Raw genomic sequence first — 101,642 nt, 5'->3', positions numbered from 1 at the left:
GGGGTAAAATTCTAATCCCTGAAGAAAGTGAAAAATCCGCTAACCACCCTCGCGCCAGACACGGCCAGAACCTTCACCTCAAGATGGCGTCGCGTAGTCATAAGATTCAATCGGCTCCAATCAAAAATGGCAGGGTGTGTCGACATTTACAGCCGGAGCCCTTCTAGTCCCCACGTAGCGCTCCTTCTCTATGGTGCCGCCGTCCGGGCCGGTTGAGCCGGGGCCGACAGCGGGTACCCTCTAGCCACGCTCTTCTCTATGGTCCCGCGCACCACGCCCCCGGCTGCAGTGCACGCCGGGCAAGAGGAAGACCTCCAGAGGCTCCCCGCGCAGCGCGGCGCTGTTTGCGGCCTGTGCGAGGAGGCTTTTCGGAACCCGTCTCCCTCACGGGCGGCACCCCGATATTTCGAACCGGTGAAATCCACTCGTCCCTCGGAGCCCGAAAGACTGCGAAAACAGTCCCGATTTCTTAGCGGCAGGTGAGTTCACGCTTCTGGACGTGTAGAGAAACCGGGACCGAGCGCTGCCTCACTTGAGGGAGGAGGCAAAGCCGGGGTGGCTGCGAAAGGGCCGGGCTGGTGTAGGGGTGAGGCGGGGGAGGGGTGGCCGTGGGGGAGGGGACAGGCACGAGGCTTGGATTTCTGGAGTCTTCTGAGGCCTCGAAACCCACCGGGCCTAGTGGGCGCCCGTGCAGGCCGGCCCTGCCCGCCGAGTTTTCCTCCCCGGCATTGTGGCCCGCGTTTTACTGTTTCCGTCCACGTTCCGCCTCTGTCCCTGTCTGGCCTCCTCGCCAGGCCCGCAGCGATGGATGGGGCGCCGGGGAGCCCTTTCCCGACACCCCTTTCTTTGGGCAGCCCGTGCATCCCCCCGCCGCAGTTTTTCCGGGCCTAGTACCCCACAGGCTTACGCTTTCGGCGGGGTGCAGGCCGAGCACGGGGCTCTGGGTTGCCCTGGAGCCCGCCGCAGCGCGCACGGGGCTGCACCCCTCCCAGGATGTAGCTGAGCACCCCGTCTCGGCGCTTGCTGGGTGCAGGTGTGGGGAGCGTCTCCGTCCTGGCCCCCCTCCCGTCTTTTCCCTCTTTCTTAGGGTGGCCTCAACCGGATCTCCATTCATTCCAAGGGATTGCCAAGCTCCACGTTCACATGGGGGTGGGAGGAACTTTTTGTTTGTTTTTGCAGCGTTACTTTTTAAACGCATTTTCCGAGAAGATCATTCGGAAATGTCACTTTGGTTTTTGGCCGATTGGAACGGACCTGGCTTGTGCCCGAAGGCTTAACTAGTGCTGGGGCAGGACTGTTCTTAGGCAGTTGGCAGGGATAAACAACCATTCCATGGAGCTTTAATTCTTTAAGTTTTTTTTTTTTTTTTTAACTTAACCCGAACCTTTTGCACACGTTCACTTGGGCATCAGTTGGATGTGACTCGAGTAGGTAATAGGCCATTTTGTAATTTGATTACTTTTCTGTAGTCCTTGGTTTTCATCTGGGGAATGAGGCATAGCAGCAAACGCATCATAAGCTAAAATTGAGGTCTGATTGAGAGAAACCTGTAGAATCCTGAAGTGCCGGATCCAAATGTCTTAGCTTCTGGTCTGTGTTACCTGGTATCTGTTAGTTTTCACTTGAGAGCAGAAGCTTCACAGACTGTGTAGTAGTTCTTGCTGTGTGCTCTTGACACTTTTGTAAGTTACCTGTAAAGTGGCTTCTTCATTCAAGAGCCTCTTTCGCCCCTCACTGATGTCTTACTACTGTCAAGGCCCTGGGGTACAGTGAAAAGAGCTGTTGAATTGCTCATGTCAGGATACCCCACTTTCCTGTCTCCACACACTGGTTACGTTCTCTTGGGCAAACTAGCTTCTTCATCCGTGAAAAGAGAATGATAAATTTATACCAGGTAATGTAAGAGAGTAAATGAAATAATACATGATTAAACCCTTTTTGTTTACAAAAGGAAGTTAAAGTTTGATCTTTTTATCAAATAATTTATTGTGAGGTTATTAGACTTCTCTTTCTGTTTTAGATTTACTTATTTTTATTGGAAAGGCAGATTAGCTTTACAGAGAGAAGAAAGACAATGATCTTTCGTCCACTGCTTCACTTCCCAAATGGCCTCACAGGCCAGAGTTGAGATATCAAATCCAGGAGCCAGGAACTTCTAGGTCTCCCACGTGAGTCCAAGGCTTAGGGCTGTCATTGACTGCTCTCCCAGGCCGCAAGCAGGGAGCTGGTAGGGAAGCGGAGCTGCCGGTACGTGAGCTGATGCTCGTATGGGATTGAGGATTTAGCCATTGAGCCATCGCTCTGAACCCTCGATTTCCTCTTTTTTGCTGACAAAGAGGTTTTGAAGTTTGATTTTTGTTGTTTTGTACTTTTCTAGTGTATGGTACTGAAGAAAACATTTTTTATCTTTTATATAAGCACTATATATTAGCAATGGCACTAAGCATTATTTGCAGGTTTGAAGAGATATAGATAATATTTGTTAAGATATAGTTAATTTAAAGTTACAAAGAGAAAGGGAGAGACAGGAGAGAAACCTTCTGTCTCTTGGTTCACTTACAAGATGACCCAAAGGAATGGGGCTGTGCCACGCTGCAACTAGGAGCTCCATCTGGGACTTCCATGTGTGTGCCAGGTGCCCAAGTACTTGGGCCATTTTGGGCTGCCTTTTCCAGATCGTTAGCAGGGAGCTAGTATGGAAGTAGAGCAGCCAAGACTTGAACTGACATTGTTGGTGCCCTGGCATCATAAGATATCGCTTAACACACTATACTAAAATGTTGACCCCTGTAAGGGGGTGTGTGTGTGTGCATTTAAGAATTTTTTTTTTTGAAAAATTATGTATTATGTTGGGGAGTTAGATTTTACAGAGAGGAAATAGATAAGAAGATCCTTCATCTGCTGCTTCACTCCTCAAGTGGCCGCAATGGGACAGAGCTATCTGAAACCAGGAATCTTTCCTAAATCTCCCACGTGGGTGCAGGGTCCCAAGGCCTACTTGATGTGCATGATTGATGAAACGCTGACTCTTTGGATTTAGACTTTAAAGGAAAATGCACTTTGTCAGATGCGCTGTGCAAAGCCAGACTCCCTTCCAGGTGGTGGTAACACGCACCGTTACAGCCACATGCAAAGAGCAAGAGAGAGATCTACTGGTCCACTCCCCAATGAGGAACAAGAGGATTTACACAGACACAGAAGCATGGCAGAATGAAGAACTACAACTTCAAGCAAAGACAGAAGAATTGTCTAAATGGAAATTCTTACAGCCAAGGATTACCATATCCTGGGAATAAACATGTACCCTACAGGGACAGCTTTCCCAAAGGAGCAAGAAAACAACCTGGGTACTTTATCAAATCCCAGTTAGCATTCTAAGGCGAACACTGCTCCAATAGTTCCCTACTGATGGCCTGGGAAAGCAGACAGCCCAAAGCCTTGGGACAGTGCATACATATGAGCAACCTGGAGAAAGCTCCTGTTCCTGGCCTTGGATCGGCCCAACTCTGGCTATCACAGCCATCTAGGGAATGAAACAGTGATGAAAGACCTTTCTTTGTTACTCTTTCAAATAAAAACATTGATCTTTAAAAAAAAAAAAGAAATGTAGTTGGGTGTAATAAAGTTTTGAAATTCAAGTTTGTTCTTGTTATAATGTGCATTTTCCATGAACTTTTAGAAGGCTTCTTGTGTTTCCCAAGTGTTGTCTGTAATAGCTAACAAGTGGAGCCACCATTTAATGTTGTTTACTATGTTTCTGTGTTGTGATAAGTGCTGTGCTGCAGGCAACATAAAAATTTGATTTGTTGTGAAGCAGTATTCCAAGTAATAAAAAATGAATGGGTCAGTCTAGTATGATTACATTTGGTGGAGAAGCATACACAGTGTGTTCGTTTCTGTTCCTGAGATCCTTCGGGAAGCATACTGATGTACATCAAACTTGGGGGCTTAGGGGGTTGCAAGACTTGGGCTGTTCATCCTGTCTTCTGAAGTATTTTAAGATGAGTTACAAAAGAGTGGATAACAGACACAGACAATTTTGAAAAGCGTTTGCAAAAGTGGAAACATTTTTTAATGCTGAGCAGAAGTATCTCCAGATTATCAGTCACTATTTTAGGGCTATTGCTGGTGTGAGACCTACATGCTTCTGCTACCTTTTGAAAATTGCATGTGGAACTCAACTGGGACTTCCTAACATTGCTTTTGTTTTTCTACTGTTTTCAGTAGTTCTTGGTGATTGTACATATTGATAAAATATAAAAATTTGAGAGAGGAAAAGTAAATGTTTTTAATTAAATGACAGTATTTCCTGTGATCAAATGACAAACTAAACAGTTCAGTGTGTTTTGTTTTTCAAAATCAAATGCTAGGGCCTGGCGCAGTGGCTCAGGGGCTCAAAGTCCTTACCTTGTGTTCCCCGGGATCCCATATGGGCACCATCTTATGTCCTAGCTGCTCCACTTCCTATCCTGCTCCCTGCTTCTGGCCTGAGAAGGGGAGTAGAAGATGGGCCAAGGCCTTGGGTTCCTGTATCTGTGTGGGAGACCTGGAGGAGACTATTGGCTGCACATCAGCTCAGCTTTGGCTATTGTGGCTACTTGGGGAGTGAACCAGCGGGTGGAAGGTCTTGCTCTCTGTATGTCCTCTCTATAAATCTGCCTTTCCAAATAATAAATAAATAAACAAATGCTTAAAAAAAAAAAAAGAAAAAGAAATGAGAGCTGTTTAGGAGCTTCTTCTAGGTCTTCCACACAGGTGCAGGATCCCAAGGTTTTGGCCATCCTCGACTTTTCCCAGGCCACAAGCAGGGAGCTGGAAGAGAAATGGAGCAGCTGTGATATGAACCTGTGCCCATATGGGATCCCAGCACATGCCAGGCAAGGGCTTTAGCCACTTGGCTACTGTGCTGGGTTCTTGGTTCCTGATTTTGAGAAATAGTGGAGAGGTTTGCTTTTTTTTTTATTACAAAGTCAGCTATACAGAGAGGAGAGACAGGAAGATCTTCCATCTGGTGATTCCCTCCCCAAGTGACCGCAATAGTTGGTGCTGTGCCAGTCTGAAGCCAGGAACCAGGAACTTCTTCCGGGTCTTCCACACGGGTGCAGGGTCCCAAGGATTTTGGCTGTCCTCAACTGCTTTCTCAGGCCACAAGCAGGAAGCAGGATGGGAAGTGGAGCTGCTGGGGTTAGAACCGGTGCCCATATGGTATCCTGTTGTGTTCAAGGCCAGGAATTTAGCCACTAGGCCACGCTGCAAGGTCTGAGAGGTTTGCTTTTAAGAAAATATTTTTTATTGGAAAGACTAAGTCACAGAGAGGAGGAGAGATCCTCCATCTACTTGTTCACTTCCCAATAGCCGCAACAGCCAGAGCTAGGATGATCCTAAGCTAGGAGCTTCCTCCTGGTTTCCCACGCAGTTGCAGGGTCCTAAGGCATTGGACCATCCTGTACTGCTTTTCCAGGCTGTGAGCAGGTTGTTGGTTACAAGTGAAGCAGCCAGGAAATGAGCTTCCATATGTAGGATGCTGGCACTTGGAAGTGTAGGATTAACCAGTTGAACCATAGCACCACCGCAAATTATAACTTCTTAAAAAGATATTTATTATTTGAAAAGTCATTACAGAGAATAAGGGAAAGGGAGAGAGAGAGAGAGATGACATAAATTACAGATAGATGGATAGATAAATTGATTCTTTTGTTCCCCAAGTGGCCCACAGGCAGGGATAGGAGCCTGGAACTCCATCTGGGTCTCAGTTCTTCCACTGCTTTTCCAAGTTGCTGCAGGGAGGTGGCTCAGAGGCAGAAGAGGCAGGATTTGAACCTTCGCCCAGAAGTTGTGTCAGTGTAGCAGGCTGCCATGCCCAATCCCAGCTCCCAAAAACTTGTTATTATCACAAAATTCATCTCTTTGAGTGGTTACAATGATCTGATATCGAGGAGTTATGTTTGTCCCTTAGGTTTGTAGTTCTCTGACGCATTTGTCCTTGAGAAACTGGCCAACTTTGAATCAACAAATACCGTGTAACCTTTAAATTTAGTTTTCAGAGTGCTGATGAGTGTTTATAAAATAAACATCAGAGCACATAAGAAAAAGCTATTATCATACCCTTCTGGACTCTGGTTTGTAACTGAACCTCATTCTTTTTTTTCTCCTTGTATGTGTAGTCCAACATGAGTTGTATGAGTTTGTCCTTGTCTAAGATTATGTGCATCATGGGAGCTTGGTTTAGAAGAAAGATAAAAAGTTTTAAAAATTCTCAATCGACACATAAAAAGAGGTTCTTTGCCAACTCCTTTGGGTAAGAAAATTTAGCATTTTGCAAATAACAAAAAGTGAAGGCCAACAAACCAGACATACAAAATTTTAAGATTTTCAAATAAAAGGGTTGTCATGATTTCTTTTTCAGACTGCTGCAGTGAGAATGTCTTTCCCCCCTCACTTGAATCGCCCTCCCATGGGGATCCCAGCCCTCCCACCGGGGATCCCACCCCCACAGTTTCCTGGCTTTCCTCCACCTGTACCTCCAGGTAAGCTTGTGGTCCCGTACTTTTTTTTTTTTTTTTAAGGAAACCTCTGGTTTTGATATTGTGGTTTTAACTTTTCAATAATAATATATGTATTATTTGACTGTGATAAAATGAATATATTGCTATTAGAATTATCTGTTAGCATCTGGAAACATCGATGTCTCGTTTTCTGTGGTAGAAGTCTTTGTAATTTGATTCTGGAAAGTTCAAAGTTCTTTTTTTTTTTTGCATTTAAGAAATACATTTATATCACTTATAAATTAGAAAGTGTGTGCATACCCACATAGCTATTGTTACTGTCTTTTTAAATGATAAAGGTGGATAATTCAGGGTAATTAATCCTTTCTCATTCCTTTTTTTAATAGGTATAAAATGTTAGCCAGTATCAATGTGTATTCTATTTTTTTTGCAAAGGAGATATATGGTGGAGTCATGATGCAGAATTCTGTCACTTTGATTTATATTTTTACTTCACAGCACCTATGTGTGTCTGAGAGTTTTCTAAATAAGTGTATAAAAGCTTCATTTTTCCACAGTTCTGTGAAGTTTTTAAAAAAAATTTGAAGTTGTATATTGAATTTAGCATTTAAGAAGCCTGTATCCCACACGGGAATAGCAGCCAGGTTGGTAACTCAAGAAAAACCTTAACCAAATTAACCAAAAGCACCAGCTTCTTTGAATAAATATTAGGTCCTAGCATAATTAATCTTGTATAATTCAGATCTTGATCTTTATTTTTTATTTATTGATTTTTAAAAAATATTTCTTTGTTTTTATTGGAAAATCAGATATACAGAGAGGAGGAAAGACAGAGAGGCCATGGGATCACTGTTAATTCCTGGCGTTCTTGCACGAAGTGTAAGGAACTCACAGTTGAGAACCCTCTATCCTACAGTAGTACTGATAGTCCTTGGCTTAAGGGAAAGAGTTTTTCTCAGGCATGTGAGTGTCTGTGTTTTAGTGGGTTAAAAGCAGTTCATAAAATTTCCTCTTCTGCCGTCCTAAAGATAGTAATTTCTCTTGAGAGCTCCTAGAATTTGCTTGTAGGAGGATTTTGACATAGCATTTATGTAACTCAATCTGAAATGAACAAAGATTTTGGTAATCGTTGAGGTTTTATTTGAAGGAGGCTATACATCAAGGATAGAACATGTTTTTAAAATCAGATTTTCTGTTGAAATTACAGTAATTTAAAAAAAATTTATTGTTTTAAAGATTTATTTATTTTTATTGCAAAGTTAGATATACAGAGGGGAGAAGAGAGAGGAAGATCTTCTGTCCGTAGTTTCACTCCCCAAGCGGCTACAACAGCTGGTGTTGAGCTGATTTTAAGCCAGGAGCCTGGAGTCTAACTGGTCTCCCACATGAGTGCAGGGTCCCAAGGCTTTGGGCCATCCTCAAGTACTTTCCCAGGCTACAAGCAGGGAGCTGCATGGGAAGCGGGGCTGGTTGGATTAGAACTGGCTCCCTTATGGGATCCTGTTTCATTCAAGGCAAGGACTTTAACCACTATGCTATCACGCCAGGCCCTAGGTTTAACTTTTGAGACTCCTCAGCCCCTACCTCTGAAAAGCCACAGGATAAATATGTTAATTTTAGTAGAATGCTGATCTGAAGCCAGGAGCCAGGAGCTTTTTCCAGGTCTCCCACGTGTGTGCAGCGTCCCCAGGCTTTGGGCCATTGTCTACTGCCTTCCCAGGCTACAGGTGTGGAGCTATATGGAACTGGAGCAGCCTGGATGTGAACTGGCACCCATTGGAATTCTGGTGGTTGCAAGGCTAGCATTTAGCCACTAGGCCATCCCACTGGGCTTCCTAAATGGGATTTTTTTTTTTTTTACTTTTTCCACAAATAGTTAATAAGAAATGAAAACATTCACTCTAACCTGATACACAGTGATATTGTTGAACTCTCCAATAACCCAAAGAAATAAATGTTCATCCCAAATTCTCCCATCATTGGAGAACTAGACCTGTTGTAGATATTTCTACATGTCACAGGGTCGATAATGCATTCAGAACAGAAAACATTGTGTCACTAAATTGGAATTTTTAAGATTAAAAAAAAATGTCCGCGCCCGATGCAGTAATCTAGGGCTAAAATTGCACGCCTGGGATCCCATATGGGCACTGTTTCTAATACCAGTGAAAAACGCTTCCATCCAGCTCCGTGCTTGTGGCTTGGGAAAGCAATTGAGGACAGACCAAAGACTTGGAACCCTGCACTCATGTGGGAGACCTGGAAACTGACTCTTGGCTCCTGGCTTCAGATTGGCTCATCTCTGAATTTTGTGCCCATTTGGGAAGTGAATTAGTGGATGGAAGATCTTTCTGTGTCTCTCTTCCTCTTTGTATATCTGACTTTCTAATGAAAGTAAAATGTCTTTAAAAAATACTTGAAAAGCAGAATTAAGAGTGAGTAAGAAAGAAATAGAAAATGTTATTCCTATGTTCCCTCCCCAAGTAGTCACAATGACTGGTTGGACCAGGTTGACGCAAGCAGCCCCGCACTCCTCCTGGTCTCCCGCGCGGGTCCTGGGCTGGAGGCAGGGCAACTTGGACTTAGCACTTACAAGTGGCTGTAGATAGCCATCTTCTCTTGGTTTCAGTGAGTGCTTTGGTGTGATGTGTTATTTCAAATTTCCAGATTAATTTTATAAAAAAATTTCTCCTTTAAATAAAAGAATTTATTTATTTGAAAAAGTGTCAGAGAATGAGAGAACGCATGTGCTTCTGCCTGCTGATCTACCCTGCAGCGAGCTGCTGTGGCGGCTGGAAAGGCAGCTTGGTGCAGGTGAGATAGTGGTACTAGAGGCCTCAGCTGTGACTGTGTGCTCAGCACTGGCACTGTCGCCTTTATTTCCATTTCGGTTGGCTGTGCGTGGCTATATGTGCTTTCACATTATATCACTCATATTGTCTGTAGTCGTATTGGTAGTGTTGATAAGACTTAAGGTGTTTTTCCTTTTGTAGGAACCCCCATGATTCCTGTGCCAATGAGCATTATGGCTCCTGCTCCAACTGTAAGTACAGCACGTGAAGTCATCAGGAATTGTGATAGTTGTGTGCATTTAAAGCTAAAAAGTAAAAAACCAAAAAGCCTTGATTATATGTTCAAAAGTAATGAAAGAGGTATGTAAATATTGCATTGCTTTCTTGAATAAGTGCTTTTCCCCCCTCAGCATTCGTATTTACAATTATCCCTAAAGTTCGCTCCATGCTATTCATACATGAATAGCATGTATGATACGAGTGTAGTCTTTTTTATCGTTTCTTTAGTTATATTGCAAGTATCTTTTTTTTTTTTTTTTAAGATTTACTTATTTTTATTGTAAAGTCAGAAGTACAAAGAGGAGAGACAGAGAGGAAGCCATCCATTGATTCACTCCTCAAGCAGCCTCACTGGCTGGAGTTGAGCTAATGTGAACTCAAGAGCCTGGAGCCTCTTTGAATCTTCCACATGTGCAGGGCCCCAAGGCCTTGGGCTGTCCTCTTCTACATTCCCAGGCCACAAGCCGGGAGCTGGAAGGGAAGCGGGACCGTTGGGATTAGAACTGGTGCCCATATGGGATCCTTGCACATGCAAGGCTGCTAGGCTGCTTTGATGAGCCCATCTGTTTTTTTTTTTGTTTGCTTAATTAAAAATTTTTATTTTTCAAATGCAATTTGAATATTGAATTTTCAGTTTTCTTCAATATCTTACTGTTGTTTCCTCACACCTCCAATTTATTTACTATTTTGTCTTTCTCTATAATGTGGTGTGGTATCTTCAAGCTAGTAATTGCCTATCCTGAAGTGCTCTCTCTAATCAGTGTAATTGTCCAAACTTGTTAATGTTTCATAAATGGTGATGTACTGTTGTGCAGAATAAATAGTAATAATTTTATTAGCTTTTATTTGGTCATCTTTTTTGGGTGGTGTGGTTCATTTAGGTAATAGATTGTTTTCATGCGGGAGATTTCCTTATATATTTTTTTTTCAAAGATTTTTTTTAATTGGAAAGGCACATTTCTAGAGGTGAGACAGACATCTTCCATCTGTTGGTTCACTCCCTAAATGGCTGTAGTGCTGGAGCTGAGCCAACCCTAAGCTGGGAGCCAGGATCTTCCAGTTCTCCCACATGTGTACAGGGTCCCAAGGCTTTCTATCATCCTCTCCTACTTTTCCAGGCCACAGGGAGGAGGGCAGGTCGGAAATAGCCAAGATCACATTAGATGCTGGCAGCAGCAGGTGGATGATTTGTTGAGTGAGCCATCTGTTTCTTCTGGATTTTACCAAGAGAGGGTAGTTTTATTTATATTAAAAGGGAAGGAGGAGTACTCACTTCGGCAGTACGTGTACTAAAATTGAAATAATACAGAGGAAATTAATATGACCCCTGTGCAAGGATGACATGCAAATTTGCAAAGTGTTCCATTTGTAAATTAGAAAAAGGCAAAAGGAATGAGAAAACCCTTTTGCAGATAGGATCCTGCCCTGTGGCAGACCGCTGATAAGCTCTGACTGTGGTCCCCAGGGATTTCCAGCTTTTCTTACATTGGACCCTTATGGTTTTGCTGCTTTGGAAAACCTCCAGCTGACAGGAACTCTTAGAACTCTTGGTTTCTCGCTTTGCATATTATGAAAGTAAAATTGAAGGTTTGGCTAAGCTTCCTAAGTTCATAGTTTGTTCAGTACTAAGAGTGTTTTGCTGTGTCAAGTACAAAGATCTGATTCTTTGAGGTTTCATGTTATAAAGGAAAAATCAACTAGGAATATAAGTAATGAATTTTCAAAAATACAAAAAGCAAAATACAAATATGTTACAAATACTGTAGGATAGGTGAATATTCTGCATGATTAATAAGGGTGATTATAATTTGCTTTCAAGCTGATACTGAGAACACTATTAAGGTAAAATATGCTACTATTTTTATTTGCTTTCCCAACTTTACGAAAAACATTTTTAAACAATAGTGAAAGTTGTGTTGTTAAAAATAAGTTTGTGTGAGTGAAATGAGCTGTGTTTCAGGAGCACAAAGTTTAGGCTTTAGTAGTAATGTGTTTTATATATATGTGGCCTACTTTAAAAGCATTTTTAAAAGTTAATATTACAGTAAGCCTTGCAGGAATCATCATATCATATTTTGCTGTCTGCCTTCACAGGTCTTGGTGCCCACCGTGTCCATGGTTGGGAAGCATTTGGGCGCCAGAAAGGATCACCCCGGCTTAAAGGCTAAAGAGAATGATGAGAACTGCGGCCCTACCACCACCGTCTTTGTGGGCAACATTTCTGAGAAAGCCTCAGACATGCTCATAAGACAGCTCTTAGCTGTAAGTTCAGCTATCGTTTGCTTTAAATGTTGTGAAACTTTTCAAAAAACTTAAACTTTTTTTTAAATTTTAGTTTTAAAAGTTGCTGTTTGTTACATGTTTAAAACTTCGAGACAAAGCATTTTGAATGGGTATTTCTTCCTACAATTTTAATGTTTGTAGAAAATTTCTTCTAAGATTTTCATTAGTTGTGTTTTTTAAAATTTTTATTAGAAAGAGAAGGAAAGATGAGGACAAATCTTCGATGTGCTGATTCCCTCCCCAGATGGGGATCCCTGTACCGCAGGCTGTTGCTGGACTTGTTGCACTGTAATAGAGGCGTAAACTCCTTTTGTAGAAAGATGGATTAATTTATGTGAAAGACAGTGATGGATGAAGAAGGTTTTTTACTTTCTGGTTAATTCCCCAAATGGGCACAACTGCTGGGGCTTGGCTATATAGAAGACATGAACCAGGAATTCCCATCTGATTCCTTCGCCTGAATGGCTAAAATTCAACTTCCTGGCCGTTTTGTGTGATCACAGGCGGATGAGAAGGAGTCTAGAAAGTGGAAATAGGACTTAGCTGCAGGCAGACACGGGACGAAGGAGTTCAGGTAGTGGCGTGGTGCTCTTTGCCACAGAGCTCACCTCTGATCTAACTTGTTTTTATTCCTGTCTTTTTCCTGCTATTTTTATACTGGTTTTTGAAGATTGTCCTCAGTTTTTGCCTCTACAATGGAAAAATTTAATATACAGGTTCTTCTAGAAGTTTATGGAAAATATGTGTTAGTGCAAAACTAGGCATAGATTTCAGAAATTTTTTTTGCAAAATAGTATTGAAGTCTCATTTTTCCTTATTTTTAAAATATTTATTTTATTTTTATTGGAAAGTCAGGTATACAGAAAGGAGGAGAGAGAGAGAGAGGAAGGTCTTCCCCAAGTGGTTGCAACAGCTGGAGTTGAGCCATCTGAAGTCAGGAGCCCGGAGTCAGTTTTGAATCTTTCAACGCGTGCAGGGTCCCTAAGCTTTGGCCGTCTCCACTGCTTTCCAAGGCCACAAGCAGAGAGCTGGATGGGAACTGGATGGGATTAGAACTGGCACCTATATGGTATCCCGGGCATGTAAAGAGAGAAATTTAGACACTAGGCTACTTCACCGGGCACTCTATTTTTTTGAAGATTTAGTTATTGTTATTGCAATGTTAAATATGCAGAGAGGAGGAGAGACACAGGAAGATTTTCCATCTGCTGATTCACTCCCCAATGGAGTGAAGTGACCACAGTGGCCAGAAGCAAGCCAAATTGAAGCCGGGAGCCAGGAGCTTCTTCCAGTCTTGTACTTGGGTTCAGGGTCCCAAAATTTTTGGTTCTCTTTGTTTTCTTGGGCCACAAACGGGGAGCTCAGTGGGAACCTGGGCCGCCGGGAGCTGAACTGGCTCCCTTGTGGGTTCCCGAAGCATGCAAGGTGAGGAATTTAGGTCTAGGATATTGTGCCAGGCCCTCCGTGTATTTTAAGTGTGACCAGCATATATTGAATTTGTGATTTTTTTTTTCCTCTGACGCTTTCCTAATTAGCCTTTTTATGTCTTCAGGCAGTACCCGATATCTTTTCTACGTGTGGGACTAGGGGTGTGTGTGTGTGCTTTAAGAGGGTTCATTTTCATTGGATAGGCAGGTTTCCAGAGAATTGGAGACAAAGAGATCTTCCATCAGCTGGTTCACTCCCCAAGTTGCCGCAGCGGCCATAGTTGAGCCAAACTAAAGCCAGGAACCAGGGTATTCCATGTAGGTTCAGGGTCCCAAGGTATTGGGCCGTCCTCTGCTGCTTTCCCAGGGCACAAGTAGGGAGCTGGAGGAGAAGTGGAATAGCCGGAACACATACCAGGATCCTGGAGCTTGCAAAGTGAGGATTTAACCATTGAGCCCTCCATCCGGGGCCAGAGTAAATATCTTGTGATTTTCCCTGTGGATGGGTTTGTGAGCAGTGTGATGGTTGTAGAGTCCCCCCAAAATTCTCCTAGGGTGACCTCATACTCTGTGCTCCAGGTAGAGCAGGGGCAGATTTGGTCCATCACCTGTACCAGCTAAGGTTCATACTGGTGCATACAGCGGATTCTGTGTTTCAGAGATCTAATTCTCATGTCATGTCATAAGATTGACCTTATTTATTTAAAATATAGAGATCTCTGATCTGCTGCACTCCCTAGATGTTATAGCAGCTGAGCCTTGCCTAGGCGAAAGGCTTGAGCATGGGGCTCAGTACCAGTCTGCCATGTGGGTGGCGGGGAGCCAGCTCTTGGAGCCATCACTTGCTGCTTCCCCCAATGAACATTAGTATTTATAAAGAATGTAACAGGTACAATAGATATTCTTAGTATATTCAGAACGCAGAATATGGTACAAGCAGCAAAATGTTGATATTCTTGCACTTGCCACCACTGGGATCACATATGGGCGCTGGTTCATACAAGGTCCAACGTCCACTGCTTTCCCAGGCCATATGCTATGCACGGAGCTGGAATTGGAATTGGTGCCCATTTGCTATCCCAGCGTGTGCAAAGCTAGGATTTAGCCACTAGGCTATTGCACTGGTCTGTTTTATTTCTTTCATGTACAGTCAGTTGCGAGAATTGGAAGAAGTTTCTAGATTTGTTTTTATTTAAAGGTAGATTTACAGAGAGAAAGAGAGAGACAGAAAAATCTCAGTCTGCTGGTTCACTTCCCAAATTGTCCTGAACCACCAAATGGATCCAGGTGAAACCAAGAGCCAAGAGCCTCTTCTGCGTCTCCCAAGCAGCTGCAGCGTCCCAAGGCTTTGGGCCATCCTTGTCTGCTTTCCCAGGCCATAAGTAGGGAGCTGGATGGGAAGTGGAGACTCTTAGACTTGACCTGGTGTGCATATGGGGTCCTGCTCCTTGAAGGGTGGTTAGGGTTGTATTAACCAGTTGAGCCCCCGTGGCGGCGGCCCAGTGTATTTGGATGTTGTTGAAGTGCATTTTTGAGGGACGGGGGTTTTTGTTTTATCATAATCTCCTGTCTTTGGAATGTTTTTGTGCCCTCACTTGTATTAAAATTATTTTATTAACTGGTAATGGATTTTTTTTTCTGTGTTTTTTTTTGTGTGTGTGTGTTTAAGAAATGTGGTTTGGTTTTGAGCTGGAAGAGAGTTCAGGGTGCATCTGGAAAACTACAAGGTAGGCCATATTTTATTTATTTGTTGACTGCTTTATCCTATTTGTACAAATTAGTTTGAAAGTGTTATTATTGATAATAATGACTGTTATTTTAACAATTCCTTTCCCGTAAGTAACAGGAAGAAAATGCTGGAAGAAGCTGTTAGTTGAAATTTGAGATTATAAATGTAGAATAGTGAAATAGAAGCATGTAGTAGATACTAAAATGTTTCAGAGCGGCTTATTTCTTACACTGGGAAGCGTCTTTGGCAGGATCATATGGTCAAGGTGGGACAGTTGCAAGTTATGAAGAGACTTGGAGGAAAATAAGTTATCAGATGACTCAGTTACTCTTGAAAGCAAACTATTTTTCCTGCTTGTTGAAAGAAGCACCTGGTTGATGGCTATATATTTTATTTTAATATTTATTTTGGCTTGTAGCATCAGACTTTCAGAGAGAGGTAGAGATAATGACAGGTATGGATGTGTGAGGTATAATTGGTTCCTTTTCTTCTATGCCAGAACAGTGACCCCTTTCATCTGTAGGCTCACACAGGTCCCGCAGCAGTGAGGGAGGAGGGTTAGGCCCGCATCTTCTATCTGTCAGGGGCATTATCAGGGGATTGGATCAGGAGAGACCCTGGAGGAGTTGATTGCTTGCCCTCTCATGCAGGATATCAGTATCTCAGGCAATCACTTCATCTATTTTTACTTACTTGAAAGGCAGAGAGACAGAATGAAATTCTAAAATCTGATTCACTCCCACCCATCTGAGACTTTGCCAAATCGAAGACAGGAGCCCAAAGCTCAGTTTGGAACTCCTATGTAGCTGACAGAGCCATTGCTTGAGCCATCTGCTTCCTGCCAGGGTAGGCATTATCAGGAATCTGCTGTCAGGATTGGAGTCGGATCTCTGTGGCCAGTGTTGTGCTTCAGTGGCTCCAGCTTTTTAGAGTCTGGGCTGCACTCCACTTCTGATCCAGCTCCCTCCCAAAACACCTGGAAAGCAGCAGAAAATGGCTCAAGTACTTGAGTCCCTGCTACCAGCCTGGGTGACATAGATGTAGCTTGTAGCTCCTACCTTCATCCTGGCTATGCCCTTAATGTTTAAGTCCTTTGGAGAGTGAACCAGTATATGGATGACATGTCTCTCCTTCTATAACTCTGCCTTTTAAATCAATCTTTGGAAGAAAAAAAAAATCATGAAAGTGGAGCACTGGCTCAAACTGGGCATTTTATGGTCACTGGGCATCTGCAAGGGCATGTTGAAACTGCCGTACCCCTGGCACCTCTGCTAAATATTTATCAGAGTATCTTATAAATAGCAGCTCACTTGTACTTGTAATTTTTCTTCTTTTGCTTTGGCTCCACCCCCTGATTGTTGAACAGTGCTAAAAATGAAAGATATACTTGTCATAGGGAGTTGAAGGAGAACAGTGAAGTCACTGTTTAAGTGGTCTTGATATTTTAACATTTAGTCTGTTGATTTTTTTCCTTTAATTTGTTGAATTTTTCACAATTTTTGTTGATATTTACATTAACGATTTATATCTTTCTCTAGCTTTTGGATTCTGTGAGTATAAGGAGCCTGAATCTACACTTCGTGCACTCAGATTGTTGCATGACCTGCAGATTGGAGAGAAGAAGCTGCTTGTTAAAGTTGATGCAAAGACGAAGGCACAGTTAGATGAATGGAAAGCAAAGAAGAAATCTTCCAATGGGGTATGTTTTGTGCAGTGCTATCTTTTCTAGATCAGCTGTGCTGTTGGAAGAGAAAGAATTCTCACTGTAATTGAATAAGGGGCTTTCCAAGTTCATCACTATCATATGTACTTATGGTTCTAATGCAGGAGAGTGCGTTATAGTTTGTAGTTATTGTGAATCTTTTATCTACCCACAGTGGGTGGATGACTGTTGGTTTGCTTGTTCCAGGTTGGGATGAAGGTAGTAAGGGAGGCTGGACAAGGTTAATTGCCAGAGAAAACACTGGTACAGACTATTCCAAAAAGAACTAATACATTAAGACAGCTTTGTAAGTAAGTACAAAACGTATTTCAACATACATAGTTTGTATTGGTTGCCATCTGTTAGAGGTGCAGAGATTCTAAAATAATTGAAAGTATTATTTTCCTCAACTGGATTGCTTTATGAAGACTATCCTAAGCGATGTCATATTTTTGCATGTTAGATTATAATATATGCATTATTGTCCCATGTCAAAGAAACAGAATATAGCTAAAACCAGAGTATGAATTTCCTTTTTGGTAACTCAGACTACACTTATAAGATAGATTTATTATTGGTTTCCTGTAGCAACAGAAACAACCAAAATAACCTTTTCCTCTCAACAATGATTTGTTATCTTTCAAAATAGAAATGACTTCTGATCTCTGCTTCTTTATGAATTATAAAAATAAAATAATCTGTGACTCAGCTAAGCAAAATCTCTAAAAAAGAAATACTATCTGCAATCCCATAATCATGAATAGCTACTCCATAGACAATTGTTTGCCTGTATTTGTGGCCATTTTGCCCTGGATAAATAATAGTCTTAGGTCAAAGGGGTTCTAATGGTAATGTGGATGTTTTTTTTTTCATGGAAGTAGAATTCAGTTATTTCTTCCATTGAGTCACATCTTTTCTTGGAGTAGTGAAGTCCCTGTTTTTATTTTTCTTCTGCCTCTGCATGTAGAGCATAAGGATCACTTCCTTAAACTATTAGTATTATAAACCCATTCTTAATGACCGTGCATTTCATACAGAGTAAAGTACAAATTTTTAGCATTACGTTCATGGATCACTCCAATCCAACTTTCTCGATTTTCCAACTCTTCTATCTTCCCTGGATCCATTCAGATGTTTTACTGGCCTCTCAATCCTTTATTACGCATCCAAGATCCTGCTAAAATTCTTTCTATGGAGTTAACAGTTAATAATCCTACTGGTTTCATACAACACTCATAAACCCTTCCTTCAGATCTTCTTCGAAGACAAACTGTCTTCCTGTATGAGGTATATTTCCTGCTGTATGTTATATATGTACTGCTTTGTAGTATTGCCACGATGTTTTAAACATTTGATGTAAATGGAACTGCAGGATAAGTTCTTTGTGCTACAAATGACTTACGAAAACTTTGCAATTTGATGATTATTTTCTAGGAACTCTTTAAGGAGTCTCAGCTGCTGTGTTCAGTTTCTTTCTTTCTTTTTTTAAGATTTATTTATTTTTATTGGAAAATTAGATTTATTGAGCGGAGAGACAGGAAAAAAATCTTCCATCAACTGGTTTGCTCCTCAGGTGGCTGCAATGGCCAGAACTAAGCTGATCTGAAGCCAGTAGCCAGGAGCATGTTCCAGGTCTCCCACACCACAGTGCAGGTTCCCAATGTTTTGGGCCATCTTCGATTGCATTTCCTGGCAAGGGAAGGGAGCTGGATGGAAGCAGGGCCGCTGGGATATGAACCAGTGCATGTAAGGCGAGGACTTTAGCCATTGGGCTACTGCACTGTGTCCTTGGTTTGATTGTGATCTCTCAGAGTTTGCTTTCTGCTATCACTGGCCTTGGGAAGCAGTAGCTCAGGTGCTTGAGTCCTGAGTCTAGCAAAGTCTGCCACCCCTGTGCAATCCTAGAGTAGAGTTCCTCCTCACTCATTGATTCGGCCTGGCCTGCCATGACATGTGGGCATTAAAATCAATGTGTGGATGATCTGCCTTTCTCTAATTACATTTCTCTTTATTGCTTGGTCTCTAATAAACTTTCAAAGCTCATGGAAAATGGAATTGAAAGGTAAGTTAAGTTAAAACATGAAAATATAGGACCCAGAATAATGACGCAGAAGCTAAATCCTTAACTTGCAATGACTGGTATTCCATGTGGCCGCCAATCCGTGTCCCAGATGCTCCATTTGGCATCCTGCTGCTGTCTGTAGCCTGGAAAAGCAGTGGAAGATCGACCAGAGCCTTTGGGACCTTTCCTCTGGAGTCCGAGAAGAAGCTCCTGTTTCCTGGCTTTGGATCAGTTACACTCCAGCCATTATGGTCATTTGCGGAGTGACTCAGAATGGAGGATCTTTCCCTCTGTTTCTCTTTCTCCTTCTTTGTGTAAATTAAAGATAAATGAAGGCACGGACCCAGCGCAGTGACCTAGTGGCTAAAGTCCTCGCCTTGAACGTGCCAGCATCCCACATGGATGCCGGTTCTAATCCCAGCAGCTCCACTTCACATCCAGCTCTCCCTGCTTGTGGTCTGGGAAAGTAGTCGAAGATGGCCCAAAGCCTTGGGACCATGGATCCACATGGGACACCTGGAATTCCTGGATCCTGACCATTGTGGTCACTTGGGGAGTGACTCATTGGACTGAAGATCTTCCTCTCTGTCTCCCCTCTTGACTGTATATCTGCCTTTCTGTTACAAATAAAGTTAATCTTAAAAAAAAAAGATAAATACAAAAACCAAATGAAACTGTCTGACATTTTTCAGATATTGCTTTTTGTATTAACTGATACCTTGTCATTTTCTCTTTCTTCTAAAAGTTCATTAAACAAAAGCAAGAAGTCAGTGTAACAATTTTTTTTTTTTAATTTGTTTACCGGGACCAGCATAGTAACCTGAGTCCTTGCCTTGCATATACTAGGATGACATATGGGTGCCAGTTCATGTCCTGGCTGCTGCATTTCCCTTCTGGCTTCCTGCTTGTGGCCTGGGAAAGCAGTGGATGATAGCCCAAGGCCTTGAGACCCTGCAACAGTGTGGGAGACCCAAAAGAAGCTTCCTGGCTCCTGGCTTTGCATCAGCTCAGCTCTGGCTGCTTCAACCACTTGGGAAGTGAATCAGCTGATGGAAGACTTTTCTCTCTGTCACTTCTCTCTGTAAATCTGACTTTCCAATAAAAATAAAAACATCTTAAAATATTTTTTGTTTAAAAATTTTTTAAGATTTATTTATTTATTTATTTATTTTTTAAAGATTTATTTTTATTATTTTTTTTATTGGAAAGGCGGATATACAGAGAGGAGAGACAGAGAGGAAGATCTTCCGTCCAATGATTCACTCCCCAAGTGAGCGCAACGGGCCGATACTATGCCGATCCGAAGCCAGGAGCCTCTTCCGGGTCTCCCACGCGGGTGCAGGTTCCCAAAGCTTTGGGCCGTCCTCGACTGCTTTCCCGGGCCACAGGCAGGGAGCTGGAAGGGACGCGGGGCTGCCAGGATTAGAACCGGCGCCCATATGGGATCCCGGGCGTGCAAGGCGAGGACCTTTAACCACTTGCGCCACTGCGCCGGGCCCTTAAGATTTATTTTTATTAGAAAGGAGGATATAAAGAGAGGAGAAGAGAGAAAGATCTTCCCTCTGATGGTTCACTCCCCAAGTTACTACAACGGCTGAAGCTGAGCCATTCTGAAGCCAGAGCTTCTTCTGGGTCTCCCATGCGGGTACAGGGTCCCAAGGCTTTGGGCCATCCTTGACTGCTTTCCCAGGCCACAAGCAGGGAGCTGGATGGGAAGTGGAGCTGCCGGGATTAGAACCAGAGACCATATGGGATCCTGTTGCTTTCAAGGCGAGGACTTTAGCCGCTATGTTATTGCGCTGGGCCCTGTTTAAATTTTTTTACTTTTCTTGGAGAGGCAAATCAGATTTACAGAGAGGAAAAACAGAAAGGTATTTTGCTGATTCATTCTTCCAGTGGCTACAGAGGCAGAATTGAGCCTATCAGGAGCCAGGATCTTCTTTCAGGTTCCCTACATGCATGCAGGGTCCCAAGGCTTTTGACCATCCTCTACTGCCTTCACAGGTACAAGCAGGGAGCTGGAAGGAAAGCGGAGCAGCCGGGACAAGAGCTACTGCTTGGTTTCCTAGTGGGTGTAAGAGGAAGATTTAGCCAATTGGGGCATCAAGGCAGGCCTTTAGTGTTCCTTTTAGTTTGTTTGCTTACTTATTTATTTATAGCAAAATCATTGTCTTTTAATTGTCATTACAGAGGTGAGGGATAGTAATTGCAGACCCCTATTGGCCTCTGATAGAGATAGAGAGGGGAGGAGCAGTGGAAGTAGGTGGTGTGTGGAGAGGGATACGCTATTCCTTTTCTGCCATCTTGAGTTTGTCTATCATGCCACCTTATGGTTGAATCTCCTCATGTCATTGTATAAGGTGCCATATTCCATCTGTCTTCACAGGGGCTTTCCTTGTTTTGCTGTATAAGTTCTACGGCCTGTTGGTTGTGCATATCTGCCTCAGTGTTTGCAGGTTCTTCAGTAGAACATGGCCTGAAGTGCTGTGCCATGCTCCCTTCTCTTTCCACCCATTGAGGAGGTATTTGCGTTCTATTGCATTAGAGCAACTTGTTGTCTTGCCTTTAATACGCACCTGGATATGTTGTTCATTCCTTCTCTCGAGTCAGCAATGGGGGTAGCATGATTCTATAGCATATGCTTTATGGTCAGGCCATGCATTCGTGGGACATTTCCTGGTGGTGTGCACCTGTTTGTTTGTTGTAAGATTTATTTTATTTATTTCATTTGAGGTGTTGTTAGAGCAAGCAAGAGAAATTGTCTATGTGCTGTTTCATTCTTCAAATGGTTACAATAGCCAGATGCAGCCAGGAGAACCCAAAGCTTCCTTCAGGTTTTCCATGTGGATCCAAGCATTTGGGGTCATCTTGTACTGCTTGCCTAGGCCTGTTAGTAGGGAGTTGAATCAGATGTGAAGCACCTGGGTCTCAAACCCCCAGTAGGTAATTTTAGTACATTTAATTACAGCCTTACCTATACCCACTGTTGATATTTGGCTACCAGAAAATTAGACAAGGTGATAACTTTTAAAAAGAATGCTTGTCTTTTTTCTTATTTTTGAATTTTGTTCTCTTTAGCACACAGTTTATTTATTTGTGTTAAAGATTGATTTATTTTATATTGGAAAGTCAAACTTACAGAAAAGGAGAGACAGAAAGATCTTCTGTCCTCTGGTTTACTCCACAAGTGGTCGCAACAGCCAGTGCTGAGACAATCCGAAGCCTGGAGCCAGGAGCTTCCTCCCCCTGGTCTTTCATGCAGGTGCAGTGTCCCAATTCTTTGGCGCATCCTCGACTTCTTTCCCAGGACACGAGCAGGGAGCTGAAAGGCAAGTGGAGCAGCTGGGATACAAACTGGTGCCCATATGGGATCCTGCCTCATGCAAGCAAGGACATTAGACACTAGACTACTGTGCCAGGCCCAAACAGTTTTTACTATTTGCAGGGTAGATTTACAGAGAAATAGGGAGAGGCAGTGAGAAATCTTTTGTGTCCTGGGGGGTGGAGCAGTTGGGAGAAGAGCTAGTTCCCATATTGGACGTGACATTTCTGGCAGAATCTGAACCCCTTTTGCTGCTATACCTGCCCTTACAGTGTATTACAGTTTGTTGAATGAAGTTATTTAAGAAAGAGATTTTGAATATTTATCACTGAGAAGCAGCTTTCACAGTGCAGGTGGTACAGTCTGAAACCATAATACGTGAAACTTGCGTTCATCACAGGTGCATGGTTTGTGACCAGAACCCTGCAGGTAGCATAAAATATGTGGGGCATCTCTGTATGTGATGTCGACTTAGAACCAAGTTTACATACATTTGTCTTTGCTTTTCTTGTTGCTGCTTTGTCATACTGATAGCACTTTAATGTGTTTTGAGTAAGAAGGAGTTCAAAGTAACTGAAAGTTACTGGTCATTCTGTATGTTTTCTTTGTGGTTCAAAGTGGGTTAGCCCTATAGCCATGGCACACAGAATAAAACAGACATGAAATTAATAGCATGTTAGACGCGAGTAATTTTTCTTTTCTCACAGTGACACAGTTAAGAATTAAAACTGTCTTAAATGATTACTGATTTATTATTATAAGATATCAACTATTTGTGAGAAGTGTTATGTAAATGTTGTGATTTTATTTTTTTTAAATGTTAAATTTACAAGTCACCAGGAGAAGAATATTGCAGTATTTGGAGTACTTAGTGTGTAAGTCTATGGTTTATGTAAGTGGTATTCCTCAATTATTATACAAATTGTAGAAAGCTGCAAGAAATACAGAAATCAGTATTTCAGCACTTGATAACTGATATTTGCATTTGGTGAGTATTACCATCTAGTATATTTTGTTTGTATAATCTATGCATACTTTTGCTTATTTTGCATAGTGGCTTTTATGGCGTATTTAAAATTGTATTTTGCTTGCATTACATAACTCATTTAAGTATTTTAAGATTTTTTTTACTTTATTTGAAAGTATACTTAGAAAAAGAGAGACTCTGTGGTTTTTTTTTTTAAAAGATTGATTTATTTTTGTTACAAAGTCAGATATACAGAGAGGAGGAGAGACAGAGAGGAAGATCTTCCATCTGATGATTCATTCCCCATGTGACCACAACGGCCAGTGCTATGTCGATCTGAAGCTGGGAACTAGGAACCTTTTCCAGGCCTCCCACTTGGGTGCAGGGTCCCAAGGCTTTGAGCCGTCCTTGACTGCTTTCCCAGGCCACAAGCAGGGAGCTGGATGGGAAGTGTATCTGCCGCGATTAGAACTGGCACCCATATGGGATCCCAGTGCTTAGAAGGCGAAGACTTTAGCTGCTAGGCCACAGTGCCGAGCCCGAGATTATGTTTTTCAATTAAACTATTAATGATGTTGTGAAACGAGGGACCAAAATTTAGCAATTAAGAGAAGAAAGAGAAAATGACAAATATCAGTATCTCAAATGACGTCTATTTTTTTGTTTGTGTGTTTTTAAGGATTTACTTATTTTTACTGGAAATGCAGATTTACAGAGAGGAGAAGAGTCAAATCGTCCATACATTTGTTCAGTTCTCAAACCAGCTACACTGGTCAGAGCTGAACTGATCAGGAGCCAGGAGCTTCTTCCAGGTCTCCCATGCAGGTGCAAGAGCCCAAGGCTTTGGGCTGTCCTCTATTGCTTCACAAAACTGGGAACTGGATGGGAAGTGGAGCATCCGAGACAAAAACTGGCGTCCATACGGGGATGCCAACAATGCCTGGCAGAGGATTAGCCAGTAGAGAGATTGCACCAGCTCCTCTAGATTAGCTTTATCCTTTTTTATCCTTTTACTAGGATTAGATGTTTGGTGAATGCTTGTTTATTAATAAATTTTATTAAAATTTAGCTTGATTTTTATTTCCCCTGAATTTGCTAATTTTTTTTTTCCCTTTAAAGACTGCCAGGCCTGAAACTGTCAGTAATGATGATGAAGAAGCTTTAGACGAAGAAACAAAGCGAAGAGATCAGATGATTAAAGGGGCGATTGAAGTTTTAATTCGTGAATATTCCAGTGAGCTAAATGCCCCCTCCCAGGAATCTGACTCTCACCCCAGGAAGAAGAAGAAGGAAAAGAAGGAGGACGTATGTATTCCGGCAGTGTGCGGCCATCGCTGCAGGGTGGTTTCATATGCTGTCATTCTCAAGCTGTGATCATGTTGTCACTTGGAAGAGAAAGCAGTTTGAGGAGAATTTATAGTAATATATAATTCAAGATAAAATTTGATTTTCTTAAACTCATTTGTTTTTGGATAAACTTAAAAATGATGTGGTGTTCTTTGAAAATATTGCAAAATACGTTATTTCCATGAAAATACCCTAAAACATATTTAAGGAATTTTTATATTTTTTTACCTCAGGGTTTTTTTTTTTTTTTCCTCCTTTTAAGATTTATTTATTCTTATTGCAAAGTCAGATATACAGAGAGGAGGAGAGACAGAGAGGATGATCCTCCATCTGATGGTTTACTCCTCAAGTGAGCTCAGTGGCCCGAATTGAGCCAGTTCGAAGCCAGGAGCCAGGAGCTCTCTCCAGGTCTCCCACAGGGGTGCAGGGTCCCAAGGATCTGGGCTGTCCTTGACTGGTTTCGCAGGTCACATGCAGGAAGCTCGATGGAAACTGGGGCACCAGGATTAGAAGCGGCGCCCATATGGAATCCCAGCTCATGGAAGGCGGGGACTTTAGCCACTTAGCTATTGCACTGGGCCCAGGTTTTTTTTTTTTTAAGACTCATTTATTTTGTACTTTTTAAGTTGAAGAGAGAGAGTGTTCTTCAGTCTGTTAATTTACTACCCCATGATTGTGATTTGAGCTAGATGGATCTGAAGCTGGGACCCAGGGGCTTCTTGTTTTTCCATGTGTCAACAGGGGCTTAAAGCCTTGGGTCATCGTTTGTTGCTTTCCGAAAGCATCAAAAATTACTGGGTTGAAAATGTAGCATCCAGGGCACAAACTGGCACCCATATGGGATGCCAGTGCCTCAGGAGGACATTTAGTGTGCTATGCCACAGCACTGAGGTATGGCCTCCCCCCATGGACAATATTTTTTTCATGTGAAGTGTTCTTATTTTCTGTGTTTGGAATACACTATCATGAAGACTTACTATTTTTTAGAAAGAAAAATGTTTCTATGATAATGTTAAAATTGATGATAAGGGATAAGGTAAGGTCGTCATTCTGCCTCTGCAGGAAGGTAGCTTTTACTCTGAAGATTTTCAGGAATTGCTTACTATTTAGCTGCCTCCCCATAAGTTGGCCTGTTTCAGTTCCCTCCATGACAGTAATGACATGGAGCATTCACCTGGAGTTACCCTGGCCAAGCAACGCGAGAGGAAGCAGTGTTCTCCAGGGAATCTAGTGTCACCTTTCTGTTCCAATAAGCCAATGGAAGAGTAGGGAGTCCAGGGTGAAAGAAGCAGCTTCTTGGATTCACCTCACTTAGATTATGGGGGTGAATGGTTTTTAAAAAATGGGAAGTATTTTATATCCCTGTGTAATGGGAGATCTTCAGAGAGAACGTGGGAAATAGCTGTTATTCCCATCCATGAAGTGCATGATTTCAAAATTTTTGCACAAAAGTTAATGTAATATTTTGCATGAAATTTAAGTGCCTTTTTACGTGCCATTAGAAACACTGCTGCCAATTGTGTGGATCAAGTTATCAAGGGTGATTAATGGATCATATTTTTTGGGATTTCAGTGCCTCCTTAGAGACATCTAAAGTTTTCTTTGTTGCCAAATAGCCAAATAATTTTTACCAGTTGCTTGGTTCTTCCTAATCTGGTTGTAAAACCCTGTCTGGTGATCTGCTGTCTCTGGACTGATCAGCAGTGAGGGCACTCAGGAATTGGGCAGTTGCTTTCTGTAGAGTTGGCTGCTTTACTTTTTCATCAGTTGGAAAGGGAAATAGTAGCTAAACAGAATCAGTAAAATCTTGTCATATGGTAGGAATCACAGGCACATTTAATAGATTATTTTTTACTATATAATTTTTTTAAGATTTATTTGTTTTATTGGAAAATCAGACTTACTGGCTCATTCCGTAAGTGACAGCAAAAGCTGAAGTTAAGCTGAACTAAAACCAGGAGCTTCTTCCAGGTGTCATACGTGCCTGCAGGATCTCAAAGTTTTGAGCCATTCTTGAATTCTTTTGTAGGCCACAAGCAGGAGCTGGATGGGAAGCGTGGCTGCTGAGACAGGAACCAGTGCCCATATGGGATGCAAGGCACTAACTTTAGCCACTAGGCTATCCTGCTAGGCCCATGTTTATTGTATCTTGGGGGAGATCACAGGCAGGACCCTGCTACTCTGAAGCTGTCATGATCCTTTGTTTGAGGGTGGTTGAAGGGAGTGATGGGTGCAGCCCATGGAAGTTTTGTCTTGCTTATAGTACAGATGGATAGATACTAAAATACGAGTGGTATAAACTGTTTTTATTTTTTATTTTTTGTGGATTTTTCCGCAGATCTTTCGCCGATTTCCAGTGGCCCCTCTGATCCCTTATCCGCTCATCACAAAGGTTTGTTTAAATTGTGGGCTTTGGGAAAGCCTTTGATCATTGACAGTTGCCAATTTTATTTCTCTTTTTCTAAAGTTTAGCTTGTTAAGTATTACTGTAAATGTTATGTTTATTCACATTTTGTAGGACTCCTAGAAAATATCTGATTTTTTCAAATTAATAAATTGGTGTTTTATTCGCTTCTTCCTGCTGCCTTTGTTTTTTTAGGAGGATATAAATGCTATAGAAATGGAAGAAGACAAAAGAGACCTGATATCCCGAGAGATCAGCAAGTTCAGAGACACACACAAGGTAATATTCTTGTTTATTCGCTTGATTCCAATCTAGACTTTTTACAGAAGCCAAAGAAAACAGACAAGAAAATCAACTTTACATTAGAATATAATTTTAAATGCCTTTTTGTAGGTTAGATATTTAGATAGAAACAAAGAAACAGAAAACCAGTGCCATTTTAAAATGGTCCTTGACATACTGTACTTAGTTTTTTTCACTTACTGACTACTCTGCAGCCATCTCACTTTACTATGAATACAAGTTAAGTTTATTTTTAGATTACAACATAAACATCAAGATCAGATTTGGAGTTGGGGACAGCAGGATAACATACACTATAGTGTATTTTTGGGGCAGTTAATTAACCTAGTCTTAGGAAATTTCCTTTTTTCTTTAGAGCTGAGGTTTAAGATTTATATTTGTGTAGCTTTAAGTTGAGTGGGGGAGATTTTAAAAAGTAGGTCAGTGGTTACCAGACTTACCAAATTTTAGATGCATGGAAGAACTGTAAATTCCCATAAAGCTAATCTATTCATTGACCCCCACCATTATGATAGAGATCATATGGTGACTAATGCAAGATGAAACTCTCAGCTTGGAAAGTAACAAGGAATAGGATGTAAGTATGAGCTTCTGTTTTTTATTATATTTATGGATGCCCCCTCAGAAAAATATGCAAAGGGGTAACTGGCTTGAAAATGTTATTTGTGCATTTTAAACCCACTCATGAGTTTTGCCCATTGAAAGTTTCTCTCCATGAATGTTCACTGATATTATGGATGTGGAAGAGTAAACACTGCATGACATGTGTTTTCATGGCGGAATAATAAGATGTTATTGACTCTTATTCAGGGACAGAGATCAGCGCAGTGTTAAGTATTCGCTTTTTTTTGTATGAATCTGATTTTTTCCTCATTGCTTTCAATAAACAAGCATCAATGAATCTGCTGTTAAACACCTGTTATCCAAATGCCAAGTCCTAGTTCACCCATATGGCTTCTTCAGGAATTAATTTTGCCTATAAACACATAGAATTTTCCCAGAATTAGTTTCCAGAGTCAAAATTACGGTGTGTGTGAAATCATTTTAGAGGAACACTTTTGGTTAGATTCAGTGTTTAAATTTAGTACTGAGTAAGATTAAAAATTACATATAGTTCTGTGTGGTTTATCCCATTTTGTTTTTATTTATTTGTGAGACCCTGTTGTTTATTGGTTATGAATAAATCATGTTTTAAAAAAATAATGCAAAAGATACTCTTGGGAGTCTGAGAACCTCTTGGGCATTTCACTGCCTTAGTATTATTTCACTAAGGGGAATGTTTGGATTTGGAAAATGTGTTTTGAAAAGTAAAAAAAAAAAATTACTTATATTGGGTGTTATGGTTTAATGGGACTGTTTGAAACTCCAGCTAAAAAAATGAGCTCAGTGAACCTTTGCATGTTTTGGTTTGAGTTTATGAAATAACCACAGACTGTCAGGGTATCAGCGTGGCAGGGGGCGTCCATTTACAGCACGGATGAGTCTGAAGAGAGTATCAGGTAAGATTTATGATTCTTTAAAATCTGTCCTTTTTCTTCATTACTTTCTTGAAACAGTTTTTAGACTCACCTCATTTCCTATTTCTCCAGTCATTCTTAAAAATACACATTAATGCTGTATAAATATGTTTTTGCATATGTATATAGCATGTAAAAACTTTATGAACATTCAGTATAGATCAGATTCAGTCACTTTTTTATTTACTTAAATCCAAACTTGAAGTGAGAGTTCTGAAATAGATTGTTTACTTGCATAATAGAATAATAGCACAGTAAAAATAAGGAAGAGTAGAAAAAAAATAAAGGATTTCTGCAAAAGAAATTAATAGTGGAACAGCTAAAATAATCTGTAAGTATCAGTCTCAAAAGTAAATACATTTCTTTAAAAGTGTATGACTTTGAGGTAAGTTATATGTAGTTAGGCTTCATTTTACAGCACAGAAATTATGTAAGAACTATTTTAGGAATGAGATTTGGCCCCTATAATAGTTTGTTTCTGTCCTCTTTTTAATATTATTATTATTACTTTATTTTTATTTTTAAAAATCATTTCTTATCCTTACGCTTTGTAATTTCAATATATCCAGTATTGGCTTTGCCTATGTTTTACTTTAGATTGGCACAGCAACTGAATATATTGCTCTCTCATACATTAGCTTTTCTTTCATAATCCTCTATCAGTTCTCTATTCCATGAGGAAGACATAAAGAGTATCTTAAAGGTAAGATTGCTTTTTAAAGTTGTTTTAAATGCTATACATTATTGAGAAAAGAAAACTGCACATTTTGTTGTTACACTTTAAATTTCATTTCAGTGAAACTAAACGTGGCACCAAAAGGATAAATGTGTATTGGCTTTGTTTGTTTTACCTGTTTGGGGTATATATTTTTTTCTTTGTGTGGAGTCCATGTGGTACATTGGTAATCTTGTCAGGGTACAAACTTGGTCTGCTTTTGTTATTTGGTTTATTTGTGAACCATGTACTTGCTCTTCCTCCCAGAAACATAGCTTGTAGGGAAGGTTAATCCAGTGTTGGCGATCCATGTCCTAGCACAGAATCTGTAAGTTAATACACAATCATTCCTTCCAAGGATGGATTTATCATTGTAAATATATTTTAGTATTTTACAGGCATAATGGGCATAATGCTGCTTTTAATGTTTAAAATGAAAATATTGCAATGTATATTTTGCTTGAAGTGAATTGATTTGAAACTTTCTGTATTTGGTGGGCTGTCTGTCTCAATGTGGGAGTAACATTTCCATAAACCACAAGTCTTGGCTGAATTCAGGTTTTGTTACTTTCGGAGGGAGGGTAAACCAGAGGGTGGATTCTTTAGTTGCATTATGGTGACCGACATTGCTTCTTCACCTCCCCCTTTAAAAGTCTAAGCTGGTGTGGGACATCAGCTTATAGCTGCCGTCAGTGGTCCCACTGATGCGCAGAAATGCACAGTGAACAAAATCAAGGTTTAGCCAAGTGATTGGATTTCTAGAAATTATTATGAACCACTGCATTTCCTCATGGTCGATCCACATTGTTGTCATTGAGTGGCCAGCCACACTTGATACAATACCTCAGCATTTAAGATTGTTAACTCCTGGTCTGTGTAGAGTATATGGTTTTGCACGAAATTATCAAGTCTTGTGATTGTTTCAGTTTAATTTGTCAAGTAAAACCACAAGTATTTAATATTAAACTGCCAGTGGTTTGATGTTTTTGTTGCCTGTGTTGGGCATTGCGCCGGGAAATCTCCATACTGGAGCTACAGAGATGACTCTAAAAGTGCTTTTATTGGTTTCTAGAAACTGGAAGAAGAGAAAGGCAAAAAGGAAAAAGAAAGACAGGAAATTGAGAAAGAACGGAGAGAAAGAGAGAGGGAGCGTGAAAGGGAACGAGAAAGGCGAGAACGGGAACGAGAAAGGGAAAGAGAACGTGAACGAGAGAAGGAGAAGGAACGGGAGCGGGAACGAGACCGGGATAGGGACCGGGACCGGACCAAAGAGCGAGATCGGGACCGGGAGCGCGAGCGAGATCGGGACCGGGATCGAGAACGGAGCTCGGATCGAAATAAGGATCGCAGTCGGTCGAGGTAAGGCCTTGTCAAAGGGCGTTGTTGGAACTAGAGATTGCCAGCTCACCTGTCTCTGATGTTGCGCTTTCTGGGTGCTAGGCTTCGCCTGGTGGACGTGGGTGAAATAACAATTTTCAGCTCTGTTTGATTTCTCTGTGAAGGTCAGGATTTCCAGAGAGCGGGACAGAGCACGCCAGCGGGGTTGACAGTCTCTAACTTGCTCATTAGTCTTGTATGTTGGGGAGAATTAGTAGTGATTTTGCTTTTTCCTATTGTACACTGTTATATAATTTAGTTATTCGGGCCATTATTAATTGTTCTTCGTTCCTTTCAATATGTTTATGTTCTGTTTACTTTCTGTTCTAATAATGGTTATCCTTGACTTTAGAGTGTAGTTGAGATTTGAGATCAGACCGTTTTTGTCTTGCTGATCTACAACAAATGGTGAATTCTGTTTCCGGTGTTTCTTAGTATTGTAGTCTTCCTTTCCCTTTGTGTTTACAAGAAAACAAAAACTCAGTTGAAATCCTTGGTTTTTGTAGAGAAAAGAGCAGAGACCGTGAAAGGGAACGGGAGCGGGAACGAGAAAGAGAGCGGGAACGGGAGCGAGAACGAGAACGAGAGAGAGAGCGAGAGCGGGAACGGGAGCGAGAGAGGGAGAAGGACAAGAAGCGAGACCGAGAAGAAGATGAGGAAGATGCATATGAGCGAAGGAAGCTTGAAAGAAAACTCCGCGAGAAAGAAGCTGCTTACCAAGAGGTAAAGGGGAAGGGATCTTATTTCCAAAGCCTGGTATACTTAGGTCTGTTAAAAGGGTGTGGAATCCTGTATCCAGATTGGTAAAGCTCCTCTCCCCCCTTTTTTTAGCGCCTTAAAAATTGGGAAATCAGGGAACGCAAGAAAACTCGGGAATATGAAAAGGAGGCTGAAAGAGAAGAAGAAAGGAGAAGAGAGATGGTAAGTTAGAGATTACCAATAAATGCAGAGCAGGTGATTCCCGTGTATCGTAAATGAAAGTAAGTCACAGAATGTTTTGGAGATTTGTTTAGTTTCGGGATTTATTTTTATTGGGAAATTGGAGATCGTCGAGTGCCTGGGTCACTCTTCAAGTGGTTGCAGTGGTCAGAAAACTGGGGCCATCTGAATCCAGGAGCTTGTAGCCTCTATCTCCCACCTGAGTGCGGGGTCCCCAGCACTTGGCCCATCCTGAGCTGCTTTCCCAAGCACATTACAGGTTAGATGGGTAGGAAGTGAAACGCCCAGGACTTGATCCAAAACTCTATATGAAAATGGAGGCTTAGCCTGCTGTGTCATGATTGCAGCCCCTGTTTGTCACAGATTTATGGAATATTCTGTAGGGAGCTGGCACTTGGAACATCATATCTTGCATTAGTGCAGATTCCAGACCTGGACTGCCTTCAATCTTTCAATCCTGAAAGGTATTTTATGAAGCACCAGGTTAATCCCATCAGAGTTAGCATGCCATATTCACTTCATGCCATTGCATACTGGGGTATTGGAGATAAAATTCATATCACAGTAGATACTTTTCATTGTTTTTTATCAATCTTTACGCTCCCTTTGGCAATATCATGTTTTTTTACGATGAGTTGTATGATTTGTTTGAAAATATTAATTTTTAAAATATCTGATAATTACCGTAGGAATTTCAGATGTAAAAATATTTTGGGTTGGTGGTTGGAAAGTGATACCGGCATTCCTTATGTGAATGCCAGTTTGAGTTTTGCCTGCCCTGCTTCTGATGTGGTTTGGTGTTAACTTTTCTGGAATAGCAGAGAATAATCATCTAGGTTCTTTAGCCTCTGACACCGAATGGGAGAAAGACTTTGGTGGAGTGCTGGTGTCTGGTTTTGTTCTGACCCAGCTAAGCCCTGGCTGTGGGCATTGGGGGAGTGACTCAGTACATGGAAAATCTCTGACTCCCTCCCTTTTCCCCCCTCCCCAACTCCATCTTTCCAGAGTCCCTAACAGAAACTGGAATCAGGAGCTACAACCGGGAATAAGCCCTCAGTCACTTCAATTTGAGACATTGTCATCCTTAATTGCTATTTTGTTTCCTTTTCTTTTCCTCCTTATTTTTTTTAAAGATTCATTTATTTGATTAAAAGGCATAGTTAGTCTTACGTTTCGTGGCTAAGTGCTAAAGTTGCTTGTTTTGCCGGTGAAAGCTAAACAATGTCTAATGTGATTCACATTAATATGAAGCATAGGAGGTCCATGAAGTGTAAGCGATGTGGATAAGTGAAATTGTTCTTGCATAGGGGGAAGGAATCTTCCCAATGTCTTGTATGTTAAATGTACCCTTCATTTCCTCATAGGCAAAGGAAGCTAAGCGACTAAAAGAATTCTTAGAAGATTATGATGATGATAGAGATGATCCTAAATATTACAGGTAAAGGAAGCTTGTTTATAAACTAATATCTTCAGCTTTTAATCTGCTACATTTTCCCTGTGTCAAATAATACACATTTATCAAGTGCACTAAGTAGGATTTCACATTTCATCCTGAAATTACTGCTGCATAGTTTTCAAAGTTTTTAATAATAAACGTGTTTTATTTTTGATGATTACATAGTTGAGAAGGGATGTATGCCCATGTGAATCATCTGCTGAACCACATGAGTGGGGGTGGGGCAGACGGGACTGGCTGTAGTATCTACCAGTAAGATCCAGAATGGGTGTGGGCTGGTCTGGTAGTACTGGTGTACCTTCCAGTGAATGTTGGGACTGCAAGTGGGCCAGTCAGACCGGGCCAAGAACCCACCAGAGTGTGCAAGAGCTGCGGCTGGATGGTGACCTGGTAGAACAGCTTGGGGAACTGCTCTGTCAGGACGCAGTCCCTGCTGGTGAGCATAAGAACTGAAGCCGGGGATAAGTGTTTGGGCTAGTTGCTAGCATACACTGGCAGATGTGACAACCAGCATAGGGTGCAGGACAGGCTTCGTGGGGCTGCAGTGACTAACTTTTATGACTACCTAGGCTTGTCTAAAACAATTTCTCTGCAAGTATTCAGAGAATTTACAAATGAACAAAAAGTAATGTATTGGGGGTCAAGTCTTAAGAGCACCAGTTCAAGTCCTGGTTCCAGCCGAGAGCCATCTCCCTGCTGAAGCAGTAGAAGCTGGCCCATAATGTGAGGCCCATATGAAGCTCTTGGCTCCAGGTCTTGGCCTAGCTCAGACACAGCTGTTGTTTTTATCTAGAGTGAACCAGGGAATAGCATCTGCTTGTCTTTGCCTTCTTTCCCAACTTTCCTCCATCCCTGCCCGTATGTGTATCACTACGAAGTGAGGACTCTGGTTTCATTTTGTCACCTGTGTTCTCCATGATGTTTTTTTCCTTTCTTTTATTTTATTTAGTGCTTTGTTTTCTAATTCCTTGAAAGGGGGTCACCTTATTGTGGTTATATTCACCAAATGCCTGTAATAACCAGGAGTGAGCCAGAGAGGATCAGGAACTGCAAGCTCCATGTGGTTCTCTCATCCTGGGGATAGAAGGCGAAGGCTATACTACCAGCTGCTGCCTCACAGGGTGTGTGTGTCATCAGGAAGTCAGGCTTGGGTAGAGCTGAGACTTGAACTTAAGCATTCTAAAGTGGACCTGCAATTCAGAGTGCCATACCACCTGCCCCTCTGTGGTATTTCTAAACTACTCCCATCCTAGTATTAATAACTTCTTGTAAAGTTGTTTTCTTCTGATACCTGCTATTCACACTGAACATTCCACAGAGTGTTGCTTGATAACCATTTTGTATGTCTCATGTTTTACATGATATACATGTAATGAAGGCATTTGAGATACATATATTAATTGATATATGTAGTTTTTAATACATTATATATCAATTTATGTAATATCTAATATGGAAGTATATATCAGTATATAATATTTTATCAATTTATATGTGATATATCATAAAATACCAATACATTGAATCTAAACCATTTAAATTTGAAATACCAAGGTAAATTGGAAAGCATGCCAAAGATAGCAGTTTCATCTAGAAAAACGCATGAAAGACATTAAAATTGTCAAAGACTATGGCTAGTGATGGCTCAGTTGGCCCCAGACTACAAGCACTGGTATCTCATATGAATGATGCTTCATGTTCTGGCTGCTTCACTTCCCATCCAGCTCCCTGCTTGTGGCCTGGGAAAGCGGAAAAGGATGAGCCAGGGCCTAGGGACCTTGCAGCCTGTGGAGACCCTGAAGACACTCCTGGCTCCTGTTAGATTGCCTTATCCCTGGCTATTGTAGCTATTTGGGGAGTAAATTGTCAGATGGAAGATCTTTTTGTGTCTGCTCTCTGTAAATCTGCCTTTCCAGTGAAAATAAATTTTAAAAACTATCATATAGCAGTACATAACTCCCACATTCCAAATTATAGTTAACTGCCAGGTAGAGAATCTTTGCTTTGTATTTATTCTGTACTGCTTATTCTGGAATTTTTTTACAAGGAAGTGAGTGAATTCAAGAAACATAATTATTAGTGGTATCAATATTGTTTTTCTTTGTGTATCTAGGAAATTAGATTTCCATTCATCCCCTTAAAGCAACCTTGTAAATTTGTTTTAAACTCTGAGAAGGAACATAACAAGGTTGCTTTTTACATGTAAATGTGTGGTGGACACATTATGTGTACGTTCTATGGATAACAAATATTGAGCCATTCATTCTCTTAACACGATTTTTTTTCTTTTAACAAAGGTGCTGTGGATGCATTGGGTATAGTGGTTGATGACTTGAGAACTAAATGTGTCCCTTTGCCATTTACCTTTGCAGAGGAAGTGCTCTTCAGAAAAGGCTGCGTGATAGGGAAAAGGAAATGGAAGCTGATGAGCGAGATAGGAAGAGAGAAAAGGAAGAGCTTGAGGAAATCCGGCAGCGTCTCCTGGCAGAAGGACACCCGGACCCGGATGCAGAGCTCCAGAGGGTAAGGTGCTATGTTGGATGTGAAGATTTTGCTGTAGATCATCACGCAACTTTGAAACCAACTTTCAATTTACTACACAGCAAGGGAAAATATACTTCACAGTGAAAATAATGTGTTTGCATATGGGAGGTTTTAGTGCTTTAAAAATTGCTTTTTAAAAAACAGAGCTGGGGCATCATAGGGAGGGAGTATGCTTGCATTTGATGGATAACTTTTTTTTTTTGATAGATTTATTCTTGTTTTTATTGAGAAGTCAGATATGCATAGAGGAGGAGAAATAGAGAAGAATATCTTCCATCTGATGATTCACTCCCCATGTAACCACAACAGCCAGTATTGCCCTGATCTGAAGCTGGGAGACAGGAGCTCTTCTGGGTCTCCCACGTGGGTACAGGGTCCCAAGGCTTTGGGTCATTCTCGACTGCTTTCGCAGGCCACAAACAGGGAGCTGGATGGGAAGCAGGGTTGCCGGGATTAGAACCGGCACTCATATGGGATCCCAGCACGTTCAAGGCGAGGGCTTTAGCTGCTAGGCCATCACACCGGGCCCTGATGGATAACTTCTCAAAGGCCTAAAACAGCCAGGATGAGGCCAGCCTGAGCAGGAACTCAGAACTTCTTTCCAAGCCCCCACATATGTGTCAGGGTCCCAACCACTTGTTTCTTTGCTCCCTGCCAAGTGCATTAGCAGCAACTAGGTCAGAAGTTTAGTAAATTGAACTAGAATGAGCATTCTAATACTGGGACATCTCAAGTCAACAACTCACTGTATCATTAGGCCTACCCCAGAATTTTTATTTCTATAGACATATCATGAGTGTATAATGATTTACACTATCTTAAGTGTCTTGTTGTCTTACTATGTCATAAATCTAATAGAAATTTGTCAAAATTTTATTACCTATACGTGATTTTTATTAACAGAAGTCATATTCTTACATTTCTTCTGTTTTTCAAAATGAAGTATTTTTTTCTTGTTAAAGCAAGTACTTATATGAACACACAGAAAGTTTAGAAAAAATTTGTAAACAATTTTGAAGCTGTATGAAAACCCTCTTATTGGTAATGGTGTTTAAAAACTTATGATTGAGCTGAGTGGTTAACATGGGGTCAAGCGGCTGGTGTTGTGCACTTTCTTTAGCCACTCCTTTTGCTGCTGCTGTTCTGTATCAGTTCATCCTGTGGCTGCTGTGCTTCTCTCATCCATTTGTAATCAGCTGATGCTCCTTGGAGAGCACTGGGAGATGGTGGACATGTCGGGCCCTTGCCACCCATGGGAGAGACCCAGAAGGTGTTCCAGGGCTCCTGCCTGCAGTCTGCGTCAGTCCTGTACTTGGGGCTGTCTTGGCAGTGAGCCAGCAGGTTAAGATCTTTATCTTTGCCCTTGTTTAAAAAAAAAAGAGTTGTTTAAGACACTAGCTGGTGCCATTGTGCTGGACCCATTTGTAATCAGTGTAGGTGCTGTGATCGTTTTAAAAATGTTACCAGGTTATGAAGGACTATACTATTGTAGCAACTTGAGGAAATTCAGTTGATGGGGAAGGATTTGGGAGGGACAATTCCCAGTTTCTACAAAATTGTAACATAAAATTAAAAAAATAATAATTAACAAACAAATACTACTACATATATTTGCCCCACAACCTAAATTTTCTGAGTGGTACTGTAACATGAATGCTGGTTTTGTTTCTTGGTTTGTTTTTGTTTTGTTTTTGTTTTTTGCTGTGCTTTGAAGTTATTTACAACCTTCCAAGAGGATTTTATTAACTTATTTCTCTAATGTCTTCTCCATACATTTACCATCATGAGGTACTATCAGTGTTTATGTTTTTATGTTTTAGCATAGAAACATTATTTGGGGAATGCTTGTTTCAGTTCTGCAACAGAATGTTTGAATGCCTTATAAAGTAGTCATTATTAATTCTTTGTGACTTCATAATATGCCATGTACAAGTTTGGATTTTTTATATGACTAGGATACAATTCTAGTATCATTTATGTTTGAGAGGTATTCTTCCAAAATTATTTTCATTAGAAAGCTTGATTTACAGTGGTAAGAAGAGACAGAACCTGCAGCCATCTACATATCCACTCCCCAAATGGCCACAATAGTCAGAACTGAGCTGATCAGCACCCAGGAGCTTCTTCTGGGTCTCCCACTTGGGTGCTTGGTCCAAAGCCTCGGGCCATCCTCTGCTGCTTTCCCAGGCCAAAAACAAAGAGATAAATGGGAAAGGGAGCAGCTGGGGTGTAAATAGGCTACCATATGGAATTCTATTGTTTGCAGTGGAATAGAGGATTGGCCTGTTGTACCACTGTACCAAGCTATTATTTTGGCATAAACTTTTGACTCCATTTTCCCCCTGGTGTTTATGAATACAAATGTGAATACCAGGTTTACCTATTGCCTATGAAGATCAGATATTGACATGTTACCAAGCCGTAGGTTGTACTTCCTTTTATATTTTTTGGAGGTGTTGTATTGGAAATTTTTTATATTAAAAGTATAAATACAGAGAACGGGTGATGAAGAGAGATATATAGTTGAACTGGCCCCACATTTTGTTATTACCTCGATATAGTTTCTTTAAGAAATACATTATTTCTGGGTGGCGCAAGTGGTTGGGGTCCTTGCCTTGCATGCCCGGGATCCCATATGGGCGCCTTTTCTATCCCGGCGGCCCCACTTCCCTTCCAGCTCCCTGCCTGTGGCCCGGGAGGGCAGTCGAGGACGGCCCAAAGCTTTGGGACCTTGCACCCACGTGGGAGACCCGGAAGAGGCTCCTGGCTTCAGATCGGCATAGCATCAGCCGTTGCGCTCACTTGGGGAGTGAATCATCGGACAGAAGATCTTCCTCTCTGTCTCTCCTCTCTGTATATCCGCCTTTCCAATAAAAAAATAATAAAAAATAAATCTTTAAAGAAATACATTATTTCTTTCTGAGGAGTTTCCTAGTTCCTAGTATATTGAATAGATTTCTTAGTTTTCTGCTTGTAGAAGGAGACAGCATTACGTTAGTACTAATCAAAAAGAAAAAGGTAAACTTTAAAATGGTAATGTAAAGCTAATGTAAGTTGAATCAAGTACAATGCAGTCTCTTAAGAGTGGCTTGTTTTGTTGCAGATGGAACAAGAGGCAGAGCGACGCAGACAACCACAAATTAAACAAGAGCCAGAATCAGAAGAGGAGGAGGAAGAAAAACAAGAAAAAGAAGAAAAACGAGAGGAACCTATGGAAGAGGAGGAGGAACCGGAACAGAAACCTTGTCTCAAACCTACTCTGAGGCCCATTAGCTCTGCCCCATCAGTCTCCTCTGCCAGTGGCAATGCGACTCCCAACACTCCTGGGGACGAGTCTCCCTGCGGGATTATCATTCCTCACGAGAACTCACCCGACCAGCAGCAGCCCGAGGAGCACAGGCCAAAAATAGGACTAAGTCTGAAACTGGGTATGTGGACCTTCACATGCTTCTGTTTTACTTTACAAGAAAAAATAAATTGTTGTTAATGTGATAGTAGGTAGTTAGAAAATTATTCACAATGCCTTTCTAGCTCACAATTGTTTTCATAGTTCTAATGGTGCTCCTAAGTCTGCAGCTGCCTGTGCTCTGTGAAGAAGTGAAAAGTTAAATTTTCTAGCACTTGTGAGTAGTGAGTTAAATTTTTTTAGTTGGGAATTTTCTCTGAGATTTGTGGAAATATGTTTTTTACACATTTTTGGGGATGGTAGGTTGTAAATTTTGTCATTTTAGACATTGAGCTAAAGCAGTGTTTTTGCTATAGGTGCTTCCAACAGTCCTGGGCAGCCGAATTCTGTGAAGAGAAAGAAACTAGCTGTAGATAGTGTGTTTAACAAATTTGACGATGAAGACAGTGACGATGTCCCCCGAAAAAGGAAGCTGGTTCCCTTGGATTATGGTGAAGATGACAAGAATGCCACCAAAGGAACTGTGAACACTGAAGAAAAACGTAAACACATTAAAAGTCTTATTGAGAAAATTCCTACAGCCAAGCCTGAGCTCTTTGCTTATCCACTGGATTGGTCAATTGTAGATTCTGTGAGTACAAAATTGCATTTCATAATGTTATGAGGAAGCTGGTTAATGTAATGATGTAATTGTGGTAATGACAGAGAAGGATGGTCATCATTGTGTGAAGAATTTTGACACCTAAGAAGTGCCTTGACCAAGGACTTGTTATTGGGGAAATTAGTGTTAGTATTTCAGTATTTAACATCTTAACAGATTACAAGGAAATAATTGTCTTGATGCTTGTCTGCTCTAATTTTTAATGAGCGTAGTTGATTTTATTCTTAAGTCTGAGATTTGTAGGACTTAATAAGTTTGCTTAAAAAGAATAATAATACTGGTTTATTTCATAGATACTGATGGAACGACGAATTAGACCATGGATTAATAAGAAAATCATAGAATACATAGGTGAAGAAGAAGCTACGTTAGTTGATTTTGTTTGTTCCAAGGTTAGTCTTCATTGTTTTTATTTTAAAAGATCTATCATCAGTGGTGTGTTCGTTTGGCAAGTTAACCAGCAGTTGGGCTGTCTGTATTTCTCTTCTTGGTCTCTGTTAGCCAAATAATCTGTTATGTTTCATTTATGATTTTTAAAAATATTTTGTTGCAAAAAAAGCATTTTTAAAAGATTTTATTTATTTTCATTGAAACATCAGATTTACAGAAAGTAGAGAAAAAAAAATCTTCTGTTTGCTTGTTTACTCTGTAAGTGTACACGAAGGCTGGAGCTGAGCTGATCCCAAGCAAGGAGTCAGGAGCTTTTTCTGGGTCTCCCACGCAGGTGTAGGATCTCAAGGCTTTGGGCCATCTTTGCCTGCTTTCCCAGGCCATGGCCAGGGAGCTGGATAGGAAGTGGGGCAGCTGGAACATGGGTTGGGGATCCCAAGAAATGCGATGAGAGGACTTTAGCCTCTCACCTCCTGCATTGGGCCGTGGTGCAAGCATATTTTAAAATTCTTCAAATTTTCTCGGATTGTCCATTTTGTATGAACATTTGGAAGAGCTTGAATATGATCAACAGAATCTTGGGTTGACATCAGCTGTGGACACTGGTTTGTGTCCCAGCTTCTCCAGTTCTAATTCAGTTTTATTTTTGTTTTGACCATTACCCTCTATTATATCATTCCACTTGTCTTCTGAAAGGTAATGGTTTTTACAATAAAGGCTCCATTTTGTGTCAAGATGTACAAGTCAAGTTTAAGTTCAAATTAGGAAATAGAGCATACAGTGATTAAGGTTTCTGAATTTAAACACATTATAAAGAAGAGCTGGCGTGATGGCTCCACAGGCTAACCCTTGCCTGCCAGTGCTCGCTTCACATGTAGGTACCAGTTGGTGTTCGGACTGTCCCACTTTTAATCTTGCTTGCTGGTTATTATCTGGGACCCTGCACCCATGTGGGCCACCTGGAAAAAGCTCCAAGCTCCTGGATTAAAAAATATCCAGCAGATCTTTCTCTCTGTCTCACCTTCTCTGTGTAAGTCTGCCTTTCAAATAAATGCCAATAGTCATCCCTATCTGGCCAGCTGGGCTCACTCTTTCCTTGAAGTTTTCTCAATGAATCTATTTCTGTTCTCTTGTTGTTTAAAAAAAATGGGGACCTGTGCTATGGCATTGTATGTTAAGCCTCTGGCTACTGGAGCTAGCATTCTATATGGGTACCAATGGTTCCACTTCTAATTCTCTCTGCTAAGCAGCAGCTGGCTCAGGTGCTTTGGCTTTGGTCTTTGAACATCCGAGTTGCAGCCGTTGTGGCCATTTTGCGAGTGAACCAGCAAATGCAAGTTTTGTCTCCTTCTCTCTTTGTAAATTTGCCAATCTGAAGTTTTTTCTAGGTCTCCCCCATGGATTCAGCGTACAAGGGATGGGAAGTGGGGTTGCCGGCATATGAACCTGTGGCAATACAGGGTCCCCACACTTGCAATGGGAGGATTAGCCAGTTGAGCCATCATGCCCAAATGAAGAAATCTTTTAAAAAAAATAATAAACAGTTTTCCTAAGCCATGGGAAGTCTCTTGTGAATGTGAAGGTTTCATCTGGAAGCATTTATTGTCTGTTTGCTATGTTTATTTTGGAACATGACAAATTATGTTCATTTTCTTTAGGTTATGGCTCACAGTTCACCTCAGAGCATTTTAGATGATGTTGCTATGGTAAGTTAGTACTCAGCTGCCATCAGCAGCTTTACTGTTTTTATCAGCAACCTGATTGATAAATTTTATTAATTTCCTGCATATGTTGATTTGAGAAACTTTGTAGGGTTCAATTAACATTTGAATATGCACTGGAAGAGGTTAATGTCACTCATAGCTAGGTATTACTACCGCACGCAAAAAGTGCAACTAACATTGTGCTAGTAGGATGAACAATAGAACCTTTGCCCTCAATGAACTTTGGTTTCATTTTGAGCCTCTGTTTTATTTCTCAACTATGATGTCTATGTGAATTAATGCTTCTGTGTATATTAAATCTGAGGTCATTTCTGGTGCACAGTTTGCAACATTCAGAAACTCAGAAAAATTGTCTTCTTTTGGGTACTTAGTATTTATTTTCAGAGAACCAAGTTTCATGGCAGTAGTACCTTTGCAGTGTAGCTATATTTCTTCCAATTTACAAAGGGACTGAGGTTCAGTGAGGTCAGGTAACCCAAAGGCATATAATTATTAAGAGGTAGAAATGGGATTTGATCCTTTGAAGTTTGACTACAGATCCAGTTCTCTCCATTTCTGCTCTAAATTGTCTCGGTGTAGACGTACTGCGTGCGGTCACTGCTCACCAAGGAAATGATGCCCTGAGGTTTAGGTTAGCTCTTATTTAGAAGAAAACGAGATGGCCGACCTTTGTGTAGAAGAGAAGATGTGCGAGTGCCGGAGTGAGGGATACTTGGGTTTGTCTTCAGTAGTCTTGTTTCCTGTGGTGATGATGAGCTCTACTTTCTTATATCCAAAAAGCCATTTTAAAAATGTTGCACATATTTATGTTTATTTCTGTGTCATTTTTAATGTCATAGCTAAATGTTGGATAAGATCAAGTTCTTCCGAAGTTACTGTTTTTTTTATGATAAGCATTTGTTCTTCTAGGCAGCAGTTTTTTCAGCTTATGTATAAGTGCCATTACCTCTTAAGATAAAATTCATAAGTAGAAGTTACAATAAATTTTCGATCCAAATTGCTATTGTTAGTGTTTGTAAACTCTGAAATTGATGAATAAAATGTTTGTAGTTTATGTGTGCTATTTAATAAATTTCTCAGAATACAGATATTTCCTATAAGTTTTTTTATTGAAAGTAATTGTTCTGTAAGTAGGTAAACCCTTTTCTGTACTTGTCACTGTTGAGCAGTGCTGCTGATCACTTGCTTTAAATGCATTGTGTCTTTTTGTCTTGCAGGTACTAGATGAAGAAGCAGAAGTTTTTATAGTCAAAATGTGGAGGTTATTAATATATGAAACAGAAGCCAAGAAAATTGGTCTTGTGAAGTAAAACTTTCACAGTCGAATTTAATTTCATATTTCTTCTCACTCTTCAGAGGACTTTGAATTTTTCTTTGTCTTCAAAGATATCTGTGAGATTGTAATTTTTTTTTTTTTAATGTAGAAAATGTGAATTTTTTTGTCCTAATTTGTTGGTGCCTTCTGCACTTCCTTGGTTGTAAAGTCATCTGAGTCCTTGATTCTCTTTATACTCGCCAGGTACAAATGACTGGTATGTTTTATAAGCCACAACTGCTGTACACAGCCTATCTCAGAATCTTGTTCTGCTGATTTATTCCTTGTACATATTGAAATGACTTCCCCAGGGTTTTTTTTTTTTTTCAGAGTCACTTAATGTTGAACTGTGCTATATATAGAAGCCAATATGAACTATTTTTATTGGATACCAATGAAATCTGTTACCACCTCACTCCCTCACCCCTTTTGATCAAAACTGGCAAGCCCTCCTGAAGGCGTGGAATTGAAAATTAGAATGCAGAGTTAGACAATCCCCTCCTGTCATATTTATCTTAGCGCGAGTGTATGTGTAGAAGTCTGCCCTAATTTGCTTTCATTCCTGGTAACATTTCGTATTTGAAGAACAGTTATAAAGTAACGTGACTCTGTGCCAACTCAAGTGTTTGCTGTAGTTGATGAAGTTTGTTGGTTTGTCAGAGCATGGTATTTTCTGGTGAGCAACACTTTGGTGACAGGAGGTGGTTTCCCTATTAATGGCTGGCTGCTTCAACTTCTCTGTAAAAGAATGTGAATCTTCCCCCTCCTCCTAATTTCATTGCCTAGGGAAGAGGTAGATCTAAAAATTCTGGTAATATTAATTAATTTCATGTCCTTAGTTTGATTTTGATATGCTTTTTGTTTTTTAAAAAATTTCTGGATCCATAAGTGAAAAGAAAACTAATAAAAGAGAAAATTAGGGAAGTTTTCAGACAAGTAGAGTTTGACCAAACAGTAGGAATCCAATTTGGCAATTTGTAATGTTTACATCATATTTCCAAAGAAAAATCATTCAGGGCACTTACCAAGTATTAACTATTGTCTCATCAAAGTTTCAGAGAAGACTGATAACTTTCCATGTTTAGAGACATATGTAGGGCTTTCTTTCAGATAATACAGCAGCATTTCACTAGGGAGCAAAATTACCTGAAAATGTATCAAGTTTCAAATAGTTCTCAGCACAAATTAGGTGCAGCTGTTCCCCTTGCCTTTGAAAGAATGGTAAAAGCTGGCCTTAGAAAATCTGTGAGCCTGAGTTACTGATTTTTTTTTAAGCGTCTTCAGAGGATATTTGGAAATATTGTTCTTAACTTTGAGCCATGACATGGTTCCATTATGTAAATATTTCAAATATTAAAATGTATATATTTGATCTTGGGGACTCATTCTTTGAGATTCTTGTAAATAAATGGCATCATGTTGAAATTGTGTGGTGCGTACTACAAAACTTGAAAGTGTGGACTGATATGGATTTGATTTTTATGACATCAAAAGGTCAAAGAGGTCATTTACCTTTTGAATGAATCTAATATGCATCTATGGAAATACCTCTAAATATAATGCTGTAACTTAATTCTGGTTTCTCAAGGGGAAATGTAACATACTCCTTGATATTTACAAGTTTATATACTGGTCTTTTCCTTAGATTCATTCCCCAGCCAACTTCAGGTAAATTTAATTTCCTTTGCTGTTCCTTTCTTACACTCTGATTTCTGTTTTATAACTTAACATGTCCAGGAGATTTAAGCATCTCCAGGCAAGTTTTTGGCAGGATTCGAGTTCATATCCCAACATCTCTTACAAGTGAGCCCAAGTGATCACAGTAAAGCAAGTCTAGGAAGTTAACCTGATGCCGTTTCCAATCAACGGTTCGCTTCACGACGAGCCTGTCAGTTCTTAGAGCATTTTTTTGGTTTTTTTTTCTCTTCTAGAATTTTGTGCAAACAATTGAACATGTATAAGTCAGTGTATTCTAATATCTTGGAAAATACACTTGAGAAATTTCTATTAAACCTCTTAATTGTCTCGATTATGTTTACCATAAGTTAAAACTGTATGAAACTCCTAAAACACTCTTGACTCTTTTCATTTACCCCTTAAAAATGTTCTGTACATTATGTACAAGGAGGAAAGGTGAGTATACAGCTGAAGTAGTTCTGCTTAGTGTACACCTGGATTGCCTGGGCTGGGGGTCGGGGCTGTTGAAACAGACTTAGTGATTTGGCAGGTTGGTTTTCTGAACCAGGCACTGCCAGGAATAGCTGATCCAGGAACTAAACTTGGACTCTTTTAATGTGTCTGTTTAGAATTATTTTTCATTGACAGGCTACTCACATGCATCCTTTTAAAAGAGGATTTTTCAAGCATACATTGATGTTATGTTACAATCCTAGACGTAAAATGGGCTTTTTGAGTGGTGTCTGGTAGCAGCCCTGTTACGGCCGACTTGACCCGTGCCCTGACCCGTGTTTCCAGGTGGAGTCTTACCCAGGGCTTCCCTTCACCTGTATGGAAGTGTTAGCTAGTGGCTGTGTGGATTAATATTCATCTGCAGTAATGCCAGATCTTGTGGCAAGGTGAGAAAACGTTGGACTGCCGAGTTAAACTGAAGTAAACACTGTGTCATTTATGTTTTCCTAGAAATTTGAGTTTTAAATATAAATGTAAGTTATGCAGAGGTCAACTTTTCCTAGCAAGTTCTGTGGCCTTCTCCAGCTAGTACCAGGAAACCAGTGAGAAGTTGTGTCAAATGATTACTGGTTTTCCTGGTTCATGTTTCAGCCTTCTGATAGCAATATGAAGTCAGAAAATAATTTTGTTCAGCAAAAGATAAACCTAATTTGTAAGTGCTGCTGGAGGACTAAAAATCCTAAGGGAGTCTAGATGTCAAGCAGAAAATGCAGATACCTTTTAGACCCTGAAGCTGTTAATGCTATGTTCCTGCTATAGATCAAAGTGAGTTTTTTATTTCAAATCAGTAGGTTTTCACATGACTGTGGTATATTGCAATATTTATGTATGTTTGCACTCAGTTTCTTTCCTTTTGCCTTTAATTATCAGATTTTTTTGTATGTTTCATTTATTGAGTCATGAAAGCCAAATTAGGAGCAATGATTTTAAATGACCAGAAAAATAATTTCTTCAAAATGAAATAAAAAATCTTTCTCAGCCATATTGTTTCAGTTAAATGGTACTGATGAATCTCCCTGTCAACATCACGTTAGTTGGATAGATGACTTTCAGATTCCTCTCCAAATAATTGTGTATATTGTATTTAACTTTAGTCATTGAGGCTTGAGCTAAAAAGACCAAATGGCCATTCTTAAGAGGGTAACTAATATGATCAGAACATTAGATCTATCTTGTAGTTACATATTTTCATGATGTATGAAATATTGCAAACTTTCTGTGTTTAAGCTAAATGGAGGTGATAACAGGTATCAGATTATAGTGGTAACAAAATGATGGTACAGGACCCTGCACGGTGGCCTAGTGGCTAAAGTCCTCACCTTGAACACACTGGGATCCCATATGGGCATTGGTTTTATTCCTGGCAGGCCCCGCATCCCATCCAGCTCCCTGCTTGTGGCCTGGGAAAGCAGTGAAGGATGGCCCAAAGCCTTGGGACCCTGCACCCTTGTGGGGAGACCTGGAAAAAGTTCCTGTCTCCTGGGTTCAGATCAGTGTAGAACTTGCCTTTGTGGTCACTTAGGGAGTGAATCATCAGATGGAAGATCTTCCTTTGTCTCTCCTACTATGTTTGGCTTTGGAATAAAAGTAAATCTTTTTTTAAAAAAATGATGGGGCCCGGCGCGGTGGCGCAAGTGGTTACAGCACTGCCTGGAATGCCCTCATCACCTTCGAGTGCTGGATTTCAAGTCATAGCTTCCTGCTAATATGCAACATGGGAGGCAGCACTTGGCACTCAAGTAGTAGGATCTGGTTTGAGCTCTGGGCTCCTGGCTTTGGCCTTGCCCAGTACCACGTCTGGTGGGCATTTGGGGATTGAAAAGTTGAATAGCTAGAGCTGGTGCAGTAGCATAACATCTCCACCCATAGCTCTGGTGTTCCATGTGGGTATCAGTTTTAGTCACAGCTGCTCCACGTCAGCTATAGCTTCCTGCTAATATGCTGGGCAGGCAGAGGAAGTTGGCCCAAGTCCTTGGGTGTCTACACCCAGGTAATAGACCTGGGTGAAGTTCTTAGCTACCAGCTTGGGACCAGCTCAGCTTTGGCTGTAGCAGCCACTTAGAGAATGTGCCAGCTGACGTAAGATATGTTTTCTCCCCATTGGTCTCTGATTTTTTAAGTCTTGAACAGCTTAAATTAAAGGGCCTGAAATTCCAGCACCCCATATGGATACTGGTCAGGTCCTAGCTGGTCTACTTCCCATCCAGCTGCCTGCTATTGTGTTTGGGAAAGCAGCAGAAGATGGCCTAACTGCTTTTGGCCTCCGTACCCATGTGGGAGGCCTGGAAGAAGCTTAGGGCTCCTGGCTTTGTACTGGCTGAGCTCCAGCTGTTGTAGCCTTTTGTGGTGCAAGCCAGTGTGCAATTTCTCCCTCTGAACCCTGCCTTTCAAGTGGAAAAATAAAACTTAAGTGGAAATGAGGTTTTTTTTTTTAGTAAGCAGTGGTTCATATTTGGAAACTAAGTCTGGAAAGATAAGCAAACAGAGTCTGGCTTTCCCCCCTCGGAAAGGCAGATTTGCAGGGAAAAGGAGAGAGATGCCTTCCATATTCTGATTCATTCCTCAAATAACTGCACTGGCCAGAGATGAACCTATTTGAAGTCAGGTGCCAGGAACTTTTCGGGGGGGTCTCCCATGCAGGTGCAGTGTGCCAAGGTTGTCCCGTATTAGTAAAGATAAACTACTTTTGTGTAAAGTGTTAGTGAATCATTGCCTTAGGATTACTTCTGTGGAAAACAGGTCATTTTGATTGACCAGGCCATGACTATAGTAGTCGCTTGATCCAGCCTCTTAAGCTTTTTCCATTAGGTTTTCTATTTTACTATTTAAAAATGCCTAAGATTAGGTTGGAGTGTAGAGGGTCAGGGAGAAGTTGGGTAAGATTGTTTTTTTCTGCTGTTTTTGGGGGGTCAGGTAGTGGGGCTGAGAGTATACGACTACTTCCTTCACATCAGGGGACAGAGACAGTTGTTTGAAATCGCTTTAGAGACCCCTTAAGGGGATCAATGTTTGGAGAGTATTACTTGAGTGGTCTCAATTGTTGTGCAAAGTTGTCAGCTTCCTAGCACAGGAGGTGGAAACTTGTATCAATGGCCTATTGGCTGTCCCTGATTGCCTTGGCATGTCCTCAAAGGTATGTAGGTGTGTGTTTGCTGTAAAGCCTGGCCTGAAGTGTTGGGGAGCCCACCACCCACCAAGAAGCCTCACACAGGAGGACTTTAGACCTGCCTCAGGTGCATTGGTGGTGATGCAGGGCCAGTTCCAGCCTGCCCCCTGCTTCAGCCATCACATCTAGCAGTGGGTACAGCCACCTGGCTAGTCCTACTTCATGCCAGACTCCCAGGAACCGGTGAGTCCTACTGTCTAGGCCAGCTTGGCCTGCCCTCAGGCGTGGCTCTCGTGTGTACATATACTTTGGCCTAGGGTAGGGCAACCCGAGAAACGTCTATTATCCCCAGCTTTTGTATGTGGTAGTTGAAGTGGCCTTAACCCGACCTGCCTGCCTCCAGCCCCAGCTCTGATGCAGCACCTATGCTAGTACTGCCAGGGAGTGGCATCTTTGGGACAGCAGACCTAGAAAGACAGCAGCAACTAGAAAAAGCTGGGACTTGGGTAAGCCACATCATGCCAGGTGTGGTTTCAAACACACGAAATCACCTGATGGGCGATGGGTCAATCTCCTTGTTTTTCAAATACAACTTGTTCTCCTGATACCTTGGTAGGATTGAGAACGAACAGGTGGAAAAAGGGATTCAGCATTGATGTTTCAGGAATATCGAAGGTAAAAAACTTACTTAATTGGGGTGGGCATGGTAGCCCAGTGGCTAATGTCCTCACTTTTCATGCACTGGGATCCCATATGGGCACTGGTTCTAATCCAGCAGCCCTGCTGCTCATCCAGTTCCCTGCTTGTGGCCTGGGAAAGCAGTCGAGGACGGCCCAAAGCCTGAGACCCTGCACTCGTGTGGGAGACCTGGAGGAGACTGGGCTCCTGGCTTCAGATTGGCTCGGCTCCAGCCATTGCAGCCACTTGAGGAGTGAATCACGGGATGGAAGATCTCTCTCTCCTCCCCTCTGTATATCTCACTTTACAATAAAAAAAAAATTGGGCCAAATGCCATGTTATCAAGAATTTTAGTTTGTTTTCTGATGACCCGTGAAAGTATATGGTAGGATACATGGTTGACTTTACAGGGATGTGTAAGACTGGTGTGCTGGGCCCGGCGCGGTGGCCTAGTGGCTAAAGTCCTCACCTTGAACTCAATGGGATCCCATATGGGCACCAGTCTAATACTGGTAGATCCCACTTCCCATCCAGCTCCCTGCTTGTGGCCTGGGAAAGTAGCCATTACGCTATTTGAGGAGTCTTGCCTTCTCTCTCTAACTTTGCGTTTCCAACAAAATTTAAAAAATGTTGTTTCTTGGCCTTTCCCCAGGCATCATTAATTCTGAGTCTAAATGGTGGAAGAAGACACAGATACTATCCATCCCAGTTAGCGCTGTTTTGATTGTGATGCACCTGTGTCACTTTGAAAAAACATACATAGAAATGTGAAACGTTGGATTTAATATGCCGTCGCTTGCTGGCCGGGAGAAGCACAGGCTGGCCTCAGTTCATGCAGAAACTGCCGCTTCAGCTCTAGTGCAGTCTAGGAGAACACTCCCCAACCTCCATTCCTGCCAGCTCATCAGGCCCCACATTCCGCCCCGACCGGCGGAAGCTCCGCCTCCTTTGCCAGGGCCCCGCCCCTTTGCGTTGGTCCCGCCCAGTTGGCAGACCGCCAACGGCGCCAGAGCCGGAAATGACGACAACAGTGAGTCCTCCGAGGCGGGGCCTGGGACGGGCAGCTCCCGGTCCGCGATTTCACATCGGAAACAAAACAGCGGCTGCTCGGGAAGGAAACCTGGGCTGTGCGCGGGAGGCGGCGGCGGGGAAAGAGTAGGTTGGTGGCGAGGAGTCCGGGGAGCGAGGACGGCCGCTCTGACTTGGCGAGGTCCCGGGCGGCCGCGCGTCGGGCCCGGCCCTTGGTCACCACCCGGGGCCGCGGACCCTGGTCCTGGAGGATGAGGGGCGGGGCGCGGCCGGGCGGAGGCTGCGGAGCCCGGCTGGAGAAACGCCGAAGGGCGGCTGGCTTCTGGGGGCTCGGGGGATGCTCCGGGCGCGGCGCCAGAGTTCCTCGCGGAGGCTTGGACCGGCAAAGCCGGCTTCCCGAGGGCGTGTGGGGGCGCAGGTGTCTTGGGCCGTGGTTGATCGTTTTTTGTTTTGTTTTGTTTTTGTGGGGAGTCGAGGAGAAAGAGGAAGCACCTTGGGTCGGGGCGCCTCGTGCCCTGACAGTGGTACTCAGGGCTGGCCGCGTTTGAGGCGGAAAACGAGGCGCTCTCCTGTGTGCGTGTAGGGTGGGGGGTCTGGCTCGAGTTCCCTCCGCTCGTCTCTTGACACGTGAACCTGTTAGGAGAGGCCGGAAGAGGGTTAAAAAGCCGAGCATCATTCAGGTGACAGTGACTTGGATTCGCTGCTGGTAGAGGGGTGGGAAGGTGGAGAAACAGGCTTGGCAGCCGGTGAAGGAACAAGGAACGTTGACCCCAAAGTCTTAAAGTTTAGAGAACGGGAGCGGTTCTCAGCAAAGAACTACTGTAGCGACACGGAAAGGAAGTGATTTGGACGTGCCCCTTGGGAGGTGCCAGCAGGTGGAGAAACAGTCCGCGGGACAGGACCAGAACCCATGAGTCACCTCAGTGAATTTACCTGTTGATCTGGAAGCCGTCGGGGGCGTCCCTGGCGCTCAGGACAGAGATGAGGCCAAGAACAGACACTTGGGAACGCTTAGAAGGATGGGGCAGGGAGTGTGGGCCGGAAATCCCAGTAAGTGCCCTGTCGGGAAGAGAGGGAAGGTTCAAGAAGGATTTTTCAGTGTAAGCCCTGCGGGAGCCAGGACTCCAGGATGCAGAGCAGCCCTTCCCCAAAGAAATAGAATGTGAGCCCTAAGAGTTCATGTAGAGCTTTCTAAGGAACACAGCTTTGTAAAGATTAACACACATGTGAAGTGAATTGGGATAATGTTTGCTTAACCCAGCTTGTCGGGTGTATTTTTATTACAACATGTAACCAGTGTAAAACTGTGTGTATTCATCTTTCTTGCTGGATAGTAACCTCTTTCCAGAAACCAGAAGCAGGAGAGCCTGATTGCGTATTATCCACAGCACCTGTTACAGTGTCCCATTATGTAGAAGAAACCCAAGAAATATTGTTGATTAAAGGGTTTTGGTTTGCAGGTTTTCTGTAAAAGAAGAAATGCAGTGTTGACTGGGGATAGCCAGAGATTTACAGATTAAGTAGGAATAAGTGATGTTTTCTTTTGCTTTTCCAATGAGTTGCTTTAATCCCAGGTGATACAGAATTTTGAAAATAGAAACCACAGAGCAGACTGGCAGGATTCTCAGCTGGGCCTACTTTACATGCGCAGCCAAGAATGGCTGGGGGAAAACAAGTTAGGACACAGTGAGCTACAGTAAGGTGGTGGTCTTCCCACCCCCCCCTTTTTTTTTTAACAAAACTTTATAAATGTACAACGGGCTCCAGTGTGACACTTCATTCTAACTATGGGCAGCTAAAGACACTCCGGCCAGGACTCCAGGTGTTCAGATGTGTGGGGTTGAGGGCAGCATCACTGCAGGTGCAAGGAGCAGCTTACTTTTTGCCAGATTCCTTAATTTCACCTGTGGCCAGGGGTCTCTTCCCTGCCGCCCTCGCTTTCAGCTCCTCTAGTTTCTTCTGGTCCTCTGTTTCTGCTTGAAAGTCTCCTCCTCCATCTCCTTGGCCTGCTTCTTGGGTTGTTTCAGGGCTTCTTTTTGCCACCTTCCCGGCTGGACATGGCGCCTGCCACCTTATCCCTAGACCCTTGAAGTTTTCATTAAAAATTGTATTCCGGGCCAAGCACTGTAACCTAGTGGCTAAAGTCCTCACCTCACACGTTCCTGGATCCCATATGGGCACCAGTTGTAACCCCAGCAGCACCACTCCCCTTCCAGCTCCCTGCTTGTGGCCTGAGAAAGCAGTTGAGGGCGGCCCAAAGCCCTGCGCCTGCGTGGGGGACCTGGAGGAGAATCCTGGCCCCTGGCTTTGGATCGGCTCAGCTTCGGCCTTTCATTGCAGCCACTTGGGAAGTGAATGATCGGATAGAAGATCTTCCTCTCTGTCTCTCCTCCTCTCCGTGTATCTGACTTTTTTTTTTTTTTTACTGCAAAGTCAGATATATGAAGAGGAGGAAAGACAGATCTTCAATGATTCTCTCCGCAAGTAGCGCAGCAGCCAGAGCTGAGGCGATCCGATCCAAAGCCAGGAGCCAGGGGCTTCTTCCAGATCTCCCACGCAGGTGCAGGATCCCAAGGCTTTGGGCCATCCTCCACTGCTTTCCCAGACCACAAGCAGGGAGCTGGATGGGAAGCGATGCTTCAAGAATTAGGACTGGCACCCATAGGGGATCCTGGCATGTTCAAGGTGAGGACTTTAGCCGCTAGGGCACTGCGCCAGGCCCCTGAAGTTAGTTTTTTGGTAAGCAATTTTTCTAATTATCCAGAGGTTCGTCATTGAGGACTGTAGTCTCAGTTCTGAAGTGTGAATACTGGACCAAGGTTTTTCAGAAGTAAGTTGGCAGTAAAATCTGGCCTTTATTTATTTATAGCTTCTATATAATTTAAGACTGTAGATTTACTTTCAGACTTGACTTTTGTGATTCTGAAACCCTTCAGGGGCACAGAAGGACCTTAGCATCAGGTTAACCTTATAGACACTTACAAAATCTGAGTTCTAAATGTGTTTAGTTCTGAGGGTTTATGACAAGGGATTCTGGAGTTGTAACTGTTAGCCTTTATTCACCTTCATTTTGGAAGCCAGCTTTACCATTGTTTAAAAAGAAGTTACTTTGATAACTGCCTAACAGAATTCCTCCAGGCTCAGCTCCTGGAGTTCTCAGGCTCTGCTTCCAGGTGTAGGTGTGTCAGGCAGCTGGCACAGAGCTGATTGGCACATATCTTTTTCTGGGGCATAGGCTCAAAGGGTTGTAGCTGCTCCGGGTAAGCTCTCCTGCATGTGTAGCTAAGGCCAGGCCAGCTGCACACACATAGGACAAGTGTTCTCCACCTCTGCTAAGATCACCTGGCCGAAAGAAGAAATTCGGTCATGCCCAAAGGCTTAGGGTCGGTGGTACTCTGAATCCACCTTGAAGCTAAAGCAAGGCATGGAGCCAAGCCCAGAGCACCTAGGGAGAAGTACGTGCTGTCCCTCAGGAGCTTCCGGGACCCCTGCAGATGCCAAAAGCTGAGAATTCACGTCCTTTATGTATTGGCATAGATCCTATATACTTCCTTTGGTATATACTTTAAGCCATCTCCAAGTTACTTATAACAGTAAAACAGTGTAAGTGCCACCCAAACTGCTATTAGAAGATGTATATGTGTGGAGTACAAATGTGGTTCTTCCCTCATCTCAGGATGCAGAAACTAAGGATGTGGAGAGCCCACTGGCTAGTTTTCCCTTAGGAGTGCTGGAGGAGGAAGTGTTTGCTGAATAATAATCTAATTTACCACAGATGGTTCACAGAAATGGAGTGGGAAGAAACAAAAATAAAATATCACCAAATAAGATGTAGCAGTATCCTTGCTCTTTTTTAGCATCTACCGTTTTCCCAGAGCCCCTGCTTGAGGTGTGGGGAAGTGGTTTGCTTCTGATGTCTTAAAAATCAGAGGAGTGTTTCCAGGATGTATCCATGCAGTGTTTAATTAAAGTTATTCCTGTGAGCGTCATTTATAGCATGCAGTTTAGAATTCGGGCACATTTCCTGTTGGATGGGAGTGTTTCAGAGCTCATTAGAGGCCTTCTTCGCTCCCATAATCAGAACTGGGCTGCCTGGGGGTGGGGGGGTACTGTAAAGGTAGCACCAAGGCTGGTGCAGTACATTTGTAGAAAAAGAGTAACTAAAGTAGCTTAGACCTTGAAGTAAGTCCTGGCCTGGAGAGCTGCGAAGGATTCTCTTTAAGTCTCATGTAGATGTTTTTGTGGAATACCAATGTCATTTACCTCTATCTGACAGCGAAGGAAGGACGTGGCCTGGATCATGAAGGAGCCACAGTCTCCCAGAGCTTGGGCTGCTTGCTCAGGGCCGTGGGAGAGGAGGGAGGTGTGCTCTGCTGCCCAGGTGTCCTTGAGAGGGCTGTTTTAGTGACCCTGTGCTCAGGTCCTCAGCCTTGCTCCTGTGGTCGTTTTTTGAAGCGCCCCAGGTCAGAAGGATTTCTGATTAGGCCAATTTTCTGTTTATTACATCTAAGCTTCATGTATTTCTCTGGGGCTTTATTATTTTTAATTGTAATAGAAAACAATTCTAATTGGCCATCAAAGAAGTGTTTTTTCTTTTCTTTTTGTGCAATGAGTTGAAGGGCTGTTGCAGTGGCTCAGCAGGCTGCTGTTCCAACTGGCAGCACTAGCATCACATATGTCCTGGCTGCTTTGCTTCCCATCGAGCTGCCTGCTAGAAAGCAGCAGAAGATGGGCAACGCTTTGGAGCTATGTACCACGTGGGCGACTCAGAAATAGCTCCTGGCTCCTGGCTTCGCAACAGCTGTTGTAGCCATTTGGGGACTGAACCAGCTGGTGGAAGATTCTCTGTCTCTCCTCCTCTGTGTAAATATGCCTTTCAACTAAAAATAGATCTTTTTTCAAAGATTTATTTATTTTTATTGGAAAATAAAATATGCATAGAGGAGGAAAGAGAGAGGAAGATCTTCCATCCAGTGATTCGCTTAACAAGTGGCTGCTATGGATGGAGCTGAGCCAAACTGAAGCCAGGAGCTTCTTCCAGGTCTCCCACATGAGTGTAGGATCCCGAGGCTCTGGGCCGTCCTCAACTGCTTTCCCAGGCCACAGGCGGGGAGCCTAAAGGGAAGTGGAGCAGCTAGGATTAGAACTGACACTCATATGGGATCCACAATCGTGCAAGGCAGACTTTAGCTGCTAGGCTACTTCACCAGGCTCTAAAAATAGATAAATCCTTAAAAAAAAAAAAAAAAGGAATTGAGCAAATTTCTGGTGAGGAAGGAAGCGGATAGTGGATGGTGAATTCAGATTCACATTCTATGCTTTGCAGATCCTCAGTAAAAGTAGAGAGGAAACAGCAGAATTGACCCTTGTCCCGCCTCGCGCCCTGTGATCCAGATCACGTGGAGGACCTTGCTTCCTCGCAGCTGTCTTGATGTGAGAATGGCGTGGGGTCCGCCAGCGTCTGGCCACACTGCCCAAGCAGTGACTCATTGAACACTGAATGCAGTGTTCAGTTACTGTCAGACATTACTGGGCCAACATCAACTCCAGCTTTGTCTGCCCGAGTCTTTGTACCAATTGTGTGTGTGTATGTGTGCACGCACCAGGCCTGAGACATGTCAGTGTGGACTGGAGTCGCGTGGCCATCAGAAGATGGGGATTCTGGAACTGGCATGAGTACTAACCATGCCCTGTAACTATGCAAGGCAAATTTCTTTAACGGTCCTGAGTTTTTAAAATAAGTAAATACAGATTCCTTTTCTTATGGGATTATTTTTTAAAGATTACATGAAGGAGTCAGTGTTGTGGCACAGTGGGCTAAGGTACCCACTGCCATGTCAGCATTGAATACAGGTTCAAGTTCCAGCTGTTCCGATTCCTGTCCAGCTCCCTGCTGGTTGCCTAGGAAGGCAACTGATGATGGCCTAGTGACAGGAGAACCAAGAGTCTCCCTCGTGGGTAGCAGGGTCCCAGGTGCTTAGGTCATGTCATCTGTTCTGCGTTCCCAGATGCATTAGCGGACTGAAAGTAGAGCAATCAGGACTTGAACCAGTGGTGTAATATCGGATACCAATATTACAACAGTGGCTTGATTCGCTGTGCTGCAGTGTTAGCTTTTTACGTTGTTGGGTTTTTTGTTTTGGGTTTTGCTTTTTTTATATAAAAAATTTTAGGTCCTGGTTCAATTCCTTGATTGACTAATCCTTCCCTTTTAAGCACTAGGACCCTAAATGGATCCTATATTCATGCACTGGATACTCTACTTCCCATCTAGCAGACCAGTAGCAGGAAGCTGGATCAGAAGAAGCTGGATCAGAAGCGGAGGAGCCGGACTCAAAACTAAGCACTCTGATGTTGGATGTGGGTGTCCCAAGTGAAAGCTTAACAATTTTCCTGAAAGCTCCCCCATTATGTTGCCAAATTCTAAATCTGCCTATTAAAAGACAGGACTGGGATGGACATTTAGAACAGTGGTTAAGACACTGCTTGAGCCCACATCTCTGGTGGAAATACTTGGATTGGGGTTTACTTTCTACTCCCAATTCTAGCTTCACTCTGTAAATGGTTACAGTGGCTGGGACTATGTCAGGCTAAAGCCAGAAGCCCGGAGTTCCCTACATGGGTTCCGGGGCCCAAGCCCTGGGCTAACTCCTACTGCTTTCCCAGATGCCTTAGCAGAGAGCTGGATGGGAAGTGGAGCAGCTGAGACTCAGTTCAGCATCCTATGGGATACTGGCAGTGTGGGTGGCAGCTCAAATAAATACATTTTAAAAGGAAGAAGAAAAAAAAAATGCCACTCTTGTCCTTTGTATTTTATTTCATTTTTGAAAACAAATTTATATTAGTTATGATGGTTGTTATTTGCAGTTTCCTGATCCTGTGCCAGCAAACTGTGAACGAATCATGAAAGGAAGAGAGAGCTGGCCATCATATATAAAGATTGGTGAATACAAGGGCAAATTACCTTGATTAATGGTATTCATAATTCAGAAGATTCAGATACAGGAAATTATGGGTTAATTTTATCTTAATATTTTTGGTAGAAGAAAAAATTATGTTATATCTTTCTATTATTTTTTTTAAAAAAATTGAGAGACAGATGTTAGAGAAGGAGAGAGAGGAAGTCTTCCATCCGCTGGTTTGCTCCCTAACTGGGATTTGATCAGTCTGAAGCCAAGAGCAAGGAATTTCTTCAAGTCTCTACATGAGCCAGGGCCCAAGGCATCTGGCTGTCCTCAACTACTTTCCCAGGCCACAAGCAGGGACTGGATGGGAAGTGGAGTGGACAGGACATGAACTTCTACTTCTATGGGATGCTGGGCAGAGAGTTAGTGTGCTGCGCTATAGTGTCGGCCCCTGGTTGTCTTTGAGACAAGGAGTGAGCTACTTACTACCAAGAGGCTCACAACAGCCAGGACTGGACCTGGCCAGAACCTGGTGTTCCACCTGGAAGCCCAGTTATCTGAGCTGTTACCACTGCCACCCAAGGGCTGTGTTAACAGGAAGCAGAGACACATGGAAAGCATTTGTCTTTTCAGATTTATTTTTATTTGAAAGACCCTTCTTCCCCCAACTAGCGTTTTAACTGCTAAACTAAGTGTCCAACCCACTTTTTTGTTTCTCATGAAAAATCTTTAGAGTGAAAGCCTGAAATTAGGAGCTATTGCTGTGCTCTATTAGGTGGCTAATCCTCCTCCTGTGGCACCGGCAACCTGGTGTTCTGGCTGCTCCACTTCCAATTTAGCTCTCTGCTTCTGATCCAGGAAAGCAGCAGAGGAGGGCCCAAGTCCATGGGCCCTTCACCTATGTGGGAAACCTGGAAGCAGCTCCTGTCTTTGGCTCAACCCATCTCTGATTGTTGATGGTCATTTGGTAAGTGAATCGGTAGATGGAAGACCTCTCTGTTCTTCTCTTTGTGAATTGGACTTTCAGATAGAAACAAGTACATCTTGAAAAACAAGTGAGGGCCTGTCACAGTATCCGAGTGGCTAAAGCCCTCGCCTTGCATGCCCAGGATCCTATATGGGTGCTGGTTCATGTCCCAGCTGCTCCACTTCCCTTTCAGCTCCCTGTTTGAGCCTGGGAAAACAGTTGAGGATGGCCCAACGCCTTGGGACCTTGCACCCAAGTGGGAGTCCAGGAATAAGCTTCTGGGTCCTGGCATAAGATAAGCTCCAACTGTTGCAGCCACTTAGGAAGTGAACCAGCGGATGGAAAATCTTTTTTTCTATATTTCCTTCTCTCTCTGTAAATCTGACTTAGCAGTAAAAACAAATCCTTAAAAAAAAAAAAGAGGAAAACAAACAAACAGAAAAAAAATTAGAGCGCAGAGGGTCCAGAATTAAAATTGGAAATGAAACAATATTAATAAAATATTTTTATTTTGGCTATTACATGTTAATTAAAATACTGCTAGGTATATAAACAGATTTTTCCCTTCCATATTTCTGAAGACTTTCTATGAAAAGGAGGAGTTGAAGTCATAAATATTTGTCCAATAGATTCTGGTTCCCCAGAGGAGCTCTGCGGGGACCCTCCCGTCTTAGGTGGTGCAGGACGCGAAGGTGACTGGTGGTGTGTGTCCAGGGTTTTTGCTGTCTGCTCAGCTAGGTTCTGAAACAAGTCTCCAAACAACGCCATTTTTTCTCCACTTTGACAGAATAGTATGTTGGCTGTTCACTCTGCCTTGTGACATCATGATAAGGATAAAACAAGATGATAGAGTTTTGCAAGCTTAAAAGCTCTAGATATAAAAATTAGGTAATTGGTCACTATAGGAAAAAAAAAAGATTGAAGAGAACATTGCTAAAATAATGTAACTTGCTTTGCTGTGAATCTAAAGTCCTTTTGTTTCTCTGTGTTTGAAAATGCTTGCGGGGAGGGGTTTAGTGCAGTGGGGAAGGCATTGCTTAGGATGAATGTGCCACATAGTCCGCTCTGCCTTTCGAGTCCAGCTGTTTCCAGTTTCAGCGTTCTGCCGATGCCCGCCTTGGGGACGCAGCAGTTCAGTAGGAGGATCCCTGGCAGCCTGTGGGAGTCTCACGCTGGGTTCTGGGTCCTGCCGGTGGCCTGGCTCAGCCCAGCGGAAGCTTGCTTCGGGAGCGAAGCAGCACGATGCTCTCTGTGCGGCCCTCTCGCCCACACCCTGGTTTCACTCTTTCCTGTCCCCCATCCCTTTCACACTGTGTCTTTTCAGTCACTCTCCCCTTTCAAATAAAATGAAATGAGTATATAATTTAAATATAGCGATTTTTGCCTTGTCAGGTAGATCTACTCATTGCCAAAGAGGTGCCTTAAGCTAACAGTACATTTGTCAGTTGAAGAATATGGTGTTTCTTTTTCAGATTTATAGTATATGATTGGTTTAATCAACTCTAGAGTGATCTCATAAAATCTTGCTTCAGGCTCATTGCTGTGGTGTCACAGGTAAAGCTGCCACCTGTGACAGTGGCATCCCGTGTGGATGTTGATTGCTGTCCTGGCAGATCTGCTTCCAATGCAGCTTTCTGCTAATCGCCTGGGAAAAAGCGTGGGTAGACGGCTCAAGTCATTTGGCCTCTGCCATTTACATGGGAGACTTGGATGAAACTCCTGGCAGATGGAAGATCTCTTTATCCCTCTCTTTCCCTGTGACTTTCAAATAAATTAGTCAAGGTTTTAAAAAACAAAAATCTTATTTCAGACCTAATCTGGGAGCCTCCACTGACTGCAGCCTGTGAGGTCCTTAGGCAGCGTGGCCTGGCAGAGAACATATGAAAGACAGGTATGTGTCTTCTAAGAGTAATTTATGATAGTGTTTAAAATAAAGCTGTAATCATAATACACAAAGTTCTGCTTTTCTCGCCCTTTTCAGAGCTCTCAGAAGCTGTGTTTTCTGTGACGAGGCGTTTGTGCTCAGTTGCTCCAATGACAGAGTTGCCTGCACCCTTGTCCTACTTCCAGAATGCACAGATGTCTGAAGACAACCACCTGAGCAGTGCTGTCCGTAGTCAGGTACAGTGGCAGCTTCTCAAACCTTCCTTGTTTTCTGAGGGATTCATTTCTTAACCCTCCTCACCACCTAAACGATGCCGAGGGGCCTGAGTGAACTTTTCCTGCTTTAAAAAGCTTATGTCTTGTTGAACTTGGAGGGTAGAGCATTGTACCTTTTGGGCCTGGAAGATACAGTTCAGTTCAGGAGGTGGGTTTTGATCTGGTTCCTGCTTGGTTCAGACACCTTCGTGATGAAAGCCTTCCCTGGATTTTTCTGTGGTTCACCTTATTTCTTACTTTAACTGCCTTTCTCTTACTTTTTTAAGATTTATTTTTGTTGGACAAAGAGAAGGGGAGACAGAGATTTTCCGTCTGCTGGTTTATTCCTTAAATGGTTGCAATAGCCAGAGCTGAGCTGATTGGAAGCCCAGACCTTTCTTCAGGTCTCCCACGCAGGTGCAGGCTCTGAAGGATTTGTGCCATCCTTCAATGCTTTCCCATTCCGTAAGCAGGGAGTTGGACTGGGACTTGAAACAGTGTCCATATGGGATGCCAATGCTGGAGGCTGAAACGCGGCCGGCCAGTAACTATACCACAGTGCTGGCCCTCTCTTCAAGGCCAAGTACATTTTGCTTCATTTTTTTTTTTTTTAAGATTTATTTATTTTTATTACAAAGTCAGATATATGAAGAGGAGGATAGAGAGAAAAATCTTCCATCCGATGATTCACTCCCCAAGTGAGCACAACAGCCGGTGCTGTGCCGATTCGGAGCCAGCATCTAGGAACTTCCTCCAGGTTTCCCACCGGGTGCAGGATCCCAAAGCATTGGGCCGTCCTCGACTGCTTTCTCAGGCCACAAGCAGGGAGCTGGATGGGAAGCAGGGCTGCCAGGATAGGAACCAGTGCCCATGTGGGATCCTGGGGTGTTCAAGGTGAGGACTTTAGCCGCTAGGCCACACCACCAGGCCCTTGCTTCATTTTCCTGTTACCTGGAATAGTCCCTTACAGCTTTCACTGAGTATTCATTGATGGAATGATTGCACCAGACACAGCTAAGGTGTGAACATCCTTAATGTGTGAAGGAGGGCCTCAGGAGAGGGATGCAATCTGTGGCATTGAACAGAGACTGTTGGCAACTGCTCACAGGGAAAGCATATCTGCCTGGGTGGGGAGAGTTTAGGGTTGGAGACCGAATGGAGGAGAAAACAGACCAGCTATAAACTGTGCACCTGAGATGGAGCAGTCAGACTTAACCTCTGTAGAACCAGAAGGTGGTATTGTATATAGTGGTGGAAGTTACCAGGAAACGGGTTGTGCATTAGTGAAAATATTTTTCTCAGAATTTTAGAATGTCTAACAAAGCAGGAGCTGCCTGTGGGTCCTACTTGTCACTAAAAACAGTTACAAAAGGATAAAAAGGAGCAGGTGTTCAGATGCCTAGTGCTTAAGACACTTGGCATCCCTTCTCAGAGTTACCTGGGTTTGGTACCACTATAGCTGTTGGCTCCTGCTTCCTGCCAGTACAGACCTGCGAAACCACACTGATGGATCCTGCCACTGGGGGAGCCCTGGATTGTGCTCCAGCAGTCATCAGTATTGGCACAGGAGAAAGAAGTGCTCTTTCTTTATGTCTTCAAATAAATGGGTAATAGGTAATATTTTAAAGAAAAATAAAGGAATGCCCCCAGGTATCTCTGTAGACAGTTTACCCATTGAATGAGCAATTGAATCAGACTACAAGATGGCCTGAAAGTTTCCTTTATATGCTGAGGATCTAAGAGTCCTCATTTTTCTCATCTATGAAATAAGTTTTGGACCAGGTGTGGTAGCCCAGGATTCAGATAGGTACTAGTTTGTATCCTGGATGCTCCCCTTCCCTTCCAGCTCTGTGCTTGTGACCTGAGAGAACAGTGAGCGGTGGGTGGCCCAAAGCCTTGGGAGCCTGAACCTGCGTGGGAGACCCAGAAGAGGCTCCTGGCTCCACATTGGTTCAGCTCTGGCCATTGTGGACCCTTGGGGAGTGAACCAGTGTATGGAAGATCTTTTCTCTCTCTCTCCTTCTGTCTGTAAATTGGCCTTTCCGATAAAAATAAATCTTTTTAAAAATAGGTTTTTGCTAGATAGTAACAAAATGCTCTTCTGAATGTAAAGTTTTGATGTTATCAGAAGTTAGCTTGACTGGCTGTCTGTTTACCTGAGACTAAAGGTTCCAGGACGTGGGATCTTGAGTTTCAAACCAGTGAGACTGAAATTGAGTTGGTTCATCTAGTTCAGTCATATCAGTTTTCATCTGATTAACCTGGTGTTTGGCTAATTGATTTCTTTATATAACTTTAAGTACTGTTGCAGTCATCTATGTTAGGCAGCATATGCACTGAAGATAGCAATTAGAGCTTTTTTCACTCCACAGATTGTCCTGGGCTTCATTTCTTTGGTTCTTAGTAGAATATGGTGATGTGGACCACTCTGGCTCATAGACTAGGTTTTCCTTTTGTGGGTGACTGTGTATAATCTTATTTACAGTGGAAAGATTTGAAGTTTAATGAGAGTAGTCAGCTGAAAATGGTGTTTTATAACCCAAATCTTTATTCCTTGTACTTGTGTAGTGTTTTAAGCACATGTGGAAAAGTATGACAGACAATGTAAGCACAAACCCTTACCACCAAGTTTGTTAAACATTACTATTTTATTTGCTATGTATACCTTATTAAAAAAAAGATTTATTTATTTTTATTGCAAAGTCAGATGTACAGAGAGGAAGATATTCTGTCCAATCATTCACTCCCCAAGTGAGTGCAGTGGCTGGAGCTGAGCCAGTCCACAGCCAGGAGCCAGGAACTTCTTTCTGGTCTCCCACGTGAGTGCAGGAACCCAAGGCTTTGGGCCGTCCTTGGCTTTCCCAGGCCACAAGCAGGGAGCTGGATGGGAAGTGGAGCTGCCGGGATTAGAACCAGCACCCATATGGGATCCTGGCACATACAAGCAAGGACCCTAACCATTACGCTATCACGCCGGGCTTGAAATATTGATTTTGTTCCTCCCAGGATGAGGAGATCCCTTCAAGGTCCATTGGCTGACATAGTCCGCCCTAAAGTCTCTACTCGCCAAGATACTTGCTGTCACTGCTTGGCTGAGAGAGTTGTCCGGTTTCTTCGGCCCTCCATCCTGTGCTGTGGTGCTAGATGTCCTCTGCAGGCCTTGATGGATTGCTGTATTCCCCATGAGTAGATACAGCATGCTATCTACTGCATTGTTTTTGGCAGCTGAGGAGCCCAGTTCTGACAAATGTGCTAAAGCTCACAGTTTCCCTACTAGGCCTACACTGAGCCCCAGATCTTGCACTTTCCAGATGGTTCTATAGCCTAGCTTGACAGGACTTTCCCTCATTTCCAGCATTTTCCACCTAATGCTGGGGGCAAAGCCCAACCAGTCTACCCTTACTTTAGCTCATACATGTACCAGTGGATACAGTTGGTTAGCCCAGCTGACTCACATGTAGCTCACACGTAGGCCAATGTATGTTACAGCCCTGCCCAGCCTGGTCTGCCCGAAGTCCAAGCTCTCACACTCACCTGTGGGAGCATGGTCCAACAGGGAGTTCTTGCTGTCCCACCACCTAGATCACTCCTCTCCTGCTGGGCCTACAAGGGCTGGTGGATGCTGCAGCCCAGTCTGCTGTGGCCTGCCTAACCTCTGCGTTAGCCAGCAGGTGGTGTAGCCTGACCTGTTCGGGCCTACCCCAGTTCCAGCTCATGCTTTTGGGTGCTGCAGCCTCACCCAGTCCAGCCAGCCTCCAGTCCCAGGCCTAATGTGGACTGGTGATTGTTGTGGTCCAACCCTGCCTGTCCCGCACCCTTTTCTGTTGTCCTGGTTCTCAAATCTGCCAGTGGTTGCTATGAACTGGTCTAGCCTGGCCTGCCGCCTGACCGGACCCACACGTATGCTGGCAGGTACTATAACCTGGCCTGGTCTGGGCTGCTTCCATCCTTGCCTTGGTTCTTGTGCTCACTTGCAGGGACTGTATCCTGACAGACAAGTTCCCCAAGTTCCTGTTTTACATTACATCCCCATGGCAGATCTTGCACACACCGGTGTGTGCTTGGCTCAACCCAGTTTTGTACTGCTCCTGTCTTGCGAGGAATAATGGCCTTGCTCAAATGACACGCACTAATTTTTGCTCTTATTATTGGATACTACAACCCAGCCCTCCCTGGTCTAACCTTAGACCCGGCTCTCATGTGGTTCAGGGGGTGCCAAGACCTGGTCCAGCCTGTCCTATACTCTACTGTGGCTCTTGGAAACATCAGCAAATGCTGGGGTCTAACCCAGTCTGACACACTGCAGACCCAGGCCACACTCTTGCCAAGGGATACTCTAGCTATGTCCAGCCCAGTTCACCTCCCCAAGTCTGGCCCTCGTGCTTAACAGTGTAAATCACAACCCAGCCAGGGTGTCTCCTTAGTTTCCCAACCAGGCCTGCTCCCAGCCACAGATCTTGCATGTGCAAATGGTTGCTCTGACCTAGCCCAGCATAGCCCACCTTTGTTTTGGCCTTTGCTATCAGATGCTGCAGCCTATCCCTGCCCAGCCTGCCCCATCCCTGGCTTTGATGCAAACCAGTAGGTGTGATAGCCTAGTTCAGCATGGCCCGCACTTCGTCCTGACTCCTACACATACCAGTGTGCTAAGGTGTGGCTTAGCCCTGCCTGATCCACCTCCCTGCTCCAGAAATCATCCCACACACTTGCCAACAAGTGGAGCAGTATTACCCAGCCTGACCAACACCCAGGTCTGAATCACATGTTTACTGCTGGAAGCCATGGTCCAGCAGGGGAGTTTCCTAAGTTCCTCTACCAGACCTCGCTCCCAGACCCAGATCTTACATGTGACAGTGGGTGCTAGGCCCTTACCCAGAATAGTCTGCCCCTCTCTGTCTTGTCTTTGTGTGAGCTGGTTGATATAGCCTGGCTTGCCCTACACCCCATTCTTGGGTATGACTACAGGTGCTGTAGCCTTGACCAGCCCAGCCCAGCCTAGCCTAGCCTTTTCCCATTCCAGATCGTGAGTCTCTTCTGGGTCCATGGTCATGTGTGGCTCAGCCCATCACTATCTCCAGCTCTTGAACAAATCAGCAGATATTGCAGTTCTAGAAGTAAGTCCACCTGCTTCACAGATTCTGACACTAAACCTGGTTCTCTTGCATTCTGGTTAGTATCACGGTCCGGCCTGACGTTACCTGTTCTCTGTTCTAGCACTGACTGGCGGGTAGCCCAGCCCTAGCTTTAGTGTGGTCAGTGGTGCTGATGTTAATTAACTAAGATAAGCTCAAGGTCTCCCACGTGAATGGGGGCATCAGTCTGACCCAGAAGGGTGCTCCAGCTTCCCTGCTCCAAAACATCTGGTGTCAGCTCCCTCGCTTATCTTCACAGTGCCTTGATGACGGAAGTTCCCCAGAAGTCATTCCTTACCACAACATACTGTTTGGGTGGTTCCCCCTCACACACATCCCCATAACCCTTTCAGTAATTCACAGTCCTTGCGCCCAGGAGTGCATGGGTTTCCTGGTCAGGTCTTCCAAAGCCCAGTCTTCTGGCAGTATGGCTTGCTGGCCTGGAGCTCTGCATGCCCGCCAGCGGCCCAAGCTCCTGCCTCGCATGCTGGGAACCTACCTCACCACCCACCAAAGATCCAAGCACGTTCACAGTTACCCAAGCCTGAAAAATTTTAAAGAGGTTTGTGTCTGGAAATAAAAGTAGGAAGTAAATTGTATCAGTTGCTTAAGAATTTGAGTTTTCATGTAATGGAATTTTCCTTCGCCTGAGGAAGGGAATGGCCCTTCCTTAGCCATCTGAAATCACTGCTTTGACTGCTATGTTGTATTTGTGCTGCTGTCACAGTTTTTGTGTGAAATAGTTGTCAGCAGAGCGATCTGAACTGTCACGAGATCCCAGTAGGGAATCTGGTTTGTCTTTTTCCTCCCTGTGGGAAATGTGTGGTGGAAGGTTTGAGGGCCCGGTGCGGTGGCCGAGAGGCTAAAGTCCTCACCTTTCACGTGCCAGGGTCCCATATGGACACCAGTTCTAATCCCAGTGGCCTTGCTTCCCATCCTGCTTGTGGCCTGGGAAAGCAGTCGAGCACGACCCAAAGCCTTGGGCCCCTGCATCTGCGCGGAAGACCCAGAAGAAGTTCCTGGCTCCTGACTTTGGATCTGCATAGCTCTGGCTACTTGTTGCAGCTACTTGAGTGAATCAGCGGACAAGATCTTCCTCTCTGTCTCCTCCTCTCTGCCCCAATCCTGGCTTCCACCTAATCTGCCTCGTCATATAAAACTTTGAGAGAATTGGTGGAACATTAACAGTAATCAATTGAGGCATTAGGAAACAAAATAGAGAGTTGAAACTTTATATATATATGTATATATATATATATATATATATACACCTTTTTATAGTTTTTTAACTTTACAACCTTGTGAATGTGTTACCTATTTCAATTTTGCAGTTAAAAAAAATTATAGATTTTTAATCCCATATTGGTGCTGGTTTGTATTCCAGCTGCCATCCAGCTCCCTGCTTGTGGCCTGGGAAAGCAGCTGAGGACGGCCCAAAGCCTTGGGACCCTGCACTTGTGTAGAGACCCAGAGGAAGCTCCTAGCTCCTAGCTTCAGTTTGGCTCAGTTCCACTGTTGTAGCCACTTGGGGAGCAAACCAATGGGCAGATGATCTATCTCATTCTATGTGTAAATTTGACTTTGTAATAAAAATAGGTAAATTTTTTAAAAAGTTATTAAAAAAAATGTTAGAGGAAGGGTGTGTGTGAGAGACAGAGAGAGCGGACAGTGGGAGGGGGGAGGGTGAGAGGGAGAGCCTGTCAGTGTTCGGTAATGTTGCATTATCAGCTTTGGGTAGGGCAGGGTGGAGTTGGTTAATGTTAGTTATAAACCGGAACATCCAGTATGGGCTTCATACCAGACGCACCCACTTCAGCCTTCGTATGCCCTGAGAGGATGACTGTGATGCCATAGAGAGAACTCGCTTTCAGAGTCAGGGAAGGAGGTTTGATTCCTACCCCGACTGTTTTGGGCTGTTTGTGTCTTCATGCTTCACAACTGCCCAAGATGTAAACAGAATGAGAAAATGTGACAGTGGTTTCGAATTTAGCAATTATTTTAACGCAGCTATCACTGATACTCAGATTGACACTAATCTGCCAAGTTGGTAAGGTTACTGAGCAGCAATCACTGATGTAACATTTTTTTTAGAGATTTATTTGTATTGGAAAGGCAGATCAAATTTATAGAGAGAAGGAGAGAAAGGAAGATATTCCATCCTCTTGTTCATTTCCCAAATAGCTGCAACGGGTAGAGGCCAGGACCTTCTTCCTGGTCTCCCACATGCAGAGTCCCAAGGCTTTGGGCCGTCCTCCACTTCTTTCCCAGGTCACCTGCAGGGAGCTGGATGGGAAGTGGAGTAGCCGGGATACAGATAGTGCCCATATGGGATCCCAGGGGATGCAAGGCAAGGACTTCAGTGACAGGCTATTGCGCAGGACCCTGGAAGTAACATTCCTAGATGGCTCAGTCTCCACCTTCTCTGGGAAAATTGATGAATTCTCTCTGTTCTTTTATTGTCACTCTCTGTCCTTGTCCTCTAAGACTTTGCCTTTTCCATCCTTCTGGGCTTGGGCCACTCCAGTGACTTACAGTTAGCAGAAATGACCTTTCTGATAGATAATATGTCTATTTTTTGCCTTTTATGCTTTGGAGTAATGTGCCCTTCTCATAGGGTGTGAGTTTTCCTAGACACTTCTGTCTGTTGGAGGTCAGTGTTGCTTTCTGCTTTCAAGCTGACAGGAGGGCGCCAGTGCCTCATGGCGGCTCCGCCACTCTTCCTTCTGCTTTTACCTGCCCTGTTCCCTTAGTTGTCTATCCCCCATGTGCCAGTTCAGTCTCTGCTCAAAATTTTAGCTTTTTTACTTTAGCTAATAAGGATACTCATGTCTCCTGATTGCTCTAAAATAACTTTTTCAAGTTTAAATCCCTTCCTGTTTTTTTTTTTTTTCCTTCAGAGGTTGATTGCCTTAACTTTCTCACTTTTCATTCTTTCCCATTGCACTGTGACTTACGATTTGATTTCCCTTTTTGCTCCTTTAATTCTGTAAAAGACCTTGTTAAACTTCCCTTGGTCCAATCCGGTGCTGTGTGAATGCTGATGACACCTCTTTTATTGTGTGGTTCTGTGGCTTCTGTGCTATACTGATTGCTTAGTTCCTTTCCTCTTTTCATCTCTTGTGCTGGGTTGTTCCCATCACCCAGTGCTTACACTTGTGGGTGGTTCATACTTCTGTCCTTCATTGTCTTCCTCAGTTGTTGGTGTTAGCCTAGTGATTGATAACTCCACACTGTTCTGTTTTCTAACTAGACTTCCTGAAGTTTCAGGGAAAACTGGTGGCAGCAGTTGTAGATGGTTGCCCATGGCTCTTTCCTGAATTTGAAATTCCTTATTGTTAACTGCTTTGGACTTTCCTGCCTGGGTGCAGGTGCTTGAACTCCACCCAGACAGCATCCCTAATAACTGCTTCTTCCTTGCAGTGAGCTTCTGATTGCCTCATCGTCCTTTTTGCTGGAAAGCTGAGGAGTTACTCCTTGAGTCCTTACTGACTGTTTGCTTGTAATTTGCAACAAAGCCCCAGAATTCAACTTCTTACATATCTTTCTTTTATATCTCCTTGTGTTTTTTTTTTTTTTTTTTTTACTTGCTGCTCTCTCAAGTTTATTCTAAGTAGAATATATTCTGATGTGTTATTTCCTCAACCTTAACGATTTTTATGACTTTCTATTGCCTACCTACAGGATAAAGTTTAAAGTCCTTGGCAGGGCAAACAAAGTTCTTTACAGCCTGTTCCTAAAGTTCAATTGGGGATTTTTAAAAGGACTTTGTAAGGAGCTTCACTGTTACCTTAGCAGAGCAGCTGGAATATGGAATTATAGCTTGGGCCAAGGGAAGTGCTACATGAGTATGTTGAAAGTGAAATAAAAGAGCTCCCCTGTTCGCGAATGACAAATTAAAAAATCCTTAAGAATTACATTTCTGGAGGCACTCTGTAGCACGTGGCAGCTGTTTGATTCCTCAGTCCTCAGGTGGTGGTGATGGAGTGAAAGAGAAGTCAGTGCAAAGCACTGGCAAGGTAACTGTATAGTTAATGAAGAGTGATAGAGGTAAAAATGTGACTTATTTTCCAGGGATCTTCCAAAGACTTGCCTTTGCTTAATCATTTTATTAGTGTCTTATTAGTGTATTTTTAAAAAGATTTATGTATTTTTTAAATTGGAAAGGCAGATTTACAGAGAGAAGGAAAGACAGAGACAAAGATCTGTCTGCTGGTTCACTCCCCAAGTGGCTGCAAAGGCCGGATCTGAACTGATCCAAAGTCAGGAACCAGAAGCTTCTTCCCTCATGGGTGTTTCTAAATGGATGCAGGATCCCAAGGCTTTGGGCTGTCCTCAACTGCTTTCCCAGGCCACCAGCAAGGAGCTGGAAAGGAAGTAGAGCAGCCCAGGCATGAACCAGCGCCGGTATGGGATCCCAGGAGATATAAGGCAAGGACTTTACTCATTAGGCCAGCACGCTGGGCCCTATCAGTGAACTTTCATCTCTTAACTCTGTTTACTTGTCTTTGAGAAAAGTACCTTTTTCCCTGTTACATTATTATTATTGTTACTCATTCTGTCCTTTGTAAGATACTTTGAACAGTGATCCCAAAAATTAAGTTTAACTTGCAGGATAGATAAAGAGGATGAGCACAAAGCTACAAAGTGGGATCAGGGTTAAGGGTCTGAGGAAAGTGGACCCTAAGAAAGGGAGGGTTCTAATTTCATCAGTGATCACAGAATGAGAGTGGTAGGTGGGGTGTGTGCCATCAGAATAAGGCCTGGGTTATCTCTATTTTGATAATCTTTACATAGTTGATTAGGGCACAAAGCATTAAGGGCTACAGGAAGATGGGTAAGACCCTTGCCTTTTTCCTGTATCTGGGATAAGGGGGAGATAAAGGGAGACGTCCCATCCAGCCTCCTATTCATCCCTGGCTCCTTGATGTGGGGCATGCTCCGAAGGCACTGCTGCGGTGGGTTTGATGGTTCAACAGTTCTAAATTGCTGCCCATGTCGCCATTCCAAGTATGATGAAATTGCTGCAGAATCCACCGTTTGACGTAGTCCACTTTAGAGTCTCTGTTTGCCCAGATTTTCACTGCCAACACTTGGCTGGGGTAGATGATTGATTTGTTATGTCCTCTGCCATGCCAGAGTTAGAGAGAAAAGGAGAGACAGGTCTTCCAAATGCTCACAGTGGCCGGAGCTGACCCTCTTCCGGGTGTCCCACATAGGTGCAATTGCCCAAAGGATGAAGTCATTGTCCACTGCTTTCTCAGGATGTAAGCAGGGAATTGGATCCAAAGTGGAGCAGCTGGGACATGAACCGGTGCACATATGGGATGCTGCTAATACAGGTGGAGGCTTAGCCTACTAAGGCAGAGCACTGGCCCCAGGATTTTTTATTTGTATAATATTTGAGACATTGTACCTGTGCATGCTATTGTGAGAAATAATTCAATCCCTTGAACATCATTGCAAGGACTTTAAAATATTAATAGTGAAGTTTAACTAGTATGAAGCTGCATGAATTTGGAAAAGGCTAGGTCACTCTGCAACATTGAAATTTGTGCGGTTGTCTGTATTTTGAGTACTGTTGTCCTAAGTTGCGAATGGCAGCAGAGGCTGAGTTAAGGCAAAGCCCAGGTAAGAAGCAGGCTGAGTGTCTTCAGGAAGCCCTGGCAGATGATCTGGGTTCAGGTGGCTCTGCCTCAGGTTTGAAGAACCCAAGTAATGACTAACCTGTTGTTCATCCCAGAAGAGTAACAGTTACATTTTTTGTTTTGTTTTCTTAACATTCTTCTAAGATTCAGGTTTATTGATGACATATTTCTTGTGCTTTTAGAATGAAAACAGAGAACGGCCAGAGCACAGTGACAGGAGCAGAGTGGGTAACCCAGAGCCTTTATCCAATGGCCGACCCCAGGGCAGCTCGCGGCAGGTGGTGGAGCAAGACGAGGAAGAAGATGAGGAGCTGACACTGAAATATGGCGCCAAACATGTCATCATGCTCTTTGTCCCTGTGACCCTCTGCATGGTGGTGGTTGTGGCTACTATCAAATCAGTCAGCTTTTACACACGAAAAGATGGGCAGCTGTACGTAAGAGGGTTTTGTTTCATTTATTCTCAAGGGCAGTGTGACTTTTCTTGATAGTATGTGTTTCATCTCGCCTTGAAGGCCTCTGGCCTGAAGGGGTTTAAAGGCTAGAGACTGCATCCTCTGTGATGGCCCGAAGCAGGTGAGAGGGCCAGGGACTGGCACTGAGACGCTCTAAGGAGAGGCATGGAACACTACAGCGTCCCGTTTCAGTCTGTGTCTTTGGGTATGGCTGCATGTTTCAGAGCAGAGCAGGCCAGTGGATCCATCGTTATTGTGCCGGGAATGGTATTTCCTTTTCTGCGTTTGATGGATTAAATTCCTGTCTTCCTTCCCATCTTCAGATAAAGTGTTAGCTCTAAATGTAAAGGTAACTTCCCTGATTTCCTAATAGAATTAGGTCCTTTCTGTTCTTTTATAGCACCTGTTCTTCATCCGTTTCTGATATTTGCATATATATGTGTATGTGTGTTTGTGTGTATTTATGTTAATCTCATTTAACACATGGTTTCTCTTTACTGTAAGGCCTGTGAAGATACTTTATCTCCAGGATGAAGTATATTAGAAAATAACTTGGCAAAAATGAAAGCTACTAAGTGAGAGTAAATAACCAATGCAAATTTGCATGCAGTAGTGTCTTGGGGAGTTGTCTGTTGATTTTCTTTGATTCCTGATTCCTTCCTACATTTGTGAGATTACAAATGTGTGATTGTTTACCTTATGTCTTTTTTGCTTTCTGTTTTGAATAAAGGTTGTCTTATATGAGAATTAACGTATGACATTTGTCCTTTGGGATTGGCTCATTTCACTGATCATAATGGTCTCCAATAGGAACCATCATAATCTGATTATTCAACAGACCATGAGGGAAGAACTTGCAATGCAGTTTTTATTTCAGTGGAAAGCAACACTAGATGGAGCTAGTGTGTGGTTACAAGTAGATACTTCCTTTCATTTTGAAGCAGCAATTTCAGAATATGGATATTTTTCTTAGGGTAAGACTCAGCTAGGTTGGTAAGATAGGTAAAATCAATTAATAATTTACCTAGGGCTTTTGTGTATTGTTTTCTAGGATCTATACCCCATTCACAGAGGACACCGAGACGGTGGGCCAGAGAGCCCTACACTCGATTCTGAATGCCGCCATCATGATCAGTGTCATTGTCATCATGACTATCCTCCTGGTTGTTCTGTACAAATACAGGTGCTATAAGGTGAGCCTGAAACATGGAGCTTTATTTTCCACCTTGTTCTTTTTATGTTGAATTTTCCTATTTAGTATTTTTTTTTTAAGATTTATTTATTTTATTGGAAAGGCAGATGTACAGAGGAGGAGAGACAGAGAGGAAGATCCTCCGTCCGATGATTCACTCCTCAAGTGACTGCAATGGCCAGTGCTGCGCCAATCTTAAGCTGGGAACCAGGAACCTCCTCCCGGTCTCCCACATGGGTGCAGGGTCCCAATGCTCTAGGCTGTTCTCGACTGCTTTCCCAGGCCACAAGCAGGGAGCTGGAAGGGAAGTGGAGCTGCCGGGATTAGAACCAGCGCCCATATGGGATCCTGGCACGTTCAAGGCAAGGACCTTAACCACTATGCTGTTGTGCTGGCCCTCCATTTGGCTTTTGTACTCACCAGTGAATTCTTCAGCCTAGCTCAGCTGAACTTATTCCACTATGCAGCCCACACTTAGGCTGGTGGATACCACCATCCTACCAGACCTGCCCCTAACCCTGTTGTCATGCTCACTGGTGGGAACTGCAGTCCATCAGAGAGCTACCCATAGTTTCTCTACTAAGCCTGCTCTGAGCTCCAAATCTTGCACTTTCCAGGTGCAAGTTTGATTAGTCTTGTCCTCATTTCCAGCATTTTCCAGTTGATGCTGCGGCAAAACCCAACTATTCTGCATTTACTCTGGCTCATTCATGTACCAGTTGATACAGTTGGTTAGCTCTGCCTGGCTCTCTTCCTAACCCAGCTCACAGGCAGCCAACTTGTGTTATAGCCGTGCCTATCCTGGTCGGCTGACGGTCCCAGTTTTCACCAGTGGGAGCAGTGGTCCATCAGGAAGTCCTTACTGCCACCTACCTGACTAGTCCCCACCCTCCCTGGGTCTTCTGTGTGCTGGTGGGTGCTGCAGCCCAGTCTGGCATGGCCCATTCCATCTTGGTGTTCTCTGGCTGGTGCTGCAGCCTATCCCAGCCCAGCCCAGTCAGCCCCCAGTCCAGGCCTAATGTGATCTGATGGGTGTTGTGGTCTAACCCTGTCTGCCTTGCACCCTGTTCTGTTGTCCTGGTTCTCAGATCTGCCATTGGGTGTTATGAACTAGCTTGGCCTGGCCCACCCCTAGACTTGACCTACACATTATGGTGGCAGAGAACTAATATTACCTGTCTCCTGTTCAAACACTCCCTGGTGGGTATTGTGATCTAGCCTTGCCGGGTTGGCCCCCTGCCCTAACCATAGTGTGTGCCAGTGGGTGGTGGTTGATGGTGGTTGATGCTAACTAGCCCAGCTGAGGTCTCCCACATGGATAGGTGAATTGTTCTGACCCAGAAAGGTGGTTCAGCCAAACCACTTGGCCTCAGCCCCCTTGCTTACCTGCAAGTACAGTGGCCTTGTCAACAGAAGTCCCCTGGAGGTCATTCCTTCCTTGCAGTATACTCCCTCAACTGTCTCCCCTCTCCCACATCCCATACCCACTTCCCTCAGCCATTCACAACCCCTGTGCCCATTAGTAATGCGTTCCCCAACCTGGTCTTTTAGTAACGTGGCATGCTGGCCTAGAACTCTGTGCACCTACCCCTGTGCTAGCCTGGAATGCTGCCCCTCCACCTAACCCGGACTCAAGCATGTCCATGTATGCAGTCCACAAGCATATCACACCAGCCTGCTGCTCTGGGGCGCTAGCACCCCCCAACTCTGTGCCCACCTGACACCCACACAGGCGTTAATGTTCCAGGCCCACTTCTCTCTGCTGGCCCCCAGCCTAAGTTCCCAGGCCCCCTGATGCTGTTTAGTGACCACCACAGCAGAAGCCAGGGGGCCTAGGCTGTGGAGTACTTTAAAAGGCATAAATAGATAATTAATGCTGTCATGTAATGCCATGATCTGAGTTTTTCTTTTAATATTTTGATTGACAACACATTTAAAATATTTTGAAGGGATATACCCTAATATCTGTGTGAATCTTCCAACATGTGGAACTCTAGGATTAACAATCCTCATAAAATGGGATAAAACTGAGGAATTCAGATTTTTACATTTCAGTATGTTACAGTAAAACCACCTGCAAGTGTTAGTGTTCAGCTCATTAAGGACTGACCGTGCCTGGCTGCTGGACTCAAAATGTGGACCGTGCCACTGCTCCCTCAAAATGTGCAGCGAACACCAGACGAGGGGCAGGGACGTTGTGCTGCGAAGAAATGGAGGCCTGTCTTCCTCTCCGCTCTCCTCAGCTCACACTCTTCTCAGAGACTCATTGCTGGATGTGAGCACCTGACACATGGCATTAGACTCAGTCCTCAAATAAATGAAATTATTAATGTCTGTTTAGGTTCTTTGCAAATAATGGAAAGTATCAACATTAGATTTCCTAGTACTGGAGTCATCTTCCTTCTGGCATTTTTCTGTATAAAGTTTTAAAAATATGGTTAACAGTGCACTCATTTTATGTCCCTTCTTTAACTTATGCATAAGCATTTTTTTATGTTGCAAAGTTTTTGCAAATCTTTGTTTCATTACACGAATCTAACTGCATGTTACTAATTACTTCTTTTAGTGCCTAGTACACAGCATTTTTCTAATTTTTGACTGTTACAGAAATAATGATGTCTGCATGCACAGACCATAAGCATTTTTTTATATTGCGAAGTTTTTTTTTTTTTTTTTTAAAGATTTATTTTTATTATTTTTTTATTGGAAAGGCGGATATACAGAGAGGAGAGACAGAGAGGAAGATCTTCCGTCCGATGATTCACTCCCCAAGTGAGCGCAACGGGCCGATACTATGCCGATCCGAAGCCAGGAGCCTCTTCCGGGTCTCCCACGTGGGTGCAGGTTCCCAAAGCTTTGGGCCGTCCTCCACTGCTTTCCCAGGCCACAGGCAGGGAGCTGGAAGGGAAGCGGGGCTGCCGGGATTAGAACCGGCGCCCATATGGGATCCCGGGCGTGCAAGGCGAGGACTTAACCACTTGCGCCACCGCGCCGGGCCCTATATTGCGAAGTTTTTGCAAATCTTTGTTTCATTACACAAATCTAACTGTATATTACTTAATTACTTCCCTTAGTGTCTTGTACACAGCATTTTTATAATTTTTGACTGTTACAAAAATAATGATGTCTGCATGCACAGACCTGTTTTTCAGATTTTTTCCTTGTGGTAAAATCCTAGACATAAAATTTCTGGAGCAAATTATCTTCCTGTTTTTAATTCTTGGTATGAACATTTTTTATTTTCCAAAAGACTGTTATCAATTCGCACTTAACACTGTCTTTGTCAGCACTGAATTTTTTTCTTAAAGATTCATTTATTTTCATGGAAAGTCAGATATACACAGAGGAGGACAGAGACAGTGAGATAGATCTGTCCGATGATTCACTCCCCAAGTAACCCCAACGGTCAGTGCTGGCACCGATCTGAAGCCGGGAGCCAGGAGCTTCCAGGTCACCCACACTGGTGCAGGGTCCCAAAGCTTTGGGCCATCCTTGACTGCTTCCCAGGCCACAAGCAGGGAGCTGGATGGGAAGTGGAGCTGCCGGCATTAGAACTGGCGACCATATGGGATCCTGGCACGTTTGAGATGAGGGCTTTAGATGTTAAGCCACGTTGCCGGGCCCCTGAATTTTTTTTTAATATTTATTTATTTTTATTGGAAAAGCAGATATGCAGAGAGTTGGAGAGACTAGAGTCAGAAATTCAGAAACCTGCTAGAACCTGTCTGAAGATAAACCTTGAGAATTTCTTATATTAGTGGTGATTGTGCAGTGTCTATTAGAAGCACAGAAGCTTTAAAAAAAACTTTAAAAAGGTAGAAGCTTTAAAAAGACAATTAGTGCACATCACTTTTCTAGATGGAACTAAGACATTCTGAAGTCTGGTTTCAATAGTTCAGAGTTTGGGGAAAGTGGTCACTATTGTATACTCTGACATTGGTCTTTCAGAAACCTCAGCACAAAAACTTGAGCTTTAAGTTTGCTTTATGAAAAAGGGCCTATCTGGGGCCTAGCGGCATGGCCTAGCGGCTAAAGTCCTTGCCTTAAATGCGCCGGGATCCCATATGGGCACCAGTTCTAATCCCGGCAGCTCCACTTCCCTTCCAGCTCCCTGCTTGTGGCCTGGGAAAGCAGTCGAGGACAGCCTAAAGTTTTGGGACCCTGCACCCAAGTGGGAGACCCGGAAGAGGTTCCTGGTTCCCAGCTGAAGATCGACATAGCATCGGCCATTGCAGTCACTCGAGGAGTGAATCATCGGACGGAGGATCTTCCTCTCTGTCTCTCCTCCTCTCTGTATATCTAACTTTGTATAAAAAAATAAATAAATCTTTAAAAACGGGGGGAGGGGCCTATCTTACTGCTTAATGTTCAGAGGAGGGGGTACTGTTTAAGTCATCCAAAGAGGCTTAAAGTTCATGTGATAATTCAGAAAATCGTGACATAAAGTGATTTAGTAGGAAAATATATGGCAGGTAAATCAGTAGAGGGGTGTGTGCTTACACACATGCATGTGCAGGTGTGTGAGTGTGTACCCGTGACTTTGCGGGGTCGGTGCCCTGGCACAGCAAGTTGATCCCCGCCCCATGGCAGCAGCATTGCACATGCTGCTCGTTTGTCCTGGCTGCTCCACTTCCAGTCCATTGAAATAATTATGTTGAAAGCAGCAAAGGATGGCCCAAGTCCTTGGGAGCCTGCACCTATGTGGGAAAGCCCAAGCAAGTTCCTGGCTCCTGTCTTTGGATTAACTCAGCTCTGGCTGTTGTAGCCATTTGGAACGTGCATCAGCATATAGAAAACCTCTCTATGAATCTCCTCTTTGTAAAATCTCTTTCAAATATATAAATCTTAACAACAACAATAAATAAGTGGACTTCCAAAAGCTCACGGAAATTAGAATTGAAACATCATTTTATTTTGGTGGAAAAACTGGAAATCCATGCACTTCTTTTTTTGTTTCTTTTCTAAAATAATGCATATCCTTTCTCTTTTGAAGGTCTATTTATTTAAAAGGCGAGTGATGGAGATAGAAAGGGAGACACAGAAAGAGACCTTCCATCTGCTAGTTTACTCTCCAATGGCTGCAGTGATGGAACTGGGCCAGGCCTAATCCAGGAGCCTGGGTCGCCTTCCAGGTGTCCCATGCAGGATCCCCAGTGCTGGTTATCTTCTTCTACCTTCCCAGGCACATTGCGAGGGTACTGGACCAGAAGCCAAGTGGCTGGGACTGCAAAACTCTTACATTGGAAATAATACCACTATAGAATTTAAATATCACCTATTGATTCTATTGGAAATTTTGCTGTTTTCAGAGGTATTGTTCTTAAAAATTTCGTCACCTATTTTTCAGGATCTGTAGGTATCATAGAGAAGTTTTGCTTTGGAGATGTTCTAGCACCAAAGAAATACGTATAAGTTTGCTCTGATCCTGTTTGTGTCCTGGCATTTGAAAAGCAGAATATTTACAAGTAGAATATTTTTGAAGTAAGAAGCTTACATTTTTGAAAGTGTTTTTGAATTCTGTTAATTATGTTGAAATACGTTCTTTTCTAGGTTATCCACGGCTGGCTTATTGTTTCATCTTTATTATTGCTGTTCTTTTTTTCATTCATTTATTTGGGGTAAGTAAAATTTGTTTGAAAATTGATCTTTTCAAAAATCGACAGTATTTCAGCTACTACTGTCCTTAAAGTCATGTACCTTGTTGAGAATCAGTAACCCACACACACTTTTTAAAAGATTTATTTTATTTTTATTGCAAAGTCAGATATACAGAGGAGGAGAGACAGACAGGAAGATCTTCCATCCGATGATTCACTCCCCAAGTGACCATGATGGCTGGTGCTGTGCCAGTCTGAAGCCAGGAGACAGGAGCTTCCTCTGGGTGTCCCATGCGGGTGCAGGGTCCCAAGGCTTTGGGCTGTCCTTTCTGCCTTCCCAGACCACAAGTAGGAAGCTGAATGGGAAGTGGGGCCGCTAGACTACCGTGCCGGGCCTTCTCTGTATATCTTTAAAAAGACTTGTTTTTAAAATGAATCTTAAAAAAAAAAAAATCGAACAACATTCATTTTAGAAAGACATTCAAAGGCCTGGTGTGATAGCCTTGTGGCTAAAGTCCTTACCTTGCATGTTCTGGGATCCCATATGGCACTGCTTCTAATCCTGGCAGCCCCGCTTCCCATCCAGCTCCCTGCTTGTGGTCTGGGAAAGCAGTCAAGGGCAGCCTGGAACTTTGGGACCCTGCACCTGTGTGGGAGGCTCCTAGCTGCAAGAATTGGGTCCCTAGGTTCAGTCCCTCTCATCCCTGGCCATTGAGACCTTCTGAGCTATTATCCAGCTGATGAACGGTCTTTCTGTGTCTCCCTCTCTCTAATACTGCCTTTCAGGAGAAAAAAAAAAAAAACATTTATTCCCAGTCCAAGGCAAAACCATTAGTGAGGACAGCTGGAAAAGCAGACCATAGCCCATGACATGGTGCCTCAATTGGGTAAAGAAGGGGAAACAGCATGTGTATGTCACTGGTTCATTTCTGCTTCGTTTGAAGGATATTAAATAAATAAGCTCAAGTTCTTACTGGAAAAAAAAAATTCTTTAAAAATACATTTATATACTTCTAATGCTTCACTGAATTTTTTTGTATGAAAATAATAATCTCTGGTCCAGTGTTTGTTGAAGTGACTAAAGTATCTGGAAACACCTGTGCTCCTTCTGTGTCAAAGAGAGTTCTAGTTTTGGCCTCACAGCCAGTACTAGCTTCCTGTTAATGGGCACGCTGGAAGGCCGCCCATATCCTGACTCACTGCCTGCATGGGACACCCAGATTGAGTTTCAGCCTGAAGCCTTGGCTTCAGCCTGGTCCAGCCCTGGCAGTTTTCGGTATTTGAGTAAATAATTCAAATTTTAAGAAGAAATAAAAATTATTGTGTATGGGCTGCTTAAAATTTATTGATGCATGTTTATGTTTTTAAACTTCCATATATTTTCAGCTATAATGATAAAGTCACATACCTACAAATTTATTTTCATTTTTAATGTATTTTTAGTTTTAAGTCTATATTGCTCCTATTTATCTGAATAATAGACTTTCCTGTTAAAACTGTGTCAATTTAAGGAAAAAGTGAATTAAAGAAAAATGCTTAGTAAACAGTGCAGTTGTGGGCCTTGAACCTCATAGGTCAGATACCTGCTGCCAGTCTGGATCCCTGATGTCAGGACTTCCATGTTCTCTTTTGGTTCCTGATTCCAGATTCCTGCTAGTGTGCACTCTGCAGGATGGAAGGAATGGCTCAAGTGGTTCCTGCCACTTACATGGAAAGACTGGTTTGAATTCCTGGCTCCCTTGGCCTTTTCCAGCCCCAGGTATTGTGAGCATTTAGGGAATGAACCAATGAATGGAAGCTTGCTGCCTCTGTCTCTCTCTGCCTCTGAAATAAGTTAAAAAAAAAATTCAAGTAAGGAAAAAAAATTTATATACATACCTACACAATTAATACAGAAAAATATTTTAAAAGACTATTAATGTAAGATTAGCAAAAATATGGGATAATGGGATATAATTAATGTTTGGGAACTACCATTCTCAACAATAAGGGATTACTTTATTTTTTATGTTTATTTATTCTTTGAGGCAGACCAATATAGAAGAGCTTCCATGTACTGGTTCACTTCCCCAGGGCCTGCAGTGTGCTAAGCCAGAAGTGAGGAACTTAACCCAGGTCTCTCACGGGTGATAGGAATCCAGTCCTTGAACCATCACCACTGCCTGCCAGGGTCTGCATCAGCAGGAAGGTGGAGTCAGGAGCCAGGGCCTGGCATCACACCCAGGTATCTGATCTAATACTAGGCTAGAGGTCCACTCTGAACACAATGTTCTGTCGAAAAATCTTGCCGGCAAATCTTTTAAAATCCCTAATTTTTTTTTTCAGGGAAGTGTTTAAAACCTATAATGTTGCTGTGGACTACATTACTGTTGCACTGTTGATCTGGAATTTCGGTGTGGTGGGCATGATTTGCATTCACTGGAAAGGCCCACTCCGGCTCCAGCAGGCGTATCTCATCATGATCAGTGCCCTCATGGCTCTGGTGTTCATCAAGTACCTCCCTGAGTGGACCGCCTGGCTCATTCTGGCTGTGATCTCAGTATACGGTAAAACCCAAGCCTGACGTTTCACTCACTATAAGAAATGTCTTGTGGTGTGGTTTCCATCTCTTCTAATAATCTTTACTTTGGGAAAATGGTCAGACTCCTGTTTTATAGCTCTTCGAGCAATAATTAGGTACAATATCTGCTTCATATGAATATTTCAAAATTTTTGAGATTAGGTTCTTTGAAAGTGTTTTATTATTGCTCCCAGTTGAACCCAGCAATGCATTGGTTGGAGACACTGTCAGACTGAAGACTGAGATTCAGATTCTGCCATGTCTCCCTGCATCAGCCACAGGCTATTTCAGCTTTAATTTCATTCGTAAATTGTGAAATACACTTCAGGGTTGAAACTCAGTTCATTTTAGCAATCAGACTTCATATTTTTATAAAGCATTTTGAAAAGATTATTCATTTAAAAGGAAAACGTCGTGGGCATGGCTGGATCTTTGGCCTAGTTGCTAAGATGGTAATTGAGATAACAGACAAGCTACTCAGCCCTTAATTACACACATGATGTTTCGAACAGTGTCTCTTAGTAAATGCTGTAAAATAAGCCAGGCATTCATTAATGTTATATTAGTAAGCTCTTACTCTTTGGTTGGAAATCTAACTTCCACATCCGATATTCTCTTCCCTTTGTTCTGCCAACCCTCTACTTCCGCACCTAACAGAAATGATGATCTCATCATGGCTTTGAATTCCAAGAAAGTAAAGGAAAACTCTGTATCCAACATGTAGCACAGCGATTCTCAACTCCCTTTCTGTAAGGTCTTTAGGTGTCTTCATTTGTCATAAATACTTTTTGGAAAGTTCCAAAATAAAATTAAGCTTCATTAACTTTAACCTGTAGAAACAAGCGTGTTTATCACTTAACCATCCTACCAGGGCAAGTATGACTTAAAACCAAAATAGTTACAGGATTGGGTAGCATCAAACAAGTTAAAGATCTCATTCTTTCAAAGATAAAGAAATTGCCCTTTTCTTACTCAGACAGACTGAAGAAGTGGTGAGAGTTGAGATTCCCTTGCCTCTGTTTGTTTACTATATTGTTTCCTTATTTTTGTTGTTTTTGTTAGTACTAACAAGGAGATTCGACCACTTGGAGACATAGGCTTTTTTTCCCTTCAGTGCTTCTAAATGATAGTAATGTCAGCTCAAGCTAACAAGTCTTTCTTCTTATTTAACTGTATCAGTTTTATATTTTCAAATGGCCGAAAGTATTGCCTGTATTTGACTGTGGAAGGCTATGGTGCTAGGATCAGGATGGTTTCGGCATTTTGCTTCTTCTCCCAGTTACTGTCCTAAGGTGAGCCACTTCTCAATACCACATGTGCTGTGAGACCTGAATATTTGAGAAATACTTTTATTTGGCAGGATCCTAAGGAATTACTCAACTCTAGCACATACTTGAGTTATTATTTTGTTTCATTTTAATCGCTGCCTTCTTATTTCAAATGTCACTAAGTAATACATGTCCTGTTTTTTTTTTTTTTAGAAAGAGAAGGGAGGAATCTCATCTAACTTGTTCTTAATTTGGAAGGTTCAGTTAGTCCTTGTTAAATACCTTCTAGAGTAACCTCATTTGTAACTTACAGACATGATTTGTTTAGAAAGAACTTGTTACCATTTTCAGCTCCTTGAAGGCTGACAGGTGTTTTACAGTAGTTCTGTCTTGTTATTTTCTCTGCCTGTTTCTGTCACACTGAGAAGTCCTGGAGCCCAGTGATGACATATGCTGTACATCCAGCCAGTAGCAGCTCAGTCCTAGTTTGAAGCTCTTCCTCATCTCAGCAGTTTACTTGCCGTTTATTTGATCTTCATTCAACATCAGTTTGTGTAAAAAAAAAAAAAAAATTGAATAAAACATTAAACCTTTTCTTTGATTAATTCCTCTCTACTACCCTTTAATAAACTTAATCCAGTCCCTTTTACTTAGCACCTTCTGTTTCTGTTCTTTTCAGATTTAGTGGCTGTTTTGTGTCCAAAAGGTCCACTACGCATGCTGGTTGAAACAGCTCAGGAGAGAAATGAAACTCTCTTTCCAGCTCTCATTTACTCATGTAAGTAGTTCTGTGTCATGCTGGCTTAAAATTTATGGGGACTCAGACACACATAATTATGGTCACTGTCTTGATACTTCTTCTCATCTTAAATGCATAGCGTTAATTGAACTTTTTAAAATATTTTATTGATATCTTTTATCTGCCAATGATTCAAAAGCATTTTCACTATGGTTGGATATGAAGGAAATATTTAGCGATTGGGGAGCCATTATTTTTATATTTAGAATTTTTTAGTCAAGAAGTATGAAGCAGTATATAAACACATCCAGTATAGGTGAATCTGGCCTTAGCTTATTGAATGAGTTATACTATTCCTTTAGAAAGCAGTTGCCTCTTTTTGATTCAAACTCATAGTCTTCATAAATGCATAAATATTCATAAATGCAGTTGAGTATTGGACTAATCTGTTGCCAGAGTGCATTGTAGAGAACACAAGGATAATTAAATTACTTTCTCAGAACTCATTTGCTTTGAGCTTGTGACATGGGGTAAGGTAAGTGTGTAAGCAAGCAGTGTGCCCAGCAGATGTCACCAGTTCGGAAGAGACAAAGTGTAGCAGGAGCTCAGGAGTGGGAAAACCTGCCTGGAGAAATAAAAACGACTTCGTGAAAGAGACAGCCTTTGAGTCAGCCTTGTTCAAGATGGATGGTTTCAACAAGGACACATGGTAGACTTGATTGAGAAGTAGCCTCTTGAAGGAGGAGTACGAGGCAAGAAGTGTGGGACATTGTTGTCAAGTGTTCAGTTTGATCGCAAACTATTAGATAGTGAGTTTGGAAAAGCATATGAGGGCAAGATCAGTGATACCTTTGAGTGACTGGTTTAGATGTCTCTGTCCTGTTTGATAATCACTGGGATATCATAGAAGATTCTTAAGCAGAAGAACAGTGTGATGAGAGCTGTGACAACATTGTCTAAGATGAGGAGGACAGGCACTGAGGCAATGAGAGTAATGTTAAGTAAAAAAAAAAAAAAAGCTTACGAGACCAACAACAAAGGCATGATGCCTTGCTTTGGGTGGAAAATAATGTGAGTCTGAGTCTGAATGATGGGCTGGCAATGGCAGTCAAGGGAAGAGCTTGATGAGAGTTCTCTCCTAACAAGCAAGTGAGAAATTTTAGGGCTGAAGGAAAATGAGATTTTTTTTCCTTGTTTGAGACACATTTAGTTTTGTATATGTCTATGTCCATGTCTAGTTTAAGCGATAGATTCAGACAGACATTTCTAGCTGCAGTTTAGATAGTACTAGTGCCTGGGGAATAGCTGGTATTAGAGGTACAGAGTTAGAAGTGACTGTTTAGCCCTGAGAGTGGATGAGTCACTCACATGCAAGAGTAGAAGACAAGTCTCTAAGAGACTCTAAGGCCTGGAGCAAAGGCCCAACAGGCTCATCCTTTTCTTGCAAGCATCAGAATCCCATATGGTGCTGGTTTGTGTACTGGCTGCTCTACTTCCATCCAGCTTCCTGCTAATGGCCTGAAAAAGCAACAGTGGATGGTCCAAAACCTTGGGATCCTGTACCCGCATGGGAGACTTTGGGATGGGGGAGGGGGTTCTGGCTTCTGGCTTCAGTTCAGCTCAGCTTCATCTTTGTCTTTCCTTCTGTTTGTAAATGTCTATCAATGTGTCTGTCCAATAAAAGTTTTTTTTTAAGGAAGGGTAGTCTTTAATTAGTTACAGTGATTTTTTTTTTTATTCTGAAAGAATTGGGAAGGGGAGAAGAATAGGAGTGAGAATGTTCTTCCATTTGCTGGTTTATTCCCCAAAGGTTACAGAAGCTGAAACTGGACTGATGAGGAGCCAGGAGCTTCATTTGGGTCTCTCATGTGTGTACTGCTACCCAGGCACTTGGTCTGTCTTCCTCTGCTTTTCCTAATGCATTAGCAAGGAACTGGATCTGAAGTAGAACAGTTTAGTTGATTCATCAATGGGTGCCCATCAGAATGCTGGTGCTGCTGGTAGCAACTTTGCTTGCTATGCTGTAGTGCCAGTGCTTCAAATAGGGTGTTTCTTCACTTTCTCACTCTGTTGGAGCAGAAAAATATAGATAATTGGGAGAGCCAATATTTTTCAATTTGCAGTATTATGATTTTTTTGAAAGATTTTTTTTTTTGAAAGGTAGGTTCACAGAAGAAAAGAAAGAAAAGATCTTCTTCCTGCTGGTTCACTCCGTAAGTGGCTGCCAGCTGAGCTGAGCTGATCTGGCTCTCCCACACAGGTCCAGGATCCTAGGGCCTTGGGTCCCCCTCAACTGCTTTCCCAGGCCACAAGCAGGGAACTGGATGGGAAGCAGAGCAGCTAGGACATGAACCAGCATCCATGTGGGATCCTGGGGCATGGAGGTGTAAGATTAGCCTGTTGAACCATGTGCAGGCCCCAAGGCTCAGAATTTAGACTAAAGAGTATACAGAGTCAGGATGTTCACTGAAGCCGTACTTGCAGTGTTAACCTCAGTGTCCATTAAAAGGAAGAGCTTTGAGATGGTTGTTGTGCATTCATACAGTGGGTGTTAAAAAGAAGGGCACTGACATTGTGCACAGCAGATTAATTTCCTCTTTTGACTCTGACAACCTGTGTAGGAGTGCTTATTCAGGTACTGACTGCTCCACTTTCTTGATGTCTTTTCTGTCTTTCAAATGATAATTTTTCACGTTTTGTTTTTACCAAATAAATTCTTATTTTATTTTCTGTGAATTTTTTAGAATACACTAGAATATATTTTTGTAAAAGGGATGTGGAAGAGGCCACATTGTTATCCCCTTTGTATTTATTGCTTTTAACCTTCTTACTGTGTATATGAAGAACATATCAACATTATTGAAAATGTCAAGGAGATAACATGAAGCGAATTTATTCCATGCATCTTTATAACTCCATCTGTCAGTTGAGGTGCTTGTGAGCTCTGCCCTTTGTCTTTAAATCCCAATAAGTAATACTTGTCAGTGAGTCTCCATGATTTTTTAGGGTATTGAGCCACCCTAACCCTTGTTTCAGGGAGTCTTGCTAGTTTCCTGGGATGATAAATGATGGTGAGCAGTATTGTGATAGCACCCGCAGTTTCAGAATGACAGAATCTTTTATCTGTTGAAATCACAGAGTGTCTTTTATGGTTTTTTAATATGTGATTCTGGTCATTAAGGACTGGAACTGTTAAGGTAACCTTGGACAGAGTGGTGACTTAGGATTGAGAGAGAGGGAGAGACCTCTTGTCTGGTCATGCACTTTCCTTCTATGATTCCAGTATTTAGCAGAGATTTTGTGTCTTTCTCAACAGCAACGATGATGTGGCTGGTGAATATGGCAGAAGGAGACCCGGAAGCCCAAAGGAAGGTGTCCAAAAACGCCAAGTACGGTGCACAAAGTAAGTCACTTTTACTTGGAATGCCCTGGACTTTGAGGTCGTTGTTATCATATTAGAGACTAACAGTGGTTATGTACCTTATAACCTCTTTCTTTGGTCACAGGCTGTTTTAAGAAGCTCTTGAACTCTGTGGTAATGCTCAGTAAAGTGTAGGTAAATATTTAAGAATCTCATGCCTCCTAAACCCAGGAACACAGTCATGAGAAGCTAGGTTAGATTTCTGTCATTAAACATGTAAGAGCAGTAGAGGAAGATTCAAGTTGAGGCTATGATTTGAAAAGAGAAAATAAGCTCTCCGTCCAGACATGTGGAAATGAGAGCCTCTTGTTATTTAACATGCCCAGAGTAACAAAACCAGTTTGGTTTGATTATGTGGTGAAGTTTGTGCTAGGATCAGCCATTATAGGTGGGTATGACTTTCTGGAATAGATTGATGGTGATGATTTAGGATGAGAGACCATGGTGCACTATGGACACTACGTAAGTTACAAGGAGGAATGCATGTTAAAAGTGATTGTTTTGCAGTGGGAAACATTATAACATAGTGAATAAAGCCTCGGTGTATAGCACCAGCATCCATATGGAGCTGGTTCATGACCCAGATGCACTACTTCCAGTTCCTGCTTGAGCACCTAGGAAAGCAACAGAGGTGCTGGGAAAGCCAGGTGCTGGGGCCCTATGCCTATGAGGGAGACCCAGAAGAATTGCCTGGCTCCTGGCATTGTTGCAGCCATTTGTGGAGTAAACCAGCAGGTGGAAGATCTCTCTCTCTCAATCTCTCCCTCTCTCTGTGTAACTCTGCCTTTCACATAAGTAAATAAATCTTCAAAGAAGTCAGTATTAAGCCTGGTGTGATAGTCTAGTGGCTAAATCCTCACTTTGCATGCTCCAGGATTCCGTATGGGCCTTGTTCACATCCCGGCTATTCTGCTTCCCATCCTGCTCCTGCTTGTGACCTAGAAAAGCAGTCGAGGATGGCCCAAGTCCTTGGGACCCTGTACCCATGTAGGAGACCCAGAAGAAGGTCTTGGCTCCTGGCTCCTGGCTTAGGATCCACTCAGCTCCAACCATTGTGGCTACTTGGGAAGTGAGCCAGCGTTCAGAAGCTCTTTCTTCTCTGTATCTCCTTCTCTAGGTATATTTGCCTTTACAATTCACAAAAAAAAGAAAAGCAAAACTCTGTAATGATACTCTGCCTTTCAAATAAACATTTAAAAAGTCATTATTTTAAGGCACAATATAAACCTTGAACCAAAAAACAAAAAGAAACACAAGGTTAGCCTTGTAAGAAAGCTGAAAAATGAAGAAGCAAAATAAAAATTAGTGAATGAGGAAAGAATTCTTTAATCCAATTGCTATTTGTTAGGAAATGGGTAATTTATATCTTCTAGAATCAATAACATTTGCTAAATTTGTATTTGGACAACTATAAAAACTCTGGATTGGGAATTCATATTTGGGACTCAGAGGTATCAGGCTTCTTCCTGCACTGAGCAAGGCAACGTTATGTGATGCTAGACCAGGAATGGACAGAATAATCGGAGGAAATGTGTTGGAAAGTGTTGTTGCAAGCACAATTATTGTTAACTTGCGAGAAACTGGAGAAGATGAAAGGCTAATTGTGAGTTACCTGCACATATAAAAAACGACTTCATAAAGTCCTTGGACACCAGTTTGAGTCGCTGTGACTCCACTTCTTTTTAATTTTATTTTTATTGGAAAGGCAGATTTACAGACAGGGAGGGAGACAGAGAGGAAGATCCCCCCTTCGATGGCTCACCCCCCAAGTGGCTGCAGTAACCCGAACTGAGCCAGTCCGAAGATGGGAACCAGGAGCTTCTTGCAGATCTCCCACATGGGTGTAGGGTCCCAAGGCTTTGGGTGGCCCTTGACTGCCTTCCCAGACCACAAGCAGGGAGCTGGATGGGATGTAGGGCTGTCAGGATTAGAACCAAGGTCATATGGGATTCTGGCGCATTCAAAGCAAGGACTTTTTTTTTTTTAATTTAAAAATATATATATATATTGGAAAGGCAGATTTACAGACAGAAAGATACAGAGAGAAAGATCTTCAATCCACTGGTTCACTCCACAAATAACTGAAAACAGCTAGAGCTGAGCCGGTCTGAAATCAAGAGTCAGGAACTTGTTCTGGGTTGCCCACATGGGTGCAGGGTTCCAGGGCTTTGGGCATTTCTCTGCTCTCAGGTCACAGGCAGGGAGCTGGATGGGAAGTAGAGCATCTGGGACATGAACCAGCGCCCATAGAGAATGTCAGTTGAGCTATCGTGCTGTGTCCTTCAGGGTGTTTATAACGCACCTTTTGTTCTTCTCAAGTAGACGTTGGCTACCCCCAAATTGCTTCCTACATTAACTGCATCCAAAATAATGAAGTCCTACAGGGTAAGACAAGAGCTACAACGTTGTTCTGCATTTGTAGCTGTTCAGGGCAGAGAAGACAGCTATGAAAAAAACAGACTAAATAAACTGGGGAGTGGGAGCTGATTTTTACTTTTGAACATTTTATTTAAAACAAAGCGAGGACTTTATTTGCTATGCTATCGCGCTGTGGCTCCACTTCTGACCTGGATCCATGCTGCTGGCCTGGAAGAGCAACAGAATGTGGCTCAAGTGGTTGGGCCCCTTCATACACTTGAGCCAGAGGAAGCTCCTGACCTCACAACAGACTACCTCCAACCGTTGTGGCCATTTAGGAAGTGAATCAGCAGATGGAGGCTTTCTCTGTCTCTCCTTTTGTCTGTATCTCTGCCCTTCTAGAAAAAAAAAATAAAAAAGGATTTGGCCAGCACAGTGGCACAAAAACTAATCCTCTAACGAACCCTGTGGTGCTGGCATCCTATATGGATGGTGGTTTGTGTCCCAGCTGCTCCACTTCCCATCCAGCTCTCTGCTTGTGGCCTGGTAAAGCAGTAGAGGATAGCCCAAGTCCTGTGAACCCTGGACTCTTGTGGTAGACTCAGAAGAAATTCCTGGCTCCTGGTTCCTTGCCTTGGATCATCTCAGCTCTGGGTGTTGCAGCCATTTGAGGAGTGAACCAGTGGATGGAAGACCTTTTCTATTTCCTCTTCACTCTGTAAAATCTGCCTTAAATTTTTTTTTTAGGGCCCAGCACACAGTGGCCTTAGCAGCTAAAGTCCTCACCTTGGTCGCACAGGGATCCATATGGGTGTCGGTTCTAATCCTGGCAGCTCCACTTCCCATCCAGCTCCTGCTTGTGGCCTGAAAAAGCAGTCGAGGACAGCCCAAAGCCTTGGGACCCTGTGCCCACGTGGGAGACTTAGAGCAAGTTCCTGGATCCTGGCTTTAGATTGGCACAGCACCGGCCATTATGGTCACTTGGGGAGTGAATCATTGGACGGAAGATCTTCCTCTCTGTTTCTCCTCCTCTCAAAATAAATAAATTCATGCAAAAACGTTTTAAAGTAAAAATAAAAAAGAATTAGCTTATTTTGGAGCAAAAGTATATTAAATCTTTGTTTTATTTGTATTGGAAAAGCAGAGTTACAGAGAGGGAGAGACAGAGTTCTTTCATCCACTGATTTATTCCTCAGGTGGCTGCAGTGGTCATAGCTGAGCTGTTTGGAAGCTAAGAGCCAGGATCTTCACCTGAGTCTCCCAATTTGGGGTAGGGGTGTAAGGACTTGAGCCCTCCTCTGGTGCTCCTTTCATAAGCAGAGAGCTGCATTGGAAGTGGAGTAGCTGGGACTTGAACTAGCGCCTATATAGGCTACCAGTGCCATAGGTAGATGCTGTGGCATCAGCTCCCACAAAAAGTTTTTCAATCCATGTGTAGTTTTCAAGGTACTCATTTTCCGTGGATTTTTGCAAGTACCCTCATACAGAATCAGCAATTCAAAATCATTAAGTCTTTCCAGGGGAAGTCGTGCAGGTGAGGCTCCTGCAGCAGCTCAGCTGTGTTCATGTGTGGTGAGCTGCTTTCTGTCATGAGCATACAGTCCTTTTATAGAAAGGAGGGAAGATCAGAGTTAGCAACGTTGTCTGTGCAGTTTAATTATGCCTAACTTACAGTAATGTTCACCGTTTTCAGTGTCCTTGATGGTAGGTACAAGATGACTGACCTGCCCAGTATCTCCCCCTCTTGAGTGCTCCTGCTCAGCCAGTCTACTGCAGTAACGTGGTCACTAATGCCAGGAGTGAGGCTGCCGTTTAAAAAAGCCCTTGGCTCCAAAGGACAGGAAACCCAACTCAGTTGCCTTAAGCAGAGAACTGTATTCCATTACAAGACAAAGTCCTGACATGCAGACATTGGTAGGGTTGATTAATGTTGTGGTTCCTGGATGTTTGCAAAGGTTCAAGTTCTTTGCATCTTCCTGTTCTGCCCCCTTTATCAAACAGGCACATTCCTCATGATCTAGGCAGTTGCATTCTGGCAGCATGTGTAGATAAGACAGCATCCAGGAAAGAAGGAAGGAAAACATTCCTTGAAAATTACCTGCAGGTTTTGCATCAGCACTCATTGGCTAGTGCCAAGTCACAACCTCAGCCTAGAGCTTGCTTTGGGGGGAGTGGTGAGATTATCATGCTTGGCTTGGTTTGATCCGGATTTACCACCAGAAACTTGGGGGGAGGCATGACAACCCAAACAGAGCAGTGGCTCTTGGCTAAGAAATCATAAGGCACCGCTGCTGCTCAAGCTTTGTGGTTGAAGAGCTAAGAAACCCAGTTTCAGTGACAGTCTGGTATTCACTGTTTCCATCTAATATTGTTAAAGGTGTTAAATTATCATAGATGTCCAAGTTGTAATGTCTGTTTGCTCTCCCAGATTTAGAATCAGAGTCACCCCAAGACCCTGTTCCGGGGAGTGATGATGGTGGCTTCAGCGAGGAGTGGGAAGCCCAGAGGGACAGCCACCTAGGGCCTCATCGCTCTACTCCTGAGTCACGGGCTGCTGTCCAGGAGCTTTCCAGCAGCATCCTAGCCAGTGAAGACCCAGAGGAAAGTATGTGCAAATCTGGTTTCTTTGGGCGGGACATGTCTATCTCTGCAAGAATACAATGAATTAGTGTTACAGCTGAATTCTAAATGACAGTGAGCTATAAAAGAGCTAGTACATAGTACACACTTGCAAGTGTGGGAGCAGGGGGTGAAGCTGAAAAAGGACAATTAAAATCCAAAAGGCAAAATCTGGCCTACTAACAAATGCCTGTACTAGCTCTTACAGTGGAAATAATGCAAAAATTTTTTCAGAATCAACAAACAAGACAAATTGTAAAAGTAACAGTAGACTCATAGACTAATGCTAGTAATTAGTAAAATACAACTATGAGCAGTCTCAGTAATTTCATTTTTGTAATTTTAATTGTTGGACTATGGCATGTTTTTGTGGAATAAATCAAAATGAGATGTTTAAAGAAAAATTCTCAAGCATCATGATTTTTCTTTTTATAAACTGACTCAAGTCTTTTTGAGTTATAATAATAAAGCATCACCTTAGTAGTATAAAGAAAACAACTGTGACATTTGTTTAATTTTGCTATAATTCTCTATTAAAATTAATGCTTCATGTGGCTATAGTATTTGCTGCAATATTACTCATATTTAAGTATAAATCTTTGAAAACAAAAAGAGACCATAATCTTAAGCTTGAATCAATATATTATCTTTAGTCTGTAATAGCTCTGTTGAGAAAAAATTCCCATACTGTACAGCTCATTCATTTAACTGATGCTTTTGGTGTATTCACCAAATTGTTCAGCCATCAGCACAGTTTAGAATGTTTTCATTACCTCCAAATGGAACCTCATATTTCTTCGTTGTCACCCCTCTAATCCTTCCCTCCATGTTTAAAGTAGGAAGTTCAGAGGCTTTTATTATTTTCACATAATTATATAACCATCAGTACAAGCTATTTTAGCATTTTCATCACCCTAAAAAGAAACCCAGTACTAATTAATGCCCCCTGCCTCCAACACTTTCCCCAGCTCTCTGCAACCACTTTGTATTGATGTGTGATTCTGGAATGCATATAAATGGAAGCATGGGCTTTATAACTCTCTGTCCTGTTTTCTTTCATGTAGCATAATGTTTTCAGGGTTTCTTTATGTTGTAAAATGTAGTAATACATCATTTTTTTATGAAATCATATGGTCCATTGTATGGAAATACTGTTATCCAGTTATCACTTAAGTGACAGCTGAGTTTCTATTTGGGGCTCTGAGGAATAATGTTGCTAAGATTGTGTGCATGCTTTGTGTGAACATATATTTTTGTTCCTCTTTGTATATTACATCTGATAGATACATATATTTTTAAAGAAATATATTCCATCTGAGAGTAGACTTATTGGATATTGTTCAGTCTTTTGGAGACCCAGAATATTTAAAAGAAGTGACTACACTGTCTTACATTTCCACAGGCAGTGATGAGGAGTTCAGTTCTCACTGACACATGTTGTTATCTTGGTGATGATAGCTTGCTCTAGTGCGTGTAAGGCGATATCTAACAGCAGTGATGTTCATGTCCTTGATGATTGATGATGTTGATGATTCATGTGCTTTTTTGACCATTTGTATATTTCCTTTGGCGAATTATTAATTGACATCCTCTGCTTATGATTTACTTATCTTTAAAGATATAATAGTTCTCAATATCTTCTGGGTGTAAGTACTTTCGCATGAATAATTTGCTATTTTTTCTATAGTAATTTTTAAAAATCTAATTATTTGAGAGAGGGAGTTCCCACCTGCAAGTTTACTTCCCAGAAGCCTGCAGCAGCTGAAGCCAAGAGTGAAAAACTCAATCCCGGCTGGCCGTGTGGGTGGCAAGGACCCTCTGCCAGAGCAATCTACTACGCTCAGGGCCTGCAGCAGCAAGAAAGTGGCATCAGGAGCTGGGGCCCAGCACTAAACCCACACTCTAATGTGCGATACAGGTGCCCCAGTAGTATCTTAGCCACTAGACCAAATGCATAGCCTCCTGAGTACTAGTTTTTGAAATTCTGTAGCCTTTTTCTTTTCCTGAAAAATTTAACTTCTTTTATTTAATACTTAATATTTGAAATCAAATCAGAGGCTCTCATTTGTTAAACTTCTATAATAAGAAAGTTGTCTGTACTTTTTTTTTTAAGATTTATTTATTTCTTGGAAAGTCAGATATACAGAGAGGAGGAGAGAACAGAGAGGAAGATCTTCCGTCCAATGATTCACTCCCCAAGTGAGCGCAATGGCCGATGCTATGCCAATCTGAAGCCAGGATCCAGGAACTTCTTCTGGGTATCCCACATGGGTGCAGGATCCCAAAGCTTTGAACCTTCTTCAACTGCTTTCCCAGGCCACAAGCAGGGAGCTGGATGGATTAATCCTGGCAGGGAGCTGCCAGGATTAGAACCGGTGCCCATATGGGATCCCGGCGCGTTCAAGGCGAGGACTTTAGCTGCTAGGCCACGCCGCCGGGCCCTGTACTGTTTTTAACTCAGATAATAACCTGTGAAGTAACTTTGTAATCCTATCTTCTACCTAAAGAGTTGAGAATTGAAGAAGTTCAGCAACTTACATTGGATCTTACAAGCACTTACTTGAATAGTAGGCCTGGTTTCTGCACACCTGCGGCTGCTGCATGTACTCATCAGTCTGGAAAAGTCAGCATTGCAGGGCAGCTGAGCCTGTAATTTGTAGCCTTGGATTTCATGGATCCTGTGTTTATCTTTTTGCACTGAGGAAGCCCAGCCTCGGGTCTGGTTTCTCCATAGGATCTCATGAAGCAGTACTCGGCTTCTTTCCTGCCCACATGAGGAGCAGCCTGTGCTGCTCGGAGCCCTCAGGAGCTGCTTCCTAGAAGCATCTTCTCTCTTGTAGAGCCAAGCCTCAGTGAGAGATAGTTACTCAACAGCTAGAAAGGTAGAAACATGAATTTGGTAGATTCATCTCAAGCACCAAGACACAGAGTATTTTTTGAATATGTATTTTGTCTTTATTAAAAGAAATTAGAAGATGAAAAATATTTGATAAAGCAAAACTTAAGGGTTTGTATTTCAATATAAGCTGTAGGACCAGTCAGCTCGTGTTTTACAAATGGATCCTAAAATTTGCTTGGAAATACAGAGGACTTCGAAGGCCTTAAATAGTAGGTGCACCTGCACTGCCTGACCTCAGAGCATTCTCTGACTCCATAATAATCCAGACAGCATAGTGTTAGCAGGATAAACACAATTCCAGGGAACACAAGCATCAGGGATTTGTCTTTTCACAGAAATGCTTAAATAATATGATGGGAAAATAATAGGATATTTTTTCATCATATAATGTTGGGACAGCTAGCTATACAAATGAACAAGAATGAGCTGAGACTGGTACTTCACCCATCAATCATACACACCATCAAAAAGTAACTCACAATGCACTATAAAACCAAATGGAAATGATAAAATTACAAAATTTCTATAAAAAAGCACGGAAGAAAGACATGATCTTGGATTGGGTAAATAATTTTTCAGCATAACATTCGGATGTAATTATAGTGAGATCACTTAGTGGCTGGGGTCCTTTCCTTATATGTCCAGGAATCCCATACGGGTGCCAGTTCATCTCCTGGCTGCTTCACTTCCCTTCCCTTCCAGCTCCTTGCTTGTGGCCTGAGAGGGCAGTGGAGGGCAGACTAAGACCCTGGGATTCTGCGCCTGCATGGATGACCCAGAAGAGACTCTTGGCTTCAGACTGGCACAGCTCAGGCTGTTTTGGCCAAGTGGGAAGTGAACCAATGGACAGAAGATCTTTCTGTCTCTTCTCTCTATAAATCTGACTTTCAAATTGAAAATAAGCCTCTTTTAAATTTTCTTTTTTTTATTAGAAAGTCAGATATACAGAGAAGAGACCAGAGAGAAAGATCTTCCATCTGCTGATTTTACTCCCCAAGCAGCCGCAACAACCATAGCTGAGCTAATCCCAAACCAGGAACCAGGAGCCTCTTCTGGGTCTCCCACGTGGTGCAGGGTCCTAAGGCTTTGGGCTGTCCTTGACTGCTTTCCCAGGGCACAAGCAGAGAACTGGATGGAAAGTGCAGCTGCTGGGACAAGAACCTGGTGTCCCTATGGGATCCCAGGGTGTGCAAGGCCAGGACTTTAGCCACTAGGCTACCATGCTGGGCCCTTTATTTTTACTTTTCAACAATTTATTTTCAGGCCTGGCGTGGTAGCTGAGCGGCTAAAGTCCTGTTTTGTCCCACTTTGGAGTGCATGGGTTCTGATCCCACATCTGGCTCCTGACTCCAGCTTCCTGCTAATGCAGGCCATGGAGGTAGGGGTAATGGCTCAGGTAGCTGGGTTTCTGTCATCCATGTCAGAGACCTCAGCTGAGTTTCCAGCTCCTGGTTCTGGTGCCAAGCTTTGTGGAAATATATTTTTTCAAGATTATGCTTGCATGGAATCTTTTGAGAAGTTACTGGTACAGATGCTGGGTGTGAACTAGGTATTCTCAAAGGAGGGCAGTTACTTCTTTTATCATTATTTGTAAAACAGCATGTGTTAAGGCTGTGTGTCGTTTAAGTCTGAAATTTCCACTGCAGAAAACCAAAAAGGCAAGCTCCTGAAAGCGTGGGTCTGTGTATCATTTGCTGGCTTCTCATTGGTAGGGGCAGAGTGTGGTAGTGTTGATGTTGAACTGTGAGACTGCTGTGGAATGACAAGCTTTATCATATTCATCTTCTTTGCTTTTTAGGGGGAGTAAAGCTTGGACTAGGAGATTTCATTTTCTACAGTGTTTTGGTTGGTAAAGCCTCAGCAACAGCCAGCGGTGACTGGAACACAACCATAGCCTGTTTTGTAGCCATATTAATTGTAAGTATACACCCATAAATGATAACAGGACCCCAGGGGTTCAAACAGGCAGCTCTCCTGGCCCCCAGGACAGCTTTTCCAGAATTCAGCTCCTGCGACTTCACCTGAGCGTTTCTGCACTCCGGCCACGTGGCTAGTAGCCTGGCAGCTCCTAAAGCCTGGCACTGTGCCCTGAGAGCTTACTAAGCTTTAGCAGTCTAGTTCATGAAATTCTTCAGGAAGTCCTCCTAAATCCCTCTTACTGGGGACCTCTCAGGGCCCAAACACAAGTCTCCACCACACTCATGTGTTTGTGTCGCTGTGCCCATTCTGAGAGAGCTGGCAGACCTCACCTAGCCCCCAGCTTGGTGGCACATGGTGTTAATCTGGGCAGCCAGTTTCACGTGAGAGCTCACGCAGTACCTGCCTCTTGCGTCACTTGTGGACACAGTGCTTGCCGTGTGAGTCCTGATGCTTCCAGTCTGTGATTTCTGTGGAAGAATCCCTAAAACAGTGTTAGGGAAAATGTAATGTCTGTGACGTAGAATGTGTAAGTGGAGTTAGGTGAGAGGTTAGATAAGTTTAGCTTATGCTCCCAGTAAGCTGGCATGGTGCCCAGGCTGCAGACTTCAGATTAGCACCTCAGTAAGTGGAGCCATGTTACAGGGCTGCTTTGGGTTCCAAGCAAGCCACACTTTATAAGCTGACTTTTCATCACTTCATCCCATGAGCTTCTCCTTTCCAAACAGCACAAACAATGCTTAGCACCTCTGAATTTTTAATCAGCTAAACTAAAAATCACAGAGACCAACTTACTATTTTAGATGGAAATTTCAGTATTTCATTTTTTTTTCCAGAAATTGCTTCCTGCAGATTGTATTCTTATCATAGTGCATAGTGGACTCTGTCTACCAAAGGAAAATTAATGTTTCCTCTTTTTTCATGTGATGTTTATAGTTTAACCTGAAAGGAAAATATTCCACCAACTGAGTTAAAACCAAGACTTGAGATTGAATCTTTGCCCAGAGATGCTTGGTGGTCACGTGAGTTTGTGTCTTCCTGTCTCCCTGCAGGGTTTGTGCCTTACATTACTACTACTCGCCATTTTCAAGAAGGCGTTGCCAGCCCTTCCCATCTCGATCACGTTTGGGCTTGTTTTCTACTTTGCCACTGATTACCTTGTGCAGCCCTTCATGGACCAGTTAGCATTCCATCAATTTTATATCTAGCACACACTCAACTCGAATCCCAAATGGATATCTCTGCTTGACTTACAATAAATTCTGGACAGGACAATGGCAAGTCTCCCATGTCCACACCTAACCAAGTCAAGATTCCTGGCTGAACTTTTGCAACTTCCTTCCAAGCTTACCTGGCCGCCTGCACTATCGGACGTTGGAAGGAGGTGGCAACAGAAAACGGTTCTGAACTCCATTACAATGGACTGTGTCCCGTGTTGTGAAAACTCCTGGGTTTGGGAGAAAAGAACGGGTGAGCCAGGAAGTTGTCGTGCTCCCTGAGCAGCGCGGCCCTTGAGCCTGAGGGGTTACCAGCACTGCGCACTCTCAGGACTCCCGTTACTGAGAGGCCCAAGGAAGGGGATTTAAACCAGAGCTTCTCACCTGAAACTACATGCAGAACATCAACCCACTGAGTGTGTACTGACCTACTGAGGAGAGCAGGCATCAGCGGCCAGACAGGAAGTGGACAGGAACTCTGGCTTTCACTTGGAGGCATTTTTTGCTACTGACTTACCATTTTTAACCAAGACTTGTTTTGAAGCCACCACCATCCTTGGTTGCCATTTCTTTGTTCTCAGCTGATGTGAGGTTGTCCAACTGTGTAACCTCAGATTCCACAGAGTTAGTAGTTTGTGGAAATAAGGCAAGTGGTGTTCAACAGTTGCCCATCAACCCTAAGTAAAATCGGAATTTTCTAACAAATTCAAGTTGCTTAGACTTCTAAGTCCAGTCTCCCGGATGCGGCCCCATCTCTGTCTTTTCCCCCTTGCTCCTTCCCTCCCCATGGCCCCCAGGCATTTTCCTTTGACAGAGAATAAGGTAGGTGACCCACCAGTAGAGGATTCTACTCATTGTGTTCAGGAGTCTGTGCCATCAGCCTTGCTGTCACAACCTCCTCAATGGCAGAGATGTGTGCTCAAAGACAGTAGAATTAAAGAAGAGTAAAATGGCTGGTAAAGCACTTTCTGTTCCAGTTTTTTCTTTCTTTCTTAACTACTTTAGAGCAGAATTTTATCTAAGTGCCAGTAGCTGGTGGTGTATTCATTTATGAGTCAGTTATATCGCTACAAAACAAGATAGGGAGAAGGTGTGGGATACCCTGCGTCAGGAGGCCGCAGCCGAGGTAAGAAGGTGAGCTAATGGCCGGGGGTGGCTGAGAGCCTCCGGGTGGGTGCCTCACGACCTCTAGTCTGAGGTTACAGTGTGATGTGCAGCTTTTACCTCAGACAACCCAGACTGCCTTTGTTGCTTTTCCTTGCCTAGCCTGTTGTGTGATCCTGGTGAGGGTTCTCTGTGGGGTTCAGCTTGGCTTTCTGTCACAGGACCTTTTATAAGAAATGGGCTCTAGGAACAGGGTCAGTACTGGCCTCAGTATACACACCTGTGGCCTAGGTGGGACAGTTAGGGAGAACCAGAAAAACCAGCACCACTAAGGAGGAATGGGGCTTGGAGCGGCGGTGGGTTCTGTCCTCTCGGTTCCCTTTTTCTGGAGCCCTTTCTCATGGATGATTCCTCTAGAAAGGCCAGCTTCAAGAAACCACCTGAGCTCTGGTTTGTTGTGCATTCCCAAAGGAGCCCCAGAGTATGGATATACTCAAGGCTTGTGTCACTCATGACACTTCCCCTAGAAGAGGGCATGTGATGATGTGTGTCTGTGTGTGTTACTGGCCTGTGTCTAAGATGGTGTAATTCTCACTGCAACTTTGTACCGCATGCAAGTCCCACTTTGAGACAATATATCCAGAATCCATCTTTCTTCTCCACTCTTCAGAAGGCTTCAGATATTCTGAAATATCAAGCTGCCGTCCATCCGTCCATCCACCGTGAAGAACAGTGTCACTGGAGTGTCACTGACCACAGGGCCAGGAACGACCCCAGATAAAGACTGAGCAGCTTAGCCCACCTGCCTCATGAGAAGATGGGAGGTGATAGTGGAGCAGCTGCCTAGCGTCTGGGACAGACAGGCCTACAGAATCAAGGGCAGCTGCAGGAGCTTCAGCGTGTTCGTGGGATTGGGTACCATGCATGCACTTCAAAGATTGGGGACACATAACTTCCATGAAGTTTTTGAAGTCCTTTTGTACAGAAGGTTGCTGCAGCATCCACAGGAATAAAATCATTACTTGGAAAACGTGGGATTTTTCCAGAGAGGAAGTGTTCACCTTCCTGTTTTTGCTTCGCACTGGATTAGTACGTGATCCCTGGGTCATGGTTCTCACTAAATGATGACATTTCTCAAGTATAGAGAAGTTTTCTGAGGAGCCTTGGAGAAGACATTGAAGCAAGCTATTGGTTGATTTCATTGCAGAAGAAATGAAAACAGTGTTTTTACTTTTATACTCCCAAAATGCCATCTTTTATAGTCTCTGATTAAACACACACACACACACCCTCTTTTCTGTAAAAATTACCATGTTCAGTCTTGAGTTTTACTTGGCCTCAGATGACATGTCTTCCACAACCAGGCTTCTAACGGGCTTCCTGCTTGTGCCCCTCAGAGCCGGGCTTTGCTGACTTCACGATTCTTGATCCAACCATGGACACCAAAGAACTCAGATACTACTCTGAGAGGATGTTCCTGCTGTCTTCCATGTGTTTGGCATAGTGCTGCACTCCAGGGCCACAGAGATAAGTAAGATACACCCATAGAAACACAACGCAGGGTGTCTCTGGTTTTCTGGTATATGGTTTTGTTTTTTTTTTTTTTCATTAAAAAAAAATGTATTTGAGAGACAGGGCTCCCATCTGCTGGCTCACTTTCCAAATAGCCACAATGGTTGGAGCTGGCTGGGGCTGGAGCAAATTGCCAGAAACCCAAACCAGGTCTCACGTGAGTGGTGGGGTCCCAATTACGTGAGCCATCACTTGCTGCCTCCCAGCACTGGCAGGAAGCTGGAGAAAGAGGCCAGAGCCAGGAGTTGAACCCAGGCTGTTGGAGGTGGGATGTGAGCCACCTAACCACTAGGCCAAAACCTGCTTCTGATTTATGACAGCTTTGGGCATTTGTCAGTCATCACTGTGACGATTACGGTACCAAGGACTTGATTGCCTCCACAGTCAGTCCCTTCAGAGAAGCACTCACTCCCTTTCCTCAGCATTTGCTTTGCGTAGTCCCTGTAAAACTGTCTGACCCTCTGTCCTCACCAGTGTTCCGACTGCTGAGTTGGGGAAAAGACTTGGAAATTGTTTGGTTTTGCTCTTGGGATGCACATAGTATCATATCATAAGTTTAAGCCTAGAAGTGATCCTTGTGATCCCACCCCTTTAAATTCCTGACACAGGTTAAAATGCAGGTTCCAGCTCTTGCCCGTGCTTGTTGAAGCTGCTGACCAGACCAACAAGTTCTCCGGCTAAGGATGAGGTATTGGCCACAAGTCAGCGTCTGAACTTCCCTCTCCCTTAGCAAAGAGCTCAGATTGGCCAAGGAAAGCTGATTGTGTGGACAAGTGCCACACAATGGCTGTTCGGCAGGTTAGGATGCCTGCGTCCCATGTCTGAGTGCCTGAGTTCAACTCCTGGTTCTGCTCCTGACTCCAGCCTCCTGTCAGTGTACACACTGGGGGGGGGGGGGGGGGCAGCAGTGCCGGCTGAGACTCCTGGGTTGCTGCTACCCACGGGGGAGGCCTGGATGCGGTGCCTGGCTTCAGCACGCCTGGCCGTGATGGACACCTAGGGAGTCAGCCAGCAGATGAGAGAGCTTTCTGAGTCTTCTCTGCCTTTTAAATAAATAAATAGATAATTTTCACTCCAAGCACAGAAGTACTCTGGTGCTGAAATGAAGCCCTTTCTTGAATGTCAGTGCCGTTTTTCTGGAGTCATGGGCACCAAGGTTCCTCTTACCAGACACTGTGGCCTCCCTAGGCCTAGGAATGTGTTGTAATTATTGAAAGGTGGCACCCTCAAAATCACTGACCTGAGAGAGGGGTCTTCCTCGGGCCTGCCGGGAGGAGGGCCGCTATCATGCATTTCCTGTCTGCCGCCTTCTGTGAGCACTGCTCTGTACACAATTCAGACTGTGAAGTGAGGCTTTTTTATATAAATACCTTTTGAATCCCTGGTAACATTTTGACAGATGATTGCACATTTTCCTGTATTTCCTTGTAATAAAGACTGCATGAATTGAACTGTGCCAGTTTCCTGACGTGAGAAGTGTAATATGAATTTCTAGATTTAAACCTATCAAGGACCTCAGAACACCTCTGATCAGCCCTGTAGAGCTGTGGGTTCTGCATCCAACAGCCAACTCCAGATCCAATTGTTGGTGTCGTATGCATGCTAGATCTGTTCAGACTTTCTTTGGCGATTATTTCCTAAACAATACAGTGAAAGGATGACTTACATAATATTTGTGTTTTATTAGGTGGAGTAAGTAAGCAAAAGTATATGGGAGGATTGCATAGTTTGTGTGTAAATACTGTGCCAAATACTTGAGCATCTAT

The 101,642-nt window shown here is 43.0% G+C and overlaps 2 protein-coding genes, 1 non-coding gene and 1 pseudogene across 5 annotated transcripts; 3 read left to right on the top strand and 1 right to left on the bottom strand.

Moving 5' to 3' along the window:
* The first annotated feature begins 287 nt into the window (after positions 1 to 287).
* On the top strand, positions 288 to 45,747 carry RBM25 (RNA binding motif protein 25). Its single transcript, XM_040975339.1, has 19 exons — positions 288 to 479; positions 6,407 to 6,527; positions 9,500 to 9,549; positions 11,672 to 11,839; positions 14,957 to 15,014; positions 16,555 to 16,715; positions 24,189 to 24,374; positions 26,755 to 26,808; positions 27,016 to 27,099; positions 30,428 to 30,714; positions 31,239 to 31,455; positions 31,564 to 31,653; positions 33,036 to 33,109; positions 35,500 to 35,650; positions 38,775 to 39,099; positions 39,434 to 39,708; positions 40,032 to 40,130; positions 41,787 to 41,834; positions 43,070 to 45,747. The coding sequence occupies exons 2-19, from the start codon at positions 6,422 to 6,424 to the stop codon at positions 43,160 to 43,162; spliced, it is 2,526 nt and encodes an 841-aa protein (XP_040831273.1). The 5' UTR covers positions 288 to 479; positions 6,407 to 6,421; the 3' UTR covers positions 43,163 to 45,747.
* On the top strand, positions 10,843 to 10,949 carry LOC121153266. The gene has a single exon (XR_005883356.1). It is a non-coding gene; the product is annotated as a U6 spliceosomal RNA (small nuclear RNA).
* A 4,438-nt stretch (positions 45,748 to 50,185) lies between the features above and the next one.
* Positions 50,186 to 101,324, top strand: PSEN1 (presenilin 1). Of its 3 annotated transcripts, none has more exons than XM_040975336.1 (12): positions 50,186 to 50,300; positions 59,853 to 59,933; positions 60,024 to 60,163; positions 71,141 to 71,391; positions 72,465 to 72,606; positions 78,156 to 78,223; positions 80,528 to 80,748; positions 82,710 to 82,808; positions 86,086 to 86,172; positions 90,977 to 91,153; positions 95,865 to 95,983; positions 97,036 to 101,324. In XM_040975336.1, exons 3-12 carry the CDS (start codon positions 60,077 to 60,079, stop codon positions 97,189 to 97,191), a joined length of 1,407 nt encoding a protein of 468 aa, XP_040831270.1. In that variant the 5' UTR covers positions 50,186 to 50,300; positions 59,853 to 59,933; positions 60,024 to 60,076; the 3' UTR covers positions 97,192 to 101,324. The 3 variants fall into 3 exon arrangements, with proteins under 3 accessions (XP_040831270.1, XP_040831269.1, XP_040831271.1); XM_040975335.1 differs by having other exon boundaries at positions 50,202 to 50,296; XM_040975337.1 differs by lacking the exon at positions 50,186 to 50,300 and having other exon boundaries at positions 58,519 to 59,933; positions 90,983 to 91,153.
* LOC121152994 lies at positions 52,046 to 52,229 on the bottom strand (annotated as a pseudogene).
* Positions 101,325 to 101,642: the final 318 nt, after the last annotated feature.

Source organism: Ochotona curzoniae, unplaced genomic scaffold, assembly GCF_017591425.1.
Source record: "Ochotona curzoniae isolate NIBS_2020 unplaced genomic scaffold, NIBS_Ocur_1.0 contig_2688, whole genome shotgun sequence".
Classification (NCBI taxonomy): Eukaryota; Metazoa; Chordata; class Mammalia; order Lagomorpha; family Ochotonidae; genus Ochotona; species Ochotona curzoniae.
Note: the sequence above shows the minus strand (reverse complement) of the source record. Positions and strands in the feature narration are given on the sequence as shown.

Coding starts and splice junctions, on each gene's coding strand:
- RBM25 (XM_040975339.1), top strand. CDS start 6,422: ATGTCTTTCCCCCCTCACTTGAATCGCCCTCCCATGGGGATCCCAGCC. Junction 39,100..39,433: donor AGGACTAAGTCTGAAACTGG/GTATGTGGACCT, acceptor TTTTTGCTATAG/GTGCTTCCAACAGTCCTGGG. Junction 41,835..43,069: donor TTTTAGATGATGTTGCTATG/GTAAGTTAGTAC, acceptor TTTGTCTTGCAG/GTACTAGATGAAGAAGCAGA.
- PSEN1 (XM_040975336.1), top strand. CDS start 60,077: ATGACAGAGTTGCCTGCACCCTTGTCCTACTTCCAGAATGCACAGATG. Junction 78,224..80,527: donor TTTTCATTCATTTATTTGGG/GTAAGTAAAATT, acceptor TTTTTTTTTCAG/GGAAGTGTTTAAAACCTATA. Junction 82,809..86,085: donor TCCAGCTCTCATTTACTCAT/GTAAGTAGTTCT, acceptor CTTTCTCAACAG/CAACGATGATGTGGCTGGTG.